The following is a 105154-nucleotide window of genomic DNA, read 5'->3' on the forward strand; positions in this document are numbered from 1 at the left end:
GGTGGAGTCGCGCTCTGTCGCTCAGGCTGGAGTGCAGTGGCGCGATCTCAGCTCACTGTAGCCTCTGCTTCCTGGGTTCAAGCAATTCTCCTGCCTCAACCTCCCGAGTAGCTGGGACTACAGACGCGCGCTACCACGCCTGGCTAATTTTTTTTGTATTTTTAGTAGAGACGGGGTTTCACCATGTTGGTCAAGCTGGTCTTGATCTGCTGACCTCGTGATCCACCTGCCTCGGCCTCCCAAAGCACTGGGATTATAGGTGTGAGCCACCGCGCCCGGCCTCTTCCCCCCTAATCCCCCCCACACCTGGCTTTTTTTTTTTTGAGACAGAGTTTTGCTCTTGGTGCCCAGGCTGGAGTGCAATGGCATGATCTCGGCTCACTGCAACCTCTGCCTCCCGGGTTCAAGCGATTCTCCTGCCTCAGCCTCCAAGTAGCTGGGATTACAGGCGTGTGCCACCATTTCTGGCTAATTTTGTATTTTTAGTAGAGATGAGGTTTCTCTATGTTGGTCAGGCTGGTCTCGAATTCCTGACTTTAGGTGATCCGCCCGCCTCGGCCTCCCAAAGTGCTGGAGTGTGAGCCACCTCGCCCAGGCACAACCTTTTTTTTTTTTCTTTTGAGACAGAGTCTCGCTCTGTCGCCCAGGCTGGAGTGCAGTGGTACGATCTCGGCTCACCGCAAGCTCCGCCTCCCGGGTTCGGCCATTCTCCTGCCTCAGCCTCCCAAGTTGCTGGGACTACAGGCACCTGCCACCACGCCCAGCTAATTTTTTTTTGTATTTTTATTACAGACGGGGTTTCACCATGTTAGCCAGGATAGTCTGGATCTCCTGACCTTGTGATCCACCCGCCTCGGCCTCCCAAAGTGCTGGGATTACAGGCGTGAGCCACTGCGACCGGCCCCGGCCACAACCTTTTTACTCATGTATCCATATCTACTCCTGTCTCCATTTGGTACATTTGATACAGCCAGCGTATTAATCTTAAAAAGGACATCTGATGTCACAATACTGCTTAAAAATCATTCAATTAATTCCAGCACTTTGGGAGGCCAGGGCAGGGGGATCACGAGGTCAGGAGATTGAGACCATCCTGGGCAACATGGTGAAACGCCGTCTCTACTAAAAATACAAAAATTATCCGGGCCAGGTGATCAAGGTTAAGGTGATAAGTTGTGTTGATAGCACACCTTGATATCATGTGATGAAAAGGCATTTAATCTTTGTGGTATTGTTTCCCCAAAACCCATGATCCCAGGAAAACATCAAACATAAATTTGGGGACATTCTACAAAATACCCAACTAGTATTTCTCAAAACTGTCAAGGTCATCAAAAACAAAAAGTCTGAGGAAATTTTCACATTTAAGAGGAGCCTATAGGCTGGGCACGGTGGCTTACACCTGTAATCCCGGCACTCGGGGAGGCTGAGGTGGGCAGATCACAAGGTCAGGAGTTCAAGACTAGCCTGACTAACATGGTGAAACCCTGTCTCTATTAAAAATACAAAAATTAGCCAGCATGGTGGCACATGCCTGTAATCCCAACTACTAGGGAGGCTGAGGCAGGAGAATTGCTTGAACCTGGGAGGCGGAGGTTGCATTGAGCCCAGATAGTGCCATTGCACTCCATCCCAGGCAACAGAGTGAGACTCCAACTAAAAAAAAGAGGAGCCTATAGAGACACAGTGTGGTACCCTGGATTGGATCCTAGAACAGAAGATAAATATCGCTGATATCACTGGAAAAACCAGTAAAAAAAGTTTGGAGTCTATTTAATAGTGATATATCAGTGTGTCTTAGTTTTGTCAAATGTGCCATGGTAATGTAAGATCTTAACATTGGGGGAACTGGATAAAGGATATGTGGGAACTGTTAGCATTATCTTTGCAACTTTTAGGTGAATTTCAAATTATTCCAAAATGTTCATTAAAAAACAAACAGATGGCTGGGCACAGTGGCTCACGCAGGTAATCCCAGCACTTTGGGAGGCAGGGGCAGGCAGATCACGAGGTCAGGAGATAGAGACCATCCTGGCTAACAGGGTGGAAGCTTGTCTCTACTAAAAAAAAAAATACAAAAAATTAGCAGGGCATGGTGGCAGGCACCTGTAGTCCCAGCTACTTGGGAGGCTGAGGCAGGAGAATTGCTTGAACCCAGGAGGCAGAGGTTGCAGTGAGCCAAGATTGTGCCACTGCACTCCAGCCTGGGTGACAGAGTGAGACTCCATCTCAAAACAAAACAAACACAAACAGACACTGGCCGGGTGCGGTGGCTCATGCCTGTAATTGCAGCACTTTGGGAGGCCGAGGCGGGCAGATGACCTGAGGTCAGGAGTTCGAGACCAGTCTGGCCAACATGGCAAAACCCCGTCACTACTAACAATACAAAAGATTAGTCGGGCATAGTGGCAGTAACCTGTAATCCCAGCTATTTGGGAGGCTGAGGCAGAAGAATTGCCTGAACCCGGAAGGCAAAGGTTACAGTGAGCTGAGATCATGCCATTGCACTCTAGCCTGGGTGACAGAGCGAGACTCTGTCTCAAAACAAAACAAACAAACAAACAAAAAACTAAAAAAAACAAAATACAAGCTCACATCATCTGGACCAGGTTCTTCAGCTTCATCTCGTGCTTCTCTCCTCTTGGCTCTTGGTTGATTAGCCATTGTGGCCGCCTTTCAATTCCTCTAAAATATCATGCCGTGTTTCCCTTTAGAACCTTTGTATATACAGTTGTTTCTTCATGAAAAATTTTCCAGTTTTTCTCTCTTCCCTGTTCTCACTCTCTCACCTAAAGAATGCACACTTAGCCTTGTGATTTCAGCTGAAAAGTCATTTCCTTGAAATGGGGGTGGGGGTGATGGTGGAATGGGGGAAGGAGGGGTCACCAGTAACCTCCTGATCTATCTAAATGGAGAGAATGCTCTGTGCAGGCTGGCTATATTATCGTTTGCATAATAATTTTATTTCTTCCTGCAAATTGGCACTTGGTTTATACATTGATTAGTGGTAGTACTCCCCAAACACAACCAGTGAGACCGCATGGCAGTTGGTTATTGGGTTTTCCCTGGTGACGCTGTGGCTTTTCTTTTAAATTTCTACAATGACTACCTACCACCGCGAGCTGAGGGAGTCAGCCCCTTCTGAAAACTAGCTTGCCATGCCACCCTTAAAGTGTGGTGCAGCACTTCAGCTATAGCTCCATCAGCAAAGAGTACAATGGGGTTTCTTCTCTTGACCTGGACTTCCAACAGCAGCTGGGGATTTTATTAGCTCAATAAGTTGCTTTTCCCACCCCTTGTCGCATGACACAGCCTTCCCTCACTGACTCAGCAACTATCTGCCGAGCATCCGTTCCACACCAGGCCTGGTGCTGAGCAGTGAAGATACAGGTGACTACAGAACATGGGCTGGTCTCATACTCCACAGGATGAACAAGAACAGAGCTACAGAGCTAATAAAACAGTGCTGTGACAGAGGAGGAGGTGCATTTTAGTGTCAGTTTTGGAGATCCCAGGTTAGAATCTGATAACCTTTATGTAGTACCTACGTGAGCTAGGGCAAGACACTTAGGATTTCCAAACCTGTTTCCTCTTCTATAAAAATACTGTAATAATATGTACTTTGTGGTTCGTTTTGAGGAACATAGAAATTACATAAGAAATTTAACATGGCACCTGGCATTTAGTAAACTCAAAAATGGTACCTATTATCACTGGCCTTATTGTAGTCCAGATGCCAGTTCTCCTCTCATCCTCCAATTTTTTTTTGTTGTTGTTGGTTTTTTTTTTTAGATGGAGTTTCACTCTGTTGCCCAGGCTGGAGTGCAGTGGCGTGATCTCGGCTCACTGCAAGCTCCGCCTCCCGGGTTCATGCCATTCTCCTGCCTCAGCCTCCCAAGTAGCTGGGACTACAGGTGCCTGCCACCACGCCTGGCTAATTTTTTGTGTTTTTAGTAGAGACGGGGTTTCACCATGTTAGCCAGGATGGTCTCGATCTCCTGACCTCGTGATCTGCCCGCCTCGGCCTCCCAAAGTGCTGGGATTACAGGTGTGAGCCACCGCGCCCGGCCTCATCCTTCAGTTTTTAAATTTTGTCCCATACTAATCAGCCTTATGTTTACCCACAAGAATCCACTCACACGACTCTGCAATAAGGACCACTGAATATTTTGTCAGGGAGAGAGGTGAGAGGCCACATAAAATATAACTGAAAAAAATTCCTCTTAAAACATTTTCATTCTTCAAAGTTTCTCTTCCTGGCTGTGTTGTTTCCAGGGACTTTCCCCTTCTCTCCTCTCCCTCCAATGCAGGAGAAACTAGCCTTCTTATCCCCACAATCTTTTCTTTGTATTTGAGTGATTTCCCTCCACTCTTCCCTTTGGGAAGCAATTTTAAGTCCTGTAGTCATCTTATGTACAGCAGTTGAGGGACCAAGTTTTTTTTATCATTTTGGCTTCCAGCTCCCTACCCCAAGTGTCTTCCAGAAGTACTTCTTAAAAAAAGAAGTGATACACATGGTACTTTCCTACGAGGAGTTCTAGTGAATAAAACGCCTGTCACTCAGACTGGAGTGCAGTGGTGCTCACTGCAGCCTCGACCTCCTGGGTTCAAGTGGTCCTCCTGCCTCAGCCTCCCAAGTAGCTGGGATCACAGGTGTATGCCACCACAACTGGCTAATGTTAAATTTTTTTTGTAGATATGGTGATCTTGCATTGTTGTCCAGACCAGTCGGGAACTCTTGAGCTCAAGTGATCCTCCCCTCTCAGCCTGCAAAAGTTTTGGGATTACTGGCATGAGCCACTGTGCCCAGCTACATGTTTTTTGACTTAACACATAGGGTCAACTAAAATTTCCATGTTTTTCCACATGATGACCTCTCCTATCACATGCTTTCACAAAGTTTATTTAACAGTTAAAATTTTTTTTGAACTTTTATTTTGCAGTAATTTTAGTTTTACAGAAAAGTTGCAAAAATAGTACACTTCATCTAGCTGCCACCAACATTAACATCTTATATAGTTATAGTATGACTAGCCAAACAAGGAAATTGACATTGATACAGTATGATTAACCAATCTACAAGTCTTACTGGTATTCCCCAGTTTTCTAACTAATGTCCTTTTCTGGTCCAAAATCTAAAACAGATCATGCAATTTAGTTGTCATGTCTCCTTAAAGCTGTGACAATGCCTCAGTCTTTGTCTTTCATGACTTTGGGACTTCTGAAGATTACTAGTCTGGCATTTTATAGAATGTCCCTCAATTTGGGTTTGATGGTTTCTCGTGATTAGATTGAGGTTATACATTTCCGGCAGGAATAAAACAGAAAGCTGTGTCCTTTCCAGTGCATCATACTGGGGGGAACATATGTCATCTTATTGGTAATGCTAACATTGACTACTCAGTTAAGGTGGTGTCTGCTAGGTTTCTCCACTATTAAGTTTCTTTGGGGATATATTTTTGAGATTATGGTGTTTTTGCGATTATGATGTTTCTCATCATTCTTCCACCCACTAAGCTTGGCATCCATCAACAGTTTTCATCTGCAACAGTTATAACTGCAATGTTTGCTTAATAGTGATTTTCCATTTCCATTATTCCTTCCACATTTATTAACTGGAATTATGTGATAAGGAAGCATATCTCTTCTCTCCTAGTTATTTATTCATATCAGTGTGCACTATGGATATTTATTTTATGGGTTATGATGTAAGATTATCATTATTTTGTTGCTCAGATTGCCCAAGCATTAGCCATTGGGAACCCCGATTCAGCTCCTGGCTCCTTTTTGTCATGCTCCCTTCCTTTCAGAGCGTGTCCTTGCTTTGTGGCACCACAAGATGCTCCAGTTTCGGCTCTGATTCTCACTGCCCCAACTCTAGAATCAGCCATTTCTCCAAGAAGCTCTTTTTTTTTTTTTAAATTGGAAAATGATATTAAGAAACCAAGGTCTTGATGTTAGATTTCATTGCTACTGGTGTGTTATTGCTTCCAGGTCCTCTCACAAACAGAGCTAGTTAATAAAATATAGAAAAAAATGTAAATAAAGATATTTCTATGTATATATATATATATATTTTTTTTTTTTTACACAATAGTTTATTTATTGAGTGCCTCCTCTCCCCAGTACTTGCAGTCTCTAGGTCACTTTTTCTGCTTGTAGATTTTGTGTGCAAGCCCCAGAAAGATGGCTGGGAGCAGGGGCGCTGCGTACTGTTCAGTGAGACCCATAATGTGGCTGTAACCGTCTTCCTCGCACTGCGAGAACACGGCCGGCAGATCCAGCTCCTTATATAGTGCCTTCACCCAGACTACCTTCTTGGCCTTCTTCTGTCTGTAATTTTCCTTCACGATCTGATACTGTTCCAGCGTGGACCATTGCAGACACTGAACCACCAGCCAGCTGCATTTGTTGTCCTGAATGTCAGTGCCAACTTTGCCGGTCACAGTGGGGTCCCCAGAGAGGTCAAAGTAATCATCCTGAATTTGAAAAAACTCTCCCATCTCCAGTAGGATCTTCTAAGCATTGGTGTGCTCCTTCTCGCCATCAATTCCTACCATGTACATGGCCGCAGCTACAGGAAGGTAGAAAGAGTAGAAAGCTGTCTTGTACTTGACAATAGATTTGTACCTCTTTTCAGTGAATCTGCCAAAATCCACATTGTCCTAGGGGGCTGTGGTGAGGTCCAGGGTCTGCCCAATCTCAGGCTGATAGGAAATCTGTAGGAAGAGCTTGATCAGGTTCAGGTAATAGGGCTGCTCTCGGCAGTAGAGCTTCAGCAGGTAGTAGATACATGCTTGCAGAAGGATAGCATAATTGATGGCATCCTACCCCATACCCGTCTTCTGATAACAGCAGATCTGTCCCCAGCGGGTGAGGGATGAATCCATGATGTCTTCTGTCACCAGGAAGAAAGCTTGCAGCAGTTCCACACACCAGCCCACAGTCAGGGCCCTCTGGAGACTATCAGCATCCTGTTTCCTTGGCTCCACCAGCTCCTGGAATACTACTAGCACCGTCAAACCCCGGTGATACTTGCCTCCAATGGCATTGTACTCCAGGACCTCCTTGAGCCGGGCAATAGCATCTCCTGTCTCTGAGTGCCCCATCTCATCCTCAGTCAGCACCCCAACGATCTGGGAGAAGTGCTGAAAGAAATCCTGCTTTTCTTGGGCATAAACATCTGATTTCTGGTCTCCATTCATTCTGAGGGAGGAGCAAAGGGCTCTGTTCCTGGATGTGGGTTCCTGCCGTATCTATCTGTGTGTGTACACTAAAAACCATGTGTTCATACCTCGGATTGACACCTCTGATTCTAATCCAAAACAACAGGGGTCATTCTAGCCTTCCCCCTTTTCTTATTTGTAACTTGTTTTTCCAACAGGGAGAATCCTGATTGTCACTGGTCACAACAACTTTACTTATTTGTTCAATGATATACAGATACAGATAAGGTAGATTCACAATTGCTAATTTATACCCCAGTGAAAAACAAATGTATTAACCAGAGGACAATATTTGTATGAAGTTGTTTTTGTCTTTAGTCTTATGACACAGTCAAAATAAAAGTTTCCTAAGTTTCTTAAGTATTTTCTTCTCCATCCACTTTGTGGTGGTGATGTTAGTTGTTTATAACACAGTTTTTTTTTTCTGCTTGCATTCTATTTTGGCTTGCCTCCACACCCTGGTTGACTGGATGTATGTGTGTATGTGAAACATTACCATGGTTCTGAGTCAGAACTATATACAAAGCTACAATCAGAGAAATGCTACTCTTTCCTCATCACTGCTACTCCATTCCCATCCTCCCATTCTTTCCACCCAGCTCTCACCCTTTCCCTGTAGGTACCCAAAGTTTGTTTTTGGTTTATGTTTACTGCATTCCCCCTACAATGTATATTTTATTTTATCTCTTTCTTTTATTCTAGGAAGATATAATTCACATAACATTAAACTCCCTTTTACAATGTTCAATTCAGTGGTTTTTAGTATAGTCAAGAGTTGTGCAAGTATCACCACACTGTAACTTTGGAACATTTTCATCAACTCAAAAAGAAATCCTGTACCCCAGTTCCACCAGTTGCCCCAGGCAATCACTAATCTACCTTCTGTTTCTATGGGTTTGCCTGCTCTGGACATTTCATATAAACGGGATCATACAATACGTGGCCTTTTGTGTCTGATTTCTTTCACTTAGTATACCTTTTTTTTTTAGACAGGGTCTTGCTCTGTCGCCCATGCTGGAGTGCAGTGGCTTAATCATGGCTCACTGCAGACTGCTTGGGCTCAAGCAATTCTCCTACCTCAGCTTCTCGAGTAACTGGGACAAGTGTGTGCCACCATGCTTGGCTAATATTTAAAAAATTATTATTTGTAGAGATGAGGTTTCACTATGTTGCCTAGGCTGGTCTCAAACTCAAGGGCTCAAATGATCCCCCCACCTCAGTCTCTGTATAAGTGTTGGGATTACAGGCATGAGCTAGGCAGTATACCATTTTCAAAGTCCATCTGTGTCACAGTATATACCAGTACTTCATTCCTTTTTATGGCTAATATTCCAAGGTATGAAAATTCTACCTTTTGTTTAGACATTCATCAGTTGGTAGAATCTTGAAATTTCCACTGTTTCATTATTGTGAATAGTGCTGCTGTGAACACTCATAAACAAGTTTCATGTGAACATGTTTTCTTAAGTATATATGTAGGAGTGAAGTTACTGTGCCATATGACAACTCTGTATTTAACTTTTTGAGGAACTGCAAAACTGTTTTCCAAAGTGTCTGCATCATTTTACATTCCCATGGGTATGAGTTTCAATTTCTCCACATCCTTGCTAATACTTGTTATTTCCTTTTTTTTTTAATTACAACCATGCTAGTGGGTGTGAAGTGGTATCTATTTGTCGTTTTGAAGTGCATTTCTCTAATGACTAATGATGTTGAACATCTTTCCATGTGCTTAAAGGCTATTTATATATCTTGTCTGAAGAAATGTCTATTCAAGTCCTTTGCCTATTTTTAAATTGGATTATCTGTCTTTTTACTGCTGAGTTGTAAGTGTTCTTTATATATTCTGGACACAAATGCCTTATCAGATACATAATTTGCAAATATTTTCTCCTATTCTATAGGTCGTCTTTTCACTTTCTTGATGGTGTCCTTTGATGCACAAATATTTAAGTTTGATGAAGTCCAATTTACCTATTTTTTCTTGTTGCTTGTGTTTTTGGGGCCATAACTAAGAAACCACTTATGAACTTGATGATGTAAGTGATGAAGAATTTATGCCTATTTTTCTTCTAAGTGTTTATTGTTTTAGCTCTTACATTCAGGACTTTGATCTTTTTTGAGTTATATTTTGAATATGATGTTAGGCAGAGGTCCAACTACCTTCTTTTGCATGCGGACTTTCCGTTGTCTCAGCACTGACAACTAGTGTTTTAGTTCTCCTTCTCCCTCTAATTTTTTTGACTTATTACAAATTATTAAGGGCCTTATTTTATTATTTTTTTTTTTTTGAGACGGAGTCTTGCTCTATCGCCCAGGCTGGAGTGCAGTGGCGCAGTCTCGGCTCACTGCAAGCTCTGCCTCCCAGGTTCACGCCATTCTCCTGCCTCAGCCTCTCCGAGTAGCTGGGACTACAGGCGCCCGCCACCACGCCCGGCTAATTTTTTGTATTTTTAGTAGAGACGGGGTTTCACTGTGGTCTCGATCTCCTGACCTCGTGATCCGCCTGCCTCGGCCTCCCAAAGTGCTGGGATTACAAGCGTGAGCCACCGCGCCCGGCCTAAGGGCCTTATTAATCATAGATAAAGATGAGCATATTTCCTCAGCCATGCTTATTATCTTCCTAGTAATTATTCAAAGGGTCCAAAAATTGAATGTGAGAAGTTAAGCCTTGGTCCTAGCCCACAAGGTGGAGAGAATGATGCCCTGGTGACAGAGCTGTTCTAATTCAAGGATGGAGGGAGTGGTAAAAGGTAAGAGGCCATTAGTTCAGCGTCACTGGCTGGCTCCTTATCCTGTAGCTTTCAGTCCTAACCTCTAATGGGTAAAGCCCAAATGTCAGCTCTTCTCTTCTATTCTGGCTTAAATTCAGTATTAATCAGCTGCCAACAAATTGCTGAGCTTCTATGGGTAGCTCAGGTTGATGCTGTACTCTTTCTAGTAATCTACCCAGGAGTCCAGTTGAACTGTACTTCTCTCTTTTTTTTTTTTTTAGACAAATCTCGCTCTGTCACCCATGCTAGAGTGCAGTGGTACGATCTCGGCTCACTGCAACCTCTGCCTCCTGGGTTCAAGCAATTCTCCTGCCTCAGCCTCCTGCGTAGCTGGGGTTACAAGTGCATGCCACCATGCCCAGCTAATTTTTGTATTTTTAGTAGAGACGGGGTTTCACCATGTTGGTCAGGCTGGTCTCAAACTCCTGACCTCGTGACCCACCCTCCTCAGCCTCCCAAAGTGCTGGGATTACAAGCGTGAGCCACTGCACCCAGCCGAACTGTATTTGTCTTTTAACTATTTTGCTTTGTCTACGATCTTGCTTTAACACCTCGGAATTGATCTAACAGGTGGATGTGGGGTAGGGTTGGAAAAAAGCACCCTTTCTTCTCATTATATAAGAAATTACATAATAGAAATTTGAGAAAAATAAAATGAAGAAAACAAAAATCACCTATATCACAATCCTCTGATATTTTTTTTTCCAGTTTTTACTATGCTTTTATAGAATAAACTTTTTTTTTTTTTTTTTTGAGACGGAGTCTCGCTCTGTCGCCCAGGCTGGAGTGCAGTGGCGCAATCTCGGCTCACTGCAAGCTCCGCTTCCCGGGTTCACGCCATTCTCCTGCCTCAGCCTCTCCGAGTAGCTGGGACTACAGGCGCCCGCCACCACGCCCGGCTAATTTTTTGTATTTTTTTGTAGAGACGGGGTTTCACCGTGGTCTCAATCTCCTGACCTCGTGATCCGCCCGCCTCAGCCTCCCAAAGTGCTGGGATTACAAGCGTGAGCCACCGCGCCCGGCCAAAATAAATTTGACATTATAATAGATATTTACTTTTATACTGTTTTTTTTCTTTCTTTCTTTTTAAGAGACAGAGTCTCGCTGTGTCACCAAGGCTGGAGTGCAGTGATGTGATCATAGCTCACTATAACCTCTTTGAACTTCTGGGCTCAGGGGGTCCTCCTGCCTCAGCCTCCTGAGTAGCTGGTACTATAGGTATGAGCCACCATGCCTCGATAACATTTTGAATATTTTTTGTAGAGACAGAAGCTCGCTATGTTGCCCAGGCTGGTCTCGAACTCCTGGCCTCAAGTGATCCTCCACCTCAGCCTTGTTCTTTTCTTTTTGTTTCGTTTTGTTTTTTTGAGATGGAGTCTCGTTCTGTCACCCAGGCTGGGGTGCAGTGGCGTGATCTCGGCTCACTGCAACCTCCGCCTCCTGGGTTCAAGCGATTCTCCTGCCTCAACCTCCTGAGTAGCTGGGACTACAGGTGCGTGCCACCATGGTCAGCTAATTTTTTGTATTTTAGTAGAGATGGGGTTTCACCATGTTAGCCAGGATGGTCTCGATCTCCTGACCTCATGATCCACCTGCCTTGGCCTCCCAAAGTGTTGGGATTACAGGCGTGAGCCACCTCGCCTGGCCATTTTTTTCTTAACATTATAATATAACCATTCTTTCACTTAAAAATTCTTTTGAAACATTAATGAAAACAGAGATGTGTCTAATTTCACAAGGTACGAATTTTTTACATGGAGATTGTTTTTAGTTTTTTACTATTATAAATATTTCCAAAATAAACATTTATGTACATAAATATTTTTTCCAGATAATTACTTTCTTAGGTTAAATAACCAGATCTAGAATTATCTGGCCTAAATCTACGAATATAGTTAAGCTTTTCAAAAAGCTTGCTGTAGACCAGGCGTGTGGCTCATGCCTGTAATCCCAGCAATTTGGGAGGCCAAGGAAGGCGGACAACTTGAGGTCAGGAGTTCAAGACCAGCCTGGCCAACGTGGTGAAACCCTGTCTCTACTAAAAATACAAATAATTAGCCGGGCATCGTGGCAGGCACCGGTAGTCCTAACTACTCAGGAGGCTGAGGCAGGAGAATCACTTGAACCTGGGAGGCGGAGGTTGCAGTGAGTCAAGATGGTGCCACTGCATTCTAGCCTGGGTGACAGAGTGAGACTCTGTCTCAAAAACAACAACAACAACGAAAACCAAAGAGCTTGCTGTAATTTACACTTTCATTGACTGTTGTATGAGAGTGAGTGCCCTTTTTACCCCAAAACATTGCACCTTAAGACAGGGTAAGAAGCAATATAATGAAAAGGAGGAGGTAAATGGAAAAGGGAGATCAGGCGGTAAATGGAAAAAGGAGATCAGGCCATCACTTGAGAGAGAATATTCATTTCTGAGTTCTCTCCTTCTACATGAGTATGTGATGGGGCTATTTTGCCATTCTGATTTTCTTGGGGGCTTTTAGCCTTGCCTTATCATGCATCTACGGAAACAAAAGCTCTTCAATCATGAGATGCTTTGGTGCTGCTGGCATTCAAACTTATCATTTGACAGGGAGGTGAAGGAAATTAAATTGCACAGTCTGGACACTTTGGAACATCCTTCCTCTCTCTCTCTTTTCTTCTCACCCTTCACATCTGATTGACAAATCCTGCCATTCTGCCTCCTCTCTGTTACCACCTCTCCATACCTATCACATTCTCTAGTTCGGGCTGTCATCATCCTTCACTTGAATAGAATGAACAAATTACCTATGGTTTATTTATTGAACAGTATACATACAGTAGTGAAAATCGTGAACTAGGGCTATATTTTTGTTTTAAAATGCAGTTAGATTTGTTACTAGTTGGATGCATCTAAATTATCAAACTGAAATATCATGCCAAATTTGTTGTTTTCTTACAACTTTATCATAGGTCTTTGCTGAGAAAACTTACTTGAGGTCTATAGCTATGTCTCTATATTGTATCTACATCTCCATATGAAACAGAGCATTTCAGCTCTCTCATATTCCATCATTGTGAATGAAATTAAATAGCAAATTTCAAGCTGGTAAGGCAGAAACCGATGGCAATGCTTGAGGAGGAGAGGGATCAAATGAAATGCTGAATTGTGAGGGAAAGCCACCTTAACGTGATTCATGTCAAATTCAGAAATTTTAATATTTGTAGTGAACTCTCACGTCCACACTCTTCAGAGAAGGTCTGAGAGTTGAATATTGCTTAGAAGGCAAGGAAAATTGAGAGTAGAGAAATGCTGTGTTTTGGCCGGGTGCGGTGGCTCACGCCTGTAATCCCAGAACTTTGGGAGGCCAAGGCGGGCAGATCACGAGGTCAGGAGGTCGAGACCATCCTGGCCAACATAGTGAGACCCCGTCTCTACTAAAAATACAAAAATTAGCCAGGCGTGGTGGTGGGCGCCTGTAGTCCCCGCAACTCGGGAGGCTGAGGCAGGAGAATAGCTTGAACCCGGGAGGCAGAGCTTGCAGTGAGCCGAGATGGTGCCGCTGCACTCCAGCCTGGGCAACAGAGTGAGACTCTGTCTCAAAAAAAAAAAAAAAAAAAAGAAAAAAAAAGAAATGCTGTGTTTCACCTCTGTTGCATGCACTTAAGAGGAAGAATTTATAAATGGCAGACTTGGGTTACTTTGCTATTCTATTTTAGCTCCTATTTTTTGTCATTTTTCTTGATGTTTTCTTCTCTTTTATTGTAGTATCTTTTTTTTTTATACATGGTAACTGTGGACAGCAGAATTTCTTACAAACTTATTTCCTGAAAGTAAAATGATATCCATTTTGGAGAATACTTGGGAATATCTTGTTAATTTGAAGATGCACATACCATGTAGCCCAGAAATTGTACCTGTAGGTGTATACCCTAGTGAAATTCTTGCACATATGCACAAGGAGACATGTACAAGTATGTACTTGCCACATTGTTGGTTATGTCTTCTGTTAATAGAAGAATGAACAAATTACCTATGGTCTATTTATTGAACGGTATACCATACAGTAGTGAAAATAATGAACTAGGGCTACATGTATCAACATGGTGAATCTTGAAAACAATGCTGAGGGAGAAAGAAGATGGCATAAGAATACTGATAGTATAACAGCATTTGAAACAGTGTGGCATAGTCATGCAGATGTTCTGGTGTCAGGCTCACTTGGTTCAAACCTGCTTCTGTTCTTTCCGAACAGTAAGACCTTGGCAAGTCTCCAACCTTGATTGGCCTTCATTTTCTCATCTGTAAAGTAGGGATAATATTTTCCACATCTTATGGTTATTGTGAAAATTACAATGTTAGTACTAAATTATTAAGAGGAATACATAGCAGGATTATATTTATGCAGTGCATATTCCATCTAAAATCATGCAAAACAATACTGTATTTGTATGAGAATGTGTATATGTTGGTAAAAGTACATACAGATAAATGAGTGAGAATGATAAACACAAATTTATGATAGTGGTTATCTCCTGGAGGAAGGGATATTTCTTGAGCTGTAGTGGGTACATGATTGTTTGTTGTTATACTTCTTATGCCTTTGTGTATGACTGAACTATTTCATGATAAAATTTAAATCAAATGAATGAAATTTATTCATAAAACTATAAATACAGTGTAACCAAATTTCTGAGAAATTGGAAATACCAGGAAAAACTCCAAATTATACCATCTTACCTCACAATTTTAAAAAAATTAAGTAATTTCTCCAACAACTGGGTGAGACTGGTGAATGAGAATGTTATTTTTGTAGCTTTTTTTTTTTTTTTTTTTTTTGGAAAGAGTCTCGCTCAGGCTGGAGTGCAGTGGCGTGATGTTGGCTCAGTGCAACCTCTGCCTCGCGGGTTCAGGTGATTCTCCTGCCTCAATCTCCTGAGCAGGTGGGATTACAGCCATGTGCCACTATGCCAGGCTAAGTTTTGTATTTTTAGTAGAAACAGGGTTTCTCCATGTTGGCCAGGCTGGTCTCGAACTCCTGACCTCAGGTAGTCCACCCACCTCAGCCTTCCAAAGTGGGATTACAGGCATGAGCCACTGTGCCTGGCCAGCAGCATTCTCCGTAACAGCCAAAACATGGACTGAAGCCGAATGGCCACCAACAGGAGAAGGGATAAACACAATGTGGTATATCAACACAATGGAATACAATCCAGCAATCAAAGAGGAAATGAGATGCTGATAATTTGCTACCACTTCAGTGAAATGCAAAATCATTATGACCAGCAAAAAGCCAGACACAAAAGGCCACATATTGTATGATTCTATTTGTATGAAATGTCTAGAAAAGGCAAATCTGTAGCAGTAAAGAGTAGATTAGTGGTTGGCTGGGGCTGGGAAAGGAACAAGGAGTAACTGCAGATGAGCATGAAGGACTTGGGGGGTGATGGAAATATTCTACAACTCAGTGGTTGTGATGATTGCAGAACTTTGTATAATTACTCAAACAAACTGCATTGTATACTTAAAAGGGTGAATATTGGCTGGGTGCGGTGGTTCACGCCTGCAATTCCAGCCCTTTGGGAGGCCGACGGGGGCAGATCACAAGGTCAGGAGTTTGAGACCAGCCTGGCCGATATGGTGAAACACCATCTCTACTGAAAATACAAAAATTAGCCAGGCATGGTGGCGGACACCTGTAGTCTCAGCTATCTGGGAGGCTGAGGCAGGAGAATCGCTTGAACCCAGGAGGTGCAGGTTGCAGTGAGCTGAGATCACCCCACTGCACTCTGGCCTGGGCGACAGAAAAAAAAAAAAAAAAAAAAAAAAAAAAGGGGAATGTTATAGTATATGTGTCAAGAAAGCTGTTTTAAAAAGCAGCCTTGGCTGGGCGTGGTGGCTCAGGCCTATAACCCCAGCATTTTGGGAGGCCAAGGTGGGTGAATCACTTGAGGCCAGGAGTTTGAGACTAGCCTGGGCAGCATGGTGAAACCCCATCTCTACAAAAAATTTAAAAATTAGCCAGGCTTGGTGGCAAGCATCTGTGGTCCCAGCTACTCGGGAGGCTGTGGTGGAAGGATTGCTTGAGCCCTGTGGGGAAAAGAAAGAGAGATCAGATTGTTACTGTGTTTATGTGGAAAAGGAAGACAAAAAAACTCCATTTTGATCTGTACTAAGAAAAATTGTTTCTGCTTTGAGATGCTGTTAACCTGTAACTTTAGCCCCAACCCTGTGCTCACGGAAACATGTGCTGTAATGAATCAAAGTTTAATGAATTTAGGGCTGTGCAGGATGTGCCTTGTTAACAGTACGTTTGCAGGCAGTATGCTTGGTAAAAGTCATCGCCATTCTCCATTCTCTATTAACCAGGGACACCATGCACTGCGGAAAGCCGCAGGGACCTCTGCCCAAGAAAGCCTGGGTATCGTCCAAGGCTTCCCCCAACTGAGACAGCCTGAGATATGGCCTCGTGGGAAGGGAAAGACCTTACCATCCCCCAGCCCGACACCCGTAAGGGGTCTGTGCTGAGGGGGAGGAGTGAAAGACGGAGGCCTCTTTGCAGTTGAGATAAGAGGAAGCCTTCTGTCTCCTGCTCGTCCCTGGGAATGGAATGTCTTAGTGTAAAGCTGACCATTCCCATTTGTTTTATTCTGAGATAGGAGAAAACCACCCTGTGGCTGGAGGCGAGATATGCTGGCAGCAATACTGCTCTGTTACTCTTTGCTACACTGAGATGTTTGGGTAAAGAGAAACATAAATCTAGCCTACGTGCACATCTGGGCACAGTACCTTTCCTTGAACTTATTCATGATACAGATTCCTTTGCTCATATGTTTCCCTGCCGACCTTCTCCCCACTTGTTGCCCTGCTACACTCCCCTCGCTAAGATAGTAAAAATAATGATCCATAAATACTGAGGGAACTCAGAGACGGGCGCCAGTGCGGGTCCTCCGTATGTTGAGCGCCAGTTCCCTGGGCCCACTGTTCTTTCTCTGTACTTTGTCTCTGTGTCTTATTTCTTTTCTCAGTCTCTCGTCCCACCTGACGAGAAATACCCACAGGTGTGGAGGGGCTGGCCCCCTTCAGAGCCCAGAAGGCAGAGATTGCAGTGAGCCAAGATCACAACACTGTACTCCAGCCTGGGTGACAGAACAAAACCTTGTCTCAAAATAAATAAATAAATAATAAAATTGCAGTCCTGCCCCGCCCCCCTCCCTATTTTTCTCCATAGGACTATTTCTATGCCCTTCACTCTATGCCCTCCTTCTCCATTTGTTTACCATTTTTATTTATTTTGGGTTTATCTTCTCATCATAGCTTCTTACAAACATAAGTATATATGTATATATTTTCATATCCCTTCCTGCTTCCTGTACTAAAGGTACATACTATAAGCACCATTCTGAACCAGTTATCCTGGAGCTACATGATCTTCATCTCTTTCCTTTTCATTGATGCATAGTCCTCCATCACGTGGATGTATCATAGTTTTTTAAAACTAGTCCCACATTGATAATTTTGGGTTGCTCTCAGTCTTTTCCTATTGCAATAATACCATAATAAATAGTTTTGTGCGTAGGTCTTACACATCTTACCCCACAATTTTGAAAATTAAGTAATTTCTCCAACAACTGAGTGAGACTGGTGAATGAGAATGTTATTTTTACAGCATTATTATTATTTTTGAGACAGGGTCTCGCTCTGTCGCCCAGGCTGAAGTGCAATGGCACGATCTCGGCTCACTGCATCCTCTGGGTTCAAGCAATTCTCCTGCCTCAGCCTCCCTAGTAGCTGGGATTACAGGCATCTGCCACCATGCCCAGCTAATTTTTGTATTTTTTAGTAGAGATGGGGCTTCACTATGTTGGCCAGGCTGGTCTCGAACTCCTGACCTCAAGTGATCCACCCACCACAGCCTTCCAAAGTGTTGGGATTACAGGCGTGAGCCACCATGGCTGGCCCAGGCTACACCTACTCTTAAAGGGGACCTCGTGCAACATGATGATGTAGCTCTGAATGCATCAAAGGTGAAGAGATAGAAAGGCATGTCTTTTATCTTGGCTGTTGGAGAGGTTGGGGAAATTCATTGCCTCTCATGTAGCCTGCAATCCCACCTTTGAAAGCAATACACACACTCCAGCTGTCCTACAGTATACACATACCTTCTCCCTGCCGGGATAAAAACATTTAACACCATGATCTGCCCTGCTGTTATTGAACAGCAGAATTTTGGTGGTTTGCTCATGAATTGTCTACAAATGATACTATAACATGATTTGAGCCCAATATTCAAGTACTCAGTAAGCAGAGTTGCTAACTGATACCTGCATCTGACTCAAGGTGGACTAAATACCAGGCCACACCTCTTGATCAACTGACATCGGCTGCAAAAATAGGCAGTAGAAAAAGCTCAAATAATTTGGGAGGATTGTTGTGGTAGGCAAGAGGAAACAAGTCCTCTAATAATGCAGGTAGACAAACATGCCCACAGACAAAGCAGCTCTGTTGGCCACTACTTCATTTGTAGGTGCCCCATGTGAGGTAAACCATATCCACTGATAACAGGGAGCCACCTGTGCCATACCGGACTATTTGTCTCTAACCTGCCCTGCCCAACACCTTGCCCTCATTTCTCTAGAATAGAGTGAAGATGTGCGATGATGGCTATCTGGTTTCTAGGAACTATGGGAAGATAGAATCTGTTTACACAGTGGTGGACTCTTCTGCATTAGGGAGCTTTGTAGATTGGGCTCTAGTCGAGCAGATCTGGTTACCAATTTGTCTCAATGCTGGAAACTCACAACCCTGCCAAGGCACAGAATCCCTAACCCTTAAATGCAACTGTTTCTTCCAAATGCCCTGCTACAAAGGGCATGGAAACAAAGGTTGCAACTGCCTGCAACCACTTCCTTTTGGCATTCACAAAGAATCACCCTCTCATCTAGCATTGAACCCAGTGCTCCTGGCTTTCATTTGTTTCCCTGGCTCTTTACTTTGGCTTTTCAGATCTGCTTCTAATCTTATTTCGGGACCCATTCAAATTTTTCTTCTCTGGTGTATAGGCCCAGGACTGTTGCCAGTAAATTCTGACTCTCAAATCTTCTTGCTTTGATTGTGGTGGTACTACTACCCTGGGTAAAAGACTCCTTCCGCTAACTTCTGCCCCCAAAAACTCCTACAGGGTGGGCTAGTTCACTAACCTCTGCAATGAGAAGCTCAGATGCTGAAGCTTTATTTTTATTTTTATTTTGAGACGGAGTCTCACTCTGTCGCCCAGGCTGGAATGCAGTAGCGGAATCTAGGCTCACTACAACCTCCACCTTCTGGGTTCAAGCAATTTTCCTGCCTCAGCTTCCCAAATAACTGGGACTACAGGCACGCACCACCACGCCCAGCTCATTTTTTTTGTATTTTTAGTAGAGACGGGGTTTCAACATATTGGTCAGGCTGGTCTCGAACTCCTGACCTCAAATTATCTGCCCACCTCGGCCTCCCAGAATTCTGGGATTACAGGCGTGAGCCACTGTGCCTGGACACTGAAACTGCTGACTGATGTGTCTCCCGGCATTCCTACCTATCTCTCCAGTACCTGGAGTACTGCCCAAATACACAGCCAACTTTTGAGCGAGAGATCCAGGAACTACCTTCCTCTCTAAGGAACTGATTCCTTCAGAGCTGGGTTCCAGAGGTGCTGAGACATCAAAACTGGCAAACTTGCTCTTAGAGGAAGAAGATTGAGTTGTTGGGTATCACAAAGGCAATGACCCTTAAGTTCTCAACATTGTTCCTCAATCCCTACCCCAGAGGGTGGCTAACTAGGTATTAATACTTTCTTAAGTAAAACAATGGAGAACTCATCATGTTCATGGGCCAAAGAAGATTGTGAGCACAATTCTGAAGCCAGACCAGCTGGGTTCAAATTCAGCTCCACTACCTCCTGGCTATGGGACTGGAAATTAACCTCTCTGTGTTTCAGTTTCTTCATTTGTAAAATGGAGACGATGATGGTAACAGCAGCTACCTCTAAAGACTATTGCGAGTTTTAAATGAATTGTTACGTGTTATAAAAGTGGTCAATAGCTGTTAGTTACTATTACTACTGGGCCAATTTGGAGACCTGGATATTTACAGAATTAAACTTCCAGGGCACATATAACTTTGTCTACATAAGAAGGATGATGGATAGAAAGGAACTTTGTAGACATACTTGGTCAAATTGAATAGTTGATGATGTCCTTCAGTCTGTGTAATACTCCAGGGGTACCCAAAGACTCAGAAATGGAATTCTCTACAACTTCCTAGAAGGCTAATTATATAAGTATCTTAATGGCAGTTTAATTTACTTTTGCTTGATACAAGTTTCTACTTATAATCTACTCTCTCCATTGCATCTCCAAGTCAATACTTAGAATAATATATTTTAAATCCTAGGGCAGATTATTAAGACTTATCTTATTGACTTGGAGATTTGGATTATTCCTAGTATGTTTTCTTCCATCTTCGAATAGTAGTTTCTCTAGAACATCAAAGACATTCAGAAGTGGTTCATATTCTACTTTTTCAACTTCACTGTCCTACCGATATACTAAAGAAAAAAAAAAAGAAACAGTAGATGTTATTTAAGAATCTTATTTCCCCATCTCCTGCCAGAAAAACGGTGAAAGACAAGGTATTGTTTCACTTTGGGTGAGACAGCAGCTTCCTAACAGTTCAAGAACCTGTTCACCCTCTGCTCTGATCACAGACTTACCCACCCCTACATCTATATAATATATGCCCCTGAACAGTGTGGTAGGGGACCACCGTCTAGACAGAATCCCCCTAAAAGAGTCCCCCTTCTTTTTGCCACCAAGCCTCAATTCAATTCTTATATACCTAACCTTTAAGGTTCCTTGGATTCCTTTGTAAAATTGCATTGTGCCAAGACAGTGAAGAAGAGGCCCTTTGATAGACCAGAAGCAGGCACACCTGGAGGAAGGATGCTGGTAAGGAATAGACGAAAGAGGATAAATAGAAAATACCTGATCATGTGTACCCATGAAGATTAAATGAACAGACTGTCTAGTGAAATGATCTGTTATTTAAAAAAATGGATGGATTGGACAGCAAAGGTTTTGTCAAAGGATGTGAGCATTTTCTAAGGAAATGTAAATATTTCTGTGTCTGGTAATTTCTAAATTACTTTTTAGAATGTGCTCAGACAGACACACACACTTTGATTTAGGATTTTAGAATGGCTAAATATCTTTAAGCCATTGAGTAATAACTTTTCATTCTAAATGCTTTTAGTGGCTTGTAATATTATCCACTTTGTCAGGAATTTTCCTAAGAACTAACATGCATGCATGTAGGAGCAAGTTATGAAAATGGCCACACCTGCTTAGAAAAGAAGAAAGTCCCTCTTCCACTAAGAAAGCAAGGTTATCATAAAAGACACCACCTGAAAAGCTAGTTGGGCTAACTGCGATGCATACTTCAGACACCTACTAGCTCTGTATCTATATAACAGTTCTTGTATCTATACAACAGTCACATTTACAGTCACTTAAAAAAAATGCTCTAACACTTCTGAGTCACCAGAGAGGACAGGGTATCATAGTTCACCTGAAAGAGGAAGATCTTGGCAAGGTTAAGGATAGAAAGGAAATATTCTTGTCCTCATACTCTCTCCTCAGCAACTCCTAAGGGCTGTTGGCTCTCAGGAGGTGGAGAGTGACCTAGTTTTAAGGACGACATATATAGAATGACATGTTGCTCTTTTGGAAGGGGAAAATATAATTGTAAAAGTCAACCGGCTGGGTGTGGTGGCTCACGCCTGTAATCCCAGCCCTTTGGGAGGCTGAGGTGGGTGGATCACGAGGTCAGGAGTTCAAGACCAGCCTGACCGAGATGGTGAAACCCTGTCTCTACTAAAAATACAAAAATTAGCTGGGCATGGTGGCGGGCACCTGTAATCCCAGCTGCTCGGGAGGCTGAGGCAAGAGAATCACTTGAACCCGGGAGGCGGAGATTGCAGTGAGCTGAGACTGCACCACTGCACTCCGGCCTGGGCGACAGAGCGAGCAAGACTCCATCTCAAAAAAAAAAAAAAAAAAAAAAAAGTCAACCATTTGGCTGGGCACAGTGGCTCATGCCTGTAATCCCAGCACTTTGGGAATCTGAGGCAGGCAGATCACCTGAGGTCAGGAGTTTGAGACTAGCCTGGCCAACATGGTGAAACTCCGTCTCTATTAAAAATACAAAAATTACTCAGGTGTGGTGGTGGGCACCTGTAATCTCAGTTATTATGGAGGCTGAGGCAGGAGAATCGCTTGAACCCAGGAGGTGGAGGTTGCAGTGAGCCAAGATTGTGCCATTGCACTGCAGCCTGGGCGACAAGAGCGAAACTCTGATTCAAAATAAAAAAAAAAGTCAGCCATTCAAAATAATTGCAAATTTCCCCTTCAAGGACTTGAGATATAACCATATTATCTGAAATTCTCTTTTAGGAGTCTTCACTTAACCTAAATCCATTCACTCACTTATTCAAAAAACATTTATTGAGCACTTAGCACGTACTAGACACTGTTGTAGGCACTGGGGATGTAACTGAACTCCGTTCTCATGAAGTTCACATTCTATTGGGGAGAGACAGGCAGGAAAGAGGAAGGAAGGAAAGAAGGAAGGAAGGAAGGAAAGATACATGTGTCTGAGGAAAAATGAAACAGGATTAAGAGGATGGGGGATAGGGATGCTATTTTATGGAGAATCATCATAATGAGGATAGTGAATTTAGGTGATATTTGAGCAGAGACCGGAATGAAGTGAGGTAGTCAGTCACATGACAATGTGGAGGAAGAACAGATGCTAAATAGACTTAAAGCAAGTGCAAAGTTCCTAAAGTAGAAATGCACTTGGCTTGTTTGAAGAACATCGGGAAGGGCAGTGCGATACAGTGAGAAGGGGAAGGGTGGTTTAATGAGATACTTGCGGAAGTTGCCAAGTATCCAGAGCCTTATAGGCCAGGGAAAAGACTCTGAAATACGTTGGGAAGCAACTGGAGGATGCTGAGCAGGAGAGTAACCTGATGTGACTTACACAAAGGATCATCTGGTTGCCGTGTACACAAGATACTATAAGTAGCAAAGTGGAATAGCTCATTAAAACAGTACCACTGTAATCTAGACAAAAGAAGATGGCGACTTGAATTAGAGTCGCAGCAGTGGAGGTACTGGGAAGTAATCAGACATATTCTGAATGCAGAGCCAGCATGACTTGCTTAAAGAATGGATTTGGTAGGCCGGGCGCAGTGGCTCATGCCTGTAATCCCAGCACTTTGGGAGGCTGAGGTGGGCAGATCACGAGGTCAGGAGATTGAGACCATCCTGGCCAACATGGTGAAACCCCATCTCTCCTAAAAATACAAAAATTAGCTGGGCACGGAGGTGCGCACCTGTAGTCCCAGCTACTAGGGAGGCTGAGGCAGGAGAATCACTTGAACCCTGGAGTCAGAGGTTGCAGTGAGCCGAGATTGGGCCACTGCACTCCAGCCTGGCGACAGAGCAAGACTTCATCTCAAAAAAAAAAGGGGATTTGGTGGGTGAAAGAAAGTGAGGCATGAGGAGTAGGGACTATCCTAAGTTTTTGGTCTGAGCATCTAGAAGAAAAGAGCTGCCATTTACTGGAATGGTGACGACTATAGGACAAGCAGACTTGAGGGGTGTGTGTGTGTGTGTGTGTGTGTATGAGTTGAAAGTTGTCATCAGGCATGGTGACTCACGCCTGTAATCCCAGCACTTTGGGAGATTGAGGCGGGCAGATCATGAGGTCAGGAGATTGAGACCATCCTGGCCAACATGGTGAAACCCCGTCTCTACTAAAAATACAAAAATTAGCTGGGCGTGGTGGTGCGTGCCTGTAATCCCAGCTAGTCGGGAGGCTGAGGCAGGAGAATCACTTGAACCTGGGAGTTGGAGGTTGCAGTAAGCCGAGATCACGCCACTGCACTCCAGCCTGGCAATAGAGTGAGACTCTGTCTCAAAAAAAAAAGACACACAAAAAAACCACGAAAGTTGTCTTGTACTTACACGGCCTATTAAACATCCAAAGACCTAGATTGGTGCCTGCCACATAGTAGATGCTCAATATTTATTGAGTGAAAAAGGTAAGATATTGAGTAAGGCAACTGAATTAAAAAATCCAAGTATATCTATCTACTATTAACTTCTCTATATATTTAAGTATATTTACTCTTATGTTTTGCAATCATGAGGACTCATCAGAATCCTTTACTTTTTGGTCCTGGCAGAGATATTGGAGATCATCCAACTCACATATTCTAAATTAAGGACCAGAGATTAAGAGACCAGTGATCAGGGTCAAGCATATTTATGCTACAGCTAGAACCCGACATCAGGCTTTCTGATTCTTAATTCATTGTTCCACACTACAACAAGCTCTCCTTGTCCCAAACATTAGTGCTAACTTCATATGTCCAGTGAACTATTTGCAAGGAGTATATTGGAAGGGTTCTCCTTAGACACTGACTAGTTGGAATCTATTTCACAAAGCATTAAATGCAAGTGAAAACTTCTATATGTGAAGTAGTCTTTTTTTTTTTTTTTGCGATGGAGTCTCACTCCGTCCCCAGGCTGGAGTGCGGTGGCACAATCTTGGCTCACTACAACCTCTGTCTCCTGGGTTCAAGAGATTCTCCTGCCTCAGTCTCCCGAGTAGCTGGGACTACAGGTGCGCGCCACCACGCCTGGCTAATTTTTGTGTTTTTAGTAGAGACGGGGTTTCACCATGTTGGCTAGGATGGTTTCTATCTACTGACCTCGTGATCCGCCCACTTCGGCCTCCCAAAGTGCTGGGATTACAGACAGGCGTGAGCTACTGCGCCTGGCCAGTAGTCATGATTTTCAACCCTCCGGCAACATGTTCAGACTGGTCAGAAACAGCATGATATTTAGATGTGCATTATACGATCATATATGTTACTTGACAATTATGTTGGCAAACAAATACATTCTTTGACTAGGTCTGTATAGCTAGGAAAATACTCGACTTGCAGTTAGCCAGCAAACTTTTAACACAATACGTTTTTTTGCTATGAATAAACATCTACCTGGTCTTTGGCCTGTAAGAACTTACATTCTACTTAACTTTCAACAAACCAAGTATTGAGTGTCCACTGTGTCAGTGTACTAGACATGGTAAACAAAAATGGTGTCTTTAAATCAAGTAAACAGACAAAAACAAACAAAATAATTATTAGAAAATAATGCAATTTTTAAAAAGGTGCAAACACCTATTGAAAACTATGGATCGGGTAATGCTAGAACACAAAGAATAATTAATTTTTGTGGAATTTTCAGGAAGAGGTTTCCTGAATGAATGAGCGAGCACGGGTTTTAAGAAAAGGAATCAGCTATGGCAGGCAGGATATTCTAGGCACGGAAACTAAGGCACTAGAAAAGCTAAAGGGTAGAAGCAAATCAGTCGTGGCATGAGTCCACACCCAGGCGTAATAGAACTGGATCACTGTTATTAAGAGTGGAGGAGGCAACTGAAGAAAAGCTGCAAACACAAGCCAACGCGGTGCACAACTGACATCTGAAGCCCAGTGAATGTGATCAGTGAATGTGATCAAAACACTTAAGTTTTGTTTGGATTTGCTGCCACTAGTACACATCATAAAGGCAGATTTTCACACTCATACAATTTTCTGCATTCTTCAGAATCTGTCAGCGTGTTCAAGTACTTTTAATACACAACTTAAAGTCAACACACACTTTGGAAAACTTTTTCCGAAGAAAATGATCCAAAGAGTAGAATGTGAGTCAATAAGAGGAGAAAGGCAAGCAGCGGTTTTCCATTCCCTGCTTCTGCGCCAGGGTGCTGTAAACAATTTAAGTTAGGAAAACTGTTTTAACCGATGAGATAATGCCTTTCAAAGTGATTAGGACTACCGGGCGCGCGGTGGCTGACGCCTGTAATCCAGCACTTTTGAGTGGCTGAGGTGGGCGGATCACCCTGAGGTCAGGAGTTGGAGACCAGCCTGGCCAAAATGGCGAAACCCCGTCTCCACTAAAATACAAAAATTAGTGGGGCGTGGTGGCGCTCGCCTGTAATCCCAGTTACTCGGGAGGCTGAGGCAGGAGAATCGTTAAACCGGGAGGCGGAGGTTGCAGTGAGCCTAGATCGCGCCATTGTACTCCAGCTTGGGCGACAAAAAAAAAAAAATATAATAAAATAAAAAAGGGCTTAGCATAGTATATGGCCAGTAGGAAATTATGATTATTATTTTGACCTTAGACCTCTCTTGTCTGAAATTCGGGTTTCTTACTTTCAGGGGAAGAAAAGAACACAGGCGGTCTCTGAGGCTCTCGCCAGCGGAGACAATCTCCCATTAAACGTAGGCATCGGTTAAATATTTGCTGAACAAAGTAAACTGTCTCTCCCCAGACCCCGTTGAGCGCCCACTCGAGATCCGGCCCGGAGGCGGGCGGGAATGGCCCGTGGGTCCCACACGCCGTGTAAGGGGGTGGAGAACACCCCACACGCCCGAGGACCGTCTTCACCACCTCAGCCCGGCTAGGAGCATGCCTTCTGCTCGCCTCCGGGCCTGCAGGGGCTTTCCGTCGCAGGTCCGGTCGCGTTCCACTTCCGCCTGCAGTCCAGACATGCCCCTTCTGGCCCAATCCCCACCCCTCACACACCCGGCCCCGCCCTGTCGGGAGCTTGGTGGTCCTCTCTGCGAGAGGTCCGCTTAGCGCCCGCCGGGGCCACGCCCACCCCCGACACTCTGAGGCCACCTACAGGGCCGACTCTCGGGGGGGCGGAGGGACGGAGGGAAGATGGCGGCAGAGGCCGGATATTGGCGCTGCCTCCTCGAATCCCGGACCCGCGCCGAGGAGGCGGTTCAGCTGGGGCCAGCAGCGCTTCGGAACCCGCGCTAGGGGGACCCTGGCGAGGGGGCCTGGCCCTGCTATATGCGGGCGCCTCGGCTGGAGTGAGCGGCGTGGACGCCTCTTTCCTCCGGCTCTTTCCTTGTTGCTGCGAGAGCTAGAGGGCGGCGGGCGGCGGAGGCAGTGGGGCCGGGATGGAGGACGTTAACTCCAACGTGAACGCGGACCACGAGGTGCGGAAGCTGCAGGAGCCGGTGAAGGAGCTGGGGAAGCAGCACTAACAACTGAGGAGCCGCTCGCGCTGTGCTGGGCGGTTCGCCGGCGCCTTCACTCCCTCCTACGGCGCGGGGTCCCCTCGGGGCTTCCCCTTGGGCCTCAGCGCAAAGTCGGGCGGCGGGGCCGGATGGACCCGAGGCGGGCGAATAACGAAGAGTTGCGGGACGCCACCTCCTTGCTGGCGGCGGGGGAGGGCGGCTTGCTGGACGACCTGGAGCGTGTCAGGCTAGGAGGAGGGGGAGGAGAGCTGGTGAGCGCGGGGCGCCGGACGGGGCTGGGCGGGGACTCCCCGGGGGCGGAGGACATCCCCGAGGGTCCCTCTGGTCGGGTGCCTGGCTTTGTGTAGCCAGCCAAGTCCGCTGTCGGCGGGTACTCGTGGTCTTGCTCTGGCAGAGGGGAGGTCAGTTGGAGTTGGGGGTTCGAGGCTTGCGAGTACGGGGCTTGTAGCTCCTTCTCTGGATTGTGGACCCTCTGGGTACTGGGCCCTATTGGGGTCGGTAGGTTGGTTGGATCCAGAAGGGCTGTTCGCCGTGGGGAGGAGTCGGAGGTGGGAAACTGCTTTATAGGCGGGGATTCTGCTTTGTATAAGAGACCGGCTTTCGGATGCTAGTCTGGGCATTTTGGATGTTGGGGAGGGGTTTGGCTTGATGAAGTATCGCCAAGTTCGGGGGGTGCAGACCAAAGTCGCCTACGTCTATGCAGCGGTTGGTGTTTGGGATCAATTTCTAGCGGGGATGGGGAGACCATGTGGATCAGCACTCCTCTTTGGGTAGTGGGGTAAAGCTTGCTCTGTGTGAAGAGGTCAGAGGGTGGTGCTGTTTTGTGTGAAGAATCAAGGGTGGAACAAGAGCCCCGGCTCTGATTTTTTAAAACAAGAATTGAGTTGGCATTTTGCAGAGCTCTGAATCCACAGTTATCACATCTATCCTTCATTTCCACGTCCTCCTAGGGGCAGAGAAAGAGTCCTATTTTAATATCTAAACCAAAGCTGTATTGTCATAAGCCACTTCTTGATGAAATTGTGACCCACATCTTAATATCACTTTCACAAATAGGACATGGGAAGCTTTTCCCCTAGTTTTATTATAAAGATGTCTGTGGGAAATTCTCTTAATTCATCCTTTTTAAAATTTTACCTTTTAGCTAAAATGTCTCTGCTCTGTTGAAATTCAAACTTCTAACTTAGTGAAATGGAAATCATTCATAGTCTATAGTATTGCAGAGCTGGAACTGTGCAGTGTTCTGAGGTAGTTAAGAGCTTTGCTGGATGATTCAGGCCCTGGGTTTGCTACTTACTAGCTGTATGACCTTGAGCAAGTTATTCTGAGCTTCACTTTCTTCCTCTATGATGGAGAAAATAATAATAGCACTTACCTCTATAAAGGTATGAAGATTTAGTAAGATAATCCATGTATGCATTTAGCACTGGATGTGGCATATAGTAAACTTTCCCAAACTAGCTGCTATTTATTATTATTATTATTATTTTTTTGAGATGGAGTCTCTTGCTGTGTTGCCCAGACTGGATTGTAGTGGCGAGATCTCCGCTCACTGCAAGCTCTGCCTCCTGAGTTCACGCCATTCTCCTGCCTCAATCTCGAGAGTAACTGGGAACAGGTGCCCACCACCACGCCCAGCTAATTTTTTGTTTTCGTATTTTTAGAAGAGACGGGGTTTCACCGTATTAGCCAGGATGGCCTCGATCTGACCTCGTGATCCTCCCGCCTCGGCCTCCCAAAGTGCTGGTATTACAGGTGTGAGCCACCACGCCTGGCCTATTATTAGGCTTAAGCCTAGTTATTTAAATCAAACATTTAGTAAGTTCTTACATGATGTTATAGGAGACTCTAAAGATTTTCAAGTGTTGATCCCTGTTCATAAGGCAGTTATAGTCTTGTTGAGAACTAAGTTTTGTGCAGATAAATAAACTAGAAAGTGTATGGTGAATTGCTGAAAGAGAGATAGAACAAAAGTACTGTCAGTGCGCAGTAACTGGGAAGAAAACAGTAGTCCAAAGTAGATGGGCCAAACTTTGAGGAGGCGGCTTTGGAGTCTGGAAGTGAGGAAAGAGTGGGAAGGGCATTTTATGCTCTGACAGCCTCAAGAGCAGAGTCAGAGATATTTGTAACTCTCAGTTAGGAAGATTTGAATAACAGAAGTACTCTTGAGTATATGGTGACAAACCTTTATTTTTTATTTACTTTTTTTTTTTTTTTGAGACGGAGTCTCGCTCTGTTGCCCTGGCTGGAGTGCAGTGGCATGATCTCAGCTCACTGCAACCTCTACCTCCCGGGTTCAAGCAATTCTTCTGCCCCAGCCTCCCAAGTAGCTGGGACTACAGGTGCCCACCCTCATGCCTGGCTAATTTTTGTATTTTTAGTAGAGATGGGGTTTCACCATACTGGCCAGGCTGGTCTCGAACTCCAGACCTCGTGATCTGCCTGCCTTGGCCTCCCAAAGTGCTGCATGAGCCACTGCACCCAGCTGACAAACCTTTATTACCAGGTGATATCAAATATTGTTAGAGCTGACTGTGGTAGTGACAGTTTTTCATATAAATGTGAAATTGCATCCTCCCAAAGGAATCCGGAGTATGTATGCACTTTAAAAGAACCCAGAATCATCTAAATATTGTCACATGACTCTTGCAAGTGATGATAATAGTGATGCTCATAATAATGAGGATTAGCTGCACTCATCAGCCTGTAGAAAGTAAAGTTTCCTTTTCGAAATTTCCTTTCTTGTTAAAGAATAAATCATAAGTGTTAGAAATAATAGTTTGTTTTAAAGACTAACTTCCTTCAAGCCTCCTCTCCTCTGTGCTAATAACTGTTAAGCCCTATCCTGTGTAGCTGTTAGATTTAAGAGAATAAGTATATTCTATGTCCTTGTACTTTAACGAAGATATTTGTGCCGGACATACTCACAGGCATGTTCCAGCTCGCAGCCTATGCCCCTTCCTTATTTGGAAATGTTATTACTTTTCTAAGTCCTTTCGCAAGCAACTTCCTCTTTTCCTTTGTTCTCTATTGCCTTTCCCTGTATAGGAAAGTTTTAAGTTATTAGCCAGTCGGGTTTAATTTAAATTGTGAGGTCCAGCTCCAGCCAGTGGAGACAGGACACAAGCTGCATAAGGGATAAAAACTGCTTCCCTCCTTTGTTCGGGTGTGCTGTCACCATTGTTTCATCTGTGAGGAGCACCCTTTCTGCAGAAAGTAAAATTGCCTTGCTGAAAAAACTTTTTGTCCAAATGCTGGTTTTTCCTTGCAGTACCTAGGAGCAAGCATTCTGTTTGTAAATAAACATTTTACTTATAACGATGGCGGTGGCCTATACAGGGAGCCATTCTCCTCTGGGGGCAGGGGGGTGGGTCTCTGGTCCTCTTTCATGAGGAAGGCACCCACTGCCTTGTTGCTGCAGCCTCAGGGTAAGGAATCGAGACCCACCAGGTGTGATGAATAAATCGGACTCTCACCAACGGGGAAAGAAACCAGCTGGTGACCTGCAGTAAAAGATCCTCACATACCACGTGGACCAGGCAACTCTGCACAGACCAAGGAAGGAAATGCCAGGGGAGCCAGTAAAATACTTCCTTGGTGGTCAGGACTAAGGAAAAAGAAGCCATAGGGCGGTGAAGCATTCTTTGGTTGGGACATACCAAGGTAAAGCATTCCTTAGGACTAAGGAAAGAAAAGCCGCAGGGCAGGGGTTGTGAAGTATTCCTTAGTCCAGGTGTTTTGGAGGTTAAAAAGAGGTGAAAAATCCCCATTGGGGGAGATTGAACCTCACAGAAACTTCTGGTCATAGAAAAAATGTTCAAAACTTCCCTTTCCTCTCTTCTTGGGGGAAGGAAGAGGCAAGGGAAAGACCAGCAGAGAGGAAAGAGAAACTAGGAAAGGAAGTCAAAGCGAGAGCAGCGAGCATGGCTCCACATTGTTGCGGATTGCTGGCACCTGGCAGAGCGGCGGTGGCTGGGACACTCTCCTCCCGGCTGCGCAGCCAGAGCCACCCAGGCTGCCGGCCCCTGAGCCCCGCACCTTCCGTGCCGCTCGGGTGTGTCCCGCCACCCTCGGAGGCCAGCTGGCCATGGATGCCTGCAAGTTGGAGCCGAGTGGGAGACTGAGCGCACCAGGGCCAGGAGCCCGCGCCACGCAGCCAGGCAGCCAGGCGTGCCAGAGGGTGGGTGCCTCTCCCCAGCCCGGCTCTGTGTGGAAGAAGAGGGCAGGGACCAGTGCCGGGAGGAGAGCAAAGGAGGCGAAGGGGCATGACTCATGCAACTTGGGGGCAGGCATCTATTTGCCTAGCCTCTAGGCCAGCGGTGGCCCGGACTGTGGCCACGTGGATCCCACCCAGCCCAGAAGACTAAGTGTAAGAGAAAGAGGAAACAGGATGACAGAAAAAGAGAGAGCCCAAATGAGAGAGAGAGGGAGAGAATAAGTGAAAGACTGAAAGAGACAGATCAAAGAAAGATACAGAAGGTAAGACTGGGGAGAGAAATAGTGTAAAAGGTAGTCAAAAAGTTGAGGCATGTCAAAGATTGTGAAAGTTGAAAAAAATGTTGTAAAAGGGAATTTATGCAAGAAATATTGTATAATTTAAAAGTATTCAGGCATCCTGAATGTAAAACTATTAAAGAAACAGTTGATGTGCAAAGTATATAAAGAAAGTAAAATATACTTTTAGTAAAAGAATTATAAGGAGGCATAAGAATATGGATTTTTACCTACATTAAAAGGTTAAAAAATAGGTGCTAAAAAAATTCAAAAGGAAAATGAATATTGCTAAACCAAAAAGAAATATTATCCAAAAACCTTATTAAAAAAAAAATCTTGCTTCAACTGTGTAAAGGAACCCAGGCTGGGGCCCTCAAAGCTCAGGCTTAATGCCAACGAGCTTCCACCTCCAGCAGCTCCTATAGAGGCTGCAGTGCCAGCCAGCTGGAGGACCTAACCACAGACAGACACTTCCTATGCGGGGGAGGGGGCTGGGCGACCATTAGATGGTGTGATCTTGGCTCACTGCAAGCTCTGCCTCCTGGGTTCATGCCATTCTCCTGCCTCAGCCTCCCGAGTAGCTGGGACTACAGGTGCCCACCACCACGCCCGGCTAATTTTTTATATTTTTAGTAGAGATGGAGTTTCACCATGTTGGCCAGGATGGTCTTGATCTCTTGACCTGGTGATTCACCCGCGTTGGCCTCCCAAAGTGCTGGGATTACAGGCATGAGCCTCCGCACCCGGCCCCAAGTTCTTACTTTCTTAAAAAATAGAATTTAGCCAAGCAAGGCCCCATAGTTGGTAACAGTCTATTACAGTCACTATTGTGTGCCCATGTTTTATATGCCAAGTGTTGTGTAAGTAGCGGTCTCCAACCTTTTTGGCACCAGGGACTGGTTTCATGGAAGACAATTTTTCACGGACTGGGGGTGGCAGATGGGGGTTGATTTTGAGTTGATTCAAATGCATTATATTTATTGTGCACTTTTTTTCTGTTATTACAGTGTAATATGTAATGAAGTAATTATACAACTCAGCACAATGTAGAATCAGTGAGGGCCCTGAACTTGTTTTCCTGCAACTAGATGGTCCCTTCTGGGGTTGATGGGAGATTGTAACAGATCATCAGGCATTAGAGTCCCATAAGGAGTGCCCAAACTAGATCCCTTGTGTGCACAGTTCACAGTAGGGCTCATGCTGCTATGAGAATCTAATGCCATCACTGACCTGAAGAGGTGGAACTCAGACGGTAATGCAAGCAATGGGGACTGGCTGTAAATACAGATGAAACTTTGCTCACTTGCCCAGCAACTCACCCTGACTGGTACTGGTTCATGGGCAGGCGGTTGGGGACACTTGGTGTAAGGCATTTTATGTTTTTTTGTTTGTTTGTTTTTTGTTTTTTGAGACAGTCTTGCTCTGTTGCCCAGGCTGGAGTGCAGTGGTGTGATCTCAGCTCACTGCAACCTCCACCTCCCAAGTTCAAGCGATTCTCCTGCCTCAGCCTCCTGAGTAGCTGGGATTACAGGCACAAGCCGCCACGCCTGGCTAATTTTTAGTATTTTAGTAGAGATGGGGTTTCACTGTGTTGCCCAAGCTGGTCTCGAACTCCTGAGCTCAGTCAACCCACCGGCCTTGGCCTCCCAAAGTGCTAGGATTACAGGTGTGTGGGCCACTGCACCCGGCCACATATATATTTTTTTAATTGAGATAGAGACTCGCTGTGTTACCTAGGCTGGAGTGCAGTAGTGGAATCCACAGCTCACTGCATCTTTGACCTCCCAGGCTTGAGTGATTGTGTTACCTCAGCCTCTTGAGTAGCTAGGACCACAGGTGTGTTGCACCACGCCTGGCTAATTTATTTTTTATGTTTTGTAGAGACAAGGTCTCACTATGTTGCCCAGGCTAGTCTTGAACTCCTGGGCTCAAGTGATTCACCTGCTTCAACCTCCCAAAGTGTTGGGATATAGGCGTGAGCCATTATGCCCAGCTCCTTTACACATGTTAAATCATTTAAAGTGTACAATTTTGTCATACTTACTATTCTTTTTTATTGTAAAATATACATAACAAAATTTACCATGTTAATCATTTTTAAGTGTACAGTTCAGTGGCATTAAGTACATTCACATTGTTGTGCAGTCATCACCACCACCCATCTCTAGAACTTTCATCTTCCTCGATTGAAACTGTGTACCCATTAAAGAACAATTGCCTGTTCCCATGGCCCCCAGCCCCTGGCAACTACCATTCTACTTTCTGTGTCTATGATTTTGACCACTCTAGGTACCTCATATAAATAGAATCATACAATATTTGTTTTTTTGTGTCTGGCTTATTTAGCATTATGTCTTCACAGTACATCCATATGGTAGAATGTGTCATGTTATCCCCATTTTACAGTAAAAGAAGCTAAACCCAAAGTCGCGTAGCTAATAAAGTGAAATTGAGATTCACACCAAACCTAAAAGTCATGTCTACTGAAGAACGTTTGACCTTGTTTTATTTAGCCTATTTAGCTTGGGAAGAGAACTTTTTGAATATTTGAAGGACTATAATAAGGATTATTACTTATATAACTCCTCATCATTACACTAATAGGTGTAAATTAGAAGCAGGCAAATTTTGATTTAGTAGAAGGAAGGATTTTCTAATAGAGCTGTTTTTGGATGATATGGACTACTGGAAAAAATTGTTGGAAATAACCTTCAGAAGACTGCCAAATGTTCCTGTGGCAGGGGGTGTTACAAAGAAGTAGAAAAGTTGAGTTATCCGAATTCTAAGTGTTCTTTTAATTCTGTTGTGGTCTGTGTGGGAGCATAAGATAGCTTCAAGACAAAGTGCTAAGCTTAAGTGTGGGAGTGATCTTTAGCAATGGAAGCATCATGGATTTTTTATTTTTAAGTCTATGGCACATTTCTTTGAATATCCTCAGTAATGGCCAGTTGTTTTCCTCTTGAGGGTACGTTTGAATTTTGAAAACCATTAGAAGTCCTTATCATGCCTGGTGAATAAAAATGGATTAGCAAGATACTTAGAAGTCCTCAGCAGTCCAGTGCCAATTTGCCTTTTTCCTAGATTTACTTGCTTTTCCCAGAACCTTTATGAACATTTATGTCCTTTGGCATTTGACGTTCATCCCTTTTTTTCTCTTCCTCTTACCAAAATTTTCCTTATTCTTCAAGCACGATGCAGATTTTGTTTCCTTTGTGAAGTTCTGAATTTTTAACTTGGTTTGCTTCCTCTTTAATGTTAACCTATTGAGAGGTGAAGCCAGCTGGACTTCTTGTGTTGAGTGGGGACTTGGAGAACTTTTCTATCTAGCTAGAGGATTGTAAACGCACCAATCAGTGCTCTGTGTCTAGCTAAAGGATTGTAAATGCACCAATCAGCATTCTGTAAAAACGCACCAATCAGCATTCTGTAAAATGGACCAATCTGCACTCTGTAAAATGGACTAATCAGCACTCTGTAAAATGGACCAATCAGCAGGATGTGGGTGGGGACAAATAAGGGAATAAAAGCTGGCCACCCCAGCCAGCAGAGGCAATCTGCTTGGGTCTCCTTCTACAGCTGTGGAAGGCTTGTACTTTTGCTCTTCACAATAATCTTGCTGCTGGTAACTCTTTGGGTCTGTGCAAACTTTAAGAGCTGTAACATTCACCACAAAAGTCCGTGGCTTCGTTGTTGAAGTCAGTGAGACCAAGAACCCACTGGAAGGAACCAACTCCGGACACACTATCCCTGTTTATATATCCTTTCTTAGAGTATATTTAACACAACCACTTTGTACTTTGGTTCATGTAGTCTAGATTGTGTGAGCAATCTAAGCAGGTGGACAGTACCATATTCATCTTTATGTTTCTGTAGAGAACCACAGTATAGTAAGACTTCAGTTATACTAATTTAAATGAAATCAATCTGTCAGTGATGTTAGGTTAAAATGAGGTGAAGCTATAAACTAATGAGACTAAATTTCTTACATGACCCGTATGCCAGTTACAAATGAGGTATTTCACACAGATTCTGAATAATGGCAGTATTGAATCTGTACTTTCCCATGATGAATTAAAGAAAATACTGTCTAGATCTAGTGTCTGATTTTAAAAATCAGTTTCAGAATTAACCAAAATACTGGCATGGCTGTGTTTCGTAGGATTACAGAAGCACTTTGTTTTAAACTTCTTTGTACTTTTTGTGACTTCCAAGTTTTCTCATAATGAACATGAATTGCTTTTGTAATTTAAAAAATCCTACTGATAAAATTTGTCAGTTTCATTACCCCGTGGTCATGTAGGGATCATAATATAACCTGATACATTAAAAGCCATTGATGTTTTCCTTGTTACTTAGTGCCAGTAAGAGTATACATCACAGATGGAGAAGTTTTGGTTTCAATAAGTTTAGATATGCATTTTTGATAGAATTGGAACCCAAGACAGCTGATATGATCTTATGATCTATTATATTTGTTTGTTTTAAATTTAACAATTTAATTGGACAAAAAAAAATTTCTTGAATTGGATAGCACCCACGACCAAAAGTGGTTTAGAATGCCTCTTACTCTTGTTTTTAACTTTTCATTTATTTATTTATTTAGAGATGGAGTCTTGCTCTGTCGCTCAGACTGGAGTGCAGTGGCCTGATCTCGGTTCACTGCAACCTCCATCTCCCAGGTTCAAGTGATTCTGCTGCCTAAGCCTCCCGAGTAGCTGGGATTACAGGCGCGTGCTACCACATCCGGCTAATTTTTGTATTTTTACTAGAGACAGGGTTTCACCACGTTGGCCAGGCTGGTCTCTAACTCCTGACCTCAGGTGATCTGTCCGCCTTGGCCTCCTAAAGTGCTGGGATGACAGGCGCGAGCCACTGCGCCCAGCCTGACTTTACATTTAGAAAATGAAATTGCACAAGTGTTACTATTAAAATGTTTATCGTTTCTACCTAAATAAACGATGTAGTCTGTTTTCATGAAAAACAACAGCAACTTTGTTTTTTAGGAATATCAGATAAGGAACCCAAAACAGTATTGCTTACATCCTGTGAACCTTCTGGATCGCTGATGTTGCTGCTGCTCCTCAGTCCCATCTTTGAGGTCACCCTGCATTCAAATCCCTGTGCCAAGTTGCCCAGGGAACCTGGTCCTGATGCCCTGGTAGCCCAAAAGGGCTACTTGCCTTCTCCTTCCACTTACCCAGACCCCTGCTTCCCTACCCTTCTGCTAGGAACATGTCTACAACTATATAAATTCGTGTAATTTTGACATGATATTTGAAAAAGACAATTTGGGCAGTAAATAGCAGAATTACGTAGTGTCTTAATGTAAATGGTTTGTGTTACCACAATACACTGTTTCTTATAGTAATTATCTGTACTAGCCAAAGCACATTGCATGTGACTCCTGTTGCACTAGTTTTTAGTAGCAAAAATGAACTTGTAAAAGAATGTAGGTTTTAAGGCTTTGGTAATATAAGTTCTTATTTCTTTCTTTCTTATTTATTTATTTATTTATTTATTTATTTATTTATTTATTTATTTTTAAGACAGTTTCATTCTGTCGCCCAGGCTGGAGTGCAATGGCGTGATCTCGGCTCACTGCAACCTCTGTCTCCCAGGTTCAGGTGAGTCTCCTGCCTCAGAGTCCGGAGTAGCTGGGAATACAGGTGACTGCCACCACGCCTGGCTAATTTTTTTGGTGTTTATTTTTAGTAGAGATGGGGTTTCACCATGTTGGCCAGGCTAACATAATACTTATTTGTAAAAAAATTTTTTGTAAATGTTTTATGTAAAATGTTTTATATAAGCATACATATATGTACATGTATGTTTATGTATTTTATATATACATAAAAATCTTGCATACATATATTTACATGTGTGTATGTAAAAACAGTACATGGTAGTAATTCTGCAACTTTTTTATCCAAAGGTATTTAAAATAGTATTATTAAGAGTGCTATGTATATTCTATTGTATGTAAATGCTGTAGCGTATCTGGCCATTTGTGGCTGATAGCTGTTTAGGTTATTTCAAGTTTGTTATCACACACAATGCTTTATTGAATGTCATTTTTCCTCATGCATGTGTGTAGTTTTCTAGGGTGGATGTTGGGTTGTAGATGCTGGGTCATGGGGTACGTACATTTTTTAATTTACTAGGTCCTTGCCTTCCAAAGTGGCTCCACCAAGTTACACTCCCATCAGCAGCTTGTTAGAGTATCCATGTCTCCCTACCCCAGCTGACTAATGTTAGTTTGTAGCAATCTGTTATAATTTCCTTAATTTGTTGGGCTAAAAAACTACAGAGTTTATCTTGTTTTAATTCTTGTTTCCTTGATTCCCAGTAAGGTTAAATATTTTTCCATTTGAGCATCTTTTCATATATTAACTGATCATTTGTAAATCTTATGCAGGGAATTACCTGTTTACATCCTTTGCCCATTTTCCTATTATTTGGTCTCTTATTGATTTGTAGGAATTCTTTGAATATTCTGGATACAAATTATTTTTATATATGTGGCAGTTATCTTTAGTTTGCTGATTATTAAGATTATTATTATTTTTTTGAGACAGAGTCTCACTCTGTCCCCCAGGCTGGAGTGCAGTGGCGTGATCTCAGTTCACTGCAAGCTCCGCCTCCCGGGTTCACACCATTCTCCTGCCTCTGCCTCCCGAGTAGCTGGGACTACAGGTGCCTGCCACCACGCCCAGCTAATTTTTTGTATTTTTAGTAGAGACGGGGTTTCACTGTGTTAGCCAGGATGGTCTCAATCTCCTGACCTCGTGATCCACCTGCCTCCACCTCCCAAAGTCCTGAGATTACAGGCGTGAGCCACCGCGCCCAGCCTGCTGATTATTCTTTAAAGCTGACAATGTCTTCGGTCATTATAGCTGTTTAAATATTTGTTGTGATCAAATTTATTGATCTTTTACTTGATGCCTTTTTCATTTTGTTTAAGGCCTTCCTGCATGATAGAGCTTACTGCAGCTACTCCCCTTTCTTAGTCACCTTCTTTCTGGAACTTAGTTCTTTCTAACTGAGCCTGACTGAGGCTGGGCGAAGCATGTGAAATGTTTTGTCATGTTTTCTTCTGGTTGGCTGTGGGAGGCTATACTTGAGGACTGGTGGAAATTTCAGCTGCACTGTGTAGATTTCAGATGAAGGCAAATGTTCTCTAGCACAGAGGACCACAGATGAGCCTGCAGAGAAATACTCTGCTAGTTTGCAGGCTCTGTGTGTGTTTGGATTGTATTTCCAATGCCTAGCTTAGTACTTGGAACACACAGACAGTGAGTAAATATTACTTAAAAATTTAACTTCTCCACAATAAATTTTTTGAGTTTCTGGAACTCATTGTTAGCAAAGGCTGTGGAACTGTCTCTGAGAATTTTTAGTAGTACCCTCATCTTTCAAGGGTGGTACAGATGTAAACATGAGTGTGGTCGCATGAACCTCTCCTGAGTGTAGATACAAATAACACATTGCCTGCACATGCACACACTCAGCCTTTCTAAAGTTTCCAAGCTCTTTTTTTTTTTTTTTTTTTAAAAAGCACCTGAATAGTTCAGGTTGTAGACATGAAATAAATACTCTTGAAGATGTCATTTCAAAGCAGTCTATGTGCTCCTTTTCCAGCTCAGATGAGGCATTGATCTTAAGGAAAGGCAGTGCTTTTTTGGGTCAGTACAAACTGGCATGGAAAACTGTTACCTTCTTTTCATAGTGATGTTGACAAATCTGCTCAAATGAATGAATTTGCTCTCGAATGATTCATTTCAGGGGAAATGGCACAATCACTTCCTTATGCTAGTAGTCAGTGGCCCACAAGAAGAGGTAAGAGTAGAGGAGGCACTCACAACTTTATCAAGATGTGAGCACTGGCTTTAACTTGCCTGAAAAAACTCTCAAGAAATCACTGATCATAAAACATACAATCTATAATTTTTTTTTTTTTTTTTTAGATGGAGTCTCGCTCTGTCGCCCAGGCTGGAGTGCAGTGGCGTGATCTCGGCTCACTGCAAGCTCCACCTCCCAGGTTCCCACCATTCTCCTGCCTCTGCCTCCCGAGTAGCTGGGACTACAGGTGCCTGCCACCACGCCCAGCTAATTTTTTGTATTTTTAGTAGAGACGGGGTTTCACTGTGTTAGCCAGGATGGTCTCGATCTCCTGACCTCGTGATCTGCCTGCCTTGGCCTCCCAAAGTGCTGGGATTACAGGTGTGAGCCACTGCGCCCGGCCACAATCTATAATTTAATTAAATTTTAAAAGTGCCCAGAGACTTTATGGAAACTTTGTATTAAGAATGCAGTATGTGAGTACAGCATAGATATTTGGAGCACGAACTTGGAAGCAGACAGACCTGGCTTCATTTCTGGGCTCAAGTGCTTACTACCTGTGTGACTTATACAAGTTTCTTTCTTTCTTTCTTTTTTTTTTTTTTTTTTTTTGAGATGGAGTCTCACTCTGTCACCCAGGCTGGAGTGCAGTGGCGCGATCTCTGCTCACTGCAAGGTCCGCCTCCTGGGTTCATGCTGTTCTCCTGCCTCAGCCTCCCAAGTAGGTGGGACTACAGGCGCCTGCCACCATGCTTGGCTAATTTTTATTTTATTTTTTTATTATTTTTTATTTTTAGTAGAGATGGGGTTTCACTGTGTTAGCCAGGATGGTCTCAATCTCCAGACCTCGGACTTACACAAGTTTCTTAACTTCTCTACGCCTTGGTTCCTCATCTGTAAAAATAGGAAAATATTGCAACCTATCTCCTGGGACTTGTATAAGGATTAAATCAGTTAATGTAAACAAAGCCCTCGGAACAATTCCTGAAAATGAGTACTCAATACAAGTTTAGGGTTTTTGTTGTTAGTAATAGTAGTATTACCTAGCTTCCACTGAGAGAATCTGACTGTATTTAGTTTCCATAAATTATATGATCAAATACAGTTAGATACTAGTTACCATGTAAAACAGATCCCCTAATGGGAAGAAATGAGACTAGTCTATCAGTAATGGGACTCATAATCTCTTTCCTTATTCTCTTTCTCCTTTTTATCAGCTTGTCTTTCCTGCCTGCCTGCCTTCCTGCCTTCTTTTGTTTGTGGCTTCTCATCTCTCTTTTTGTCCTCTTCCACATTTACCATGATTTCTTCCTGTCCCCTCTCCTAATTTGAAGTGCTGAGAAAGGATGTGCTCTCACAAGATCTGATAGGAGAGCTACTGCCATTTGGCTGCCTCCAGCATTCATAAGGAAAGGATGGTTCTTAAAAACCATGAGTATGATCATGAGATGAAACTCATGTCTCTTCCCTTGGGATCACCCTTCCTTTTGAACGAGATGGATCTTACTTCCTCCCCCTTCAATGAAGCATTCTCCTCTGCATATGCTGGGGGAGTAGAAAGAATGCTTGGCACTCAGCTCCATATGGGAGAAATCATATCTATTTAATGCATCACTGTGTACCTCATGCCTAGGACCTGTTGCATAAAAGGTAACAAATATTTGCTAATGGGATGATTCAGTGAAGCAACACTGAAACTGGAGATTTGAACTCTGGTTTTCTTACTCACTAGAGGTATAACCTTGGGTAAGTTACTGAGGTACTCTGAGACTCAGATTCCTTATATAATGTATATAATAATATATGATGTATTATAATTTATTATATATAATATTTAATGAAAATGATATGACATATAATTTATTATATATAATATTTAATGAAAACAATAATACCTACCTTTAATGGAAAGTTAAAGGATTATACAACATTTTGTTTAAAAGTGCTTTGCAAACTGTCAAATACTATGCAACTATGAGAGTTATGTGGGAAATTCCAGGAAGTTTAGATAGGTAATTCTTTGCCCTTCTGAAAGTAGGATGTACAGTCAAGAGTTGGTGCTTTCCAAGTAACCACCATTTTAAAGCTTGGATCATAGAGTTAGGCCAAGAGGTCTTTCTTTTCTTTGTCATCCTCTTACCCTAAATAATAGTGTGGTTAATTTGAGGCCAAATAAATGGGCACACAGAGACATATAGATGATTGACTAAGCATTCAGTTTGGCAAAGGCGTTTCCAAAACATAAACATCTAGCAGTGAGGTGCTATGATCTCAAGTATTCATATATATCCTTTTATTAAATAAGTTTTGGGGCAAAATTTTTCTATTTCTTTTGAATTTTTACTTGAGATTTTAAAATCATTTAGTGAAAAATAAAAGACCCTCAAGTCAGGCAGAAATGCATGATACTGACACAAGAGTTAGAGAAAAGCACCTCTCCCGAGGGGCCCCTCAGTCAAGCTCTCTTAAGTGCTAGTTCTCTAACCTTGGGAGTCAGCCTGGACTCCTGTCTCTCATAGCCCACATCCATCCACCAGCAAATCCCCCTGGCTGCCCCTTTGAAATGCTGTAATCACTTGACTGTGTCAGTAGCCTCCTGCCAGACTCCATGGTTCCATCCTTTATCTGCTATAATTTGTTCTCCACATAGTACCCACAGTGATATGTTACAAAGTTGAATTAGACCTGATCTTGGCCCTAATCAGAACTCTCCAAAATGCCCCTTCACCCTGGGAACAAAAGCACAACATCCTGAGTATGAAGTTACCCAAAGCCCTTTATGGCCTGGCCTCTACCTGCCTCTCAAATCTAATTTTCTATGAATCCCTCCCTGTTCTCATAGCTCCAGCCTCCTTAGATAAGCTAAGCACACTCCATCCTCCAGTCTTTGCAGTTGCTGTTGCCTCTGCCTGGAATAATTTTCCGCCATAAGTTTGCCTGCTTTCCCTTTTCTTTTCACCCAGGTATCCCTTCCAAGGAATTATTCTCCTCAGAGAAGTCTTCCTTGATCACCCCATCTAAGAAAGTACCACTGTCACTCTCTGTCTCCCTACCCAACTTTATTGCCTTCATAATAGTTTTCATGACTGGACATCCTATTGCATATTTATTTGCTTATCTGTTTATTGTCTGTGTCTGCCATGAGAATGTAAGCTTAGTGAGGAAACGGATCCTGTATGCTTTGTTGACCACTGTGTTTCCAGTACTTTAACTGGTACCAGCATGTGGCCAATGCTCAGTGGATATTTCCTGAGTGAACAAAGGGATAGTCTTTAGAGAAGTGAGAAAGCATGATACTTGCCTGTGTTTTTTTTTTTTTTTTTTCCATACAAAGTCTTGCTCTGCCACCCAGGCTGGAGTGCAGTGGTGTGATCATGGCTCACTGCAGCCTTGACTTACCAGGCTCAATCCTACCACCCCAGCCTCCCAAAGTGCTAGGATTACAGGCATGAGCCACTGTGCCTGGCTGCCTGTATCTTTAAAAATTCTGAGGTTTTCATCTTCTTTGGATTACTGATACTGTATATTATTTTATGTTTAGGTTTTGTTGAAACCAAGGTAGCTGAATTTAACAAACTATCACTATTCCCAGAAATAATAAGGCCTGAACAATTCTTATTTACTACTACATTACTGATAAGATATTGAATCCTTATTTGTATATTTATTTTTATATAATGGTCTTAAGATACAAATAGCATCATTAAAGAAAATATATTTGAAAATAACATTTTTGAAAGGAAGAAAAGTCACTCCCATCACCCTAACATATCCACATGCAGACGTTGTATACAATTATAATTAGGGTGTACATAAGAGTTTTTTGGTGTTGACATACAAATATTTTCAACACTGTCTCACATACTCCATGTTAACATTAGGCATTAATTTCTAATGTCTACAGAATAGTTCATTAATTTGCCATATCCTAATTTACTTAACCAATTCCCAATTGTTAGACAATTTGGTTTTGACTTTTCCCCTTTTATTTATTTATGTATTTTTTGAGACAGAGTCTCACTCTGTCACCCAGGCTGTAGTGCAGTGGCTTGATCTTGGCTCACTGCAACCTTCACCTCCCAGGTTCAAGCAATTCTCCTGCCTCAGCCTCCTCAGTAGCTGGGATTACAGGCATGTACCACCACGCCCAGCTAATTTTTGTATTTTTGGTAGAGACGGAGTTTCACCACATTGGCCAGGCTGGTCTCGAACTCCTGACCTCAAGTGATCTCCCCACCTCGGCCTCCCAAAGTGCTGGGATTATAGTTCTGAGCCACTTCGCCCAGCCTAGTTTTCCCCTTTTAGATATAATGCTTCAATAGTGAAGCATGTGTATGCTTTTCTCGTGCCCCCCACCCTCCGATATTTTAGAAGACTGCCTCATGATAAATTTCTTAACAGTGGAATGACTGGTTCATAAGATGTGTGTATAATTACAATATTCTGGCATATTGGAAAACATATTTTCTTTCCAAAAGTATTATATCAATAGAAGAATATCATAGCAACCTTACCAGTGTGGGTGGCACTATTAATAATTTTGAGGGTTTAATAGGCATCAAATAAAGCCAGTTTAATAGGTCTAAAAAACAGTAAGACTTTGTTAAAATGTACATTTCTTTAATTGCTATTAATGTTTTTCTCATATACTTGTGAATGATCTATATTTCTCTCTTTAATGGTCTCTCCTTTTTAAACTATTAAGGGCCTGAGAATTTTCTCTCATATTTGAATGAACACTTTCATGGTATACGTAAATATTTTCCTAGTGTATTGTTCTTTTTAGTTTTTCATAGTTAAAAAAAATTTTTAATCTTCATCTGGCTGAATTCATCAATATTTTCTTTGTTCACTGTCCTTTCTTTAGACGTTGATGTATGACATGCTAACTGATCAATGATAATAGACAATGATTATTGTTATAATAAAAATCATTTCGGAGGGTCTCATCATACTTGTGAAATACGGGGTTTAGGAAGGGGCATAATAAAGTGGATACCTCCCTAGAGTGTCATCTATGAGTATGTACTGGCAGGAGGGAAAGAGGAAGAAGAGGGGCAGTTTCCTTCCTCTGTCAAGGCATGACAGCATGTCTCAGAGCACGATGCACATTTAACATGTAGGCAGAAAATGGCTTTCTTAGGCAATCTTTCAAATTAAATCCCCCTGTCTGGTGGTATTCATCTGCTTTGCCAGTGATGCTCATAAAATGATTCCAAGGCACTGCAGAGCTCTCGAATCTCTCCCAACTATCAAAGGGTTATGCTTGGTTTACGTTTCAATATTAGTTACACTATGCTCTGAGCTACTTGCAGGCATTTGTAACCCCAGGTTCTGGAACCTGTAAGATGCAGCCACAAATGTTTGCTAGATGAACATTCGAAAAAAATTATTTTAACAATTTTTGAATATTTTGGCACTTGTTTGGCAATGTATGGAGTGGAAAGAAGTAGGGTGTTTGCATTCTAATCCAGGTCCAGGCACCAAGGGGTTGGCTAATCTTAGATAACTGATTTTTTTTGTGGGCCTCACTTTCCTCATTTGTTAAGAGAGAGCATTAGGCTAGATGATCTCAGAGGTACTTTTCAGTGAGGATTCTATGATTATAGATTGTAAATTAAATAAAATGTCCAGTTAATTGAGTTATCCTACATTTTTAAAACTGTCCGTTCACAAAGAGAGTAGATTATAAAAGAAACCATCAACCTTTTCATAGCTTCAAAGGTATTGGTTTAATTTGGATTTACTGTGAGTTCTCATGAGTTTCAATACAATGCAATTTACAGTATAATAGAATTCATATTACAAATATAAGTGCATTGAAATCAATGTTGGACAATTAAACAAGAACGAGAACAAAAAGACTTTTTATCCTCTAGAGCTGTGCTTGCTGTCCACTATGGTAGTAAAATGTGGCTAGTCTGAATTAAGATATGCTGTAAGTACTAAATACTCATGAGATTTTGAAGGTTTGTTATGAAAAAAAGAATATCTCATTAGTGATTTGACATTGATTGCATATTGAAATCATTACCACTAAATATATCTTAAAAATTAATTTTTCCTATTTTTGTAGTTTTTAAAATGTGGCTACCAAAAATTGAAATTACAGATGTAGGTCACACTGTGTTTCTGTTACACAATGCTCCTTTAGAGGGATAGAAGATTATTTGCATTATTTAAATGAAAATATTTTTGCTTTTTATTCCAGCATACTTAATCTCCAATGATTTTTAAAATGTTAAATTTATTCTCTCATAGGAAAATGGCTTTGTAAAGAAGCTTGAGCCTAAATCTGGCTGGATGACTTTTCTAGAAGTTATAGGAAAGATCTGTGAAATGCCCTCTTTCCTGAAGCAATACTGTTGACCAGAAAAGACACTCTATATTGTGAAACCGGCCTAATTTTTCTGACTCTGATGAAAACGACTGCCAACACATACTTCTACTTTTAAATAAACAACTTTGATGATGTAACTTGACCTTCCAGAGTTACAGAAATTTTGTCCCTATTTAATGAATAAATTGTATGTATTTTTCTCTATATGCCATTTTTGTCTTCATTTTTGGAGTCTGCCTGGAAATTCAGCCAAAGGGTAAAGCTCAACACAGGAGACAGACAATTAATTATGGGATGATGACCAGGAAGGCGGTGTCTTTTCTGCCCCAGGCAGACTTTTAAGGTGTGCCATTATCCCAAAAGTCCTTTTCTGTGTCACTAGTCTAGACTGCAGACTAGACTGAGAAGCGGACTCAGGCTAGAAGCAGACTCAGGTCGGCTTCTCTCTTCCCTCCCTCCTTCCTTCTTTCCCATGCTTTCTGCAGTTTCCAGTGTCCCTGGCTGCTTAAGAGTTTCCACTGATGCCTCCTCCCCAGCCTTCTCTCTCTGGCTTGCCATTTGGGGTTGATGGATATGGCAATCTGATATGCAGGATACTCTGGGATATTCTGAACAAAGAAAATTTGGCAAATGATTCAACGTGGAGCTAGTGTTAATTTTTTTTTTTGGTAAAAATGAACAGATTAGAAAATTGTGTAGTTTGTTAGACCTCGTGTTCTAATTTTTAGGTCAGCAAATCTAATTGCAATATGTATACGCTGTACCTGCCTGGCCTTCCCTTTTTCTTACAACACAATCCCCTTGGGACTTGCATTACCTTTCTCTGGAAGCTGTTGATAGATTCCATAAAGAAGCCAGAACTCCCCTCTCAAGCCATGTGCATTCTCACCGGGCACTTAATGCTTTACCTAGGTGGTGTGATTCTTAACGGTGGGGATTAGGACACTGGGGCGGTCAGTAGGGACGTATTTTTGGCAGAGACAGCTCTGGTTTTCTTAGGAAGTCACATCTGAGAGGCAACCATCTATGCTATCTGAGGCGCCTGTCTACTGGGAGCAGTTTAAGACTTCACAGTTTCTTTTACCTCTTCCTGCAAGTGCCTCACCCACCCCCCAACTGCTTTTAGTTTTAATTCATTTTTGTGTTTTAATCAGAGCTGAGTGGTGGGAATGAATAGTCACTGATGGTTATAACAGGAACTACCTGTTGTGGGCACTATTACCTGGAATACATTCACACTAGAAACCCACAATATTTGGCTTTTACGCTACAGTTACTGCTTTAGCAGTGTTCCCGACTATGTATCATCTATGCATTCATCACATAAGGACATTTCCATCAACTACTGTGGTCTCTTAAGATTATAATGGAGCTGAAAAATTCCTAATACCTACTGATGTGGTAGCCAGCCAACACATTACCTTTTCTGTGTTTAGATACACAAGTATCATGGTGCTTACAACTGCCTACAGTATTCGGTACAAAATACGCCGTACAGGTGTGTAGCATAGGTGTGTAGTAACTTTGTGTAACTGCACTCTGATATTTGCACAAGAAGGAAATCGGGGCATCTGTCAGACATATCCCTGTAGTTAAGCGACTCGTGACGATTTCCCTACTTGTCCTGCCTTGCCCTTCTTTTCTGGCCCCTGAAGTCCCACTACTGAACGTTACAAGAGATGCCAGGCACCGTGGGTACTGCCGGCCGTCGTTACCATCCCCGCCAGTGGCGCTGCCGCCTCCGCGGTCCCGGTGAGGGCCCAGGCTCAGGGAGGTCAGGCGGCAGGGCAGCGACGGCGCCTCGCCACCGCTCCCGTAGCCGGGGAGGGCGAGCCGGACCACGGGGGCCGCACGAGGGCTGGGTCTCAAGGGCCAGAGGCGAGGTAAACGCGCGGCGCGCTGCTGGCCCGCGTCCCGGAAGCAGGGTGGGGGGCGCTTCCCCGAGCCCCGACCCGCCCCTAGGCCGCGGGTCCACCTGGGAGCGGCCAGGGGCGGAGACCGAACCCGAGGGCGCCCAGGGCGCCGAGGGCGGGATTGGACTTGGCTTGGGCGTGAGATGGCGGCGGCAGCGGTGAGCAGCGCCAAGCGGAGCCTGCGGGGAGAGCTGAAGCAGCGTCTGCGGGCGATGAGCGCCGAGGAGCGGCTACGCCAGTCCCGCCTACTGACCCAGAAGGTGCGAGGCCACCCGTAGCGGAAGCCACGGCGGCCAGACCCTCTAAAGGCCTGGCGGCCAGCGCTTGCTGATCTGCGCATGGTCCGTGCAGGCGCTGGGCTAGGGGACCCCCCCTCCCCGGCGCGCGCACGTTTCCCCTCCCGGCGCGCGCACGCCCCTTCCTGGCGCGCGCACGCCCCCTAGTCGTGGTCTGGACGCTCTTGGTACTATGGCGGGAGAGGGACCGGTAACAAAAGTTGTGGGGCTGAAGAGCAAGAGGACGGCAGGGGTTGACAGATTTATCTCTGGGAGGAGAGTTCGTTTGCATGGGTGGCACCTTTGGTGCTCGAAAATTCCTCCGTGGGGATGACAGTACTGTGGTGAGAGCAGGCTGAGAACAGAAAGTTGTGGTAGAGGAGATGGCTGAACACCTGAGTGCCCAGGTTCCCTCAGTGAGGCCTACAGTTAATGAGCTACGAGTAAGACTCCAGTTATATTAATAAAATGGCCAGAGAAAGATGCAGGTGCTTTAGACGAGGGAACACCAAAAAAGGTGTGGAGATGCCAAAGGGACTTCACTAAGCATATGGAGGGCTAAGGCTGTGTCTCAGTAGCTCCAGGGCCTAGGCTTTTCATGTCTCAGAGTTGGTCAACATTAAATGCTTTTTCTTGAGTGAATGAAAGGAAGACTTGGCTATCATACCCAGGCTTCCCAAGAACGTAGGAAGCAGAAGAGAGAAATGAGAGGAATAAGTGAGGGTCCATGTTTGTTGGTTAGCAGACCTCTGTTTTATTACTTTCACCAACTGCACTGCTATGTATTTTTAGTCGTCTATGTAATGTCAGTTTTCTTATCAATAAAATGGCAGTCATATCCTGTCATGAAGGCATGTTCTAAAGAGTTTTTGGGGACTCATTTTTGTTAGACACCAGAGGAAGAAAAATTTAATGTCCCCTGAATAAGTACATATTTGTAATTCTGTTGTAAGTCATACTGATGATCTGTCTTCCCAGCATCATGCCTCAGAGACACCAGTAGATATTTGGAGACTTGATGTTCCCTTGGAATTAGTTATACCATCAGGCTTTCTTAATTACCCTTCACTATTCTATTATCTGTTATTTACTAAGGTGCCTATGGGTTAAAGCAGTAAAGCATATATGCTCATTTCACCCCTCTCTTCATCTGTGTAGGTGTGCATGAGGGAATCTATACAGATGTTAATTTGTTCGTTCAAACAATTATTTTAGCTATTATGAGGAAGCATTGCTGGGTGTTTTAGTAGATGTAAAGGATATAGACTCTTGTCCTTACTATCTAGTTGTTTAAAATTTAGCTAATTCATTCACATATGTTGAACACCTATGTAGTGCACACTTGGCTATGTACTGGGTTGTGGAGATGAAAAAGATATGATTGTTGCTCTAAAGGAGCAGAGAGCCTAGAAGAGGAAACAGACATGAATAAAGAATTGCATTGAAGCCAGATACATGATAAAGGTAAACACCAATGTTGTGGAAACGTAGCCTTGGGGAGGGGGAATTGGAAAGCTTTCTATTAGAAAATGTTTGAGATGAATTTCGGAGAACAAGATGAATTTTTTCAGGTGAAGGGAAAGATGGGATAGGGGAGTGTGAGTAGGGATATTTAGGCAAGAGATGACAGGATACAGTTTAGGATGGGCTGTGGAACTACACAGATCTGGGCTTAATCTGGCACCATTGTTTTTTAACTATATCCTTGGACAGGTCTTATAATCTCTCAGAACCTTTGGTTCCTTGTCTATAAAATGGATAATATCTCTCTTATAGGTCGATTGTGAGAGTTAAAGAAGTGTGTAAAGGGATGTATTCAGAGCTTTACCTATTTTTTGTTATGTCCTTTAGGAAGAGTACACTGGCAGCATTTGGATAATGGGTTGAGGAAGGAAGAAAGAAAAAAAATGTGGAGACCAGCAAGGGGACTGTTGTACCAATTCAAGTGAAAGATAAAAAAGATGCAAACCAGAGCATGGGCAATGAAGACGAGGGGGAAAGGAGGCAAATGGGAGACTGTTAAGTGAGAAACAGCAGGACTTGGCAACTCATTGAAAGGTTAGAGAATACTGGAAGGGGGAGGAGAGTCACCTATGATTCCAAAATTTAGAGCTTGATATAATGGTGTTGAACCTTGGGCATAAAGAATGTAGGAATTGGAACAAATTTTGGAGGGGCATGGGGAAAATAAAGATGAATTCAGTTTCTAATCTTCTACGTTGTCTTTGTCTGTAGAAGATTAGAATTCATAAACTATAGATGGAAATAGTGGTTACATAGATACAGAGTCACTGACAGCAATAGAATGACAACTGAGAGCTGGCATTAAAGGAGGAGAGAGAAAAATTAAAAAGCAGACCCATGACCCTCAGTAATAAATATATTTTACTCTGTACAAACAAATATACACACACAAGGAACATTTTACAGCTCTTACCACATACAACGAAATTTAATATTTTCTTTTTTTTCGAGACAGAGTCTTGCTCTGTCGTCCAGGCTGGAGTGCGGTGGCATGATCTTGGCTCACTGCGACCTCCGCCTCCCACGTTCAAGCGATTCTTCTGCCTCAGCCTCCCAAGTAGCTGGGATTATAGGCACGTGCCACCATGCCCAGCTAATTTTTCTATTTTTAGGAGAGGCAGGGTTTCACCATGTTGGCCAGGCTGGTCTCAAGCTCGACCTTGTGATTTTCCTGCCTCGGCCTCCCAAAGTGCTGGGATTACAGGTGTGAGCCACCGTGCCTGGCTTGAACTTTAATATTTTCTATTCTATTTCATTTAAAAATTGTAGCCCACTATTGATTTCATGACTAACCAATGGATCATCGCTGGAAACGTCATTGTACTGTGTAGTGTTTTGCCATAGTGAATACTCAATAAAGGTGTTAAACGATGTCTTTCATTTAGAAAAGCATATTTATTCTTATTGGCACTGTACCTTTTTATAACTTAGAAATTTATCAGAGAAGTAATTTAAATGGTAAAGAAATTCAGCTTTATGTCATATCTTGATTCCCTAACTAATTAAGATGAGGAAATTAGTGCCCCTTTACTCACTATGTTTTCTACTCCCCCTGTCAGTTTCTGACATTTATATTGTCATATTTATGTTGTCAAGTTTTGTGTGATTTTTCTTTTCTTTTTTTTTGAGAGGGAGTCTCACTCTGTTGCCCAGGCTGGAATGCAGTGGTGTGATCTCTGCTTACTGCAAGCTCTGCCTCCCGGGTTCACGCCATTCTCCTGTCTCAGCTTCACAAGTAGCTGGGACTACAGGTGCCCGCCACCACGCCCGGCTAATTTTTTGTATTTTTAATAGAGACAGAGTTTCACTGTGTTAGCCAGGATGGTCTCGATCTCCTGACCTCGTGATCCACCTGCCTCGGCCTCCCAAAGTACTGGGATTACAGGCATGAGCCACCGCGTCCAGCCAGTTTTTCATTTTTTGAGACAGAGTCTCGCTCTGTCACCCAGGCTGGAGTGCAGTGGCACAATGTTGGCTCACTGCAACCTCTGCCTCCTGGGTTCAAGGAGTTCTGTGCCTCAGCCTCCCGAGTAGCTGGAATCACAGGTGCCTGCCACCACGCATGGCTAATTTTTGTATTTTTGGTGGAGACAGGGTTTCACCATCTTGGCCAGGCTGATGTTGAACTCCTGACCTCATGATCCACCCACCTTGGCCTTCCAAAGTGCTGGGATTACAGGCATGAGCCACTGCGCCTGGCCAGGTTTTATAATATTTAAACTTTGTTCTGTAACTATAATGAGTCCACTGAGCAGTATTTGTGACCGATTTCCAAACTTGAGATTTCAGTAAATCATATTTACAGTAAACAGTATTTACAAAAATATGTAAAGCACTGAATACATACCTTGTATTTATTTATTTTTTTAGATGGAGTCTCGCTCTGTTGCCAGGCTGGAGTACAGTGGCACAATCTCGGCTCACTGCAACCTCCGCCTCCTGGGTTCAGGTGATTCCCCTGGCTCAGCCTCCCGAGTAGCTGGGACTACAAGCGCGCGCCACTATGCCCAGCTAGTTTTTGTATTTTTAGTAGAGACGGGGTTTCACCATGTTGGCCAGGATGGTCTCGACCTCTTGACCTCGTGATCCACCCACTTTGGCCTCCCAAAGTGCCGGGATTACAGGTGTGAGCCACCACGCCCAGCCGTATTTTTGTTCTGTAGATGGTATTCATCGAGTTGTATGATTGAATATGTAAGAAATCAAGTTGTATGATTGAATATGTAAGAAAAGACATAACTTTATGTCACTAGATATGTGTAGCTAGGAAGGTAATGTTTCAGGTGTCAGTACCAAAGCTTTTCTCTGTTCCTCCATAATTGCTCAAAATCGTTCTCTTTTTTACTTTGTTTCCATTTGGAGCGTATTTCTAATTTAGTTCTGTATTTTTCCAGGAGCTTCTGATTGCCTTTATTTTTCCTTTTTTGACAAATCAAGAGTATGTGTTTATCTTATCAATAGATCATTTTAATCGTCTGTTAAAATAAATCCACTCTCTTTTTGAAAACACTCCAGCTCTTTGCTTCTTCTGGTCTGATTGCCTCTGGCCCATTGCACTGCCATTGCCCTGGGGTTCCTCCTTACTCCACTTCTGAGTTAGGGCTGCTTTTTGAGTCTGATATCTTTGTCTTGGATTCTTTTCCCTTCATCTTATTAGAATATATCTTCAGATAATTTTTTTTGAGAAAGTATCTTTGGGAGTGGTAAACTTTTAAATATACGTTAGGAAATGTTTTACCTTCATACTTGATTGATAGTTTGAATTTCAAATTTAAAATTATTTTCCTTGTTCTGCTCAGCACCCATGGCCCCCATTCAATATGGAGACTCGTGTTTTTCTTTTTCTTTCTTTTTTTTTTTTTTGAGATGGAGTTTCATTCTTGTTGCCCAGGCTTGAATGCAATGGCACGATCTTGGCTCATCCTCTGCCTCCTGGGTTCAAGCGATTCTTCTGCCTCAGCCTCTCAAGTAGCTGGGACTACAGGCATGCGCCACCACACCTGGCTAATTTTTGTATATTTAGTAGAGACGGGGTTTTACCATGTTGGTCAGGCTGGCCTCGAACTCCTGACCTCAGATAATCTACCCGCCTCCGCCTCCCAAAGTGCTGGGATTACAGGTATGAGCCAAGTATATCTTCTTTGATTATTTATTTTCCTTTGTGCCTTTTTGGAACTCTTGTTAATCAGGTAATAAAAATCATAGATTGATCTTCTCTGTTAACATTTTTTTCATTTTTCCTATTTTTGCCTTTTCCCCTACTCCAAGGCTTTCTCCTAAGTTGTTTTAATTTTGCTAATCACAATTTTAGTTTCCACTGATTATTTCATAATTCCCTGATTGCTTCCTCCCCATAGCAGTCTATTGTTATTTTAGAAATGCAATTATCTTCTTGAGTTTGTCTGAGAAAAGTAATTCGAATTTCAAAAAATTATCTGTCCTGTTTGTCCATTTTTTTCTCCCCTTCTTATTTTTTTTCTATCCTTCTACTTTGTATTTTGACTTTTCAAAATGTTTGATGATCCTTTATTAGTCTGTACATATTTGTGAATGAAGGTGTCTTATCTAATGGGGATTTCCTCTGCCTTTTATAGTTGCTTTGGGATTTCAGGGGAGGAATGGATTCTGCCTGACCTGCACCCTTATTCTCTGAGTGTTGTGATCTGCTGCCGTTTTGTCAGTAAAATACTGTCCCATCCACTCTTTGTCTTACAGAAATTAGTCAGGTCTCTGTTCTCTTGTTCTCAGTACTCTAATGGATTTTCTTTTTTGTGCTTCTTTACCGTCATATAAATGGGATTTGAGGAAGGAAGATAAATATGTAGCACAGTCTCACACTGAGTGTTAACTGATGTTTGTTACTGCTTATTCAACTCTCGATCTTCTATATTCTGCTGTAAAGAGAGCAAAAAGGATACTTTCTCATATAGTAGTTGGATGCCAAAAGCCCCAGGCCTGCCCAGGTCTAGGTTTCACATTTCCTTCCTTTGCCCATTTCAGGCCTCAAAACAATTTCGTAACTTTTCAGAATGTGAGAGTTAACTTTCTTCCTTAGACTGGTTTGATGTGCTCTATCTACTTAATTTCTGTGTTTCCTTTTTTTATTAATAATAACTTGACTTACTGTTCCTGTACCTTTCTGCCAGTCATATTTATAAGCTACTTTTATGGCTTACAATTATATAATAATAACAAAAGTATTAAAAAGTCTTATAAAGAATAAGAAAAGTATTCTTTTCTTTTTAGTTTGGAGAATAGGGAAGAACAGAAAAGGAAGGGAAAAAAAGAGAGCTGGCCAGGTGCAGTGGCCCACATCTGTAATGCCAGCACTTTGGGAGGTCCAGGTGGGTGGATCAGTTGAGCTCAGGAGTTTGAGACCAGCCTGAGCAACGTGGTGAAACCCTGTCTCCACAAAAAATACGAAAAATCAACTGGACAAGGTGGTTTGCACCTGTGGTCCCAGCTACTCTGGAGGCTGAGGCAGGAGGACTGCCTGAGCCTAAGAGGCAGTGGTTGCAGATTGAGGCAGTGGTTGCAGATTGCACCACTGCACTCCAGCCTGGGCAACAGAGGGAGACCCTGTCTCAAAAAAAATAAAAATAAAAAAAGGAAAAAAGAGAGCGAAGGGCTAACTTCTGAGTCTGGATAAGTTCCTGAGATTGTTGACATTTCTATGATGAGCAAAGCTCATTTCCCTTCTCCTGCCTGATGGATGATTCAGTTGAATGTGGTTTCTTTCATCAGGATCTGCCCCCACCCCATAATTGTGAATATTTTAATATTCATTTGAACAGATGGATTTTAGGAAATGGGATGGGGATGGTAGAGGTATGTTCTTTGCCTCAGAGAACTCAGTTCATGGACCGGTTAGGGATACCACATTTAGGGTACATGAAACAATTAGTGATCCACTCATGACAGTACATCATTATTAAGTTATATATTAACTCTAAATGTAGTAAGGGTTTGGCAGAAGTTAGGAAAAGTTAGGGCTTGCGTTGGGCTTTAAATGGGTAGAATTTTGGAGGAGAGAGAAGCCTGACGATCCAAGGAGTGGAGAAGCTTGTGGGAGCCAAGATTGGGAGATAAAATAAGACTCTAGGGAAAGCCTGTGAAATGACCGAAGACTACTAAAATGGATAGGTGGGGATCAAGCCTGGAATTCTCTAGATAGACAGCTTGTCTCCACAGTGACCTTTTAATGAGTTTTCACACCTACCAGAGTGGATGTACCAGGGAGGGATAAAAGGAGCAGTTAAGTGCTGGGTCCCAAACTGAAAGTCAGGCTTCATGATGCAACACTGTCTGACCCACTATATCACTCTGGCACCCCCCCTTTTTTTTTCTTTTTAATATTTAAAGAAATTGGAGAAGGCTGAGAGAGAAAGGAGGAATTGTTAAGAGGAGTTGCTAAATATAGTCTTGGAAAATATAATTGCCATAATTTCCCATTTAGGTGATTGCCCACAGTGAGTATCAAAAGTCCAAAAGAATTTCCATCTTTCTGAGCATGCAAGATGAAATTGAGACAGAAGAGATCATCAAGGACATTTTCCAACGAGGCAAAATCTGCTTCATCCCTCGGTACCAGTTCCAGAGCAATCACATGGATATGGTGAGAATAGAATCACCAGAGGAAATTTCTTTACTTCCCAAAACATCCTGGAATATCCCTCAGCCTGGTGAGGGTGATGTTCGGGAGGAGGCCTTGTCCACAGGTGAGTATTATGGTGTTAGGATGTTGTTGTATTATGACTAGTTGTTAGATCTGAGATCCACCTGTTATGTGTGGGTCAGTGAGAGTTGCTTTTCCTGTAAGGGATTAATTTGTATTTTGCCTACATTCCAAGACACCTGTATTACCTGGTTTAGGATGTGATGCCTTTTGAAAACTGTGCAGTGTAAATGAATAATATTGTTGACTTCTCACATATTGTTGCCCTACCTTGTGGGTTGAATTATATATTTTTCCTGAATAATTATTTCCTGTGGTTTCAGTTATGGTCTGCTTGCTAATGAGCATATTATTATTAATGCTAATGGGCACTTATATCTTCTCAACTTCGACTACCTACCATGTGTTTATCTCAGTACATGGCACCACCAGCTACCCAGCTGGCCATGCCAGAAATCTCCAGGTCATCCTTGACCCCTCTCTTTCTCTTATGCCGCACCTGTGGTCTATTGTTAAGTCCTGATAATTTTACCTACTGAATATTTACTGAATCTGTCCATTTCTCTCAAACCCACTGCTACTACTGCAGTCTAAGCTGACATCTCCCCTTGCCTGCATTCCTGGAAAGGCCTTTTAACTGTTCTCTCTCCATGTCTTGCATACTCTCCTTCCTCTTTATTGGTTATTTAAAAGTAATTGAAACAAGATTTTGAAAACACAAATCTGCCACTTCTCTCCCCTCCTTAAAATCTTTCTGTGACTTACTATTGCCCTTAGATTGAAGTAAACACTCCTTAACGAGGTTCTTCCTAATCTTGGCCCTGCTATCTTTCTCTTTTCACATCTTTCTACTCCCCACTTCATAGTCTGAGTTCCAGCCACTCTGAATATCTGTTTCCCAACTCCACTTTGCCTTCTCTACTGCTGGGTCTTAATACATGCTGTTCACTGGCCAACAGCTGCTTGGGAAGTTTTATCATTATGAAACAGAGGTAAAGAGCTGAAAGCAAAACAAGCTAAGGATATTAGTTTTTAGTATAATGCCTGACCCATCTTAGAGATGTGTATTTTTGACTAGGACTTAAATGGTTGCAAAGAAGCCCTAGCACAACTTTATGCAGTCTTTGCTCAGTTTCTGCCCCTTCCAATATAACACCATAGCCTATAAAGTCAGTATGATGGAGTCGGAGGGGAGAGGGTCAAGGGCTGGTAACAGTAGAGGGATTATGCACTTTGCTAGTTTAACTTTTCCTGTATTGTCCAATCTTGGGCTTAGCTAGATGTTTAGGGACCAAAAATACATTCAGATCTACCTCCTTCATGTCCTGCATCAATAGGCCAGATGAATGTCAGCATTTTAAAACTCTTTCATATTTTCTTTTTTTTTTATGCCGTAGTAACCATTCGGGACGGAGTCTCGTTCCTTCGCCCAGGCTGGAGTGCAGTGGCACAATCTCTTGCTCACTGCAAGCTCCGCCTCCCAGGTTCACGCCATTCTCCTGCCTCAGCCTCTCCGAGTAGCTGGGACTACAGGCGCCCGCCACCACGCCCGGCTAATTTTTTGGTATTTTTAGTAGAGACGGGGTTTCATTGTGGTCTCGATCTCCTGACCTCGTGATCCGCCCGCCTCGGCCTCCCAAAGTGCTGGGATTACAAGCGTGAGCCACCGCGCCCGGCTCTTTCATATTTTCAAGGGGAAAGATTGCAAGCATTTTAAGGCAATGAGATAATAAGGGAATACAGAGTATCTTGGAGAGCAGCCTAGGGTTATAGATAAGAAAAGACAGGAAATCATAGCTACTGACTTTGCTCAAACTTAATGCAGCTACTTCAGACTCGCAGGCTTAATGGTGCAATGCAGGATACTGTCCCAATTCCAGTTGACTCTGTTAACAGCTCCTTCAGTGCTTGCATCATCTCTATAATGTGCCTGCTAATTGAAATTTTACTTGATTTCCTCCAGTAACCAATTCCTCTAGAGGCAGCTCATTTCTTTTAGAACAGCTGTGCTCCTTCTAGAACATCTTTGGGTTGAGCTAAAGTGTGTCACTTTGAACTTTTGTGCATTTGTTCTAGTTCTATTCAAGTACAGTGGTGAAAAGAGTAAGGAAGAAGCATTATTTTTCCTTTTAACTTATATTTACACTTCCTGGTTAGGATAATCTCAATCCAAATAAGTGAGTCAATCATTTATGCTTTTTTTTTTTTTCAGAGACAGAGTTTCGCTCTGTCGCCCAGGCTGGAGTGTAATGGCACGATCTCGGCTCACTGCAACTTCTGCCTCCTGGGTTCAAGCAATTCTCCTGCCTCAGTCTCCCGAGTAGCTAGAATTACAGGCATGCGCCACCATGGCCGGCTAATTTTGTATTTTTAATAGAGATGGGGTTTCACCATGTTGGTCAGGCTAATCTCGAACTCCTGACCTCAGATGATCCACCTGCCCCGGCCTCCCAAAGTGCTGGGATTACAGGCCACAGCGCCCGGCCTATGTATGGTTTTTAGCATGTCATTTGTCACATAGGAGCTATTGAATAAATGGTAATTTATTAATTTTAACCAAGGAAGTCAGAATTATTCATTATAAGATAAACTCATTACTAGCCAAGTAGTTAACATTTCATTAATTTTCAGCAGATATTTTCACACATCTACTTTGTGTCAGACACTATTTTAGGTCTGGAAAGATAAGGCCCTGATTTGAAGGGACTCACACTGTAGCTGATGAGACAGAAAATGAACATAAACAGAATATCATAACCTGTATTATATGTCAAATATAAGTGTCAAATGAAAAGATACTGAATATTAAAAACATAGAAATTTAGAATATGGTTCTAAATAGAAAAAAGTCCACCAAAATCCACAACTGGTTGTTCATTTTTTTTTCTCCTCTAGTATTTATTCATGCTGTATGTGTAATAACAGTGGCTTTTTTCCCCCATGCGTTTTTCTTTGCAGATACTTGCAATCTGAGTTGCAAAGGGATAGAGGATTATACCCACAATTTCTTGAAACTGCAGCCTGGGGTCAAAGCTCGCTGCTGTTGTTTATAGAAATGTTTGAGTAGGCAGTCTTGGCTGTTTGTTATCTCCTAACATCACACTCTGTACTGTGGATTTCTACTTGCATCAGCAACTTAAAATGTGACAACTTCAGTGCTTAAGCATACATCTAGCTTTACAGTGTTTGGGACAAGCTGATCAGAGCTCAGACTGTCCTTGGTGTAGCTTTTGTTATCTGTTTATCTTTGTTGTTTGCTCACATTATCAGAGCTTAGAAAAGAGTGAGCTTTTGTGTCTTCAGTTGCAATTACAAGTTCCTAAGCAAAAATTTCCCATGGGCTATTCTTGTATTATATATGTAGCAAAAGAAATAGAGGGTTGGATTCTTTCCCAAGTTTATCCTCAAGGTAAGGGCTGCTTGGGCAATTAGATTAGAGCAGGAATTTTTCCAATGCAAGTATATAGTCTGATTTAACCTGGCTTAAGCAAAAATGAGATTTGATTGGCCCAGAGACTGAAAAGTTCACAGAAGGGCTGGCTGGATCAGTGGCATTCGGAGCCAGTCTATCTCTGCCTTTTGGCTTTGCTTCCATCTATATCAGTTTCATTTTACTGGTGCCACATGGTGGCCCATGGCAGCTCTAGGTTCCATGACATCCTTACTGCTAGCCGTAAAGAACAAGTTTGTTTTCTAACAGTCCGATAAAGTCCTGGTCCTAACTCTTCTTGACCCAAATGGGCATCTTGAAATTAATCACTATGGCCAGAGATATGGAATCGGCTGACTGGCTTAGGCCTGGGTCTTATGTGCCTGTCCCTGACCCATTCTTTGTGACCAGGAAGAAAAAGAAGTGCCAATTGACTTAGACTAGGTCATATGCCCAGCTCGGCAGCCCTACCCAAACCACTGAGCTGAGAGTAGGGTGAGAGTGTTTGTTGTGTTTCCAGAACAAGAGGGAATGGATACTGGAGAGTCAAAACTAAACTCACCTATGCCATCAATCATTTCTGAAATTCTGCTGAATATAATAGGCTCTTTGCAGTCATAGCTTTTTCGGTGCTGATTTTTAACTTATGATCTTCTTGGAGGCTTTTTGGGAATTAATATCTATGTGTAGGTACCTGAGCCATAACTTAATGGTCATAATGAAGACTTTCTAGTCCTCAAATAAAACATTTTAAAGTAATTGAGTGGGGCATCATCAAGGACAGAGTCTTTGAACAACCCTTCTAGGTTGTTCATGATCAGTACTTTTGGGAGGGTTATGATTGGTTCACTGTGAGTAGCTCACATTGACTTCATTTCTTTCTTTGTTAGGGTTGCATGGCATCTGCAAGAATATAATAAAAGATAGTGGGTATGGATTTCATCAAGGCATATTTGATGGAGTCATGATATCCTCAGGAGGCTGGAGAAATTTGGATTGGCTCATAATACTTTATTCAGAAAAGATGTGTGGAGCACTGCTCTGTGGGAGGTGTGATGGGGATATAGCAGGGAACAGCATGGACCTGGTTCCCAGTGTTGTGGAGTTAACTAGCCTGTTGTCCTCACAGAAGCAGGTTTGTGCTGGCATGTCGCAGGGCTCTCTCCTTTGTGCTGTCCTGTTCAACTTTTTGTTGAACTTTTAGCTTTTTTCAGCTTTTGTTGAACATTTAGATGTCTCACTGTTCCTTATTTTCAGCATGTCTAAATTCATTCTTATCATTCTTTTTTGTTTTTCATTTCTGTTAGCAGCCCCTTTGTAGACATGGAATTATCCTTGCCTCCTTCCCACCATCCAGTTATTACCAGATTTTTCTTTGTAATGTTTTTATTACCTGTCTTTCTCCAATTCCAGTTTTGGGGGAAGTCTTAGTCTACAATTTTCATTCTTCATATCTGTTCCATTGGAGTAAACTTTAAATTTGTTTCCTGGCCATATTAATGTTCCCAAAGTACCTTTCTGTACAGGTCATCTACCCTATTCAAGCCTTCTCTGTACACTGAATAGATCTGTGTACCTGAGCAAACAGTAGTTCCTGCTGGTTGTTGCCAAAAGAAGGGACATGGATGAAATCCAAACATTCAGGTCACTTTCTGGGTCTTACCTCCCTTTCTACCTTAATTCTTGTGCCTCCTTGGTACAGCTCCTTATTTCAGCCAAAGTGGTCCGCTGGAAGACAGTATTTCCTAGTAATGGAAAATATGGATTTGAGAAACACACCAACCTGGATTTGAATTCTAGTTTTGCTCCTTTCTAATTGTGTTACCTTGGGAAGATCACTTAACTTCTTAGAGTTTCAGTCTTCTTACCTGTAAGTGGACTCAGACCTAGCTTACATATCTGTTATGGAGTTTAAATGAGATAATATCTGACTAGTGTTTAGCACATAGTAGGTGCTCAGTAAAAATGCTGTTGTTGCTGCTGTGGCTGCTGTTGTTTTTGCTGATGTTGAGTGGTCAAGCATAGGGTAATGTTATGTGCTTTGCTGTGAAAGTGATTTTGTTTATGCCATTTTCCAGTCTAGAATATATTATGTGTTTCTTCAGGATAGTCTATTCTAGTCTGGTGCTTAAGATCACTAGCTTTGGAGTCAGACTGATCTGAGTTTGAATCTGGCCTTTACCACTTGGGCAGAATTACTTAACATCTCAAAGTCCAAATTTCCCCATCTGAAAATTGGAGATAATTACAGTACTGACTAATTGTGTTGTTGAGAGGATAAAGTAAGATGATATATGTAAAGTGCCTAGTACAGTTTGCCATGTAGTCAGAGATCAATACATGGCAGTTATTAACAGTAAGCAGAAATTATTTCCCCCAAACCTTCCCTGGCTGCCCACAATATACTAGTCCTTTTCTTCCGTAATTCTTATGTACTTGGCACTTTACATATATTACCACGTTTTATTAATTCTTTTTGAAGTGTGTCCCTTTTCTTTGCTGATAGACTTAGACTCTTTCGGAGCAGAAACCTTCTTCTAAATCATTTGTATCCCTGGTACCTAGTCATATGGTTTATGTTGTAGACTTTCAGTAAAAGTTTCTTGAGGTGAAGCTAACAGTTTTGAATTCAAAGAATGCCTGTATAAATGAATAGATTATCAACACTTTATAGCTAAGAAAGAAAATCTGGATTTAAAAAACTATATGCATGTACACAGGGACACATTAAAAAGTATACTAGAGTCAGTTGTTTTATAAGGCGCTGTAACTCGTTGTTTTTAGAGACAAGGTCTCACTCTGTCGCCCAGACTGGAGCGCAGGGGTGTAATCATAGCTAACTGTAACCTTGAACTCCTGGGCTCAAGTGATTCACCAACCTCAGCCTCCTGAGTAGCCAGGACTACAGGTACACACTACCATGCCTGACTAATTTTTAAATTTTTTGTAGAGACAGGTCTACTCTGTTGCCCAGGCTGATCTTGAACTCCTGGCCTCAAGCAATCCTCCTGGCTTGGCCTCCCAGAGTGCTGGGATTATAGGCATGAGCCACTGCACCCAACCAACATTTTTTATATTTGTGAGTAAAGAGTTAACGTCGGTCCCAGACTAAGCTGGGCCTGCCTGGGGGAATAACCTTGAAACTTATCTTCTCTCAGCACTAGTTTTGGGGAAGCCATAGAGTTGTGATAATGTGGGATGTACCTGTACCTGCCTGTTACTGTGTGCTACTACACCTGAATTGAGAGCTGTGAGTTGGCATGGAAGCCTCGGATCTGTGGAACTAGATCTGTATAAAAGATGGGCAGGAAATGGGAGTTGCAGCTTCTCTGTGTGAAGGTGACCTATGTGCCCCTTGGCTCTTGCTGCACCCTGTGTGAGTGAGGAGGCAAAAGAAGCAGTGTACTGAGGTAGCTGCTGGGCCCTGGATGAGGTAAAGATGCTGAACCTGCCATATCTCCTCTTCTGTGTTCTTCTGTAAGGCTAAGTACATGGAATAATACTTAGATTGGTTCCTGAGCCCGAGTGCTATAACAGCTGCTGGGTCAATACGGTATTCTCAATCCAGTCTCCGTGTTTGTTTTTTATTTTTTGTTGGGGGCGGGCAGTGCAGCTTAAATAACAGAGATTTATTTTCTGACAGTCTGGGTATTTTTAATAATATTCTGTGGAGACTCTTAACACCACTGGTCCCACCAGTGACTGTCAGCATGTCTATGAGAATGTTTAATTTTTACTAAGCCAAGAAATAAGTAGTTATAAGATCCTACATGGTATGGTGTTTTGATATGAGTTACAGCTTATCTTCTCATTGAAAGTGTTTCTAAACCTTTAACACGTGTTTCTTTAGCTTAACAAAAATCCTCCTCATTAATTGTGTTTGAACTTTGGAAATAAGTTAGGACTAAAAGTAAATGAAAGCAGTTGTAATTTTGGAATGTGCTTTTGCACATTGCACATGCCATTGTAGGCATTTTGGGTGACCTCCCTTTCTGGACAATTGAGAACATTGCCTCCTGAGTTAGGCACTGTGGGAGGGAGAGTGAACCCTTACTGTCCTTGCTTCATCTTCTTTGTTTTCAGATAGGATAACTGCAACCCAGGGAGGTTGTCACTTCCCCAAGGACACACAGGCAGTTAATGATAATGCGAGGTCACCCAGTTCTGGTTTCCACTCCAGTGCCCTTTGAAGTGCCATTTTTCTTCACACTTCATTCATTAAGATTGCTTTACTACCTAGATTTTCTTCTCTCTCTTGACAGCATACTGCATTAAAACCGTTATTCATGGAACAGGTACCCTTGGTAACTGTATGCATGGGAACGTTGTCATATTTTCCCAAGGAAGAACTTGGACTGAGTCACATGTATCTAAAAGTACTCTGGTCTCAAAGTTAAGCTTTTTTTTTTTTTTTTTCAGTCATTTTGTATTCAACTAAATACACAGGAAGAACCAGCTACAGCTTTGATTTATAACAGGGCCTTTCATTTGAATAAGTGCACCCATGATAGGCTTCCTTGGACCTGTTCCAGAATTGTCTATTTTATCTTTTGCAGCGGCTTTAGAATATATCCTCATGTCAGAGAATGGTAATTTACTTCTTGTTAACTCCCAGCCCATTAAGATTAAAAGACAGTTCCTTAGGGGGTTATGGCCTGTTATTCTTGCCAAGATGGGCTAGCCTGCTAAATGTTCTACTCAAGCATAATTATTCATTGAATGTACTATTGGACACTTAACGATCTTTAAAAGGACTAACCCAGGTGACTTAAACCTCGCTACATATAGAACTTCAGGTGTTTAAACTGCATTTCCAGTTCAATTTTTTTTTATCACCTTAATCGAGACATTAAAATGTCTATTAGGTTTATATGTATTTCTGTATACATTTAATTCAGAGGAAGGGCAGAATTTTTAAGAGGAGTGAAGTTGGAATTAGAAAAAATAAATTCTTTTTTTAGTTTATTCCTCTGAACCTTAAATTTCAAGCTAGGGTAGTAAAGACCTGTGTGTAAATGAATGCCCAGCTTAAATGCTGCCTCCTGCAAAAGTCTTCTTAGATTTCTTAGTCATATTTAAACACTTCTTCCTTTGTTTTCTCCTTGTATTTTGACACCTCAGCATACCTTTTGTTATTGGATTTGCTTTATTATATCCTATATATGTAATTTAAAAGGTTTTTTTTTTTTTTTGCTTTACTATTTGCAGGGATTAGGAGTCCACTATTTAATAAGGAATCCCATTTCATTTACCCCGCTTTATAAAAGGTTAGAAAATTACTCTCCATATTAAGCTTATGGCTTCATGTAACTTTCACCTGATGGTCCTTTAGAGAAACATATAAATAGTCTTCAAACATTTTTTGTTTTGGTGTGTTTGGGCTTAGCACAGTGCCCTGATGAATCTGAGGTACCATCTCTTTCTTCAGTAACTTAAATATCCTTTTTAAAGTACAGCTGAGAATTGTATATTGGGTGAATGACTGATAGTACTGCAAAGAAATGCAGATATAATAGCACATGATCCATCAATGTTTATCTTTTATGCTAATTGTCATCTACAAAACCAGATTTGTATTGATTATTATCCATAAATAAACAAGCAGAGGCTGGGCACGGTGGCTCACACCTGTAATCCCAGCACTTCGGGAGGCCGAGGCAGGCAGATCACGAGGTCAGGAGATCGAGACCATCCTGGCTAACATGGTGAAACCCCGTCTTTACTAAAAAATAAAAAAAAGAAAAAGAATTAGCCGGGTGTGGTGGTGGGTGCCTGTAGTCCCAGCTACTCAGGAGGCTGAGGCAGGAGAATGGTGTGAACCCAGGGGACAGAGCTTGCAGTGAGCCAAGATCGTGCCACTGCACTCCAGCCTGGGCGACAGAGCGAGACTCTGTCTTAAAAAGAAAAAAAAGAACAAAAGCAGAATAAGCTAATTTACTGTTGGATGAAGTAGGAAGCAAATCATGAGATGGAAATTGAACAGAAACAAAAAATATCTTCCTAACTGCCCATGTCATTACTTTGGGTTAAAGCAGTCAAATCCACTGTAAAAATTTAAGTGTTCTTTGTGTGTAGTGACACAGGGAACCAGAATCACTTGTGAGAAGTCTTATGATTAATTAAAAAACAAGAAAGAGCTAGGAAAGAAATTTTGATTTAGTCAGAGTTTTGTGTGTATATATGTGTGCATGTGTGTGTGTATATGCATGTGCTGCGTATAAAATGGGTCATGATGTTTTTCTTACTGTAGTATCTAAAATGTTTGAAAGCCACTGATTTAGGCATCTGCTTCTCAAGAAGGCATGCATCTATTACAGGCCTTATTGGGTAAATTTTCTTCAACTATTAATTTTACTTAAACATTTTAGCAGAAAGAAACCAGAAAAACAAACATACAAACATTACAAACCACACATTATTTTTATAACAAATACAATCACAAAGGTAGCATATAGAAGATAAATAAAATTCACAAATTTTAAGGAAAAAATTAGCCGGGCGTGCTGGTGGGTGCCTGTAATCCCAGCTACTCAGGAGGCTGAGGTAGGAGAATTGCTTGAACCCAGGAGGCGGAAGTTGCAGTGAGCCAAGATCGCACCATTGGACTCCAGCCTGGGGGACAGAGTGAGACTCCGACTCCAAAAAAAAAAAAAAAAGGGATAAAAATTTAAAGGTAAAACACAAAATATTAAAGCAAAAACTTTGTCTCTGTGGGCAGGCCTGCAGGCAGACCCTCCAGGGATTTTAACTTTCTCTGCAGTTACCTTAGTGAAAAATTTGGGAAGTACTGGTCGTTTAGTGGAATTTCAAAAGCATGATACAAATGAAAAACAAAATTTTTTTTGATGTGCTGTTTCAGTTCTTCTGTTGATTTTTAAGCTGTGTTTTAAATTGTTTTTGCAGTTGCTGGAGGGATTACATCTTTTATTTAGTACAGTCTGTTTCAGATTAGTATTCACCTGACTCCAGTAAAATACAGCAACTTTGCTCTTATATAATTCCATTCTTCCTTCCCCATTTATGTTATTATTGTCATATTGAGGCAGGAAATTAAAGAAAGAAAAATAAAATAAAAATAAAAAGAAATAAGCTTTCCTGTATTAGGCTGACTTGTTCCAGAGGCAGCAACGAGCACAGCCCAGACCCAGGAAAAGTCTTGATAATAATATCTAAGAAGCCAGGACACAAAAGAATGTGCTCTGGAGACTCTCCCACCACTCCCTCCACATAGGGAGAAGAAAAACAAATTTCCCTTTGTTTTACAGTATGAGTTTATAGATTCCTGTTCTCTGTAACTAGTGACTTCTAGTATTCTGTTTTATCTAAGCAGTGGAGTGACGGTCATAAACCAGCTGAGCAGGCCTGAGATACGGCCACCTGGGCACCATAGTGAAGGCCATGGAATAAGCCTTGCTAGGCACTACAGCAAACCTAGATAATGGCCATCTGAGTTGCATAGCAATGGTCATGTGTAATCCTCAGTTATGAACCTGTTACAATTTGATTAACTGTCTTGTCCTGCCTCTGTATCCTTACTTTCACTTTGCGCCAGTGTAAGCTTGACTCAAGTTAGCCCATCCCCTTTTAGAAGTATGCATAAGAGTCAAGTGCTGTCTTCGTTCTGGGCCCAGTTTTTGGATGTTGAGTCTGCTGGGTCTGAGTGCAATCAGAAAAGATCTTCCTGGTTTACCCCGAGGTCTCTCTTGTCCTCCTAATTCACGCAACAATATAAGATACATCTGTATGTACTATAAATCCAACAAATAGTATTGCAATTATTGCTTTAAGAACTCTTATGTTTTAAAAAGGAATAGAAGAAAAGAGAAAAAAAAACAATCTGTTGTGTTTACCTTCCTACTTACCGTTTTCAGTGTTCTTCATTCTTTCCTGTGAATTTGAGTTACCATCCAGTGTAATTTCCTTTTGGCCCAAAGGATTTTCTTTAGTCTTTCTCAGACAGCTCTGCCAGTAATTAATTCTCTCAGTTTTTGTTTATCTAGGAATGTCTTATTCTGCCTCTATTTTTGAAAGGGTTTTGCTGAATATAAAATTCTTGGTTGACATATATATTTTTTTCCTTTCAGCATGTTCAATGTTATTCTTCTGCCTTGTGGCCTCCATTGTTTCTGATGAGAAGTCAATCATTCATTGTATTTTTGTATTTCCCTGTTTATGATAAGTTATTTTTCTCTTTTAGCAGTTTGATTCTGATGTGTAAAAATGTAGATTTCTTTTCTTTTTTTTTTTTTGAGTTGGAGTTTCGCTCTGTCACCAGGCTGAAGTGCAGTGGTGCAATCTTGGCTCACTGCAGCCTCCGTCTCTCAGGCTCAAGCAATTCTCCTGCCTCAGCCTCCCAAGTAGCTGGGACTACAGGTGTGCACCGCTATGCTCGGCTAATTTTTTTTGTATTTTTAGTAGAGATGGGGTTTCACCATGTTGGCCAGGATGGTCTTGATCTCCTGACCTCGTGATCCACCCGCCTTGGCTTCCCAAAGTGCTGGGATTACAGGCATGAGCCACCATGCCTGGCATATGTAGATTTCTTTAGTTTTATCCTACATGGGATTTATTGAGCTTCTTGGGTCTGTAGATTAATTTTTTAATCAACTATAGGAAGTTGTCAGCCAGTATTTTTCAAAAAAAATTTTTTTCCTGCCACATTGTCTCTCTTCTCCTTCTAGGACTCTTATTCCATGTATAGTATATTGGTATTCTTGATATTGTCCTACAAGTCACTTAGGCTGTGTTCATTTTTCTGTAGTCTTTTTTTCTTTGTTTTTTCATGTTGAATAATTTCTGTAGATCTGTCTTTAAGTACACTGCCTTTTTTCTTCCACCTTCTCAAACCCATTGTTGAGTCCATGTAGTGCATTTTTTATTTCAGTAGTTGTACTTTTCTTTTTTTTTTTAAATGGAGTTTTGCTGTTGTCGCCCAGGCTGGAGTGCAATGGTGCAATCTCAGCTCACTGCAACCTCTGGTCCCCGGGTTCAAGTGATTCTCCTGCCTCAGCCTCCCAAGTAGCTGGGACTACAGGCATGCACCACCACACCCAGCTAATTTTTGTATTTTTAGTAGAGATGGGGTTTCACCATGTTGGTCAAGATGGTCTCAATCTCTTGACCTCGTGATCCACCTGCCTTGGCCTCCCAAAGTGCTGGGATTATAGGCATGAGTCTCTGCGCCTGGCCAGTAGTTGTACTTTTCAACTGTAGAGTTTGATACTTATGTAAAGTTTCAGTTTCTTCACTGATATTCTTTATTTGTTGAGTCATTGGTGTCATATATTCATTTAATTCTAGGAACATTAGTTTCCTTTAGTTGTTTTTTTTTGGGGATGGAGTCTCACACTGTCACCTAGGCTGGAGTGCAGTGGTGTGATCTTGGCTCACTGCAAGCTCTGCCTTCCGGGTTCACACCATTCTCCTGCCTCAGCCTCCTGAGTAGCTGGGACTACAGGTGCCTGCCACCATGCCCGGCTAATTTTTTTTTGTATTTTTAGTAGGGACCGGGTTTCACTATGTTAGCCAGGATGGTCTCAATCTCCTGACCTCGTGATCCGCCTGCCTCGGCCTCCCAAAGTGCTGGGATTGCAGGCATGAGCCATTGCGCCTGGCCTACTTCAGTTTTTTTGAACAGAATTTTCTTTAATTCTTGGCTCATATTCATAATGGCTGCTTTGAAGTCTTTGCTAAATTGAACATCTTGGCCCACTTAGACTTCATTTTCCTTGACTGATTTCCCCACCTTCATTATAGGTCACTTTATTGTTTTTTTTGCATGTCCTGTATTTTTTTTGTTGTTGAAATCTGTTTGATAATATCTTGTAGTATCTCTGGATTCTGATTTACTTTTTAAAGTGTTTTGTTTGTTTGTTTTTTTGTTGGTAACTAGCTTGCTCTTAGCCTGTAGAATCTGTTTCCCTATGATATGTGTCTATAGATATCTAAGCACTGATTGTGCTTAGATTTATATTTTGGCCTAGCTTCCTAGGTGCTGCTCCTATGTCTATATAGCTTAGTGGTGAGCCAATGATTGTTTCTTCAAATATTCAAATCTTTTGCCCAATTTTAATTGAGTTGCCCTTTTACTGTTATGTTATCTAAATTTTTTATGTATTCTGGATAATAAGTTCCTTGTCAGATATGTGATTTGCAAATATTTCTCCCATTGTGTTTTTTCGCTCTCTTGGTGGTATCCTTTGAAGCAAAGTTTTTAATTTTGATGGAGTCCTATGTAATAATTTTTTGTTACTTGTGCTTTTGGTATTATAGCTAAGAAACCATTGCCTAATCCAAGGTCATGAAGATTTATGCCTCTGTTTATTTCTAAGAGTTTAATTGTTTTAGCTCTTACATTTAGGTCTTTGATGTATTTTGAGTGAATTGTTGTAAATGGTGTAAGTTGGGGCCAACTTACTCTTTTGTATATGGATATTTGGTTGTCCCAGCACTGTCTTTAGAAAGATGATTCTTTCCGTATTGCATTGTCTTGGCATCGTGTCTTCTCTGTTTTTGAAGGACAGTTTCGCTGGAAATAGGATTCTTGGCTGGCAATGTTTTTCATTCAGCTCTTTGAATGTGTTATTTTCACTGCTTTCTGGCCTCCAGGTTTCCATTGACAATTCAACTGTTAATCTTATGAGGATCTGAGGATCTCTAGTGATTCATGTTTTTTTTTTTTTGTCGCTTTTGTTGCGGGAAGTCAGGGACCCCGAACGGAGGGACCGGCTGAAGCCATGGCAGAAGAACATAAATTGTGAAGATTTCATGGACATTTATTAGTTCCCGAAATTAATACTTTTATAGTTTCTTACACCTGTCTTTACTGCAGTCTCTGAACATAAATTGTGAAGATTTCGTGGACATTTGTCACTTCCCCAGTCAATACTCTTGTGATTTACTCTGCCTGTCTTTACTTTAATCTCTTAATCCCATCATCTTTGTAAGCTTGGGATGTATGTTGCCTCAGGACCTGTGATGATTGTGTTAACTGCACAAATTGTTCGTAAAGCATGTGTGTTTAAACAATATGAAATCTGGGCACCTTGAAAAAAGAACAGGATAACAGCAATGTTCAGGGAACAAGGGAGATAACCATCAGGTCTGGCTGCCTGAGAGCCGGACAGAACAGAGCCATATTTCTCTTCTTACAAAAGTGAGTAGGAGAAATATTGCTGAATTCTTTTTTCTCAGCAAGGAACAGCCCTGAGATAGCCTTCTAGATTCCCTGGAATATGTCGGAGCTTTTCAAAGGCTCCTCAGGACATCTTCTTCCCCAGTTTTTGCTTTTAAGTTTTTTGGTCAGCCTCTTGTTAGCACTAACTGGATTCCTGCCCCAGACAGCTGTGATATAAAACAATTGCCATTGATTTTTAAAATAAATGTCCTAGGGATAGGGCTTTTTGCACGGAGAGAGCTATGAGTCAGATCAAGTAAAGATAAGACCTGACAATGCACCTTTTAGGGGAACTGCCAGACAAATTAATTAGTGACAGTTTTCTGGGATGGAGCTTTTGTTGAGCTCCAAACCTGTTCTGCCCCTCCATTGGCTGCCAGGCTGTTGGTGGTTGTCACAGCTACTTTAGTTGTAAGGCTGTTGATTTTCAAATCTACTATGAAGCTGGGGAGAGGGGGATGGGAATGGGGCAAGTTGAAAAGACACAAAGCTCACTGTTCTTACAGAGAATAAACATTTGGATTGTTGTAAGCCTTTGGCTAATTTCTAGAGTTTTGAAAAGTTGATTTTGACCATTTTTCCCAATGTTCTTGCTGGTTTTATTAAGGAGCAGAGTTTCAGTTTTCTGCTCTCCCATTCTAGAAGTGATTCTGAGCCAGTGATTTAGACAGTAGTTGTTTTCAAACACTAGAGTGCATGAGGTTTCCACCCTCCACTGATTGATCTGTCTGTGAGTTGCAGAGTGCATTCAAGTTTCAGCACTTCTCTAGTTGTCCTTGGCTGTTACTCTCTGCCAGGCTCTCTCGGATCTTCCCTGCATGTCCCTATAGTTTCTAGTCAGCCAGGTATATAGGAAGAGTTTATCTCAGCCCTTCTATGGACCTCTTATTTTAGTATAGCCACATTAAATTCCCATTATGCTCTTACACCAACTGGGATTACAACCTTGGCAAGTAAAGCTGTAATTTTTCCTGTATATTTCCTACCGTATTTGCTATGTTTAGCTCACAAAGCCCCCTACCACAAGTTAACTCTGCCCCTTCTGGCAGCAGAGCTGCTGTTTTTTCCAGCCAGCCCCATGTTGGTAAAACTGCCATTCTTGAGGACTGAGCTGGGGGCCTGGGAGCCTCACCAGGTAAGAGGACCAGAGACTTCTGCTGTTCCTACTTAGTCTTTGGTCAGCTTCCAAATCCCTGAAATAGTTGGCTTTGGATGATTTTGTTGAATATACAGTATTTTTTTTTTTCAGAAAGGATTTTTACTGATTTCTTACCATCATTGCGAAAGGAAATGTTCAAGAGAGGAAATTTCTGATTTTTTCAGGGGTGTGGTATGTGGGAGAGATTGCATAATATAATAACAGTAATAGTCCAGATTTCTTGAGTACTTACTACCTGCCAGGAACTGTGCTAAGCAATTATTTTGCATTGCTTCATTTGATTCTTTCCATACCCTGCGGAGGCATGGGTGCTGTTAATGTCCTGCTCCTCCATTTTATAGATCAGAAAAAAAGCTCAGATGAAGTACCTTATCTATGGTCACACAACTCATGAGTGGCAGAAATAAGATTAAGACCCAGGTCACTTTGGCTGTAAGACCCCAGCCCTAAACCACTACATCATATATCTATAGTCGGAGACTGACACCAGGAGGCATCACAATGAGATTGAGATAGGGATACAGAAAGAAGGATGGGGACTGAAAGGTGAAGGGTCCTGAAGCCCTGAGCTGCCTCATTTGCTGTTCTCACTGTGTTTCCTGGAGGTTTTACTGAGTGCCCTGCGGTGTTGACTACATCCTACTTGCAAGCCCTGTGGTCTGCCTAATGGTCAGCCAGGCTGGGCCTCTAAGGTCTTTCAGAAGTACACAGCCCTATGGTGAAAAGGCATCCTTTCTCATGATGTAGGAGACCAGTAGGACTTGCTTTTTGTTTTTTTTGTTTTTTTTTTTTGAGACGGAGTCTTGCTGTCACCCAGGCTGGAGTGCAGTGGCGCGATCTCGGCTCACTGCAAGCTCCGCCTCCCGGGTTCACACCATTCTCCTGCCTCAGCCTCCTGAGTAGCTGGGACTACAGGCGCCTGCAACCACGCTCGGCTAATTTTTGTATTTTTAGTAGAGACGGGGTTTCACCGTGTTAGCCAGGATGGTCTCGATCTCCTGACCTCGTGATCCGCCCGCCTTGGCCTCCCAAAGTGCTGGGATTACAGGCGTGAGCCACCGCGCCCGGCCAGGACTTGCTTTTTGGTCACAACACTGCTGACCAAAACAGGATGTGGTCCAGACAGGATAAAATGGAGAAACCAGCAGAAACCAGCAGATGGCGACAAAAGTGATCCCTGGCTGCTCTCGTTGCTCATTGGCATAAGAAACTCCCACCAGCACCATGATGATTTACAAATGCCATGGCAGTGACCTGGAAGTTACTACCCCTTTCTGTGGCAACAACCTGGAAATTACGATCCTTTCCTAGAAAGTTCTAAATAACCTCAATTTGCATTGACCTGCGCCTTAATTTACATGTAGCCAAATGTGGGTTTACCTGAATGTTAAATACAGTTGCCAGGACTCTGGGCTACTGCATGTGAGCTAGCCCTGCTCTGCAAGGAGCAATACTGTTCAATCAAAAGGCTCACCCCTGAATTCTTTCCCGGCAAAGCCAAAAACCCTCCTGGGCATAGCCCCAGTTTTGGGGCTCACCTGTCCTGCATCACTCACATGACATTTCCGTATTTAAACACCCATGATCCCTGAGCCCTGCAAGACCAGAAGGTCATAGGGCTCCACAGTGTTACCTGGTAATGTTACAGAATTAGATCAGAGAAAATGGGATTTCTTCATTGTAGTGTGCTTAATGATCTCTGTAAAAAGTATAGCATAAAAAAGCTGCATTAGTTCGAAGACTTATTTTGATTTTTGAAGACTTATTTTGATTGAACTGCGGGATTTCTGTTTGGGACTCGTGTTTTCTATTAAAATGAAATAAAGTAGTTATACTTAACATTTTTCTTTTTTTTTTGAGATGGAGTGTTGCTCCAGGCTGGAGTGCAGTGGTGTGATCTTAGCTTACTGCAACCTCTACCTCCTGGGTTCAAGCGATTCTTCTGCCTCAGCACTCCTAGTAGCTGGGATTACAGGTGGCCACCACCATGCCCGGCTAATTTTTGTATTTTTTTGGTAGAGACGGGGTTTCACCATGCTGGCCAGGATGGTCTCGATCTCCTGACCTTGTGATCCATGCCTCGGCCTCCCAAAGTGCTGAGATTACAGGCGTTAGCCACCGCACCCGGCCTATTTAAAAAATTTTAATTTTAATAGCATTTGAAGTCAGCATTTAATTTTCTTCTTTTCTTTTTCTTTAAGCATTTCAAATTGTCACTTCAAACATTATACAGAGTTTCCTTGATAGTACTTAAAAGTACTATTTTTCTAGTAATCACCTTTAAGTTTGGCATTAATTTTTTTTGTCTGAGAATATTTGTATAATTTTTTTATTCAGCAAAACTGCAAATGAATCATTAATTATAAAACAGGTAATGAAAGAAGATAAAGTGGAAATTGAACACTAAAAAAAAAAACTCCTTGTCTTGAATTCTCCCCTCATCAATTTTCTGTGGGGCATCCCTCTGTAAATAGCTTATGATTGAATTTTTGATATTTGTACTGAACTGGTAGTCTTCTTTTAGTTAGGGCTGTTCAGTCTGTTCTCTTTTTTGGGAATAACTCATTTGTCTGGCCTTCTTTCTATTACCTTTGTCATCATGTTTTTGGGAGACAATTTTTTTTGTCATTTCCTTTTCTTTGTGTCTTTTATTCCCTCTAGTACTTCATAATTATGCATTCATTTCTACTATTGGTTACATTAAAATATTTTTAGCCTCAAATTCTCACTAGCATTATAAATAGAGTATTTATTGACGTTACCCCTGTGAAAGACAAGAAATTAAATGTGCCTTTCCTTTTCTTTTCTCTTTTTTGAGATGGAGTCTTGCTCTGTTGCCTAGGCTGGAGTCGAATGGAGCAATCTTGGCTCACTGCAACTACCACCTCCCAGGTTCAAGTAATTCTCCTGCCTCAGCCTCCCCAGTAGCTGGGATTACAGTCATGTGCCACCACGCCCAGCTAATTTTTTGTATTTTTAGTAGAGATGGGTTTCACCATGTTGACCAGGCTGGTCTCAAACTCCTGACTTCAGGTGATCTGCTTGCTTTGGCCTCCCAAAGTGCTGGGAATACAAGCATAAGCCACCATGCCCGACCAATGTGCTTTTTCTTTTTAGCTTTTGTCAACATAAACTGGTGTTTAAAATTAACAGTGGTTTAAAGATGTGTATATTCTTTAAGGGATTTTTTTCACTGACATTTGATTATTTTCTTACTATATTATAGAGAAGAGTCATTTAAACTGAACTGTAAATTTTCCTGGGTTCATGGTTCCTTGTTCCTGCTGTGATAGCATATCTTCTTTATTCTTGATTCATGTATTTTAATTAATTTCTTGGTCAAATGGAATATTCCTTTAAGTAATTTTTTCAGCATGGTCCATGAGTGGTATGTTTTCAGAATGCTTTTATTTTTGAGGCTGTCTTTGTACACATCAGTGAATTCTTGAATAGGATGGAATTCTAGGGTCATAGTTTTTTGTTTTTGTTTCTTTTGTCCACCCAGAATTCTAGCCCAGGCTTTGGCAGTCATTTTCTGTCAAGTGCCAGATAGTAAATATTTTAGGCTTTTCAGGCCATGGAATCTTTGACAACAACTCAACTGTGCCACTGCAATATGAGAGAAACCACAGGCAGTACCAAAACAGACAGTGTTCCAATACAACTTTATTTACAAAAACAGGCAACAGACCAGATTTAGTCTTAGGGCTATAGTTTGTGACCTGTGTTCTAGAAAACTAGTCTGTTGTCTTGTGGTGGTTAGTATGGTAGGTGATGTCTGATGTCATTCATTTTTTCCTTTGTAAGAAACTTGTTTTTTCCTTGCTTGGCTTCTTTTAGGAATTTTTATTATTTTTGAAATTTCCAAATTTAGTATTCATTAATTTTGTGAATTAATTGGTATTTAGTCATCTCTTTCATCTTAAAGTTTCATGTCCTTTTTAACTCCAGGGAACTATTTTCAACTATCTTTTTTGATAATCCCTTCTTTCCTCTGTTTTTGAAATTACTATTATAGTTACTTTGGTTCTTCTGGATCTGTAATATATTTCTCTCATCTTTTTATCCCCATCACTTTGAAAATCATTTGGATTTATAACCGAAGTTCCCTATCTTGTCTATTTTATTGATTTGGGTTTTTCTTCTGTCTATCTTGTTATTCCTTTGCCATCATTAAATTTTTAAAATTATTAATCTTTTTAAAAAATCTCTTAAGTGGGCCAGTCATGGTGGCTTATGCCTGTTATCCCAGCACTTTTGGAGGCTGAGGTGGGAGGATCATTTGAGCCCAGGAATTCAAGACTAGCCTGGGAAACCTAATGAGACCCTATCTCTACAAAATATTTAAAATTAGCTGGCTGTGTTGGCATACGCCTGTAGTCCTAGCTGCTTGGGAGGCTGAGGTGAGAGGATTGCCTGAGCCCAAGAGGTCCAGGTCGCAGAGAGCTATGCTTGCACTACCACCTGGGCAACAGAGCAAGACTCTTGTCTCAAAAAAAAAACCAAAAACAAAAACTCACAAAAACCTCTAAGCAATTATTACAAATCTCAGATTATTCTTTTGTATGACTGTGTTTTCTAATTTTATATTATAGATGCAGCATATTCTCAGATATCATTGTTAAAAGCTTTGTCCTGAAATATGTCTATTTTAATGGGAAATATTTGCACTGATTCTTCAGACTGTTCCTTCTCCCCATCTTTATTGTGAGAGATATAGAATTTAACTTTTAAAATAGTAATTAAATACCACAACAAAGTAAGGATACTTGTGGAGTTGTTTTCTCTTTAAGTAAGTATAATGACTAAAAATACTTCATTTGCCAAGAGTCTGCTTTCGTTCCTTTTGTATATTTTATTAAACGCTGGTGGCATAAATACATATTTACTTTTATTCCTTATGATCTGATGTAGCCATAGTACCCCAAAGTACTGTATGTATTGTCAAATAAGCTACCAACACTGTTTTTTCATTTTTCATGAAAAGTTTTACATTAAAAAAAATGCACCTGGTGTATATATAGTCAGGGTTCTCAGAACCAATAAGTTTTATATGTGTGTGTGTGTGTGTGTGTGTGTGTGTGTATGTATGCATCTATATCTACATCTATATCTATCCTTTTAGGATCTTTATTATAATGAATTTGCTCATGTGATTATGGAGGCCTAGAAGTCTCAAAGTCTGCTGTCTGTAAGCTAGAGACCCAGGAAAGGTGGTGGTGTTTACTCAAAGTCCGAAGGACTGAGAACCAGGGGAGCCTATGGTGTAAATTCTAGTCCTTGTGCAGGAAATGTGATGAGATGGCCTAGCTCATGCAGTTAGGCAAGAAAGAAGGGACAAATAACTTCTTCTGCCTTTTATTCTATTCAGGCCACCCCCCATCAAGATGGGCTGTCCACTTTACTGAGTCCACTCATTCAATTGTTAATCTCATCCTAAAACACTCTCATAGATACACATAGAAATAATATTTGGTCTGGGCACCCCTTGGCTCAATTAAGTTGATGCATAAAATTAACCATCACACCAAGAAGTACCTCTCCTTTCCTCAAACCCTTCATAGTACGTGCTATATTTCACTTTGAATCTAAGAAGATTATCTTCTATGAGGAAATAATCTGCTCCACGTAGAAACCTGATACAGAGCTCTTTCAATAATGACTCGTTTTCAACATCATGAAATTATATTCGAAGTTGCAGAAAATTCACTATTGTATATTGAATGCTACATTGAAATGGGAAAGAAAAAGTTAATATAAAGTAAAAGCTATTACATATTTTTGCTTCTCCCTAATCTGCTTTATTCATTGGAAATTCCTATTTAAGTTTAGTCTGCTTAAAACAAGCTAGATACTTGATTTTGCATGCAAGACCTTGGCTATTACTTTTACTGTCTCCTAGCATTGTGCTACAGACTGCAAAATATTTAGAGAAAATTCAGACCTCGCTCAAAATAAAAAATCAAAAATACTAGCATGGTCTATACCAACGTTGGATTGCTGGGCTCACTCTCACATGTGTGTGATCTCTCTCATTCTCTCACTCGTGCTCTCTCTCTCTCTCTCACACACACACACCCCCCACTCAAAGCTTCAGTGTGCATTCTTCTATGATCCCAGTAGATTGTAGGTCTCTGTATTGACTGGAGATACTCTTCCAAGTTGAAGATTTAAAAAAGAACTTTAGATTTTTAGTGCTGATTCTTCATCTTTATATTTAGAAAATTGTCATTTTTAGATTCCTTATAGAAACTTTCTCTAAAAAATTATCTTAGTACATTAATTAGAAATTTATGTCCCACGTTTACTAGCTCTAGTAATTTACTGGTGACTAAGGCATTGTTAAGAAATGTGTTTGGAAAACTTCTGTTGGTTTTTTTTTTTTTTATGACCACCATTACTTTTTTTCTATTTTTTCATTTACGTTTAAAAATGTTTGGAAATATTTCAGAATTTGATGTTTATAACAAGCTACAAGAGAATAAAGATTTAGCTGGATTACAAGAAAAATATCTACTTAGTAATGAGTGAAAATGAGATAAATTTGTCATATGTGACATGTGGTAATATACATACAGAGGCCTAAAGAAAATGTCAGCGTCCCCCCCACCTTTTTTTTTCTTTTTTGCTACGTAATCTTATTTCCTTAGAAAGAGCATATTGATTTTACTCCATTGAGAGTTTGGCTTTCTAAAATCACCTCAACAGTTAATTGATGGTGATAATCAACCGAGAATTGTTCTTCATTTATGTAATTTGCTAACTTTCAAGTTCCCATTGAGTTGAGAAAGATAGTGATGATAGCTCTGACAATATACCTGAACCAGTTTGAACAGGAATGTTTAAAAGATGTATTAGGCTATTTTTATCCTGTAGAAACTATAGTTCATAGGAATAGTGAGTTAGGGGAGGCTGGAGAGTGGGGGAAAATGGGAAGTAAGATAAATTGTTGGTGTATGTGGTTTTGCAGATTTGCTTTTTTGGCACTAAAGAGTATTTTTTTTTTTTTTTTTTTTTTATCACAAGGAGGTTTTTTTTTTTTTTTTTGAGACAGAGTCTCACTCTGCTATCCAGGCTGGAGTGCAGCAGCATGCCCAGGCTGGAGTGCAATGGCACAATCTCGGCTCACTGCAGCCTCTGCCTCTCATGTTCAAGCGATTCTCCTGTCTCAGCCTTCCAACTAACTGGGACTACAGGTGCCTGCCGCCACCACGCCCAGCTAACTTTTTGTGTTTTTGGTAGAGACGGGGTTTCATCATGTTGGTCAGTCTGGTCTGGAACTCCTGACCTCAGGTGATCCACCTGCCTTGGTCTTCCAAAGTGCTGGGATTACAGGTGTGAGCCACCGCGCCTGGCCAATCACTAGCAGTTCTTAAGAAAAAAATGTTTTGGAAGGTTGTGTGTTTGCCCTCGTGTTCTGTGTATGCACACACACTGAATAGGAGGCAGTCCCAGGGTCTCGCCTGCTGAAGAGATCCTGCACACCTACTGTCTGCTTGGCTGTCATCCTACTGTATTGTAGAAGCATTCACATCAGCTCCCTTTTTATTTGGGGGTTGTGCCCAGATCCTAACTCTCAACAAGATGTTTTTCATTATGCTTTATCCAGGACACACTTTCTCACTGCGTTTTCAAATGCCTTTGGGTTACTTCTGGGAAATATAGATTCAAACTCTTCCATCAGGTAACTGTTTTCACCAAATAATGTACAGGTAAATATTTGGAAGACATAAGAGAAAATCAAGGGGAAAACTTAGGAAAAAAGGAAACCCTTGAACTCAAATAGTTATCTTTTTGACCCATGATCAGGTCCTCTGAGAGAAAAAACACAGATCCTTTTATTTATGAGGACTGGACATATTCCTGCTGCTAGATTTGTTCTTAGCCATTAGCCTCTCGAATGCCACCATCGCGGTCACAGAGACAAAAAAGACAAAAAGCTGCTCCTGTTCCTCCTCCTTAAAAAAAAAAAAAAAAAAAAACTTACGAAATTTCAAACTGCAGTGACTGTTTTCTGTCTTCCCTCACCTTAAAGAAGTTTAGGTTTGCCTGCTATTGGTAGTTCTGAGGGGCTCTGTTAGAGATTGTGTGGTTGGTGTTCAGGCGCAGATGAAGAAAGAAGGGAATAGTTTAAATTTGCTACATTTTGTTTTGCTTGAGAAAGATGCAGTAAACTGAGGGGAGAAGGGAATAAGCGATTATTGTAGGCACCTGCTGGAGGGAGCTTTGCCACTGTATGAAGGATTTGTTTTCTCCATAGTTGTTTGTTTTCAGCATAGCCCAATATTTGCAGGGGCAGAAGATCCAAACATGGAGCCTTTGTTAGGAGTCATGGCCATACCCACATTTTGCCTAGCACACTGCTGAGGGTAAGCAGGGATGAGGGCTGAGGTGGTCTCCCTCATTAAATCGGCTTTGCACTAGGTGTCTGAGGCCCAAGAAGGGTCAAGATTTGCTTTTTAGCAGCTTGCTGCCCAGAGACCCATCGTTATAATACATATACCTGCTCCTCCTGGCTGCGGGCTTGACTGCAGTTCCACATTGGTTTCCTTCTGGCTATTCCCAAGGCAGCCTTTTCTTTAACATGTATTTCGTTATCAAATTCCGTTTCTCCTAAATTATATCTTGCAGAAATACCTCAAAGTTTCCACCTTAGATATGGCATTCTTCCCTGGTTTCTAATCATAATAGACACTTTTCTCAAGTTTGTTTTCCTTTGTTCATTTCACTGGAAATGAAAGTAGAAAGTCAAATATTTGTGCTAAGGTCTTTATCTTGAATTTTAAGACTTATATTTAAATAATGACAGTTTTACAAGTTCAGGTACATTTTCACTTCGTCTTCTTGTAATAGAAATTGTGTATCTTTATGGATCAAGGTTTTCTTTGTAAAAACAGTGGGAGTTACATTATTGATAACATTTTGAATTTAACCTTTTGAATCTGCAAAAGGTTGCTGTAATATTTTGTTTCATTGTGAACCTCTCCCCTGAAACAAAGAGAAAACACATCACAATATTTGGAAGTTTGCCTGGAGTGAACGTTTATTTTTTTGGGGTGTTTTTCTTTTTGACTTTTTAAAAAACAGTTTTTGTTGTTTAAAAAACTGCAAATGCCAGCCATAAAAATATTCTCTATTCCATCTGCCTAAGGCTAAAAAGAAATCAGAATTAGGCAAATGAAAATCAGGAGCTGAGCCCAGTGATCAATTATGTACACTCTGCCTTTTTCTTTTCCGTTCTAAAGTGTTGTATTTGTTCACTCACTTGTGTAACAAATATTCTGAGAGTCCTACTGTGTGTGACACTGTGCCAAGCATGGGGGTGCTAACTTGTCATAAGCCTGGACCCTGCTTATGAGTCAAGTTTCTTACACTATATTGAAGGAAGCACCAGAAAGTGTGTACAGGTCTATGAAAGCTCAGTTTCTGGACATTTACTCTCAAAGACTTTTTTTTTTTTTTTTTTTGAGACAGAGTCTCACTTTGTCGCCCAAGCTGGAGTGCAGTGGCGCAATCTAGGCTCACTGCAATCTCCACCTCCCGGGTTCAAGCGATTCTCCTGCCTCAGCCTCCTGAGTAGCTGGGACTATGGGTGCGTACCACCACACTTGGCTAATTTTTGTATTTTTAGTAGATATGGGGTTTCACCATGTTGGCCAGGCTGGTCTCAAATTCCTGACCCTCTGGTATTTCGCCCACCTCAGCCTCCCAGAGTGCTGGGATTACAGGTGTGAGCCATCGTACCTGGCCCCAAGGACTTTTTGTAGAGAGACAGTGATATGGGTAAATTATTAGTAGCTACCCTTTGTCTACTAAGTGCTAAACCTTATGCTAAGTGCTCTTACATATGTAAGCTTATTACTCATCATGACTATATTATTATCTCATTTTCACAGTTGCAGAAAGTAAGTCTCAGAGCATTATTTATGGGCATGCCACAGTCAAAAGGCAGAGCCAGGTCTTCCTGCCAGGTCTACTTTCCCCGAAGGCATGCTGTTTGTGGGATGGCACATGGTGCCTTTCCTTGCTGCCGTCATGTGCTGTGGAGGTGGGTAAAAGGAGGGCATGCTCAGCTTATCAGTTAGAATCAGATTTGGCTGCATGTAGCAGAAAACTCCAAAGTATCAGTGCAAACTTCAAAATATCAGTGAGATGCTTGGAAAAGAAGTCTGGGAGTTGTGTTTATAGTCTGTGGCTGTTGTACAGGCCCCACAGTCATCAGGGACAGATCCTGCCACATAGGCCATATGGTCCTGCCTGGCATCTCAAGCTTCAGCTATCAACTCTGAATTGTGGTCAGCAGGAGGAAAGAGAGGGTGATGGGGGAAAAAGAGCATCTTTCACCTTGAAAGTCCCATTTGTCAGAACTTAGGCACAAGGTCATACATAACTACCAGGGAAGGTGAGAAATGTGGTGTTGCAGTGGGATTCATGGCCTCCTGAATAAAGTTCTTTTTCTGTTACTAAGGAGAAAGAGAGAATGACGTCCAGATGGGCAACCAGCAGCCTCTGCTGCATTCAGCTCAAGGCAGGTTGTGATTCAGTTGGTGTCATGGCCTGAGCTGAGGCCGGAGGCCCACGTTGTGAAGGGTATTGTATGTCACGCATCTGGGATTTGAACTTTATTCTGTAGGTGCTGGGAGTTAGTTATTGAAAGACTTTAATCATAGGAGTGACATGACTAGTTCTATGTTTGGGAAAGGTTGTACTGCCAGAAATAAGGAGGACGGGCTGTCCCAAGGGACAGCCAAAGAAACTGGGAGTGGGCCATCCCTTGGGAATCTGATGGATTCGAATGGATGAGAAATGATGACGACTTTTAGAAATGGAGAGGATGGAACAAGTTCTGACATATGCAGAATGTAGAGTCTCCAGGCTACTTGAGGCTGTTGAGGGACAGTCTGGCTTTGCCATCTGCATGTCATGCTCTTAACCTAGGCAAAGAATGCAGAAGAGAGAGGAGATGTGGGGGGTTGGGGGACACATAGTGAATCCCGTTCGAGGTGGCTCTGGGACCTCCCAGAAATGCTGGTAGATGGCTAGTTGGATATATAGCTCTGGAGGTCAGGACATAAGAGATATTGATTCAGGACTTGCCAGAGTACGGTTTTGGGGTGTGCCTTGATATTACAAACAGGGATCTTAGTGGCTAGGGGATGAGGCCATGGCAAATGTAGACGGACCAAGATCAATTTGCCTTTCTAGATGAGGTTTTCTAGGTGAAATGTTTTTGAAACTATTTTGTAGCCTAGTATAATTTATAAAAGTAGAGAGAAACTATAAATATAAATTTGGAAGGGGTTAGCTAAAAGGAGAAAGCAGCAGAATCTTCAAATATATAGAAATGGATTTTAATTTGCTAGAATTAAGAGACTACAGGTAAAGATAGTTTTTTTTTTATACCTCTTTTTGCTGTAGAAAGGGCAGGCTAAAATGATAAAGGGATGCTGGAATGAGGGATGGTAACTTTAGGCAAGATAATCTTTTGTGAGAGCTGATATGATCAATGAGAGTAACACATTAGAAATACAAGAATTGTCCTGCTGCTCACCCATCAGCATTTTCAATTTCTCCTTGCAAAAGTAGTAATTAACTTTGTACTTTGAGCTGTATGTTCAGTTAGTGATAAACCATAAATAAAAAGATTTAATTGGCTGACCCCAGGTAAGACTTGCCTCTCTCATGTACCCTTTGAAGATTTAACAAATAAAATTTGAGGGAAAGGTTGATGTTACTTATAGGGTGTGTTAGTTTTTTGGGGGTGGGAAGGAGGCATATCTATGCACAAGCTGCCAAATATTTAAGATAAGGACATAGTCTTTGAATGAAAAACAGGGATATGAGAGGGTTGATTCAGTTAGCCATCTTGGCCAACCCAAGTTAACTATACTTCATCTTAGTCTATGTTGGTGTTAGAAACAACAAAAAGGAAAAAAAAAGCCAAACAGTAGAGCAACAATTCATTCATTCATAAAAGTAATTACATGCCATCTAACTAATTACATGGTAAATAATTTGAATGGTTTAGAAGGGTGTGAAAGAAAAAGTCCCACCCCTCTTCTTCCCAGCCTATTCCCCAGATGTGACCACTGTTAACATACTTGTGTATCCTTCTATATATGTATATTTATATCCTTTTAAAAAATTTATACAGATAGGATCGGAGTTCACATTTTGTTTTGCATCCTGCTTTTTCACTTGTTAATAAACCATAGAACTGTTTTCATAGCAACACATATAAATTTAGCATAGTGTTTTAAATGGTTACATAGCATTGATGTGCTCTAAGTTATTTAACCAGTCTTCTGTTGATAGCCTTTTGGGTTGCTTCTGTTTTTTAGGTATTACAAATAAAAATAAAAAAGAACATCCTGATAGATATTTTTCTGCATAGTTATGCAAGTAAGTCCGTGGGATCAACATCTATCCATGAAATGGCTATGAATTCTAAATTTTTATAGGTTTTTCTGTATTGCTTACTAAAACAGATTATGCCACTTTACGTACTCATCACCAACACATGAGAGTATGTTGACCTCTCCCTGAGTGAATGAATGGCCGAAATAACAAATGAACGTGCACTAATGACTACCAGCTGTGCGGCAGCCTCCATGTGATGCCCTGGAAACAAAAAGATAAATAAGGGGCAGTGGTGTCTGGCCATAGGAGTTCACATTTTGTTGGGGAAGACAGGTGTATGGAGGGGGACGATGGATAAGGAGTGGTTAGGATCAAGGTTTTGGTCTCAGGTGGAGTTGAGTCTAGTTACTGACTGCTGCATACTAGCTGAGTGGACATGAGTAAACCCCTTCACCTAAGCCTCTGATCATTTGAAAATGAGGGTAATAATATCTGTTTCACTGGATTGTTTTGAAGATTAAATAGGAAATTTATATAAAGCTTTTAGTACAGTGCCACTGCATATAAGTGCTTGATGATGATGATGACGACGATGACTATTCCACATGAACTAGTGATTTCAGTCCTGGTGCTAAGGATCCCATTGGGATGTGCCCAGAGTGCTCTGGGAACACAAGATGGAGAGTTCTCTTTGCCTAAAGTGCGTGAGAAGGCTTCAGAAGGGAAGTTGTAATTAAGTCTTTAATTTTGAATAGTGGTTTGCCGTGAGGTTTTATCAGAAGGAAACATACCCCTTTTAATAAGTCTTTCAAGAAAGTACACTGTAACCTGAAACCTCATTAATATATTGAAAAAATTATTCTCAGAAGAAATTCATTGTGGGCATCTGTGTGAATTTTCAACCTTGGAAGTAACTTAATTTTGTCTCATCAGTATTTCTGGTTTTGTTTTGAAGTACTAATAAAAAAAAAATCCTTAAATTTTAATTTCTCCTTGCTTCTTTTAAAAGTTGTGATGGTTAAAATACACTCCTTATGAAAATTTCAAAATATATACTAAGCTTTCTAAAATGTTTTTAACCTTTCTGATTCATCTTTTGTAAAGTGCTGTTCTTTGCCCCATTTCTTTCCGGGAATTTATCTTTCTCTTGGTATTCATTTATTTTCTTCCAGGTTGGTAACAATTCTTTATATATTAAAAGATTAACCATTAGTCTGTCATGTATGCTGCAAATAATTTGTATCCTTTTTTTTTTTTTTTTTTGAGATGGAGGCTTGCTCTGTCACCCAGGCTGGAGTGCAGTGGCGCGATCTCTGCTCACTGCAAGCTCCACCTCCTGGGTTCATGCCATTCTTCTGCCTCAGCCTCCAGCCTCCCGAGTAGCTGAGACTACAGGCACCCGACACCACACTTGGCTAATTTTTTGTATTTTTAGTAGAGACGGGGTTTCATCATGTTAGCCAGGATGGTCTCCATCTCCTGACCTCGTGATCCGCCCACCTTGGCCTCCCAAAATGCTAGGATTACAGGCATGAGCTACCGCGCCTGGCCAATTTGCATTCATTTTTAAACCTTTTTCTTAACTTTTTGTATTTTGGGGGGGAGGGTACAGATGTCTCAAAATGTTATTAGTAAAGTTTATTAATCTTTTAGGATTTTTGCCTTTGGCTTTATTTTTAGGAGGTCTTACTTCACTTGAGTTTATATAAATCATCATTTTATCTTAGTATTTTGTGTTTTTAAATATTAAAGTCTTAATCCTTTTTGAATTTTTATTTGAATCCCTATGTATACAGGGAGAGAATATAAGGTTTTTTTTTTGTTTGTTTGTTTTGACATGTAGTCTCTCTCTGTCATCCAGCCTGGACTGCAGTGGCACAATCTTGGCTCACTGCAACCTCTGCCTCCCGGGTTCAAGTGATTTTCCTGCCTCAATCTCCCGAGTAGCTGGGATTACAGGCTCCCGCCATCATGCCTGGCTAATTTTTGTATTTTTAGAAGAGACGGGGCTTCACCGTGTTGGCCAAGCTGGTCTCGAACTTCTGACCTCAGGTGATCTGCCCGCCTCGGCCTCCTAAAGTGCTGGGATTACAGGCATGAGCCATTGCGCCCGGCTGAGAATATGTTTTATAAAGAAATGTGGCCGGGCGCGATGGCTTATGCTTGTAATCCCAGCACTTTGGGAGGCCGAGTTGGGCAGATTATGAGGTCAGGAGATCGAGACCACGGTGAAACCCCGTCTCTACTAAAAATACAAAAAAATTAGCCGGGCGTGGTGGCGGGCGCCTGTAGTCCTAGCTACTCGGAGAGGCTGAGGCAGGAGAATGGCGTGAACCCGGGAGGCGGAGCTTGCAGTGAGCCGAGATCGCGCCACTGCACTCCAGCCTGGGCGACAGAGCAAGACTCCGTCTCAGGAAAAAAAAAAAAAAAAAAAAAAGAAATGTTAGCCAGGTGTCCGAACACGTTTAATGAGTAATCTACCCTTTCCCTACCTTTTCATGAACAAAATTCTTACATATGTTTGGGTGTATATCTGGATGTTTTTGTCTTTTCCAAACTATCTGTGGAATCTGGCTATTTTGGCACTAGTGCCATAGTATTTTGATGAATATAGATGTATAATGGCTGTTCAATGGATTTTAATACCTGGTAGGATGAGTCCTGCCCAATTATTCTACTTTGAAAAATTTAGCTGACTATTCTAAATTTATTTTTTAAGATTAACTTTAAAAGGATTTTGTTAGTTTCTTTTCCAAAATCCCTTGAGAGCTTGATTGGAATTGTGTTGAATTTGTAGATTAATTTGGGGGAAATGGATTTCTGTGCAATATTCAGTCTTTTTCAGGAATATGGTGTGCCTCCCCATTTATTCCAGGACTTTGCTGTGTTCCTTTGTAAATGCTTTTGCTTCTAGTCATGTTGTTACTGCACTGGTCCTGTTAAGTATATTGTTAAGTGTATTCCGGATCAGTTTATATTTGTTGCTCTTACAAATAGAAATTTGTCCATTGTGTTGTTAAGCTGGTTATTTTTGTCATATAGGAAAGCGTAGGAGCATAGGCCCAAATTTCCAAATGGAAACAGACGTTTCTGAAGTAATTTTAAAGTTATTTTCTTCACAATTTTCTTAAGTTTGATAAAATAGAGTATTAGAAGGTTTAATTTCATAAGAAACTTGCATCTTTGATAACATGTTTTCAAAACAAAGTATTCAAGACTGGGTTTTTAAAGGCTGAGATGGATTGAGTAGTTTTCTTAATTTCCAGCAGATGTCAGTGTTTTACAAATTTATTATTAGTCCACAGAGACAGATTTGTCTTCAGTCTCCCAATTTCTATATCCTTTAGTTATTTAATTGGCATATAGGGGATTATCTGAATTGGAAGGGATTTGAAGATTATCTAACTCAGTTTTTCATTTTGTAGATAAGAGAACAGGCCTAGGTGGGAAATGACTTGTCCGAAGTCACAGTCAAACAGAGGGCTAAAACCCAGGTGTTCTTGTTTCCAAAAGACTTTTCCTCTCTAAAATACTCATCCTTTCGTGGTTGATACAATAGGCCACCTCCCTAGTGAGGTTTTCCTGTGTTTAACTCCCTTCTCAAGGGAGTACAATTTCCTTCCTTTGTACCTATTACCTTGGAACTTACATTATTCTACCCCTTATTACCATTATTTAGTTATCTCTTTACAGACAACTGATTATATGCATTTTTAGCTGACCAGGTTGTTAGGTCCTAGAGGGCATGGATAGTAACTTATCTCCGTGTTATCTATAGTTCCTTGGGCAGGGCCTTCCATAAAGTGAGTCATTAGTAATGACTATTTATTGATTTGGATCCATTAAATTTTGATTGAAACTTTTTTCTGCTTTTTTCCTGTAAGGCTGTTTTAGGTTTTAGAGAAGATTATTTTTATTTTTACTTTTTTTTGAGATGGAGTCTCGCTCTGTCACCCAGGCTGGAGTGCAGTGGCGCTATCTTGGCTCACTGCAACCTCTGCTTCCTGGGTTCAAGCAATTCTCCTGTCTCAGCCTCCTGAGTAGCTGGGATTGCAGGCACGTGCCACCACGCCCGGCTAATTTTTGTATTTTTAGTAGAGACGGGAGTTTCACCATGTTGGTCAGGCTGGTCTCAAACTCCAGACCTTGTGATCAGCCTGCCTCGGCCTCCGAAAGTGCTGGGATTACAAGCGTGAGCCACTGTGCCCAGCTGGATTTTGGGTTTTAAGAGCAAGTTTCTCCCCCACCAGAAGAGGACTTACTGAAGCAGATAACAAGGCTAGTTGCATGAAAAGACACTTGGAACTCACTGGAAAAGGACCTTATATAAAATCCAGGTACTATTATTTCAAAGTAATAGCTTACTTTATCATAGACTTGCTGTAATAGAATTTGTTCTAGATGGCACAAGGCTCATATTAGCTGGGCTATGAGTCCTCTTAGGCATGCAAGAAGAGAGCAAGCTGAAGAAATAAAATGTACCATGTAATTTTATTTTAGTTAAATATACTGAACCAGAGAGGTTGCAGGACTTTCAAGTGCTCATTTAACAGCTCAGTAAAAAAATGGTGAAAGACAGGCAGAAGTTTCCATTTTACTAAACTCTTAAGGCTTGGAAATCATACTGTGCAATAATTAATTAAGAATAGTGGGCCAGGCACGGTGGCTCATGCCTGTAATCGCAGCACTTTGGGAGGCCCAGGTGAGTGGATCACCTGAGGATCAGGAGTTCGAGACCAGCCTGGCCAACATGATCAAACCCCGTCTCTACTAAAAAAATACAAAAATTAGCTGGGTGTGGTGGCACATGCCTGTAATCCCAGCTACTTGGGAGGCTGAGGCAGGAGAATAGCTTGAACACAGGAGGCGGAGGTTGCAGTGAGCTGAGATTGCGCTACTGCACTCCAACCTGGGCAACAAGAGCGAAACTCTGTCTCAAAAAAAAAGTGACTTTGAGAGCTCATCTTCTAAAAACGGAGAAAAATAGAAATAGCTCCAAAACACCTTTGTGTTTCTGTATCTGAATAAATTGTTCTTCACTGCTTTTAAGAGTGAGCTAGACTTTTCTTTCTTGAGTACACCCTCACATGAATGTGAGCATAGGATGGACTGCCCTCTAGACTCTTCCCTCAATGCCTAATTTCTTTCTTTCTTTTTTTGTTGTGGTAAGGAAACGCGTAACAAAATTTACCGTCTTAACCATTTTAAAGGTACAGTTCAGGAGTGTTAAGTATATTCACATTGCTGTGCAACAGATCTCCAGAATTTTTCATATTGCATATCTGAAACTCTATACCCATTAAACAGTTCTTCTTTCCCCCCTTTCTTCAGCCTCTGGTAACCACGATTCTACTTTCTGATTCTATGAGTTTGACTACTTTCAAGACTTCATTTAATTAGGATCATATAATTTTTTTTTTTTTGTGACTGGCTTAATTTATTTCTTGATTGAATCACACAGATAAACAAGGTATTGTCCTTAAATTCTCAGAGTCACTAAGCTTTGATTCTAAAGAGATCTGAGATATTGAATCTATAAATAACTTAAACAAATTTACAAGAAGAAAACAAACACATTAAAAAAGTAGGCAAAGACATGTACATATACTTTTCGAAAGAAGACATATACATGGCCAACAAGCATATGAAAAAGTGCTCAAATTTTTTCATCATAAGAGAAATACAAGTCAAAACCACAGTGAGCTACCATCTCATACCAGTCAGAATGGCTATTGTTAAAAAGTCAAAAAATAACAAATGCTGGTGAGATTGTGGAGAAAAGGGAATGCTTATGCATTGCTGGTGGAAGTGTAAATTAGTTCAGCCATTGTGGGAAACAACGTGACGATCCCATAAAGAACTAAAGACAGAATTACCATTCGACCCAGCAATCCCAGTATTGAGTCTATACCCAAAGGAATATAAATCGTTCAACCATAAAGACACATACTTACATATGTTCATTGCAGCACTATTCATAATAGCAAAGACATGGAATCAGCCTAAATGCCCATCAATAGTGGACTGAATAAAGAAAATATGGTACATATATACTATAGAATATTATGCAGTTATAAAAAAGAGTGAGATCATGTCCTTTGTGGCAACATGGATGGAGCTGGAGGCTATTATCCTAAGCAAACCAACAGAAGAACAGAAAACCAAATACCGCGTGTTCTCACTTATTAAGTGGGAGCTGAATGATGAGAACACATGGAACTAAGAGGGGAACAGCAGACACTGAGGCCTCCTTGAGGATGGGGAGTGGGAGAAGGGAAAGGATCAGAAAAAGTACCTATTGGGTACTATACTTAGTACCTGGGTGATGAAATAATCTGTACACCAAACCCGTGTGACATGAGTTTACTTGTATAACAAACCTGCACATGTACCCCTGAACCTAGAATGAAAGTTAATAAAAAAGTTATTGAAAAGTTCCATCCACCCATTTTACAGATGAGTTAAATCAGACAAGCAGAGGTTGCCTACAGTTAGTGAAAAATCATAGGAAGTTCTAATGTCTTCTCCATTTCATTTTTAGATCCATCTGATTATCAACAACTCAGATGCCAAATCAATATAATATTTAGAAATGCCATTTATATTAAGCTACTGCTGATGTGGATCCTATTTTCTGCAGAGCATTTTTACATATCTGCAGTAAAGAGAGTTTAAATTATATTTTTTTCCAGTAAGATTTATTTTCGTCGATATCTGCTAAGATAGGATAAGCTGATGTATAGATTTTTTTTTTTGTTAAAAACCTTATGGCAGAAGCTGTAAAGTAGGGATTGGCAGGGTACTTTTTCTGCAGAGGGCCAGATAGTAAATATCTGGGGCTTTGTAGTCCATACAGTGTCTGTTGCAGTGATTCAATTTTGCTGTTTTAGTGTGAAGACAGAGCATGGCTGTGTCCTATTGAAACTTCATTTACAAAATCATACAGTGGACCAGATTCGACTTGCAGGCTACAGTTTGCAAACCCCAGTGGTAAAATATTGGGACACCATTCCCACTTTTCAGTCTGCAGCAACCTAGCTTGCTTCTTTCATATACAATTGTAGTTATTTATGGTGATGGTGATGATGATGTTGACTAAGAAAATAATGTAAATCAAATTACTATTATCTGTTGACATGATTTTGGAGTTAATTTCTAGACAACGTAGTAGGCTTAAGATATAAAAAACATACTTAAGAAAATAGCATGTTTGAAGTACATCTTCAAAAAGAAGACTGGAAATTTTTCTGAGTATTGATAAAAATATTTTTTTAAAGGAAAATAGCTTTGTTCTTATAAAGATAAGACATAAAGAATAAATTTTAAAAAAGCCCAAATCTGCACGCCAGGAGTAACCACTGATAATAACCATATTTCGGTCTTTTGCTAGGTGATTTTGGTTGGCCTCCTCTAGATCCAGTCTATCTTTTCTACTTGCTTAGTGGCAGGGAAGACCAGCCTCTGTGGACTACATCAGCAGGCAGCAATGAAGACCAGAGGCTGCAGGGTGTTGCCCCTCGCCCCCAGTGCACATCCACACTCCAGTCAGGCAGCCTTCTCATCGCAGCTCTGTGGGTTCTTAACCATGCCCTCCCCAGCCCTGCCCCTTGCACCTTCAGGCCAAGTTGATGGTACAGTCAGCTACCCCAGGGACTGTACCATCTCTCTTGCTTTCTCTAAGCATCTCCATCTCTTTATTAATCTTTTCTAGTTTCCCTAGTTTGAGTGTGCCATCTGTCCCTCACCATGGCCCTGACCTGACTGGTACCGACGCTGCATCCATTTTGACTGATTCCACCACCAAGGCAAATAAGCAGAGCTCTCCCAGTCTGCTTTAATTTCGTAGGGAAAGAACAAAGAGCTTCTACACTTCACTAGAGCTACTCTACCATTCACATTCCCAGGCCTGCATTTCCTAGCTGTATGACTTTGGGCAAATTACATCATCTTGGTTTTCCAATTTGAAAACGGGATAACAATATATACCTCACAGAATTGTTGGGAAGATTAAATTAAGTCATGTTTGCAAAGAGCTTAGTACAGTGTCTAGCACACAGCTGAATGTGCTGAAAGAAATTATAAAAGAGCAACTTCATTTTTCTTGGTTTGTAAACAGATACACCTCAAAGGAGCCTTTTAAAGAGAAAGGCTATTTCTAACAGAGGAATGTTTTCCTATCACACCTGTTTCGGAGACTGTATTTATTTCAGTGAGCCATCACGGCTCCTGCTCTGCCTAAGGCTTGAGCAGTTTCTTATGGACCGCTCTCACCTGCATGTTTCTAGCTGACAGGAGGTGGCAGTAGAGAGCTAGGCCCACCCTTGCACATGGTTTGGGCTGATAGGAAATTTGCATGATAGCTCTTGTAGTGTTAGTATTATGACTCAAGAAATAACTTTCAGAGTCAACAGAAAGAGGATAGGAATTATTCATATCCCCAAGTATAATACGGCTAGAATTTATTGAACACTTACTAGAGTTTTACCTCCTTTATTTAGTCCCTCTAAAATAGATAGCATTATTTTTATCTGAAGGAAAAGACATTGGGTTTCAAAGAGAATTTCAGTAACTTTACTGATGTTTCTTAGCTAGTAATGGTAGTTATGGGATTCAAACCCAGGCAGTCTCTGTAAAAGCCTGCACTGATAACTGCTGTGCAGGACTGCCTCCAAGGCTCTTGTCCTTGATGTTTATATTTAAAAAATGTAAGGATGATATTTTTTAAAATTTGGTTCCATATGTGCATGATAAAAATGTAAACCGTATAGAATAGTACTATGAAAGTGTAAAATAGTCTTCTCATCCAAGTCTCCTGTTCTTTAATACTTTGTTTCAGAGGTAGCCACTCCTTTCGTATCCTTCCTGAAATATCCTTATAGGGGTGAACCTGTATTATGGGTAGAAGGATTGGTTTCTATAACCCATTTTATCTTGACTTCTGGCCTCTTGTCCTTGATATTTTTCTAGGTTCTTTGGATTAGGTAGGAGGAGAGTGCTGCTGTGAGATCTTCAGCAGCCAAGTCACTAAATATTATCCACATTTCTTATTTGCTTTTTCAGCTTTACTTAGAAGAGTCTAAATTCCTGTCACCTCCTACTTCCTTCATTTAAACACATAGTGTTCATAAGGTTGAGCGAAAGCCTTGAACCCATAATACACTTAGGTTTTAAATATAAGACGCACACAGATTGTCTTATATTCTGAATACCTCATTAACTGATTAGCAGAATGACCTGTGTCACCCAAGGATACTAGGAGAACCTTTCATGGTGTTGGTACTTATTTCTAATGCTTTTGTGACAAATGTAGTCGCTGTATTCTGGTGCAAATGTTAGTATCTGTGTTAAAAGAAAGAATTTTATAGTAACAATGCAGAAGTGATCAATTATGGTGATCATGTCTTTAATAGATGATTCTTACTACAGTGTGTTTGATTCACTGTGAATATTCCCAGATGGCCAAAATAGGTTGTGAACATTCATAGCAGAAAGAGTGAAGGTATGTTTACAATGTAATTTTTAAAAATTAACAGTCTATGATAGGTGGCTCAGTTAACTCCTCCTTGAGTATGTTATAGATTTGCAGGGAACCATGTTTTTTAAAAACCCAATTTTTATATATAATCAGAAGTTGAATATATTTTATTACTGCAGTCATGTAAATGGTTTTGTTTATTACCTTGTATGTGCTGTACTGTTTTATATGAAGAGTGAATTCAAGGAGGTTGTGCTTCAGTCTGTTCTTTCTAAGGCAATCATAATGAGTTCAAAACACATGGTATTGATTTTTGACAGTTCTGCCTCAAGAGCTATCATGAATTATTGGTTCTGTATTTTATTTTAGGATTTCAGCTTCTTCATGTTTTGGAAGCATGTTTGATGGAAGTGCCTGTGTCTCTCTGTAATCACCCACGTGGCCTGAGGAGTAGGCATGCAGCAGTTGATTAAGTTGACATTTGGTATTAATAGCTTAGAGACTCTTTACATCATAATATGCTTATCCATTCTAGATTTTAGGTGAAGGTAATTTTGATGATGTTTCATAGCTAATAAGTGGTAGTGCTGGATTCAGACCCAGGCAGCCTGTCTAGAATCCTACACACTTAACCCCTCTCCTGTACTACCTCTAAGATGCTTGGCCTTGTTGTGTTTCCTCCATATCTTTACTTAATCTCATTTGTATCTTTTGGTAATAGGAGCCATGTATATTATCCATCTGGAACAACAAGCCCTCAGCTTCACCTCTTATGAGCTGAGTCTCTTATGAGTTGAGTCTCTTATGAGTTGAATGACTTTAGGGAGTAATTTGACCTCTCTGAGCATCAGTTTATTCTTTTGTGAAATGGGGATAATAGTTCCCACCCTCCTGCCTCTCTAGGTAGATGTACTGACCAGCTGGTTTTATTCAGCCTTCTCTTTCCAGGATATGGCATCTTGCCTGACACATTGTAGGCACTTTACAAATGTTAGTTTCTGTGCTCTCCTTCTCTTCTAGAAGCAGGACTTTGGTTAAGAGTTAGGTGTCTCATGGGATAATCTGAACAAGTCACTCTTTGGATATAGTCAGGAAGCTAAAATAAATACAGCAAGGGGACTACTCATTATATCCCTTACATCCTTCACTGTCATTCTTTTTTTCATGGTAAACAGAACTGAGCTCAAATTCTCTGGGGAAAGACAAAAGCTCTGTTCCTAGAAGAAAGGGAGAAGGATTCCTACTGCTTAATGGACCACAGGCATTCTTACAGTATAGGATAAGAGCTAGTCACACCAAACTGCATGGACTGGGAGGACTCAATGGAAGTTTAAGATTTGTGATATTCTGGTTGTTATGATAAATAAGTTAACAAAAAGAGTAGAAAGCCTTTACAGGAATGAAGAACGGTGTCGCAGGAGCAAAGGTGTGCAGGTAGGAAGGTGCCCACATACCTCGTGGGCTCTAACACTTATTTTCAGCCTTCTCTTCAGTATTACAGTAAAGACAGTCCACTAGCTGAACTGATTATATTCTGAAAAGCTCAGGACAGGGAGTCTGAGTTCAGGACATCTTAGGAGGTGTCAGGGGCCCAGGCTGCCTCGCTGCCAGAATTAATAAGAATGTTTTGTGACGGTGAACTGAATCCTCAGAGCCTAATACTTCTGTCTCAGGAAGTAGAGGCATTTATAGAATCTTACTTCTTCATTTTTTTTCAAGGCCTACTACCTAGGCTTTTTTCCTGGTCAACGAAGATTCTGCAGCTCAGCATCTGTCCCCATCTCTCCACTTATATTATCCTTGCCCCGGTGATTCCCTAGTTGCCAAATCTAATAGATATTTTTGTGTCATTACCTTACTTGTCCTTTCTGCCACATTTGACACTGTGTCTACTTCTCTCTCCCTGAAATTCTCTTTCCTTATGTTCTATGATGGGGGTTATCACATTGCAGCCCCACGGGCCAAATCTGGCCCTCCACCTGTTTTTGTAAATAACATTTTATCAGAACACAGCCACACTCATTCATTTACATTTGTCTTTGGTTGCTTTCATACTACACAGCAGAGTTATGTTCTAACAGAGACCCTAAGGCCTGCAAAGCCTAAATTATTTACTCTCTGGTCCTTTGTAGGAAAAATGTGCTAATCTGCATTCTATAACCTCATTCTCCCCTGGTTTTCTTCCTCTTTTTTTGGCTCTGCTGAACCTCTTTGCTGAGAGAACATGTAACAGCCAGTTCTAAGGTAAGATTGTAAAAGCTCTGGTCAAAAAATACTTGAAATATTGGAGAAACTATACCCCTTTCCCTGCTACCTGGTTCAAGAAATAGTGCCTGAGATTTCTTTTTAAAAAAATAGAAAGTTATCCTAATAAATATAATTGTTGTGAACAGATATGTTGCATTATCTAATACAGTTTTCATGACCAGCTCCATTTTACAGATGAGAAAACAAATGGAAGCACAGAGATTGCAGTAGCTTGCCTGTGATCACACAGCTAAGAAATAGCCTGAGGGCCCATGCCCCTAATCACCACATCAGACTGCCTCCAGAGGGCACTGCTGATTCAGAGCCAGCACCAAATGAAAAGACAGAAGATGTTTTTGAGCAAATAAATGCAGTGTGTGGGGTTGGGTGAGTTTTCCAAAGGTTAGCTTTGCAGTTTTGGAATGCAAGATCACATTGGAAAGCCAGCGAAGCCTGGAGAAAAACACTCAACAAACCATGACTCTGCAGAACAATCTTATGACATCTAGAGAGCTCTGTGCCCACTAGTACAGAATGTGAAGCAAGTGCACACAGGATTAAACAAAATCAGAGCAGATTGGCTCTTGCACATTGCACTGTCAGTGGATGCTATTAATAAGCCCTTGGTGATTTGAAAACAGGGCGATGCCAGAGGCATATGAAGAACTGTGCACGGACTAAGGTTTTTCTTCTGTCTCCCCTATTGAATTCTGACCTTGTAGTGTGTGAAGGTGTCTCTTGTGTCTACCTCTATTAGTGGGACCAGTGTGTGTGAGGGAAGCTTGTTGAGCCTCTGCATGATTTTTAAGCCCCACTGAGCTGTCACCTTTGAGGAGGAAAAACATCCAGCATAGTGTTCCCAAAGTGTGAGGAGCCCCAGGAGTGTGTGTGGAGTGGGTGATGCATGTGGGGATGGTGGTAAGGCACAGGAAGAGCTTCAAGGGTGACAACAAATAAGCGAAGAATACACGATGTGTTTCAGGGAAAACACTTGGATTTAACAAGTAGCAGAAGTGGGAGCAGACTAGAAAGTATATCTTAAGGACCTGAGGCCAGGAGCAACCTGTGATCCCCATGGTTGAAGGGAGCAGCAGGAACAGTTCTGTGGGCAGGGCTACAATAACAACACCGCATGTACGATGTAAGGACCTCCACCTAGGAAGGGCTCTTTCCGAGCCTTAGTTACCTGGGAATCCAAAACCATTCTCGTCTTGCTTCTCAAATGTAAAACTCACTTTGAAAAAGCAGCCTATACAAAGTTATATTTTTATTATTTTATTTTATTTTTTTGCCTCTGAGCCAAATTTATGTACTTTGGAATTATTAAAATAGGGGATGTCATGCTAGGATTGATCCATTCTGTAGGCAAAATATTCATTTTTCAGGGTTTCTTTGGCCTAAAATTCTATTAAAATCCAAGGATGAAAGAGGACTTGGAAAAATTATGGCTCTCAAAGAAATTTTCTGTCCGGTGAGGGAGACAGAGACGTGTACCATCAACTGTGGTACAAGGTAGACTTCAGTGAGAGCTGTGATCAAAGTACAGGGAGTAACAAGAAAAGAGGGAGCAGATTAACTCTCACTCAAGGGATTTGAGAACGTTGTTTTCTTATTTCTGTTTCATTTCTTCTTTCTTTTCCTCCAACTGCCTAAATGTGGATGTTCCAAAATTCTGCCTTTTCTTTCTTGTGTATTGACTCTGGTGGGAATCCTGACTATTCTCCTGGCTTCTCTTTTGGTCTCTTTGCTTTTGTAAATTTTTTGTTGTGGTAAATAACATATAGTGTGAGATCTACCCTCCTAAAAGTTGTAAGTGTCTGGGAAAGTATTGTTAACTGTAAGCACAGTTGTACAGCAGATCTCTAGAACTTTTTCATCTTCCATGCATGAAACTCTGTATCCACTGAATGGCAACTCTCTGTCTCCACCTTTCTCCCGCGCCTGGTAACCATCATTCTACTTTCTGTTTCTAGGATTTTGACTACTCTAGATACCACATGTAAGTGGCATCATGAAGTATTTGTCTTTTTGTGACTGACTTATTTCACTTGGCGTAATATCCTCCAGGCTTATCCATGGGTTGCATATTGCAGAATTTCCTTCTTTGATATGGCTGAATAATATTCATTAAATGTATGTACCACATTTGGTTTGTTCATTCATCCATCGATGCATACTTGTTTCCGTATCTTGGCACTTGGGAATAATGGTGCAATGAACGTGGGAGTGCAGATATCTCTTTAAGACCCTGACTTCAATCCTTTTGGATAAATACCCAGAAGTGGGATTGCTGGGCCATATGGTAGTTCTACTTTTAATTTGTTGAGGAACCCATATACTCTTTTCTTTAATGGCTGCATTATTTTACACCCCCCACCAGCAGTGTACAAGGGTTCTAATTTCTCCACATCCTTGCCAACATTTGTGGTTTTCTATTTTTTGGATATTGGACATCCTCATGAATGTGGGGTGGTATTTCATTGAAGTTTTGATTTGTATTTCCCTGATGATCAGTAATGTTGAGTATATTTTCATATGCCTGTTGGCCATTTGTATGTCTTCTTTGGACAAATGTCTGTTTAAGTCTTTTTTTTTTTTTTTTTTTTTTTTGAGATGGAGTCTCACTCTGTCGCCCAGGCTGGAGTGCAGTGGTGCAATAGCTCCACCTCCCGGGTTCACACCATTCTCCTGTCTCAGCCTCCCGAGTAGCTGGGACTACAGGTGCCCTCCACCATGCCCGGCTAATATTTTGTATTTTTAGTAGAGACGGGATTTCGCCGTGTTAGCCCGGATGATCTCTATCTCCACTCACCTCTGCCTCCCAAAGTGCTGGGATTGCAAGCATGAGCCACTGTGCCCGTCCTGTTTAAGTCTTTTGCCCAGATTTTATTTGAGTTATTTGGTTTTTTGCTATTGTGTTCTAGGTGGTCTCTGTGCTTTTGACCCCAAATCTCCATGCCTGTACCTGGTGAACTCTACACTCATGTCTTCTGCTCCTCCTCAGCTTGATCCTTCTGTCCAAGCAAGTAAACTGCTCCCCACTCCCTACTCCCTCACTCGGCTCTTGCTACCCTTCTTTTGGTTTCTGAAAGATACTTAGACCCAACTCTGACACATCTTAAAAATCCAGGTCAAGTTGAGTTTTCCGTGAATTCTTCCCTGACCACCCAGCGTTTGCTCTCACCCTGCTGGGGTCTCTAGTATTTGTCTGTGTTGCTTTTGGGACATTTGGCAGAGGCTGCTGCCGTGCATTGGAATGGATATTACATGCGGTTATATTTTGTACTAACTGAACTGCCATCTCATGAAGGGAAGAGACTGTGTGTCCTCCAGAGGACCTTACAGAGCACCTTGCCGTACTGTAAAGAGGCAGGAATCCTTAGAAAGGTTTGCGCATTGTGTGTTCTAGGTATAGAAGACAGAACTGAACTTCAAGCCTGATGGTGCTCTGGCAACAGAAAGAGGACACGGGGAGTAAAGTCCAAATTCACAGTCCACTGTCAATCCCAAGAGGGACAAATGAGCTGGACAGGGACAGGGAGGAAAGACAAGCGTCAGTGACCAGGACCTTTTTAGCAAGTTGGGATTGGAATAGACAGGCAGGTTTACAGGGGAAGGTCATTACTGTAATCTGAGGCATGCTTTGCTGGATTTTGGCAGGCAGGGGTGACCAGGTATATGCTGGGAGCCAGAGAGAAGCTGAGTTCACCTCACAGTTCTGCAGGTAGTCAGAATATCTGCTGATAGTGGGGGCCAGCCATGTTGGCAGTCTGATCTTCTCTACTCTGAACACGCTGTTCTGGAGAATTCATGGCTTCCAACCCTGGTATATCTTGCCAGCAAATGCTATATGAATGGTTAGTCCACGACTAAGCTGTAGGTCACCCAAAAGCCCCTAGGACAGCTGTCAGGAGGCCAAGACTCAGTATAAGGAGGCCATAGGGCAGACCACTGGGTTTGACGTGTAATGTGGTTCTTATGCTGACACTGGTACCCCATGTTTCTTGCCAGAGGCTGGAGTACCATTCCCTCATGGAGGTCCTTCACCTAGTGACCTTTATTGCCATCTTCATAGGAATCCCCACACAACCTTAATGCAGTTGGGTTTTTATAGCCTCCAGGACCCTGCCTCCCACCCTGAGCTCCAGCATTCTGTCCTGATAATGTCATAGCCAGTTCTGGTCTTCGTGTTACTTGAGAGGGTTCTAGCCAGAGGACTAGTTGTGGGTCCCTATCTTGTACCTTTCCCTGAGTAGGTCAAAGCCTGCTCTCACATGAGTCTGGGGAAGCCTGGCAGCCTGGCCTTGCCTCTCCAATTGGAGGGGAAATGAGGAGGGAGTAGGCTGTCTGAACTGCTTGGTATGCCTGGCAGTGGACTCTCTTTCTGCTCACTGACCCTGAGAAACAGCTCTGTCCTTTATGGCTCCTCCTTGACCCTCTCCTGCCCTCCAACTGTCATTATCCTGGGGCATTGATTTCCAAACCTGACAGGTATGGAGAATCACCAGGATGCTAGAAAAAAGAGGGCCCCCTGGAGATTCTCTTGATTTAACTAGTTATGAATGAGGCCTGGGAATCTGGCACTTTTGTACAGATATATGTAAAAGATCTGTTGAGGATGAATAAGAGACTTAACTGAGTTGCTGAGTAAGTTTTATTTCCTTTTTTGTCCAACTCTGTGCTTTTTGGATATTAATGGTCACACATTGTTTTTAGAAATCAGAGAAAGAATAGATGTCATTACAAAACAAAAAACACATCCTGAAATGATCTTTCAGAAACAATTAATCCTCTTAAATTTGTTCCTCTTTTCCGCAGGGGGACTTGATCTCATCTTCATGCCAGGCCTTGGGTTTGACAAACATGGCAACCGACTGGGGAGGGGCAAGGGCTACTATGATGCCTATTTGAAGCGCTGTTTGCAGCATCAGGAAGTGAAGCCCTACACCCTGGCGTTGGCTTTCAAAGAACAGATTTGCCTCCAGGTCCCAGTGAATGAAAACGACATGAAGGTAGATGAAGTCCTTTACGAAGACTCGCCAACATCTTAAATCTGGATTACTACAGCCAAATAATCAGTGTTTTATATAAGAGTAAAGCAAAGTATGTGTATTTTTCCCTTGTCAAAAATTAGTTGAAATTGTACATTAATGTGAATACAGACTACATTTTAAAATTGTAATTATGAAATACCTTATATAAAGCCATCTTTAAAAACCAATAGAAGTGTGAATAGTAGAATATTAATTAAAATGGAGGCTATCAGCCTGTGATTTTCAGCTTAACTTCCTGGTGTTAATGTGACAAGTTGATCTGTCTACTTTGCAATTTAAGCTAAGTATTTATGAGGAACTGTGCTCCGACTGAGTGTGAGAGGAAGGTAAACTCGCTGGGAGTGGACACTGTATTTCATTATGTCCTGTCATGACCTGGTCAGTCCTGGCAGGCTCATGGAGACTTGGGGACTGTTAATTTATTTGTTGGTATTTGCTTTGGATACAGAATTCCCTAAGAATATTATCTCACTTCATCATGACTTCCTTTACCTACTCTAGAATTTTATGTTGGACACTTTGTAGCTTTTGGTGGTTAGTGGAGGGAAACCTTTTATGATTTAAATATTTTCACTCCACTGATTGGTTACTATCACTGCATGTATCAGCCCCTAATGAGTTTTAAGATCTGGTATCTTATAAGTTAGAAATTATTTCTGTTTACTCATGGTTTCTGCTTTGGAAATGAAATTTGCTGTGGGTTGAAAGTTGGCAGATGGCAACACAGCTAGGGAGCAATAATTTTGTTGTGGGGAGAATTTGGTCATCTCCAGAAACCCAGGAGTCTTAATAGACATGGCTCTCTTACTCACACCCCATGTCCATCCTGTCACCAGGTCTTGTTGATTTTGCCTCTGAAATGCCTCTTAAATCTATTCTCTCCTTTCAATTGTCCTGTCACTCCTTTTGTCCAGCCTTTTAGCATTTCTAAGCTGGACTAGGTGAGAGTGTCACACCTGCTTCCCTTGACTTCCATCTTGCCTCTTCCAGTTTATTTCTCAAGCTGCAGTCAAACTGATCTTAGAAAACACAAATCTAATCATGCAGCACCCCTGACTAAGGTCTTCCAGTGGCTGTTCAGAGCCTCCTGGGTAGCAAACAGATGGCTTCTGTTGTATACAAAGCTCCTTAAGAGAGGTCTCCTCATCTACTTTTTCTAGCCTCTTCTCTCCCAACTCTTATATTCTCCTGTAACACTGACTGAGCACTGCAGGCTTCTTCTGCCCTTTGCACATAGTAAGCATGCATTTCTGTCTGTCTGAAATGCTCTTTCTTTTGTTCATCTAGAGACTGTTTTCCCTTGAAGACTCAGCCCTAGCGTCACCTCTTCTGTGAAGTCCTCTGCTACTTTCCCAAGCAGAGTGAGTGTTCCTTCCCTTGTCTGAATGGCCTTGGCCATTGATCTGCTTATCATGTTGTCTTACGTATCAAATTATTTGTTGTCATATCTGTCCCCTTCACCATACTGTGAGCTCCAAAGAAGAGAAGTGATCTTTATACTTCTTATGCTTAGTAGACAACTAGACATATAGTGTGTGTGTGTGAGAGATAATTTTTTAATGAAATAATTGAATACATTGGAAGTGTTTCATTCAAAATACTCATCCATTATTCTTTGGATAATAGCATAGATTTGATGTTTTATGTGGAAAAGTAAAAACATTTGAAAAATATCAGGCTGAATATGGATTTGTACAATATAATATGTATGATGAGAAAAGGGAAGGAAACCGAATTCTCACAAGCTATGAAGTCACATTATTGTACTGGTTAAAAATATTGTTATTATTTCGACTATAAGGTTAAAGTGAATGTTAATGTAGCTGACGTGACTGTTGGTCTGAAATGGTAGAGCAGTAAAATTCCTGACCTGCTGCAGATCTAGAAAGTTTGGCATTGTTGAACTTAGTCTATGTTATTCTTCTATTAAATGAGAGCATTTAAAAACCACTCTACCAGCTCCTCAAGTGCAGACAGAATGCCGAGTTAACTGGCCAGAAAATGCAGGGTGCTGAGATTCAGGAAAGTCAGAGGGCCACAGGGTCTCTGGCCTGAAAAGAGAAGCACTCCCTAGTGATCAGTAATGCACAGTAGTCTTTGTGCAGAGGATATTGGAAGGGAGAAAATGCCCCTATGATGTAGGTGGTGACAACACTGTAACTCTGATTAGGGCATACACAGAGGCTGAAGACAAGGCCTTAGACTCAGGAGGCAAGCACTTCAGTACAGGCTAACATGAAGCAAGAATGATGAGCGTCTCAGAGGAGGGGACCATCTGAGTAGAAGAGAAATAGCAACTACATCTGAACAAAAACACTTTCAAATATTGGGAAATTGGAAATATATCAGGGCCCCAACATAGATCTGTGTTTGCTGTATATACTATAGAACTGTGCTTAATTTAATTAGAAAGTAAACTATAAAGTTCTAGTCAAGAGCATTATACACTTAATCACAAAGTCTTACTAACTAGGAGATTGATAAATGTGTCTAGGGATGAGTGTCTTGCTGCAGACAGTTCCTGGTCCCAATTTTTTTTTTTTTCCTGCAGAGATCATTGAAATTCAGTTGATCACACTGCTCTTTAGTCATATGTTTACATGCCTAATTTCTTCACTAACCTACAATCTCCTCAAAGGCAAATTCTCTGCCAAGTTCATGGTTTTTTCCAGTATCTACCACAGACACACAAAATAAAGAGCTAATAAATTCTTTTTTTTTAAAATTATTCCAGCAACATTTATTGAATATTTAACTTTATGTCTGTTATAGATTAAGTTCTCCAATATATGTGAATCTGTTTGCTGGCTTACTTCATTGTCCCTTTGTTGTGTTTTTCTGTCTCAGCACCAGCCCAACATTGCTTTAGTTCTCATAGTTTTAAGTCTTGATGGCTATGAGGGTAAGCCTCCTTCCTAATTCTTCTTCAGGAATGCCTAAGAGCCAATAGATTCTTGATGAAGGAATGAACCAGTTTGAATATTGCCCTGCCTGTGCTGTGCACTTGCTTGTTTTTATGTTGGTTGCTGTTTGCTGCTGAGATTCTGTCCCCTTAGCATTGTCTCAGGCTTGGATTATCCCAGAACAAGTTTTCTGTTACTGCATTGCGTTGTGTTGGGCAGTCCATGTGTGTGTGTGTCGCATTGTCTGTGCTACTTTTCCTTCTTAGTGCTCTCTTGTTTGCTTTTTATGGTTGTCTTCTTCCCTATTCCTGGATGGTCGTAGATATCCTGCCCTTTAATGGTAGTTTCCAATCCCTGTAAGCACCTACCCCCAAATATGTTTATTTATATGCTTAAAGTAATAATAAATTTTTCTGAGTAATAACATACACATTATAAAATATACACACAAGAAGTATGAGATAATGTTGAAATAGAATATATGAAATATAATTTATATTTGTTTATATATATTTTATACATATATAAGTGTAATATACTCATTTTTAAAAAGAGCAATATGATCAAGAGCAGCATGAGATGATGTTGAAGTAGAATATGTTATATATAATTTATAATGGACTTTTTCAAAAAGCAATATTTTTTAAATGAAATTTTTTGGACATTTACTATTTTTGAAAACCTAATTTTAACACCTTTTGAATGATTCAAAATTCTGGTTCTAATTTCAGTTTATTTCAATATTTGGTCTTAAGGGCTGTTAGAGCTGAAAAAGATACCTTCTAGAGAAGCAGATTCAGATGGAAAGAAAACTATACCTACTAAAATTTTCAATCCTATTTACCAATTTTGCAAAGATAAATTTTTTTTATTTAAATCCAGCTGGTAAATATCCATTTTCTTGATGTGAATCTGTCATTTTTGCATGTTAATCAGAAGGTGCCACACATTTACTTTGTTAATAAGTAGGGGCTGGAGTTCGAGGTTACAGTGAGCTATGATTGTGGCACTGAACTCCAGCCTGGGTGACAGAGCAAGACCCCGTCTCTAACAACAACAACAACAACAACAACAACAACAACAACAACAACAACAAAAACACATAAAAAACAAATAGGTTTGAAGCTTATTGAAATTCTTTCAAAGATTTTAAATCAAGTTAGAAAAATTCTGCTTACAAGTTTTTTAGTTGTGTAGATGTGAAAGTGTTTGTAGGTGTCACACTATTAATAGTTTTTGGCAACATAGTCATATAATGATGAAAATATTTCCAAATAACCATTTTTATATGCACTCTTCATACTACAAGTCTCTGAAAGTAGTTCCTTTCTGTCTCAGTGATGAACTATAACTTTCACTCTGAAAATTCAAATGAGATGTATTTATTTCTTTGAAGTTTACTAGTGGCCATTTACAATCTCAGAAAGGTCAGAAAATGTGGAATACTTGCTCTTTGTGCAAAAAATACACATAACATTCACATTTAAGTTTACAGCTTTTTTTTTTTTTTTTTTGAGACAAGAGTCTTTCTGTGTCCACCCGCCCCCCTCCCTCCCCAACCCCAGCTGGAGTGCAGTGGCGTGATCTCGGCTCACTGCAACCATCGCCTCCCGGGTTCAAGCGATTCTCCTGCCTCAGCCTCCCAAGTAGCTGGG

At 41.5% G+C, this 105154-nt stretch overlaps 1 protein-coding gene and 1 pseudogene across 10 annotated transcripts; one reads left to right on the plus strand and one right to left on the minus strand.

Moving 5' to 3' along the window:
- Nucleotides 1-6143: 6143 nt before the first annotated feature.
- Nucleotides 6144-7241, minus strand: LOC116481712 (farnesyl pyrophosphate synthase-like; annotated as a pseudogene).
- Nucleotides 7242-27425: 20184 nt separating this feature from the next.
- Nucleotides 27426-102269, plus strand: MTHFS (methenyltetrahydrofolate synthetase). 10 transcript variants are annotated; one of them, XM_058427479.1, is made up of 4 exons: nt 48174-48184; nt 49332-49460; nt 55477-55738; nt 100361-100814. In XM_058427479.1, the coding sequence occupies exons 2-4, from the start codon at nt 49452-49454 to the stop codon at nt 100591-100593; spliced, it is 504 nt and encodes a 167-aa protein (XP_058283462.1). In that variant the 5' UTR covers nt 48174-48184; nt 49332-49451; the 3' UTR covers nt 100594-100814. The 10 variants fall into 10 exon arrangements, 9 of the variants coding, with proteins under 9 accessions (XP_032030408.1, XP_032030407.1, XP_032030402.1 ...); XM_058427478.1 differs by lacking the exon at nt 48174-48184 and adding an exon at nt 48198-48439; XM_058427480.1 differs by lacking the exon at nt 48174-48184 and adding an exon at nt 49848-50054 and having other exon boundaries at nt 49164-49460.
- Nucleotides 102270-105154: the final 2885 nt, after the last annotated feature.

Source organism: Hylobates moloch, unplaced genomic scaffold (assembly GCF_009828535.3).
Source record: "Hylobates moloch isolate HMO894 unplaced genomic scaffold, HMol_V3 SCAFFOLD_14, whole genome shotgun sequence".
Taxonomy (NCBI): Eukaryota; Metazoa; Chordata; class Mammalia; order Primates; family Hylobatidae; genus Hylobates; species Hylobates moloch.

Bases quoted from the DNA above. Each gene is read 5' to 3' on its own strand.
- MTHFS (XM_032174511.2), top strand. From the start codon at position 47,865: ATGGCGGCGGCAGCGGTGAGCAGCGCCAAGCGGAGCCTGCGGGGAGAG. The intron at 47,982-55,476 runs GTGCGAGGCCAC...TTTCCCATTTAG, and splicing joins CCCGCCTACTGACCCAGAAG to GTGATTGCCCACAGTGAGTA. The intron at 55,739-100,360 runs GTGAGTATTATG...TCTTTTCCGCAG, and splicing joins GGAGGAGGCCTTGTCCACAG to GGGGACTTGATCTCATCTTC.